Source organism: Pelodiscus sinensis, chromosome 1 (genome assembly GCF_052426305.1).
Source record: "Pelodiscus sinensis isolate ZL-2025 chromosome 1, ASM5242630v1, whole genome shotgun sequence".
Lineage (NCBI taxonomy): Eukaryota > Metazoa > Chordata > Testudines > Trionychidae > Pelodiscus > Pelodiscus sinensis.
Window position 1 is genome coordinate 140,554,484 of NC_143052.1, and position 144,179 is coordinate 140,698,662.

A 144,179-nucleotide genomic window follows, 5' to 3' on the forward strand; every position below is an offset into this window, starting at 1 on the left:
AATCACCTGCGGAGCCCGAAAACGCCCTATTCGGGCCGCGATGGCCAAAATAGACTTTTGAAGGTCAAAATGGCGACCCGGGCCGCGGAGCGAAAAAATCATGTCCGGAGCCCGAAAAAGCCCTTCTCGGGCCGCGATGGCCGAAATCGACTTTTGAAGGTGAAAATGGCGACCCGGGCTGCGGAGCCAGAAATACACATCCAGAGCGTGAAAACGTCCTCCTCGCGCCACGATGACCGAAATCGACTTTTGAGGCCAAAAATGGAGACACGGGCTTCGGAGGCCAAAATGCACGTTCGGAGGCTGAAAACGCCCTCCTCAACCCGCGATGGACAAAATTGACTTCTGTAGTTGAAAACGTCGAAACGAGCTGCGTAGGCCTAAATCCACGTCCGGTGCCCGAAAACACCCTCTTCGGGCCATGATGGCTGAAATCGACTTTTGAAGGCGAAAACGGCGACCCGGGCTGCGGACCGAGAAAATCACTTCCAGAGCCTGAATACGCCCTACTCGGGCCGCGATGGCCAAAATCGACTTTTGAAGCCGGAATCGGAGACCCGGGCTGTGGAGCCAGAAATTCATGTCCGGAGCCCAAAAACGTCCTCCTCATGCTGCGATGGCCGAAATTGACTTTTGAAGACAAAAACGGCGACCCGGGCTGCGGACCGAGAAAATCACTTCCAGAGCCTACTCGGGCCGCAATGGCCAAAATCGAGTTTTGAAGCCGAAAACGGTGACCCGGGCCGCGGCGCCAGAAATTCATGTCCGGAGCCTGAAAACATCCTCCTCGGGCCATGATGGCCGAAATCCACTTCTGAAGGTGAAAACGGTGACCCGGGCAGCGGAGTGAGAAAATCACCTGCGGAGCCCGAAAACGCCCTATTCGGGCCGCGATGGCCAAAATCGACTTTTGAAGCCGAAAACGGCGACCCGGGCTGCGGACCGAGAAAATCACTTCCAGAGCCTGAATACGCCCTACTCGGGCCGCGATGGCCAAAATCGACTTTTGAAGCCTGATTCGGAGACCCGGGCTGTGGAGCCAGAAATTCACCTCCGGAGCCCAAAAACGTCCTCCTCATGCTGCGATGGCCGAAATTGACTTTTGAAGACAAAAACGGCGACCCGGGCTGCGGACCGAGAAAATCACTTCCAGAGCCTGAATACGCCCTACTCGGGCCGCGATGGCCAAAATCGAGTTTTGAAGCCGAAAACGGCGACCTCCGGAGCCCAAAAACGTCCTCCTCATGCTGCGAGGGCCAAAATTGACTTTTGAAGACAAAAACGGCGACCCGGGCTGCGGACCGAGAAAATCACTTCCAGAGCCTGAATACGCCCTACTCGGGCCGCGATGGCCAAAATTGACTTTTGAAGGTCAAAATGGCGACCCGGGCCGCGGAGCGAAAAAATCACGTCCGGAGCCCGAAAAAGCCCTTCTCGGGCCGCGATGGCCGAAATCGACTTTTGAAGGTGAAAATGGCGACCCGGGCTGCGGAGCCAGAAATACACATCCAGAGCGCGAAAACGTCCTCCTCGCGCCACGATGACCGAAATCGACTTTTGAGGCCAAAAATGGAGACACGGGCTTCGGAGGCCAAAATGCACGTTCGGAGGCTGAAAACGCCCTCCTCAACCCGCGATGGACAAAATTGACTTCTGTAGTTGAAAACGTCGAAACGAGCTGCGTAGGCCTAAATCCACGTCCGGTGCCCGAAAACACCCTCTTCGGGCCGTGATGGCCGAAACCGACTTTTGAAGGTGAAAACGGCGACCCGGGCTGCGGACCGAGAAAATCACTTCCAGAGCCTGAATACGCCCTACTCGGGCCGCGATGGCCAAAATCGACTTTTGAAGCTGGAATCGGAGACCCGGGCTGTGGAGCCAGAAATTCACCTCCGGAGCCCAAAAACGTCCTCCTCATGCTGCGATGGCCGAAATTGACTTTTGAAGACAAAAACGGCGACCCGGGCTGCGGACCGAGAAAATCACTTCCAGAGCCTGAATACGCCCTACTCGGGCCGCGATGGCCAAAATCGAGTTTTGAAGCCGAAAACGGCGACCCGGGCCGCGGCGCCAGAAATTCATGTCCGGAGCCTGAAAACATCCTCCTCGGGCCATGATGGCCGAAATCCACTTCTGAAGGTGAAAACGGTGACCCGGGCAGCGGAGTGAGAAAATCACCTGCGGAGCCCGAAAACGCCCTATTCGGGCCGCGATGGCCGAAATCGACTTTTGAAGCCGAAAACGGCGACCCGGGCTGCGGACCGAGAAAATCACTTCCAGAGCCTGAATACGCCCTACTCGGGCCGCGATGGCCAAAATCGACTTTTGAAGCCTGATTCGGAGACCCGGGCTGTGGAGCCAGAAATTCACCTCCGGAGCCCAAAAACGTCCTCCTCATGCTGCGATGGCCGAAATTGACTTTTGAAGACAAAAACGGCGACCCGGGCTGCGGACCGAGAAAATCACTTCCAGAGCCTGAATACGCCCTACTCGGGCCGCGATGGCCAAAATCGAGTTTTGAAGCCGAAAACGGCGACCCGGGCCGCGGCGCCAGAAATTCATGTCCGGAGCCTGAAAACATCCTCCTCGGGCCATGATGGCCGAAATCCACTTCTGAAGGTGAAAACGGTGACCCCGGGCAGCGGAGAGAGAAAATCACCTGCGGAGCCCGAAAACGCCCTATTCGGGCCGCGATGGCCAAAATTGACTTTTGAAGGTCAAAATGGCGACCCGGGCCGCGGAGCGAAAAAATCACGTGCGGAGCCCGAAAAAGCCCTTCTCGGGCCGCGATGGCCAAAATCGACTTTTGAAGGTGAAAATGGCGACCCGGGCTGCGGAGCCAGAAATACACATCCAGAGCGCGAAAACGTCCTCCTCGCGCCACGATGACCGAAATCGACTTTTGAGGCCAAAAATGGAGACACGGGCTTCGGAGGCCAAAATGCACGTTCGGAGGCTGAAAACGCCCTCCTCAACCCGCGATGGACAAAATTGACTTCTGTAGTTGAAAACGTCGAAACGAGCTGCGTAGGCCTAAATCCACGTCCGGTGCCCGAAAACACCCTCTTCGGGCCGTGATGGCCGAAATCGACTTTAGAAGGCGAAAACGGCGACCTGGGCTGCGGACCGAGAAAATCACTTCCAGAGCCTGAATACGCCCTACTCGGGCCGCGATGGCCAAAATCGACTTTTGAAGCCGGAATCGGAGACCCGGGCTGTGGAGCCAGAAATTCATGTCCGGAGCCCAAAAACGTCCTCCTCATGCTGCGATGGCCGAAATTGACTTTTTAAGAAAAAAACGGCGACCCGGGCTGCGGACTGAGAAAATCACTTCCAGAGCCTGAATACGCCCTACTCGGGCCGCGATGGCCAAAATCGAGTTTTGAAGCCGAAAACGGCGACCTGGGCCGCGGCGCCAGAAATTTATGTCCGGAGCCTGAAAACATCCTCCTCGGGCCATGATGGCCGAAATCCACTTCTGAAGGTGAAAACGGTGACCCGGGCAGCGGAGTGAGAAAATCACCTGCGGAGCCCGAAAACGCCCTATTCGGGCCGCGATGGCCGAAATCGACTTTTGAAGCCGAAAACGGCGACCCGGGCTGCGGACCGAGAAAATCACTTCCAGAGCCTTGAATACGCCCTACTCGGGCCGCGCTGGCCAAAATCGACTTTTGAAGCCGGAATCCGCGACCCGGGCTGCGGAGCCAGAAATACACATCCAGAGCGTGAAAACGTCCTCCTCGCGCCACGATGACCGAAATCGACCTTTGAAGACAAAAACGGCGACCCGGGCTGCGGACCGAGAAAATCACTTCCAGAGCCTGAATACGCCCTACTCGGGCCGCGATGGCCAAAATCGACTTTTGAAGCCTGATTCGGAGACCCGGGCTGTGGAGCCAGAAATTCACCTCCGGAGCCCAAAAACGTCCTCCTCATGCTGCGATGGCCGAAATTGACTTTTGAAGACAAAAACGGCGACCCGGGCTGCGGACCGAGAAAATCACTTCCAGAGCCTGAATACGCCCTACTCGGGCCGCGATGGCCGAAATCGACTTTTGAAGGTGAAAACGGCGACCCGGGCTGCGGACCGAGAAAATCACTTCCAGAGCCTGAATACGCCCTACTCGGGCCGCGATGGCCAAAATCGACTTTTGAAGCCGGAATCCGAGACCCGGGCTGTGGAGCCAGAAATTCACCTCCGGAGCCCAAAAACGTCCTCCTCATGCTGCGATGGCCGAAATTGACTTTTGAAGACAAAAACGGCGACCCGGGATGCGGACCGAGAAAATCACTTCCAGAGCCTGAATACGCCCTACTCAGGCCGCGATGGCCAAAATCGAGTTTTGAAGCCGAAAACGGCGACCCGGGCCGCGGCGCCAGAAATTCATGTCCGGAGGCTGAAAACATCCTCCTCGGGCCATGATGGCCGAAATCCACTTCTGAAGGTGAAAACGGTGACCCCGGGCGGCGGAGAGAGAAAATCACCTGCGGAGCCCGAAAACGCCCTATTCGGGCCGTGATGGCCGAAATCGACTTTTGAAGCCGAAAACGGCGACCCGGGCTGCGGACCGAGAAAATCACTTCCAGAGCCTGAATACGCCCTACTCGGGCCGCGATGGCCGAAATCGACTTTTGAAGGTGAAAATGGCGACCCGGGCTGCGGAGCCAGAAATACACATCCAGAGCGTGAAAACGTCCTCCTCGCGCCACGATGACCGAAATCGACTTTTGAGGCCAAAAATGGAGACACGGGCTTCGGAGGCCAAAATGCACGTTCGGAGGCTGAAAACGCCCTCCTCAACCCGCGATGGACAAAATTGACTTCTGTAGTTGAAAACGTCGAAACGAGCTGCGTAGGCCTAAATCCACGTCCGGTGCCCGAAAACACCCTCTTCGGGCCATGATGGCTGAAATCGACTTTTGAAGGCGAAAACGGCGACCCGGGCTGCGGACCGAGAAAATCACTTCCAGAGCCTGAATACGCCCTACTCGGGCCGCGATGGCCAAAATCGACTTTTGAAGCCGGAATCGGAGACCCGGGCTGTGGAGCCAGAAATTCATGTCCGGAGCCCAAAAACGTCCTCCTCATGCTGCGATGGCCGAAATTGACTTTTGAAGACAAAAACGGCGACCCGGGCTGCGGACCGAGAAAATCACTTCCAGAGCCTACTCGGGCCGCAATGGCCAAAATCGAGTTTTGAAGCCGAAAACGGTGACCCGGGCCGCGGCGCCAGAAATTCATGTCCGGAGCCTGAAAACATCCTCCTCGGGCCATGATGGCCGAAATCCACTTCTGAAGGTGAAAACGGTGACCCGGGCAGCGGAGTGAGAAAATCACCTGCGGAGCCCGAAAACGCCCTATTCGGGCCGCGATGGCCGAAATCGACTTTTGAAGCCGAAAACGGCGACCCGGGCTGCGGACCGAGAAAATCACTTCCAGAGCCTGAATACGCCCTACTCGGGCCGCGATGGCCAAAATCGACTTTTGAAGCCTGATTCGGAGACCCGGGCTGTGGAGCCAGAAATTCACCTCCGGAGCCCAAAAACGTCCTCCTCATGCTGCGATGGCCGAAATTGACTTTTGAAGACAAAAACGGCGACCCGGGCTGCGGACCGAGAAAATCACTTCCAGAGCCTGAATACGCCCTACTCGGGCCGCGATGGCCAAAATCGAGTTTTGAAGCCGAAAACGGCGACCTCCGGAGCCCAAAAACGTCCTCCTCATGCTGCGAGGGCCAAAATTGACTTTTGAAGACAAAAACGGCGACCCGGGCTGCGGACCGAGAAAATCACTTCCAGAGCCTGAATACGCCCTACTCGGGCCGCGATGGCCAAAATCGAGTTTTGAAGCCGAAAACGGCGACCCGGGCCGCGGCGCCAGAAATTCATGTCCGGAGCCTGAAAACATCCTTCTCGGGCCATGATGGCCGAAATCCACTTCTGAAGGTGAAAACGGTGACCCCGGGCAGCGGAGAGAGAAAATCACCTGCGGAGCCCGAAAATGCCCTATTCGGGCCGCGATGGCCAAAATTGACTTTTGAAGGTCAAAATGGCGACCCGGGCCGCGGAGCGAAAAAATCACGTCCGGAGCCCTAAAAAGCCCTTCTCGGGCCGCGATGGCCGAAATCGACTTTTGAAGGTGAAAATGGCGACCCGGGCTGCGGAGCCAGAAATACACATCCAGAGCGCGAAAACGTCCTCCTCGCGCCACGATGACCGAAATCGACTTTTGAGGCCAAAAATGGAGACACGGGCTTCGGAGGCCAAAATGCACGTTCGGAGGCTGAAAACGCCCTCCTCAACCCTCGATGGACAAAATTGACTTCTGTAGTTGAAAACGTCGAAACGAGCTGCGTAGGCCTAAATCCACGTCCGGTGCCCGAAAACACCCTCTTCGGGCCGTGATGGCCGAAATCGACTTTTGAAGGTGAAAACGGCGACCCGGGCTGCGGACCGAGAAAATCACTTCCAGAGCCTGAATACGCCCTACTCGGGCCGCGATGGCCAAAATCGACTTTTGAAGCTGGAATCGGAGACCCGGGCTGTGGAGCCAGAAATTCACCTCCGGAGCCCAAAAACGTCCTCCTCATGCTGCGATGGCCGAAATTGACTTTTGAAGACAAAAACGGCGACCCGGGCTGCGGACCGAGAAAATCACTTCCAGAGCCTGAATACGCCCTACTCGGGCCGCGATGGCCAAAATCGAGTTTTGAAGCCGAAAACGGCGACCCGGGCCGCGGCGCCAGAAATTCATGTCCGGAGCCTGAAAACATCCTCCTCGGGCCATGATGGCCGAAATCCACTTCTGAAGGTGAAAACGGTGACCCGGGCAGCGGAGTGAGAAAATCACCTGCGGAGCCCGAAAACGCCCTATTCGGGCCGCGATGGCCGAAATCGACTTTTGAAGCCGAAAACGGCGACCCGGGCTGCGGACCGAGAAAATCACTTCCAGAGCCTGAATACGCCCTACTCGGGCCGCGATGGCCAAAATCGACTTTTGAAGCCTGATTCGGAGACCCGGGCTGTGGAGCCAGAAATTCACCTCCGGAGCCCAAAAACGTCCTCCTCATGCTGCGATGGCCAAAATTGACTTTTGAAGGTCAAAATGGCGACCCGGGCCGCGGAGCGAAAAAATCACGTGCGGAGCCCGAAAAAGCCCTTCTCGGGCCGCGATGGCCAAAATCGACTTTTGAAGGTGAAAATGGCGACCCGGGCTGCGGAGCCAGAAATACACATCCAGAGCGCGAAAACGTCCTCCTCGCGCCACGATGACCGAAATCGACTTTTGAGGCCAAAAATGGAGACACGGGCTTCGGAGGCCAAAATGCACGTTCGGAGGCTGAAAACGCCCTCCTCAACCCGCGATGGACAAAATTGACTTCTGTAGTTGAAAACGTCGAAACGAGCTGCGTAGGCCTAAATCCACGTCCGGTGCCCGAAAACACCCTCTTCGGGCCGTGATGGCCGAAATCGACTTTTGAAGGTGAAAACGGCGACCCGGGCTGCGGACCGAGAAAATCACTTCCAGAGCCTGAATACGCCCTACTCGGGCCGCGATGGCCAAAATCGACTTTTGAAGCCGGAATCCGAGACCCGGGCTGTGGAGCCAGAAATTCACCTCCGGAGCCCAAAAACGTCCTCCTCATGCTGCGATGGCCGAAATTGACTTTTGAAGACAAAAACGGCGACCCGGGATGCGGACCGAGAAAATCACTTCCAGAGCCTGAATACGCCCTTCTCGGGCCGCGATGGCCGAAATCGACTTTTGAAGGTGAAAATGGCGACCCGGGCTGCGGAGCCAGAAATACACATCCAGAGCGCGAAAACGTCCTCCTCGCGCCACGATGACCGAAATCGACTTTTGAGGCCAAAAATGGAGACACGGGCTTCGGAGGCCAAAATGCACGTTCGGAGGCTGAAAACGCCCTCCTCAACCCGCGATGGACAAAATTGACTTCTGTAGTTGAAAACGTCGAAACGAGCTGCGTAGGCCTAAATCCACGTCCGGTGCCCGAAAACACCCTCTTCGGGCCGTGATGGCCGAAATCGACTTTTGAAGGCGAAAACGGCGACCTGGGCTGCGGACCGAGAAAATCACTTCCAGAGCCTGAATACGCCCTACTCGGGCCGCGATGGCCAAAATCGACTTTTGAAGCCGGAATCGGAGACCCGGGCTGTGGAGCCAGAAATTCATGTCCGGAGCCCAAAAACGTCCTCCTCATGCTGCGATGGCCGAAATTGACTTTTGAAGAAAAAAACGGCGACCCGGGCTGCGGACTGAGAAAATCACTTCCAGAGCCTGAATACGCCCTACTCGGGCCGCGATGGCCAAAATCGAGTTTTGAAGCCGAAAACGGCGACCTGGGCCGCGGCGCCAGAAATTTATGTCCGGAGCCTGAAAACATCCTCCTCGGGCCATGATGGCCGAAATCCACTTCTGAAGGTGAAAACGGTGACCCGGGCAGCGGAGTGAGAAAATCACCTGCGGAGCCCGAAAACGCCCTATTCGGGCCGCGATGGCCGAAATCGACTTTTGAAGCCGAAAACGGCGACCCGGGCTGCGGACCGAGAAAATCACTTCCAGAGCCTTGAATACGCCCTACTCGGGCCGCGCTGGCCAAAATCGACTTTTGAAGCCGGAATCGGCGACCCGGGCTGCGGAGCCAGAAATACACATCCAGAGCGTGAAAACGTCCTCCTCGCGCCACGATGACCGAAATCGACTTTTGAAGACAAAAACGGCGACCCGGGCTGCGGACCGAGAAAATCACTTCCAGAGCCTGAATACGCCCTACTCGAGCCGCGATGGCCAAAATCGACTTTTGAAGCCTGATTCGGAGACCCGGGCTGTGGAGCCAGAAATTCACCTCCGGAGCCCAAAAACGTCCTCCTCATGCTGCGATGGCCGAAATTGACTTTTGAAGACAAAAACGGCGACCCGGGCTGCGGACCGAGAAAATCACTTCCAGAGCCTGAATACGCCCTACTCGGGCCGCGATGGCCGAAATCGACTTTTGAAGGTGAAAACGGCGACCCGGGCTGCGGACCGAGAAAATCACTTCCAGAGCCTGAATACGCCCTACTCGGGCCGCGATGGCCAAAATCGACTTTTGAAGCCGGAATCCGAGACCCGGGCTGTGGAGCCAGAAATTCACCTCCGGAGCCCAAAAACGTCCTCCTCATGCTGCGATGGCCGAAATTGACTTTTGAAGACAAAAACGGCGACCCGGGATGCGGACCGAGAAAATCACTTCCAGAGCCTGAATACGCCCTACTCGGGCCGCGATGGCCAAAATCGAGTTTTGAAGCCGAAAACGGCGACCCGGGCCGCGGCGCCAGAAATTCATGTCCGGAGGCTGAAAACATCCTCCTCGGGCCATGATGGCCGAAATCCACTTCTGAAGGTGAAAACGGTGACCCGGGCAGCGGAGTGATAAAATCACCTTCGGAGCCCGAAAACGCCCTATTCGGGCCGTGATGGCCGAAATCGACTTTTGAAGCCGAAAACGGCGACCCGGGCTGCGGACCGAGAAAATCACTTCCAGAGCCTGAATACGCCCTACTCGGGCCGCGATGGCCGAAATCGACTTTTGAAGGTGAAAATGGCGACCCGGGCTGCGGAGCCAGAAATACACATCCAGAGCGTGAAAACGTCCTCCTCGCGCCACGATGACCGAAATCGACTTTTGAGGCCAAAAATGGAGACACGGGCTTCGGAGGCCAAAATGCACGTTCGGAGGCTGAAAACGCCCTCCTCAACCCGCGATGGACAAAATTGACTTCTGTAGTTGAAAACGTCGAAACGAGCTGCGTAGGCCTAAATCCACGTCCGGTGCCCGAAAACACCCTCTTCGGGCCGTGATGGCTGAAATCGACTTTTGAAGGCGAAAACGGCGACCCGGGCTGCGGACCGAGAAAATCACTTCCAGAGCCTGAATACGCCCTACTCGGGCCGCGATGGCCAAAATCGACTTTTGAAGCCGGAATCGGAGACCCGGGCTGTGGAGCCAGAAATTCATGTCCGGAGCCCAAAAACGTCCTCCTCATGCTGCGATGGCCGAAATTGACTTTTGAAGACAAAAACGGCGACCCGGGCTGCGGACCGAGAAAATCACTTCCAGAGCCTACTCGGGCCGCGATGGCCAAAATCGAGTTTTGAAGCCGAAAACGGCGACCCGGGCCGCGGCGCCAGAAATTCATGTCCGGAGCCTGAAAACATCCTCCTCGGGCCATGATGGCCGAAATCCACTTCTGAAGGTGAAAACGGTGACCCGGGCAGCGGAGAGAGAAAATCACCTGCGGAGCCCGAAAACGCCCTATTCGGGCCGCGATGGCCAAAATCGACTTTTGAAGCCGAAAACGGCGACCCGGGCTGCGGACCGAGAAAATCACTTCCAGAGCCTGAATACGCCCTACTCGGGCCGCGATGGCCAAAATCGACTTTTGAAGCCTGATTCGGAGACCCGGGCTGTGGAGCCAGAAATTCACCTCCGGAGCCCGAAAACGTCCTCCTCATGCTGCGATGGCCGAAATTGACTTTTGAAGACAAAAACGGCGACCCGGGCTGCGGACCGAGAAAATCACTTCCAGAGCCTGAATACGCCCTACTCGGGCCGCGATGGCCAAAATCGAGTTTTGAAGCCGAAAACGGCGACCCGGGCCGCGGCGCCAGAAATTCATGTCCGGAGCCTGAAAACATCCTCCTCGGGCCATGATGGCCGAAATCCACTTCTGAAGGTGAAAACGGTGACCCCGGGCAGCGGAGAGAGAAAATCACCTGCGGAGCCCGAAAACGCCCTATTCGGGCCGCGATGGCCAAAATTGACTTTTGAAGGTCAAAATGGCGACCCGGGCCGCGGAGCGAAAAAATCACGTGCGGAGCCCGAAAAAGCCCTTCTCGGGCCGCGATGGCCAAAATCGACTTTTGAAGGTGAAAATGGCGACCCGGGCTGCGGAGCCAGAAATACACATCCAGAGCGCGAAAACGTCCTCCTCGCGCCACGATGACCGAAATCGACTTTTGAGGCCAAAAATGGAGACACGGGCTTCGGAGGCCAAAATGCACGTTCGGAGGCTGAAAACGCCCTCCTCAACCCGCGATGGACAAAATTGACTTCTGTAGTTGAAAACGTCGAAACGAGCTGCGTAGGCCTAAATCCACGTCCGGTGCCCGAAAACACCCTCTTCGGGCCGTGATGGCCGAAATCGACTTTTGAAGGTGAAAACGGCGACCCGGGCTGCGGACCGAGAAAATCACTTCCAGAGCCTGAATACGCCCTACTCGGGCCGCGATGGCCAAAATCGACTTTTGAAGCCGGAATCCGAGACCCGGGCTGTGGAGCCAGAAATTCACCTCCGGAGCCCAAAAACGTCCTCCTCATGCTGCGATGGCCGAAATTGACTTTTGAAGACAAAAACGGCGACCCGGGATGCGGACCGAGAAAATCACTTCCAGAGCCTGAATACGCCCTACTCGGGCCGCGATGGCCAAAATCGAGTTTTGAAGCCGAAAACGGCGACCCGGGCCGCGGCGCCAGAAATTCATGTCCGGAGGCTGAAAGCATCCTCCTCGGGCCATGATGGCCGAAATCCACTTCTGAAGGTGAAAACGGTGACCCGGGCAGCGGAGTGAGAAAATCACCTTCGGAGCCCGAAAACGCCCTATTCGGGCCGTGATGGCCGAAATCGACTTTTGAAGCCGAAAACGGCGACCCGGGCTGCGGACCGAGAAAATCACTTCCAGAGCCTGAATACGCCCTACTCGGGCCGCGATGGCCAAAATCGACTTTTGAAGGTGAAAATGGCGACCCGGGCTGCGGAGCCAGAAATACACATCCAGAGCGTGAAAACGTCCTCCTCGCGCCACGATGACCGAAATCGACTTTTGAGGCCAAAAATGGAGACACGGGCTTCGGAGGCCAAAATGCACGTTCGGAGGCTGAAAACGCCCTCCTCAACCCGCGATGGACAAAATTGACTTCTGTAGTTGAAAACGTCGAAACGAGCTGCGTAGGCCTAAATCCACGTCCGGTGCCCGAAAACACCCTCTTCGGGCCATGATGGCTGAAATCGACTTTTGAAGGCAAAAACGGCGACCCGGGAAGCGGAGTGATAAAATCACCTTCGGAGCCCGAAAACGCCCTACTCGGGCCGCGATGGCCAAAATCGAGTTTTGAAGCCGAAAACGGCGACCCGGGCCGCGGCGCCAGAAATTCATGTCCGGAGCCCAAAAACGTCCTCCTCATGCTGCGATGGCCGAAATTGACTTTTGAAGACAAAAACGGCGACCCGGGCTGCGGACCGAGAAAATCACTTCCAGAGCCTACTCGGGCCGCAATGGCCAAAATCGAGTTTTGAAGCCGAAAACGGTGACCCGGGCCGCGGCGCCAGAAATTCATGTCCGGAGCCTGAAAACATCCTCCTCGGGCCATGATGGCCGAAATCCACTTCTGAAGGTGAAAACGGTGACCCGGGCAGCGGAGTGAGAAAATCACCTGCGGAGCCCGAAAACGCCCTATTCGGGCCGCGATGGCCGAAATCGACTTTTGAAGCCGAAAACGGCGACCCGGGCTGCGGACCGAGAAAATCACTTCCAGAGCCTGAATACGCCCTACTCGGGCCGCGATGGCCAAAATCGACTTTTGAAGCCTGATTCGGAGACCCGGGCTGTGGAGCCAGAAATTCACCTCCGGAGCCCAAAAACGTCCTCCTCATGCTGCGATGGCCGAAATTGACTTTTGAAGACAAAAACGGCGACCCGGGCTGCGGACCGAGAAAATCACTTCCAGAGCCTGAATACGCCCTACTCGGGCCGCGATGGCCAAAATCGAGTTTTGAAGCCGAAAACGGCGACCTCCGGAGCCCAAAAACGTCCTCCTCATGCTGCGAGGGCCAAAATTGACTTTTGAAGACAAAAACGGCGACCCGGGCTGCGGACCGAGAAAATCACTTCCAGAGCCTGAATACGCCCTACTCGGGCCGCGATGGCCAAAATCGAGTTTTGAAGCCGAAAACGGCGACCCGGGCCGCGGCGCCAGAAATTCATGTCCGGAGCCTGAAAACATCCTTCTCGGGCCATGATGGCCGAAATCCACTTCTGAAGGTGAAAACGGTGACCCCGGGCAGCGGAGAGAGAAAATCACCTGCGGAGCCCGAAAACGCCCTATTCGGGCCGCGATGGCCAAAATTGACTTTTGAAGGTCAAAATGGCGACCCGGGCCGCGGAGCGAAAATCACGTCCGGAGCCCGAAAAGCCCTTCTCGGGCCGCGATGGCCGAAATCGACTTTTGAAGGTGAAAATGGCGACCCGGGCTGCGGAGCCAGAAATACACATCCAGAGCGCGAAAACGTCCTCCTCGCGCCACGATGACCGAAATCGACTTTTGAGGCCAAAAATGGAGACACGGGCTTCGGAGGCCAAAATGCACGTTCGGAGGCTGAAAACGCCCTCCTCAACCCGCGATGGACAAAATTGACTTCTGTAGTTGAAAACGTCGAAACGAGCTGCGTAGGCCTAAATCCACGTCCGGTGCCCGAAAACACCCTCTTCGGGCCGTGATGGCCGAAATCGACTTTTGAAGGTGAAAACGGCGACCCGGGCTGCGGACCGAGAAAATCACTTCCAGAGCCTGAATACGCCCTACTCGGGCCGCGATGGCCAAAATCGACTTTTGAAGCTGGAATCGGAGACCCGGGCTGTGGAGCCAGAAATTCACCTCCGGAGCCCAAAAACGTCCTCCTCATGCTGCGATGGCCGAAATTGACTTTTGAAGACAAAAACGGCGACCCGGGCTGCGGACCGAGAAAATCACTTCCAGAGCCTGAATACGCCCTACTCGGGCCGCGATGGCCAAAATCGACTTTTGAAGCCTGATTCGGAGACCCGGGCTGTGGAGCCAGAAATTCACCTCCGGAGCCCAAAAACGTCCTCCTCATGCTGCGATGGCCGAAATTGACTTTTGAAGACAAAAACGGCGACCCGGGCTGCGGACCGAGAAAATCACTTCCAGAGCCTGAATACGCCCTACTCGGTCCGCGATGGCCAAAATCGAGTTTTGAAGCCGAAAACGGCGACCCGGGCCGCGGCGCCAGAAATTCATGTCCGGAGCCTGAAAACATCCTCCTCGGGCCATGATGGCCGAAATCCACTTCTGAAGGTGAAAACGGTGACCCCGGGCGGCGGAGAGAGAAAATCACCTGCGGAGCCCGAAAACGCCCTATTCGGGCCGCGATGGCCGAAATCGACTTTTGAAGCCGAAAACGGCGACCCGGGCCAAGGACTGAGAAAATCACGTGCGGAGCCCGAAACGCCCTTCTCGGGCCGCGATGGCCGAAATCGACTTTTGAAGGTGAAAATGGCGACCCGGGCTGCGGAGCCAGAAATACACATCCAGAGCGTGAAAACGTCCTCCTCGCGCCACGATGACCGAAATCGACTTTTGAGGCCAAAAATGGAGACACGGGCTTCGGAGGCCAAAATGCACGTTCGGAGGCTGAAAACGCCCTCCTCAACCCGCGATGGACAAAATTGACTTCTGTAGTTGAAAACGTCGAAACGAGCTGCGTAGGCCTAAATCCACGTCCGGTGCCCGAAAACACCCTCTTCGGGCCGTGATGGCCGAAATCGACTTTTGAAGGCGAAAATGGCGACCCGGGCTGCGGACCGAGAAAATCACCTGCGGACCCCAAAAACGCCCTATTCGGGCCGCGATGGCCAAAATCGACTTTTGAAGCCGGAATCGGAGACCCGGGCTGTGGAGCCAGAAATTCACCTCCGGAGCCCAAAAACGTCCTCCTCATGCTGCGATGGCCAAAATTGACTTTTGAAGACAAAAACGGCGACCCGGGCTGCGGACCGAGAAAATCACTTCCAGAGCCTGAATACGCCCTACTCGGGCCGCGATGGCCAAAATCGACTTTTGAAGGTGAAAATGGCGACCCGGGCTGCGGAGCCAGAAATACACATCCAGAGCGTGAAAACGTCCTCCTCGCGCCACGATGACCGAAATCGACTTTTGAGGCCAAAAATGGAGACACGGGCTTCGGAGGCCAAAATGCACGTTCGGAGGCTGAAAACGCCCTCCTCAACCCGCGATGGACAAAATTGACTTCTGTAGTTGAAAACGTCGAAACGAGCTGCGTAGGCCTAAATCCACGTCCGGTGCCCGAAAACACCCTCTTCGGGCCATGATGGCTGAAATCGACTTTTGAAGGCAAAAACGGCGACCCGGGAAGCGGAGTGATAAAATCACCTTCGGAGCCCGAAAACGCCCTACTCGGGCCGCGATTGCCAAAATCGAGTTTTGAAGCCGAAAACGGCGACCCGGGCCGCGGAGCCAGAAATTCATGTCCGGAGCCCAAAAACGTCCTCCTCATGCTGCGATGGCCGAAATTGACTTTTGAAGACAAAAACGGCGACCCGGGCTGCGGACCGAGAAAATCACTTCCAGAGCCTACTCGGGCCGCAATGGCCAAAATCGAGTTTTGAAGCCGAAAACGGTGACCCGGGCCGCGGCGCCAGAAATTCATGTCCGGAGCCTGAAAACATCCTCCTCGGGCCATGATGGCCGAAATCCACTTCTGAAGGTGAAAACGGTGACCCGGGCAGCGGAGTGAGAAAATCACCTGCGGAGCCCGAAAACGCCCTATTCGGGCCGCGATGGCCGAAATCGACTTTTGAAGCCGAAAACGGCGACCCGGGCTGCGGACCGAGAAAATCACTTCCAGAGCCTGAATACGCCCTACTCGGGCCGCGATGGCCAAAATCGACTTTTGAAGCCTGATTCGGAGACCCGGGCTGTGGAGCCAGAAATTCACCTCCGGAGCCCAAAAACGTCCTCCTCATGCTGCGATGGCCGAAATTGACTTTTGAAGACAAAAACGGCGACCCGGGCTGCGGACCGAGAAAATCACTTCCAGAGCCTGAATACGCCCTACTCGGGCCGCGATGGCCAAAATCGAGTTTTGAAGCCGAAAACGGCGACCTCCGGAGCCCAAAAACGTCCTCCTCATGCTGCGAGGGCCAAAATTGACTTTTGAAGACAAAAACGGCGACCCGGGCTGCGGACCGAGAAAATCACTTCCAGAGCCTGAATACGCCCTACTCGGGCCGCGATGGCCAAAATCGAGTTTTGAAGCCGAAAACGGCGACCCGGGCCGCGGCGCCAGAAATTCATGTCCGGAGCCTGAAAACATCCTTCTCGGGCCATGATGGCCGAAATCCACTTCTGAAGGTGAAAACGGTGACCCCGGGCAGCGGAGAGAGAAAATCACCTGCGGAGCCCGAAAACGCCCTATTCGGGCCGCGATGGCCAAAATTGACTTTTGAAGGTCAAAATGGCGACCCGGGCCGCGGAGCGAAAAAATCACGTCCGGAGCCCGAAAAAGCCCTTCTCGGGCCGCGATGGCCGAAATCGACTTTTGAAGGTGAAAATGGCGACCCGGGCTGCGGAGCCAGAAATACACATCCAGAGCGCGAAAACGTCCTCCTCGCGCCACGATGACCGAAATCGACTTTTGAGGCCAAAAATGGAGACACGGGCTTCGGAGGCCAAAATGCACGTTCGGAGGCTGAAAACGCCCTCCTCAACCCGCGATGGACAAAATTGACTTCTGTAGTTGAAAACGTCGAAACGAGCTGCGTAGGCCTAAATCCACGTCCGGTGCCCGAAAACACCCTCTTCGGGCCGTGATGGCCGAAATCGACTTTTGAAGGTGAAAACGGCGACCCGGGCTGCGGACCGAGAAAATCACTTCCAGAGCCTGAATACGCCCTACTCGGGCCGCGATGGCCAAAATCGACTTTTGAAGCTGGAATCGGAGACCCGGGCTGTGGAGCCAGAAATTCACCTCCGGAGCCCAAAAACGTCCTCCTCATGCTGCGATGGCCGAAATTGACTTTTGAAGACAAAAACGGCGACCCGGGCTGCGGACCGAGAAAATCACTTCCAGAGCCTGAATACGCCCTACTCGGGCCGCGATGGCCAAAATCGACTTTTGAAGCCTGATTCGGAGACCCGGGCTGTGGAGCCAGAAATTCACCTCCGGAGCCCAAAAACGTCCTCCTCATGCTGCGATGGCCGAAATTGACTTTTGAAGACAAAAACGGCGACCCGGGCTGCGGACCGAGAAAATCACTTCCAGAGCCTGAATACGCCCTACTCGGTCCGCGATGGCCAAAATCGAGTTTTGAAGCCGAAAACGGCGACCCGGGCCGCGGCGCCAGAAATTCATGTCCGGAGCCTGAAAACATCCTCCTCGGGCCATGATGGCCGAAATCCACTTCTGAAGGTGAAAACGGTGACCCCGGGCGGCGGAGAGAGAAAATCACCTGCGGAGCCCGAAAACGCCCTATTCGGGCCGCGATGGCCGAAATCGACTTTTGAAGCCGAAAACGGCGACCCGGGCCAAGGACTGAGAAAATCACGTGCGGAGCCCGAAATGCCCTTCCTGATCCGCGATGGCCGAAATCGACTTTTGAAGGTGAAAATGGCGACCCGGGCTGCGGAGCCAGAAATACACATCCAGAGCGTGAAAACGTCCTCCTCGCGCCACGATGACCGAAATCGACTTTTGAGGCCAAAAATGGAGACACGGGCTTCGGAGGCCAAAATGCACGTTCGGAGGCTGAAAACGCCCTCCTCAACCCGCGATGGACAAAATTGACTTCTGTAGTTGAAAACGTCGAAACGAGCTGCGTAGGCCTAAATCCACGTCCGGTGCCCGAAAACACCCTCTTCGGGCCGTGATGGCCGAAATCGACTTTTGAAGGCGAAAACGGCGACCCGGGCTGCGGACCGAGAAAATCACCTCCGGACCCCAAAAACGCCCTACTCGGGCCGCGATGGCCAAAATCGACTTTTGAAGCCGGAATCGGAGACCCGGGCTGTGGAGCCAGAAATTCACCTCCGGAGCCCAAAAACGTCCTCCTCATGCTGCGATGGCCAAAATTGACTTTTGAAGACAAAAACGGCGACCCGGGCTGCGGACCGAGAAAATCACTTCCAGAGCCTGAATACGCCCTACTCGGGCCGCGATGGCCAAAATCGAGTTTTGAAGCCGAAAACGGCGACCCGGGCCGCGGCGCCAGAAATTCATGTCCGGAGCCTGAAAACATCCTCCTCGGGCCATGATGGCCGAAATCCACTTCTGAAGGTGAAAACGGTGACCCCGGGCAGCGGAGAGAGAAAATCACCTGCGGAGCCCGAAAACGCCCTATTCGGGCCGCGATGGCCAAAATTGACTTTTGAAGGTCAAAATGGCGACCCGGGCCGCGGAGCGAAAAAATCACGTGCGGAGCCCGAAAAAGCCCTTCTCGGGCCGCGATGGCCGAAATCGACTTTTGAAGGTGAAAATGGCGACCCGGGCTGCGGAGCCAGAAATACACATCCAGAGCGCGAAAACGTCCTCCTCGCGCCACGATGACCGAAATCGACTTTTGAGGCCAAAAATGGAGACACGGGCTTCGGAGGCCAAAATGCACGTTCGGAGGCTGAAAACGCCCTCCTCAACCCGCGATGGACAAAATTGACTTCTGTAGTTGAAAACGTCGAAACGAGCTGCGTAGGCCTAAATCCACGTCCGGTGCCCGAAAACACCCTCTTCGGGCCGTGATGGCCGAAATCGACTTTTGAAGGTGAAAACGGCGACCCGGGCTGCGGACCGAGAAAATCACTTCCAGAGCCTGAATACGCCCTACTCGGGCCGCGATGGCCAAAATCGACTTTTGAAGCCGGAATCGGAGACCCGGGCTGTGGAGCCAGAAATTCACCTCCGGAGCCCAAAAACGTCCTCCTCATGCTGCGATGGCCGAAATTGACTTTTGAAGACAAAAACGGCGACCCGGGCTGCGGACCGAGAAAATCACTTCCAGAGCCTGAATACGCCCTACTCGGGCCGCGATGGCCAAAATCGAGTTTTGAAGCCGAAAACGGCGACCCGGGCCGCGGCGCCAGAAATTCATGTCCGGAGGCTGAAAACATCCTCCTCGGGCCATGATGGCCGAAATCCACTTCTGAAGGTGAAAACGGTGACCCGGGCAGCGGAGTGAGAAAATCACCTGCGGAGCCCGAAAACGCCCTATTCGGGCCGTGATGGCCGAAATCGACTTTTGAAGCCGAAAACGGCGACCCGGGCTGCGGACCGAGAAAATCACTTCCAGAGCCTGAATACGCCCTACTCGGGCCGCGATGGCCAAAATCGACTTTTGAAGCCTGATTCGGAGACCCGGGCTGTGGAGCCAGAAATTCACCTCCGGAGCCCAAAAACGTCCTCCTCATGCTGCGATGGCCGAAATTGACTTTTGAAGACAAAAACGGCGACCCGGGCTGCGGACTGAGAAAATCACTTCCAGAGCCTGAATACGCCCTACTCGGGCCGCGATGGCCAAAATCGAGCTTTGAAGCCGAAAACGGCGACCCGGGCCGCGGCGCCAGAAATTCATGTCCGGAGCCTGAAAACATCCTCCTCGGGCCATGATGGCCGAAATCCACTTCTGAAGGTGAAAACGGTGACCCCGGGCGGCGGAGAGAGAAAATCACCTGCGGAGCCCGAAAACGCCCTATTCGGGCCGCGATGGCCAAAATTGACTTTTGAAGGTCAAAATGGCGACCCGGGCCGCGGAGCGAAAAAATCACGTCCGGAGCCCGAAAAAGCCCTTCTCGGGCCGCGATGGCCGAAATCGACTTTTGAAGGTGAAAATGGCGACCCGGGCTGCGGAGCCAGAAATACACATCCAGAGCGTGAAAACTTCCTCCTCGCGCCACGATGACCGAAATCGACTTTTGAGGCCAAAAATGGAGACACGGGCTTCGGAGGCCAAAATGCACGTTCGGAGGCTGAAAACGCCCTCCTCAACCCGCGATGGACAAAATTGACTTCTGTAGTTGAAAACGTCGAAACGAGCTGCGTAGGCCTAAATCCACGTCCGGTGCCCGAAAACACCCTCTTCGGGCCGTGATGGCCGAAATCGACTTTTGAAGGCGAAAACGGCGACCCGGGCTGCGGACCGAGAAAATCACTTCCAGAGCCTGAATACGCCCTACTCGGGCCGCGATGGCCAAAATCGACTTTTGAAGCCTGATTCGGAGACCCGGGCTGTGGAGCCAGAAATTCACCTCCGGAGCCCAAAAACGTCCTCCTCATGCTGCGATGGCCGAAATTGACTTTTGAAGACAAAAACGGCGACCCGGGCTGCGGACCGAGAAAATCACTTCCAGAGCCTGAATACGCCCTACTCGGGCCGCGATGGCCAAAATCGAGTTTTGAAGCCGAAAACGGCGACCCGGGCCGCGGCGCCAGAAATTCATGTCCGGAGCCTGAAAACATCCTCCTCGGGCCATGATGGCCGAAATCCACTTCTGAAGGTGAAAACGGTGACCCCGGGCGGCGGAGACAGAAAATCACCTGCGGAGCCCGAAAACGCCCTATTCGGGCCGCGATGGCCGAAATTGACTTTTGAAGGTCAAAATGGCGACCCGGGCCGCGGAGCGAAAAAATCATGTGCGGAGCCCGAAAAAGCCCTTCTCGGGCCGCGATGGCCGAAATCGACTTTTGAAGGTGAAAATGGCGACCCGGGCTGCGGAGCCAGAAATACACATCCAGAGCGTGAAAACGTCCTCCTCGCGCCACGATGACCGAAATCGACTTTTGAGGCCAAAAATGGAGACACGGGCTTCGGAGGCCAAAATGCACGTTCGGAGGCTGAAAACGCCCTCCTCAACCCGCGATGGACAAAATTGACTTCTGTAGTTGAAAACGTCGAAACGAGCTGCGTAGGCCTAAATCCACGTCCGGTGCCCGAAAACACCCTCTTCGGGCCGTGATGGCCGAAATCGACTTTTGAAGCCAAAAACGGCGACCCGGGCTGCGGACCGAGAAAATCACTTCCAGAGCCTGAATACGCCCTACTCGGGCCGCGATGGCCAAAATCGACTTTTGAAGCCGGAATCGGAGACCCGGGCTGTGGAGCCAGAAATTCACCTCCGGAGCCCAAAAACGTCCTCCTCATGCTGCGATGGCCGAAATTGACTTTTGAAGACAAAAACGGCGACCCGGGCTGCGGACCGAGAAAATCACTTCCAGAGCCTGAATACGCCCTACTCGGGCCGCGATGGCCAAAATCGAGTTTTGAAGCCGAAAACGGCGACCCGGGCCGCGGCGCCAGAAATTCATGTCCGGAGCCTGAAAACATCCTCCTCGGGCCATGATGGCCGAAATCCACTTCTGAAGCTGAAAACGGTGACCCCGGGCGGCGGAGAGAGAAAATCACCTGCGGAGCCCGAAAACGCCCTATTCGGGCCGCGATGGCCAAAATTGACTTTTGAAGGTCAAAATGGCGACCCGGGCCGCGGAGCGAAAAAATCACGTCTGGAGCCCGAAAAAGCCCTTCTCGGGCCGCGATGGCCGAAATCGACTTTTGAAGGTGAAAATGGCGACCCGGGCTGCGGAGCCAGAAATACACATCCAGAGCGTGAAAACGTCCTCCTCGCGCCACGATGACCGAAATCGACTTTTGAGGCCAAAAATGGAGACACGGGCTTCGGAGGCCAAAATGCACGTTCGGAGGCTGAAAACGCCCTCCTCAACCCGCGATGGACAAAATTGACTTCTGTAGTTGAAAACGTCGAAACGAGCTGCGTAGGCCTAAATCCACGTCCGGTGCCCGAAAACACCCTCTTCGGGCCGTGATGGCCAAAATAGACTTTTGAAGCCGAAAACGGCGACCCGGGCTGGGGAGCCAGTAATCCATGTCCGGAGCCCGATAACGCTATCCTCGTGCCGCGATGGCCGAAATCGACTTTTGAAGCCAAAAACGGCGACCCGGGCTGCGGACCGAGAAAATCACTTCCAGAGCCTGAATACGCCCTACTCGGGCCGCGATGGCCAAAATCGACTTTTGAGGCCAAAAATGGAGACACGGGCTTCGGAGGCCAAAATGCACGTTTGGAGGCTGAAAACGCCCTCCTCAATCCGCGATGGACAAAATTGACTTCTGTAGCTGAAAACGTCGAAACGGGCTTCGTAGGCCTAAATCCACATCCGGTGCCCGAAAACACCCTCTTCGGGCCGTGATGGCCAAAATAGACTTTTGAAGCCGAAAACGGCGACCCGGGCTGCGGAGCCAGTAATCCATGTCCGGAGCCCGATAACGCTATCCTCGTGCCGCGATGGCCGAAATCGACTTTTGAAGCCAAAAACGGCGACCCGGGCTGCGGACCGAGGAAATCACTTCCAGAGCCTGAATACGCCCTACTAGGGCCGCGTTGGCCGAAATTGACTTTTGAAGCCGAAAACGGCGACCCGGGCTGCGGAGCCAGAAATTCACCTCCGGAGCCCAAAAATGTCCTCCTCATGCTGCGATGGCCGAAATTGACTTTTGAAGACAAAAACGGCGACCCGGGCTGCGGACCGAGAAAATCGCTTCCAGAGCCTGAATACGCCCTACTCGGGCCGCGATGGCCAAAATCGAGTTTTGAAGCCGAAAACGGCGACCCGAGCCGCGGCGCCAGAAATTCATGTCCGGAGCCTGAAAACATCATCCTCGGGCCATGATGGCCGAAATCCACTTCTGAAGGTGAAAACGGTGACCCCGGGCGGCGGATAGAGGAAATCACCTGCGGAGCCCGAAAACGCCCTATTCGGGCCGCGATGGCCGAAATCGACTTTTGAAGCCAAAAACGGCGACCCGGGCTGCGGACCGAGGAAATCACTTCCAGAGCCTGAATACGCCCTACTCGGGCCGCGATGGCCAAACTCGACTTTTGAAGCCGGAATCGGAGACCCGGGCTGTGGAGCCAGAAATTCACCTCCGGAGCCCAAAAACGTCCTCCTCATGCTGCGATGGCCGAAATTGACTTTTGAAGACAAAAACGGCGACCCGGGCTGTGGACCGAAAAAATCACTTTCAGAGCCTGAATACGCCCTACTCGGGCCGCGATGGCCAAAATCGAGTTTTGAAGCCGAAAACGGCGACCCGAGCCGCGGCGCCAGAAATTCATGTCCGGAGCCTGAAAACATCATCCTCGGGCCATGATGGCCGAAATCCACTTCTGAAGGTGAAAACGGTGAGCCGGGCTGCCGAGTGAGAAAATCACCGACGGAGCCCGAAAACGCCCTATTCGGGCCGCGATGGCCGAAATCGATTTTTGAAGCCGAAAACGGCGACCAGGGCCAAGGACTGAGAAAATCACGTGCGGAGCCCGAAAAGGCCCTTCCTGGGCCGCGATGGCCGAAATCGACTTTTGAAGGTGAAAACGGCGACCCGGGCCGCGGAGCGAGAAAATCACGTGCGGAGCCCGAAATATCCCTTCTCGGGCCGCGATGGCCGAAATCGACTTTTGAAGCCGAAAACGGCAACCCGGGCTGCGGACCGAGAAAATCACTTCCAGAGCCTGAATACGCCCTACTCGGGCCTCGATGGCCGAAATCGACTTATGATGGTTAAAATGGTGACCCGTGCTGCGGAGCCAGAAATTCATGTCCGGAGCCTGAAAACATCCTCCTCGGGCCATGATGGCGGAAATCCACTTCTGAAGGTGAAAACGGTGACCCCGGGCGGCGGAGAGAGAAAATCACCTGCGGAGCCCGAAATGCCCTTCCTGGGCCGCGATGGCCGAAATTGACTTTTGAAGGTCAAAATGGCGACCCGGGCCGCGGAGCGAAAAAATCACGTCCGGAGCCCGAAAAAGCCCTTCTCGGGCCGCGATGGCCGAAATCGACTTTTGAGGCCAGAAATGGAGACACGGGCTTCGGAGGCAAAAATGCACGTTCGGAGGCTGAAAACGCCCTCCTCAACCCGCGATGGACAAAATTGACTTCTGTAGTTGAAAACGTCGAAATGGGCTGCGTAGGCCTAAATCCACATCCGGTGCCCGAAAACACCCTCTTCGGGCCGTGATGGCCGAAATCGACTTTTGAAGCCGAAAACGGCGACCCGGGCTGCGGACCGAGAAAATCACTTCCAGAGCCTGAATACGCCCTACTCGGGCCGCGATGGCCAAAATCGACTTTTGAAGCCAGAATCGGAGACCCGGGCTGTGGAGCCAGAAATTCACCTCCGGAGCCCAAAAACGTCCTCCTCATGCTGCGATGGCCGAAATTGACTTTTGAAGACAAAAACGGCGACCCGGGCTGCGGACCGAGAAAATCACTTCCAGAGCCTGAATACGCCCTACTCGGGCCGCGATGGCCAAAATCGAGTTTTGAAGCCGAAAACGGCGACACGGGCCGCGGCGCCAGAAATTCATGTCATGAGCCTGAAAACATCCTCCTCGGGCCATGATGGCCGAAATCCACTTCTGAAGGTGAAAACGGTGACCCCGGTCGGCGGAGAGAGAAAATCACCTGCGGAGCCCGAAAACACCCTATTCGGGCCGCGATGGCCGAAATCGACTTTTGAAGGTCAAAATGGCGACCCGGGCAGCGGAGCGAAAAAATCACGTCCAGAGCCCGAAAAAGCCCTTCTCGGGCCGCGATGGCCGAAATGACTTTTGAAGGTGAAAATGGCGACCCGGGCTGCGGAGCCAGAAATCCACATCCAGAGCGCGAAAACGTCCTCCTCCCGCCACGATGACCGAAATCGACTTTTGAGGCCAGAAATGGAGACACGGGCTTCGGAGGCCAAAATGCACGTTCGGAGGCTGAAAACGCCCTCCTCAACCCGCGATGGACAAAATTGACTTCTGTAGTTGAAAACGTCGAAACGGGCTGCGTAGGCCTAAATCCACATCCGGTGCCCGAATACACCCTCTTCGGGCCGTGATGGCCGAAATCGACTTTTGAAGCCGAAAACGGCGACCCGGGCTGCGGAGCCAGTAATCCATGTCCGGAGGCCGAAAACGTTATCCTCGTGCCGCGATGGCCGAAATCGAATTTGAAGCCAAAAACGGCGACCCGGGCTGCGGACCGAGAAAATCACTTCCAGAGCCTGAATACGCCCTACTCGGGCCGCGATGGCCAAAATCGACTTTTGAAGCCGGAATCGGAGACCCGGGCTGTGGAGCCAGAAATTCACCTCCGGAGCCCAAAAACGTCCTCCTCATGCTGCGATGGCCGAATTGACTTTTGAAGACAAAAACGGCGACCCAGGCTGCGGACCGAGAAAATCACTTCCAGAGCGTGAATACGCCCTACTCGGGCCGCGATGGCCAAAATCGAGTTTTGAAGCCGAAAACGGCGACCCAGGCCGCGGCGCCAGAAATTCATGTCCGGAGCCTGAAAACATCCTCCTCGGGCCATGATGGCCGAAATCCTCTTCTGAAGGTGAAAACGGTGACCCGGGCAGCGGAGTAAGAAAATCACCTGTGGAGCCCGAAAACGCCCTATTCGGGCCGCGATGGCCGAAATCGACTTTTGAAGCTGAAAATGGCGAACCGGGCTGCGGACCGAGAAAATCACTTCCAGAGCCTGAATACGCCCTACTCGGGCCGCGATGGCCAAAATCAACTTTTGAAGCCGGAATCGGAGACCCGGGCTGTGGAGCCAGAAATTCACCTCCGGAGCCCAAAAACGTCCTCCTCATGCTGCGATGGCCGAAATTGACTTTTGAAGACAAAAACGGCGACCCGGGCTGCGGACCGAGAAAATCACTTCCAGAGCCTGAATACGCCCTACTCGGGCCGCGATGGCCAAAATCGAGTTATGAAGCCGAAAACGGCGACCCGGGCCGCGGCGCCAGAAATTCATGTCCGGAGCCTGAAAACATCCTCCTTGGTCCATGATGGCCGAAATCCACTTCTGAAGTTGAAAACGGTGACCCCGGTCGGCGGAGAGAGAAAACCACCTGCGGAGCCCGAAAACGCCTTATTCAGGCCGCGGTGACCGAAATCGACTTTTGAAGCCGAAAATGGCGACCCGGGCTGCGGAGCGAGAAAATCACTTCCAGAGCCTGAGTACGCCCTTCTCGGGCCGCTATGGCCAAAATCGAGTTTTGAACCCGAAAACAGCGACCCAGGCCGCGGCGCCAGAAATTCATGTCCGGAGCCTGAAAACATCCTCCTCGGGCCACGATGGCCGAAATCCACTTCTGAAGGTGAAAACGGTGACCCGGGCGGCGGAGAGAGAAAATCACCTGCGGAGCCCGAAAACGCCCTATTCGGGCCGCGATGGCCGAAATCGACTTTTGAAGGTGAAAATGGCGACCCGGGCTGCGGAGCCAGAAATCCACATCCAGAGCGCGAAAACGTCCTCCTCGCGCCACGATGACCGAAATCGACTTTTGAGGCCAGAAATGGAGACACGGGCTTCGGAGGCCAAAATGCACGTTCGGAGGCTGAAAACGCCCTCCTCAACCCGCGATGGACAAAATTGACTTCTGTAGTTGAAAACGTCGAAACGGGCTGCGTAGGCCTAAATCTACATCCGGTGCCCGAAAACACCCTCTTCGGGCCGCGATGGCCGAAATCGAATTTGAAGCCAAAAACGGCGACCCGGGCTGCGGACCGAGAAAATCACTTCCAGAGCCTGAATACGCCCTACTCGGGCCGGGATGGCCAAAATCGACTTTTGAAGCCGGAATCGGAGACCCGGGCTGTGGAGCCAGAAATTCACCTCCGGAGCTCAAAAACGTCCTCCTCATGCTGCGATGGCCGAAATTGACTTTTGAAGACAAAAACGGCGACCCGGGCGGGGGACCGAGAAAATCACTTCCAGAGCCTGAGTACGCCCTTCTCGGGCCGCGATGGCCAAAATCGAGTTTTGAAGCCGAAAACAGCGACCCGGACCGCGGCGCCAGAAATTCATGTCCGGAGCCTGAAAACATCCTCCTCGGGCCATGATGGCCGAAATCCACTTCTGAAGGTGAAAACGGTGACCCCGGGCGGCGGAGAGAGAAAATCACCTGCGGAGCCCGAAATGCCCTTCCTGGGCCGCGATGGCCGAAATTGACTTTTGAAGGTCAAAATGGCGACCCGGGCCGCGGAGCGAAAAAATCACGTCCGGAGCCCGAAAAAGCCCTTCTCGGGCCGCGATGGCCGAAATCGACTTTTGAGGCCAGAAATGGAGACACGGGCTTCGGAGGCAAAAATGCACGTTCGGAGGCTGAAAACGCCCTCCTCAACCCGCGATGGACAAAATTGACTTCTGTAGTTGAAAACGTCGAAACGGGCTGCGTAGGCCTAAATCCACATCCGGTGCCCGAAAACACCCTCTTCGGGCCGTGATGGCCGAAATCGACTTTTGAAGGCGAAAACGGCGACCCGGGCTGCGGAGCCAGTAATCCATGTCCGGAGGCCGAAAACGTTATCCTCGTGCCGCGATGGCCGAAATCGAATTTGAAGCCAAAAACGGCGACCCGGGCTGCGGACCGAGAAAATCACTTCCAGAGCCTGAATACGCCCTACTCGGGCCGCGATGGCCAAAATCGACTTTTGAAGCCGGAATCGGAGACCCGGGCTGTGGAGCCAGAAATTCACCTCCGGAGCCCAAAAACGTCCTCCTCATGCTGCGATGGCCGAATTGACTTTTGAAGACAAAAACGGCGACCCGGGCTGCGGACCGAGAAAATCACTTCCAGAGCGTGAATACGCCCTACTCGGGCCGCGATGGCCAAAATCGAGTTTTGAAGCCGAAAACGGCGACCCAGGCCGCGGCGCCAGATATTCATGTCCGGAGCCTGAAAACATCCTCCTCGGGCCATGATGGCCGAAATCCTCTTCTGAAGGTGAAAACGGTGACCCGGGCAGCGGAGTAAGAAAATCACCTGTGGAGCCCGAAAACGCCCTATTCGGGCCGCGATGGCCGAAATCGACTTTTGAAGCTGAAAATGGCGAACCGGGCTGCGGACCGAGAAAATCACTTCCAGAGCCTGAATACGCCCTACTCGGGCCGCGATGGCCAAAATCAACTTTTGAAGCCGGAATCGGAGACCCGGGCTGTGGAGCCAGAAATTCACCTCCGGAGCCCAAAAACGTCCTCCTCATGCTGCGATGGCCGAAATTGACTTTTGAAGACAAAAACGGCGACCCGGGCTGCGGACCGAGAAAATCACTTCCAGAGCCTGAATACGCCCTACTCGGTTCGCGATGGCCAAAATCGAGTTATGAAGCCGAAAACGGCGACCCGGGCCGCGGCGCCAGAAATTCATGTCCGGAGCCTGAAAACATCCTCCTTGGTCCATGATGGCCGAAATCCACTTCTGAAGTTGAAAACGGTGACCCCGGTCGGCGGAGAGAGAAAACCACCTGCGGAGCCCGAAAACGCCTTATTCAGGCCGCGATGACCGAAATCGACTTTTGAAGCCGAAAATGGCGACCCGGGCTGCGGAGCGAGAAAATCACTTCCAGAGCCTGAGTACGCCCTTCTCGGGCCGCGATGGCCAAAATCGAGTTTTGAAGCCGAAAACAGCGACCCAGGCCGCGGCGCCAGAAATTCATGTCCGGAGCCTGAAAACATCCTCCTCGGGCCACGATGGCCGAAATCCACTTCTGAAGGTGAAAACGGTGACCCGGGCGGCGGAGAGAGAAAATCACCTGCGGAGCCCGAACACGCCCTATTCGGGCCGCGATGGCCGAAATCGACTTTTGAAGGTGAAAATGGCGACCCGGGCTGCGGAGCCAGAAATCCACATCCAGAGCGCGAAAACGTCCTCCTCGCGCCACGATGACCGAAATCGACTTTTGAGGCCAGAAATGGAGACACGGGCTTCGGAGGCCAAAATGCACGTTCGGAGGCTGAAAACGCCCTCCTCAACCCGCGATGGACAAAATTGACTTCTGTAGTTGAAAACGTCGAAACGGGCTGCGTAGGCCTAAATCTACATCCGGTGCCCGAAAACACCCTCTTCGGGCCGCGATGGCCGAAATCGAATTTGAAGCCAAAAACGGCGACCCGGGCTGCGGACCGAGAAAATCACTTCCAGAGCCTGAATACGCCCTATTCGGGCCGCGATGGCCAAAATCGACTTTTGAAGCAGGAATTGGAGACCCGGGCTTTGGAGCCAGAAATTCACCTCCGGAGCCCAAAAACGTCCTCCTCATGCTGCGATGGCCGAAATTGACTTTTGAAAACAAAAACGGCGACCCGGGCTGCGGAGCCAGAAATTCATGTCCGGAGCCTGAAAACATCCTCCTCGGGCCATGATGGCCGAAATCCACTTCTGAAGGTGAAAACGGTGACCCGGGCAGCGGAGTGAGAAAATCACCTGCGGAGCCCGAAAACGCCCTATTCGGGCCGCGATGGCCGAAATCGACTTTTGAAGCCGAAAACGGCGACCCGGGCTGCGGACCGAGAAAATCACTTCCAGAGCCTGAATACGCCCTACTCGGGCCGCGATGGCCAAAATCGACATTTGAAGCCGGAATCGGAGACCCGGGCTGTGGAGCCAGAAATTCACCTCCGGAGCCCAAAAACGTCCTCCTCATGCTGCGATGGCCGAAATTGACTTTTGAAGACAAAAACGGCGACCCAGGCTGCGGACCGAGAAAATCACTTTCAGAGCCTGAATACGCCCTACTCGGGCCGCGATGGCCAAAATCGAGTTTTGAAGCCGAAAACGGCGACCCGTGCTGCGGAGCCAAAAATTCATGTCCGGAGCCTGAAAACATCCTCCTCGGGCCATGATGGCCGAAATCCACTTCTGAAGGTGAAAACGGTTACCCCGGGTGGCGGAGAGAGAAAATCACCTGCGGAGCCCGAAAACGCCCTATTCGGGCCGCGATGGCCGAAATCGACTTTTGAAGGTCAAAATGGCGACCCGGGCAGCGGAGCGAGTAATCCATGTCCGGAGGCCGAAAACGCTATCCTCGTGCTGCGATGGCCGAAATCGATTTTGAAGCCAAAAACGGCGACCCGGGCTGCGGACCGAGAAAATCATTTCCAGAACCTGAATACGCCCTACTCGGGCCGCGATGGCCAAAATCGAGTTTTGAAGCCGAAAACGGCGACCCGGGCCGCGGCGCCAGAAATTCATGTCCGGAGCCTGAAAACATCCTCCTCGGTCCATGATGGCCGAAATCCACTTCTGAAGGTGAAAACGGTGACCCCGGTCGGCGGAGAGAGAAAATCACCTGCGGAGCCCGAAAACGCCCTATTCGGGCCGCGATGACCGAAATCGACTTTTGAAGCCGAAAACGGCGACCCGGGCTGCGGAGCCAGTAATCCATGTCCGGAGGCCGAAAACGCTATCCTCGTGCAGCGATGGCCGAAATCGACTTTTGAAGACAAAAACGGCGACCCGGGCTGCGGACCGAGAAAATCACTTCCAGAGCCTGAATACGCCCTACTCGGGCCGCGATGGCCAAAATCGACTTTTGAAGGTGAAAATGGCGACCCGGGCTGCGGAGCCAGAAATCCACATCCAGAGCGCGAAAACGTCCTCCTCGTGCCACGATGACCAAAATCGACTTTTGAGGCCAGAAATGGAGACACGGGCTTCGGAGGCCAAAATGCACGTTCGGAGGCTGAAAACGCCCTCCTCAACCCGCGATGGACAAAATTGACTTCTGTAGTTGAAAACGTCGCAACGGGCTGCGTAGGCCTAAATCCACATCCGGTACCCGAAAACACCCTCTTCGGGCCGTGATGGCCGAAATCGACTTTTGAAGCCGAAAACGGCGACCCGGGCTGCGGAGCCAGTAATCCATGTCCGGAGGCCGAAAACACCCTCTTCGGGCCGTGATGGCCGAAATCGACTTTTGAAGCCGAAAACGGCGACCCGGGCTGGGGACCGAGAAAATCACTTCCAGAGCCTGAATACGCCCTACTCGGGCCGCGATGGCCAAAATCGACTTTTGAAGCCTGATTCGGAGACCCGGGCTGTGGAGCCAGAAATTCACCTCCGGAGCCCAAAAACGTCCTCCTCATGCTGCGATGGCCGAAATTGACTTTTGTAGACAAAAACGGCGACCCGGGCTGCGGACCGAGAAAATCACTTCCAGAGCCTGAATACGCCCTACTCGGGCCGCGATGGCCAAAATCGAGTTTTGAAGCCGAAAACGGCGACCCGGGCCGCGGCGCCAGAAATTCATGTCCGGAGCCTGAAAACATCCTCCTCGGGCCATGATGGCCGAAATCCACTTCTGAAGGTGAAAACGGTGACCCCGGGCGGCGGAGAGAGAAAATCACCTGCGGAGCCCGAAAATGCCCTATTCGGGCCGCGATGGCCAAAATTGACTTTTGAAGGTCAAAATGGCGACCCGGGCCGCGGAGCGAAAAAATCACGTGCGGAGCCCGAAAAAGCCCTTCTCGGGCCGCGATGGCCGAAATCGACTTTTGAAGGTGAAAATGGCGACCCGGGCTGCGGAGCCAGAAATCCACATCTAGAGCGCGAAAACGTCCTCCTCGCGCCACGATGACCGAAATCGACATTTGAGGCCAAAAATGGAGACACGGGCTTCGGAGGCCAAAATGCACGTTCGGAGGCTGAAAACGCCCCCCTCAACCCGCGATGGACAAAATTGACTTCTGTAGTTGAAAACGTCGAAACGGGCTGCGTAGGCCTAAATCCACGTCCGGTGCCCGAAAACACCCTCTTCGGGCCGTGATGGCCGAAATCGACTTTTGAAGCCAAAAACGGCGACCCGGGCTGGGGACCGAGAAAATCACTTCCAGAGCCTGAATACGCCCTACTCGGGCCGCGATGGCCAAAATCGACTTTTGAAGCCTGATTCGGAGACCCGGGCTGTGGAGCCAGAAATTCACCTCCGGAGCCCAAAAACGTCCTCCTCATGCTGCGATGGCCGAAATTGACTTTTGAAGACAAAAACGGCGACCCGGGCTGCGGACCGAGAAAATCACTTCCAGAGCCTGAATACGCCCTACTCGGGCCGCGATGGCCAAAATCGAGTTTTGAAGCCGAAAACGGCGACCCGGGCCGCGGCGCCAGAAATTCATGTCCGGAGCCTGAAAACATCCTCCTCGGGCCATGATGGCCGAAATCCACTTCTGAAGGTGAAAACGGTGACCCCGGGCGGCGGAGAGAGAAATCACCTGCGGAGCCCGAAAATGCCCTATTCGGGCCGCGATGGCCAAAATTGACTTTTGAAGGTCAAAATGGCGACCCGGGCCGCGGAGCGAAAAAATCACGTGCGGAGCCCGAAAAAGCCCTTCTCGGGCTGCGATGGCCGAAATCGACTTTTGAAGGTGAAAATGGCGACCCGGGCTGCGGAGCCAGAAATACACATCCAGAGCGTGAAAACGTCCTCCTCGCGCCACGATGACCGAAATCGACTTTTGAGGCCAAAAATGGAGACACGGGCTTCGGAGGCCAAAATGCACGTTCGGAGGCTGAAAACGCCCTCCTCAACCCGCGATGGACAAAAATGACTTCTGTAGTTGAAAACGTCGAAACGAGCTGCGTAGGCCTAAATCCACGTCCGGTGCCCGAAAACACCCTCTTCGGGCCGTGATGGCCGAAATCGACTTTTGAAGCCGAAAACGGCGACCCGGGCTGGGGACCGAGAAAATCACTTCCAGAGCCTGAATACGCCCTACTCGGGCCGCGATGGCCAAAATCGACTTTTGAAGCCTGATTCGGAGACCCGGGCTGTGGAGCCAGAAATTCACCTCCGGAGCCCAAAAACGTCCTCCTCATGCTGCGATGGCCGAAATTGACTTTTGAAGACAAAAACGGCGACCCGGGCTGCGGACCGAGAAAATCACTTCCAGAGCCTGAATACGCCCTACTCGGGCCGCGATGGCCAAAATCGAGTTTTGAAGCCGAAAACGGCGACCCGGGCCGCGGCGCCAGAAATTCATGTCCGGAGCCTGAAAACATCCTCCTCGGGCCATGATGGCCGAAATCCACTTCTGAAGGTGAAAACGGTGACCCCGGGCGGCGGAGAGAGAAAATCACCTGCGGAGCCCGAAAATGCCCTATTCGGGCCGCGATGGCCAAAATTGACTTTTGAAGGTCAAAATGGCGACCCGGGCCGCGGAGCGAAAAAATCACGTGCGGAGCCCGAAAAAGCCCTTCTCGGGCCGCGATGGCCGAAATCGACTTTTGAAGGTGAAAATGGCGACCCGGGCTGCGGAGCCAGAAATCCACATCCAGAGCGCGAAAACGTCCTCCTCGCGCCACGATGACCGAAATCGACTTTTGAGGCCAAAAATGGAGACACGGGCTTCGGAGGCCAAAATGCACGTTCGGAGGCTGAAAACGCCCTCCTCAACCCGCGATGGACAAAATTGACTTCTGTAGTTGAAAACGTCGAAACGGGCTGCGTAGGCCTAAATCCACGTCCGGTGCCCGAAAACACCCTCTTCGGGCCATGATGGCCGAAATCGACTTTTGAAGCCAAAAACGGCGACCCGGGCTGCGGACCGAGAAAATCACTTCCAGAGCCTGAATACGCCCTACTCGGGCCGCGATGGCCAAAATCGACTTTTGAAGCAGGAATCGGAGACCCGGGCTTTGGAGCCAGAAATTCACCTCCGGAGCCCAAAAACGTCCTCCTCATGCTGCGATGGCCGAAATTGACTTTTGAAAACAAAAACGGCGACCCGGGCTGCGGAGCCAGAAATTCATGTCCGGAGCCTGAAAACATCATCCTCGGGCCATGATGGCCGAAATCCACTTCTGAAGGTGAAAACGGTGACCCCGGGCGGCGGAGAGAGGAAATCACCTGCGGAGCCTGAAAACGCTCTATTCGGGCCGCGATGGCCGAAATTGACTTTTGAAGGTCAAAATGGCGACCCGGGCCGCGAAGCGAAAAAATTACGTCCGGAGCCCGAAAAAGCCCTTCTCGGGCCGCGATGGCCGAAATCGACTTTTGAAGGTGAAAATGGCGACCCGGGCTGCGGAGCCAGAAATCCACATCCAGAGCGCGAAAACGTCCTCCTCGCGCCACGATGACCGAAATCGACTTTTGAGGCCAAAAATGGAGACACGGGCTTCGGAGGCCAAAATGCACGTTCGGAGGCTGAAAACGCCCTCCTCAAGCCGCGATGGACAAAATTGACTTCTGTAGTTGAAAACGTCGAAACGGGCTGCGTAGGCCTAAATCCAGGTCCGGTGCCCGAAAACACCCTCTTCGGGCCGTGATGGCCGAAATCGACTTTCGAAGCCGAAAACGGCGACCCGGGCTGCGGAGCCAGTAATCCATGTCCGGAGGCCGAAAACGCTATCCTCGTGCCGCGATGGCCGAAATCGACTTTTGAAGCCAAAAACGGCGACCCGGGCTGCGGACCGAGACAATCACTTCCAGAGCCTGAATACGCCCTACTCGGGCCACGATGGCCAAAATCGAGTTTTGAAGCCGAAAACGGCGACCCGGGCCGCGGCGCCAGAAATTCATGTCCGGAGCCTGAAAACATCATCCTCGGGCCATGATGGCCGAAATCCACTTCTGAAGGTGAAAACGGTGACCTGGGCAGCGGAGTGAGAAAATCACCTGCGGAGCCCGAAAACGCCCTATTCGGGCCGCGATGGCCGAAATCGACTTTTGAAGCCGAAAACGGCGACCCGGGCTGCGGACCGAGAAAACCACTTCCAGAGCCTGAATACGCCCTACTCGGGCCGCGATGGCCGAAATCGACTTATGAAGGTGAAAATGGCGACCCGTGCTGCGGAGCCAGAAATTCATGTCCGGAGCCTGAAAACATCCTCCTCGGGCCATGATGGCCGAAATCCACTTCTGAAGGTGAAAACGGTGACCCCGGGCGGCGGAGAGAGAAAATCACCTGCAGAGCCCGAAAACGCCCTATTCGGGCCGCGATGGCCGAAATTGACTTTTGAAGGTCAAAATGGCGACCCGGGCCGCGGAGCGAAAAAATCACGTGCGGAGCCCGAAAAGCCCTTCTCGGGCCGCGATGGCCGAAATCGACTTTTGAAGGTCAAAATGGCGACCCGGGCTGCGGAGCCAGAAATCCACATCCAGAGCGCGAAAACGTCCTCCTCGCGCCACGATGACCGAAATCGCCTTTTGAGGCCAGAAATGGAGACACGGGCTTCGGAGGCCAAAATGCACGTTCGGAGGCTGAAAACGCCCTCCTCAACCCGCGATGGACAAAATTGACTTCTGTAGTTGAAAACGTCGAAACGGGCTGCGTAGGCCTAAATCCACGTCCGGTGTCCGAAAACACCCTCTTCGGGCCGTGATGGCCGAAATCGACTTTTGAAGCCGAAAACGGCGACCCGGGCTGCGGAGCCAGTAATCCATGTCCATAGGCCGAAAACGCTATCCTCGTGCCGCAATGGCCGAAATCGACTTTTGAAGCCAAAAACGGCGACCCGGGCTGTGGACCGAGAAAATCACTTCCAGAGCCTGAATACGCCCTACTCAGGCCGCGATGGCCAAAATCGACTTTTGAAGCCTGATTCGGAGACCCGGGCTGTGGAGCCAGAAATTCACCTCCGGAGCCCAAAAACGTCCTCCTCATGCTGCGATGGCCGAAATTGACTTTTGAAGACAAAAACGGCGACCCGGGCTGCGGACCGAGAAAATCACTTCCAGAGCCTGAATACGCCCTACTCGGGCCGCGATGGCCAAAATCGAGTTTTGAAGCCAAAAACGGCGACCCGGGCCGCGGCGCCAGAAATTCATGTCCGGAGCCTGAAAACATCCTCCTCGGGCCATGATGGCCGAAATCCACTTCTGAAGGTGAAAACGGTGACCCCGGGCGGCGGAGAGAGAAAATCACCTGCGGAGCCCGAAAATGCCCTATTCGGGCCGCGATGGCCAAAATTGACTTTTGAAGGTCAAAATGGCGACCCGGGCCGCGGAGCGAAAAAATCACGTGCGGAGCCCGAAAAAGCCCTTCTCGGGCCGCGATGGCCGAAATCGACTTTTGAAGGTGAAAATGGCGACCCGGGCTGCGGAGCCAGAAATCCACATCTAGAGCGCGAAAACGTCCTCCTCGCGCCACGATGACCGAAATCGACATTTGAGGCCAAAAATGGAGACACGGGCTTCGGAGGCCAAAATGCACGTTCGGAGGCTGAAAACGCCCCCCTCAACCCGCGATGGACAAAATTGACTTCTGTAGTTGAAAACGTCGAAACGGGCTGCGTAGGCCTAAATCCACGTCCGGTGCCCGAAAACACCCTCTTCGGGCCGTGATGGCCGAAATCGACTTTTGAAGCCAAAAACGGCGACCCGGGCTGCGGACCGAGAAAATCACTTCCAGAGCCTGAATACGCCCTACTCGGGCCGCGATGGCCAAAATCGACTTTTGAAGCAGGAATCGGAGACCCGGGCTTTGGAGCCAGAAATTCACCTCCGGAGCCCAAAAACGTCCTCCTCATGCTGCGATGGCCGAAATTGACTTTTGAAAACAAAAACGGCGACCCGGGCTGCGGAGCCAGAAATTCATGTCCGGAGCCTGAAAACATCATCCTCGGGCCATGATGGCCGAAATCCACTTCTGAAGGTGAAAACGGTGACCCCGGGCGGCGGAGAGAGGAAATCACCTGCGGAGCCTGAAAACGCTCTATTCGGGCCGCGATGGCCGAAATTGACTTTTGAAGGTCAAAATGGCGACCCGGGCCGCGAAGCGAAAAAATCACGTCCGGAGCCCGAAAAAGCCCTTCTCGGGCCGCGATGGCCGAAATCGACTTTTGAAGGTGAAAATGGCGACCCAGGCTGCGGAGCCAGAAATCCACATCCAGAGCGCGAAAACGTCCTCCTCGCGCCACGATGACCGAAATCGACTTTTGAGGCCAAAAATGGAGACACGGGCTTCGGAGGCCAAAATGCACGTTCGGAGGCTGAAAACGCCCTCCTCAACCCGCGATGGACAAAATTGACTTCTGTAGTTGAAAACGTCGAAACGGGCTGCGTAGGCCTAAATCCACGTCCGGTGCCCGAAAACACCCTCTTCGGGCCATGATGGCCGAAATCGACTTTTGAAGCCAAAAACGGCGACCCGGGCTGCGGACCGAGAAAATCACTTCCAGAGCCTGAATACGCCCTACTCGGGCCGCGATGGCCAAAATCGACTTTTGAAGCAGGAATCGGAGACCCGGGCTTTGGAGCCAGAAATTCACCTCCGGAGCCCAAAAACGTCCTCCTCATGCTGCGATGGCCGAAATTGACTTTTGAAAACAAAAACGGCGACCCGGGCTGCGGAGCCAGAAATTCATGTCCGGAGCCTGAAAACATCATCCTCGGGCCATGATGGCCGAAATCCACTTCTGAAGGTGAAAACGGTGACCCCGGGCGGCGGAGAGAGGAAATCACCTGCGGAGCCTGAAAACGCTCTATTCGGGCCGCGATGGCCGAAATTGACTTTTGAAGGTCAAAATGGCGACCCGGGCCGCGAAGCGAAAAAATTACGTCCGGAGCCCGAAAAAGCCCTTCTCGGGCCGCGATGGCCGAAATCGACTTTTGAAGGTGAAAATGGCGACCCGGGCTGCGGAGCCAGAAATCCACATCCAGAGCGCGAAAACGTCCTCCTCGCGCCACGATGACCGAAATCGACTTTTGAGGCCAAAAATGGAGACACGGGCTTCGGAGGCCAAAATGCACGTTCGGAGGCTGAAAACGCCCTCCTCAAGCCGCGATGGACAAAATTGACTTCTGTAGTTGAAAACGTCGAAACGGGCTGCGTAGGCCTAAATCCAGGTCCGGTGCCCGAAAACACCCTCTTCGGGCCGTGATGGCCGAAATCGACTTTCGAAGCCGAAAACGGCGACCCGGGCAGCGGAGCCAGTAATCCATGTCCGGAGGCCGAAAACGCTATCCTCGTGCCGCGATGGCCGAAATCGACTTTTGAAGCCAAAAACGGCGACCCGGGCTGCGGACCGAGACAATCACTTCCAGAGCCTGAATACGCCCTACTCGGGCCACGATGGCCAAAATCGAGTTTTGAAGCCGAAAACGGCGACCCGGGCCGCGGCGCCAGAAATTCATGTCCGGAGCCTGAAAACATCATCCTCGGGCCATGATGGCCGAAATCCACTTCTGAAGGTGAAAACGGTGACCTGGGCAGCGGAGTGAGAAAATCACCTGCGGAGCCCGAAAACGCCCTATTCGGGCCGCGATGGCCGAAATCGACTTTTGAAGCCGAAAACGGCGACCCGGGCTGCGGACCGAGAAAACCACTTCCAGAGCCTGAATACGCCCTACTCGGGCCGCGATGGCCGAAATCGACTTATGAAGGTGAAAATGGCGACCCGTGCTGCGGAGCCAGAAATTCATGTCCGGAGCCTGAAAACATCCTCCTCGGGCCATGATGGCCGAAATCCACTTCTGAAGGTGAAAACGGTGACCCCGGGCGGCGGAGAGAGGAAATCACCTGCAGAGCCCGAAAACGCCCTATTCGGGCCGCGATGGCCGAAATTGACTTTTGAAGGTCAAAATGGCGACCCGGGCCGCGGAGCGAAAAAATCACGTGCGGAGCCCGAAAAGCCCTTCTCGGGCCGCGATGGCCGAAATCGACTTTTGAAGGTCAAAATGGCGACCCGGGCTGCGGAGCCAGAAATCCACATCCAGAGCGCGAAAACGTCCTCCTCGCGCCACGATGACCGAAATCGCCTTTTGAGGCCAGAAATGGAGACACGGGCTTCGGAGGCCAAAATGCACGTTCGGAGGCTGAAAACGCCCTCCTCAACCCGCGATGGACAAAATTGACTTCTGTAGTTGAAAACGTCGAAACGGGCTGCGTAGGCCTAAATCCACGTCCGGTGTCCGAAAACACCCTCTTCGGGCCGTGATGGCCGAAATCGACTTTTGAAGCCGAAAACGGCGACCCGGGCTGCGGAGCCAGTAATCCATGTCCATAGGCCGAAAACGCTATCCTCGTGCCGCAATGGCCGAAATCGACTTTTGAAGCCAAAAACGGCGACCCGGGCTGTGGACCGAGAAAATCACTTCCAGAGCCTGAATACGCCCTACTCAGGCCGCGATGGCCAAAATCGACTTTTGAAGCAGGAATCGGAGACCCGGGCTGTGGAGCCAGAAATTCACCTCCGGAGCCCAAAAACGTCCTCCTCATGCTGCGATGGCCGAAATTGACTTTTGAAAACAAAAACGGCGACCCGGGCTGCGGACCGAGAAAATCACTTCCAGAGCCTGAATACGCCCTACTCGGGCCGCGATGGCCAAAATCGACTTTTGAAGCCGAAAACGGCGACCCGGGCCGCGGCGCCAGAAATTCATGTCCGGAGCCAGAAAGCATCCTCCTCGGGCCATGATGGCCAAAATCGAGTTTTGAAGCCGAAAACGGCGACCCGGGCCGCGGCGCCAGAAATTCATGTCCGGAGCCTGAAAACATCATCCTCGGGCCATGATGGCCGAAATCCTCTTCTGAAGGTGAAAACGGTGACCCGGGCAGCGGAGTGAGAAAATCACCTGCGGAGCCTGAAAACGCCCTATTCGGGCCGCGATGGCCGAAATCGACTTTTGAAGCCGAAAACGGCGACCCGGGCTGCGGACCGAGAAAATCACTTCCAGAGCCTGAATACGCCCTACTCGGGCCGCGATGGCCAAAATCGAGTTTTGAAGCCGGAATCGGAGACCCGGGCTGTGGAGCCAGAAATTCACCTCCGGAGCCGAAAAACGTCCTCCTCATGCTGCGATGGCCGAAATTGACTTTTGAAGACAAAAACGGCGACCCGGGCTGCGGACCGAGAAAATCACTTCCAGAGCCTGAATACGCCCTACTCGGGCCGCGATGGCCAAAATCGAGTTTTGAAGCCGAAAACGGCGACCCGGGCCGCGGCGCCAGAAATTCATGTCCGGAGCCTGAAAACATTATCCTCGGGCCATGATGGCCGAAATCCACTTCTGAAGGTGAAAACGGTGACACGGGCAGCGGAGTGAGAAAATCACCTGCGGATCCCGAAAACGCCCTATTCGGGCCGCGATGGCCGAAATCGACTTTTGAAGCCGAAAACGGCGACCCGGGCCATGGACTGAGAAAATCACGTGCGGAGCCCGAAATGCCCTTCCTGGGCCGGGATGGCCGAAATAGACTTTTGAAGGTGAAAACGGCGACCCGGGCCGCGGAGCGAGTAAATCACGTGCGGAGCCTGAAAAATCCCTTCTCGGGCCGCGATGGCCGAAATCGACTTTTGAAGCTGAAAACGGCGACCCGGGCTGCGGAGCCAGAAATCCACATCCAGAGCGCGAAAACGTCCTCCTCGTGCTACGATGACCGAAATCGACTTTGAGGCCAAAAATGGAGACACGGGCTTCGGAGGCCAAAATGCACGTTCGGAGCCTGAAAACGCCCTCCTCAAGCCGCGATGGACAAAATTGACTTCTGTAGCTGAAAACGTCGAAACGGGCTTCGTAGGCCTAAATCCACGTCCGGTGCCCGAAAACACCCTCTTCGGGCCGTGATGGCCAAAATAGACTTTTGAAGCCGAAAACGGCGACCCGGGCTGCCGAGCCAGAAATTCACCTCCGGAGCGCAAAAACGTCCTCCTCATGCTGCGATGGCCAAAATTGACTTTTGAAGACAAAAATGGCGACCCGGGCTGCGGACCGAGAAAACCGCTTCCAGAGCCTGAATACGCCCTACTCGGGCCGCGATGGCCGAAATCGAATTTGAAGCCAAAAATGGCGACCCGGGCTGCGGACCGAGAAAATCACTTCCAGAGCCTGAATACGCCCTACTCGGGCCGCGATGGCCAAAATCGACTTTTGAAGCCGGAATCGGAGACCCGGGCTGTGGAGCCAGAAATTCACCTCCGGAGCCCAAAAACGTCCTCCTCATGCTGCGATGGCCGAAATTGACTTTTGAAAACAAAAACGGCGACCCGGGCTGCGGACCGAGAAAATCACTTCCAGAGCCTGAATACGCCCTACTCGGGCCGCGATGGCCAAAATCGAGTTTTGAAGCCGAAAACGGCGACCCGGGCCGCAGCGCCAGAAATTCATGTCCGGAGCCTGAAAACGTCATCCTCGGGCCATGATGGCCGAAATCCTTTTCTGAAGGTGAAAACGGTGACCCGGGCAGCAGAGTGAGAAAATCACCTGCGGAGCCCGAAAACGCCCTATTCGGGCCGCGATGGCCGAAATCGACTTTTGAAGCCGAAAACGGCGACCCGGGCTGCGGACCGAGAAAATCACTTCCAGAGCCTGAATACGCCCTACTAGGGCCGCGATGGCCAAAATCGACTTTTGAAGCCGGAATCGGAGACCCGGGCTGTGGAGCCAGAAATTCACCTCCGGAGCCCAAAAACGTCCTCCTCATGCTGCGATGGCCGAAATTGACTTTTGAAGACAAAAACGGCGACCCGGGCTGCGGACCGAGAAAATCACTTCCAGAGCCTGAATACGCCCTACTCGGGCCGCGATGGCCAAAATCGAGTTTTGAAGCCAAAAACGGCGACCCGGGCCGCGGCGCCAGAAATTCATGTCCGGAGCCTGAAAACATCCTCCTCGGGCCATGATGGCCGAAATCCACTTCTGAAGGTGAAAACGGTGACCCCGGGCGGCGGAGAGAGAAAATCACCTGCGGAGCCCGAAAACGCCCTATTCGGGCCGCGATGGCCAAAATTGACTTTTGAAGGTCAAAATGGCGACCCGGGCCGCGGAGCGAAAAAATCACGTGCGGAGCCCGAAAAAGCCCTTCTCGGGCTGCGATGGCCGAAATCGACTTTTGAAGGTGAAAATGGCGACCCGGGCTGCGGAGCCAGAAATACACATCCAGAGCGTGAAAACGTCCTCCTCGCGCCACGATGACCGAAATCGACTTTTGAGGCCAAAAATGGAGACACGGGCTTCGGAGGCCAAAATGCACGTTCGGAGGCTGAAAACGCCCTCCTCAACCCGCGATGGACAAAATTGACTTCTGTAGTTGAAAACGTCGAAACGAGCTGCGTAGGCCTAAATCCACGTCCGGTGCCCGAAAACACCCTCTTCGGGCCGTGATGGCCGAAATCGACTTTTGAAGCCGAAAACGGCGACCCGGGCTGGGGACCGAGAAAATCACTTCCAGAGCCTGAATACGCCCTACTCGGGCCGCGATGGCCAAAATCGACTTTTGAAGCCTGATTCGGAGACCCGGGCTGTGGAGCCAGAAATTCACCTCCGGAGCCCAAAAACGTCCTCCTCATGCTGCGATGGCCGAAATTGACTTTTGAAGACAAAAACGGCGACCCGGGCTGCGGACCGAGAAAATCACTTCCAGAGCCTGAATACGCCCTACTCGGGCCGCGATGGCCAAAATCGAGTTTTGAAGCCGAAAACGGCGACCCGGGCCGCGGCGCCAGAAATTCATGTCCGGAGCCTGAAAACATCCTCCTCGGGCCATGATGGCCGAAATCCACTTCTGAAGGTGAAAACGGTGACCCCGGGCGGCGGAGAGAGAAAATCACCTGCGGAGCCCGAAAACGCCCTATTCGGGCCGCGATGGCCAAAATTGACTTTTGAAGGTCAAAATGGCGACCCGGGCCGCGGAGCGAAAAAATCACGTGCGGAGCCCGAAAAAGCCCTTCTCGGGCCGCGATGGCCAAAATCGAGTTTTGAAGCCGAAAACGGCGACCCGGGCCGCGGCGCCAGAAATTCATGTCCGGAGCCTGAAAACATCCTCCTCGCGCCACGATGACCGAAATCGACTTTTGAGGACAAAAATGGAGACACGGGCTTCGGAGGCCAAAATGCACGTTCGGAGGCTGAAAACGCCCTCCTCAACCCGCGATGGACAAAATTGACTTCTGTAGTTGAAAACGTCGAAACGAGCTGCGTAGGCCTAAATCCACGTCCGGTGCCCGAAAACACCCTCTTCGGGCCGTGATGGCCGAAATCGACTTTTGAAGGCGAAAACGGCGACCCGGGCTGCGGACCGAGAAAATCACTTCCAGAGCCTGAATACGCCCTACTCGGGCCGCGATGGCCAAAATCGACTTTTGAAGCCGGAATCGGAGACCCGGGCTGTGGAGCCAGAAATTCACCTCCGGAGCCCAAAAACGTCCTCCTCATGCTGCGATGGCCGAAATTGACTTTTGAAGACAAAAACGGCGACCCGGGCTGCGGACCGAGAAAATCACTTCCAGAGCCTGAATACGCCCTACTCGGGCCGCGATGGCCGAAATCCCCTTCTGAAGGTGAAAACGGTGACCCCGGGCGGCGGAGAGAGAAAATCACCTGCGGAGCCCGAAATGCCCTTCCTGGGCCGCGATGGCCGAAATTGACTTTTGAAGGTCAAAATGGCGACCCGGGCCGCGGAGCGAAAAAATCACGTCCGGAGCCCGAAAAAGCCCTTCTCGGGCCGCGATGGCCGAAATCGACTTTTGAAGGTGAAAATGGCGACCCGGGCTGCGGAGCCAGAAATCCACATCCAGAGCGCGAAAACGTCCTCCTCGCGCCACGATGACCGAAATCGACATTTGAGGCCAAAAATGGAGACACGGGCTTCGGAGGCCAAAATGCACGTTCGGAGGCTGAAAACGCCCTCCTCAACCCGCGATGGACAAAATTGACTTCTGTAGTTGAAAACGTCGAAACGGGCTGCGTAGGCCTAAATCCACGTCCGGTGCCCGAAAACACCCTCTTCGGGCCGTGATGGCCGAAATCGACTTTTGAAGGCGAAAACGGCGACCCGGGCTGCGGACCGAGAAAATCACTTCCAGAGCCTGAATACGCCCTACTCGGGCCGCGATGGCCAAAATCGACTTTTGGAGCAGGAATCGGAGACCCGGGCTTTGGAGCCAGAAATTCACCTCCGGAGCCCAAAAACGTCCTCCTCATGCTGCGATGGCCGAAATTGACTTTTGAAGACAAAAACGGCGACCCGGGCTGCGGACCGAGAAAATCACTTCCAGAGCCTGAATACGCCCTACTCGGGCCGCGATGGCCAAAATCGAGTTTTGAAGCCGAAAACGGCGACCCGGGCCGCGGCGCCAGAAATTCATGTCCGGAGCCTGAAAACGTCATCCTCGGGCCATGATGGCCGAAATCCTTTTCTGAAGGTGAAAACGGTGACCCGGGCAGCGGAGTGAGAAAATCACCTGCGGAGCCCGAAAACGCCCTATTCGGGCCGCGATGGCCGAAATCGACTTTTGAAGCCGAAAACGGCGACCCGGGCTGCGGACCGAGAAAATCACTTCCAGAGCCTGAATACGCCCTACTAGGGCCGCGATGGCCAAAATCGACTTTTGAAGCCGGAATCGGAGACCCGGGCTGTGGAGCCAGAAATTCACCTCCGGAGCCCAAAAACGTCCTCCTCATGTTGCGATGGCCGAAATTGACTTTTGAAGACAAAAACGGCGACCCGGGCTGCGGACCGAGAAAATCACTTCCAGAGCCTGAATACGCCCTACTCGGGCCGCGATGGCCAAAATCGAGTTTTGAAGCCGAAAACGGCGACCCGGGCCGCGGCGCCAGAAATTCATGTCCGGAGGCTGAAAACATCCTCCTCGGGCCATGATGGCCGAAATCCACTTCTGAAGGTGAAAACGGTGACCCCGGGCGGCGGAGAGAGAAAATCACCTGCGGAGCCCGAAAACGCCCTATTCGGGCCGCGATGGCCAAAATTGACTTTTGAAGGTCAAAATGGCGACCCGGGCCGCGGAGCGAAAAAATCACGTCCGGAGCCCGAAAAAGCCCTTCTCGGGCCGCGATGGCCGAAATCGACTTTTGAAGGTGAAAATGGCGACCCGGGCTGCGGAGCCAGAAATACACATCCAGAGCGTGAAAACGTCCTCCTCATGCTGCGATGGCCGAAATTGACTTTTGAAGCCAAAAACGGCGACCCAGGCCGCGGCGCCAGAAATTCATGTCCGGAGCCTGAAAACATCCTCCTCGGGCCATGATGGCCGAAATCGACTTCTGAAGGTGAAAACGGTGACCAGGCCGCGGAGTGAGAAAATCACCTGCGGAGCCCGAAAACGCCCTACTCGGGCCGGGATGGCCGAAATCGACTTTTGAAGCCGAAAACGGCGACCCGGGCCAAGGACTGAGAAAATCACGTGCGGAGCCCAAAATGCCCTTCCGGGGCCGCGATGGCCGAAATCGACTTTTGAAGGTGAAAACGGCGACCCGGGCTGCGGAGCGAGAAAATCACGTGCGGAGCCCGAAAAATCCCTTCTCGGGCCGCGATGGCCGAAATCGACTTTGGAAGCCGAAAACAGCGACCCGGGCTGCGGAGCCAGAAATCCACATCCAGAGCGCGAAAACGTCCTCCTCGTGCCACGATGACCGAAATCGACTTTTGAGGCCAAAAATGGAGACACGGGCTTCGGAGGCCAAAATGCATGTTCGGAGCCTGAAAACGCCCTCCTCAAGCAGCGATGGACACAATTTACTTCTGTAGCTGAAAACGTCGAAACGGGCTTCGTAGGCCTAAATCCACGTCCGATGCCCGAAAACACCCTCTTCGGGACGTGATGGCCAAAATAGACTTTTGAAGCCAAAAACGGCGACCCGGGCTGCGGAGCCAGTAATCCATGTCCGGAGCCCGATAACGCTATCCTCGTGCCGCGATGGCCGAAATCGACTTTTGAAGCCAAAAACGGCGACCCGGGCTGCGGACCGAGAAAATCACTTCCAGAGCCTGAATACGCCCTACTCGGGCCGCGATGGCCAAAATCGAGTTTTGAAGCCGAAAACGGCGACCCGGGCCGCGGCGCCAGAAATTCATGTCCGGAGCATGAAAACATCCTCCTCGGGCCATGATGGCCGAAATCCACTTCTGAAGGTGAAAACGGTGACCCCGGTCGGCGGAGAGAGAAAATCACCTGTGGAGCCCGAAAACGCCCTATTCGGGCCGCGATGGCCGCAATCGACTTTTGAAGGTCAAAATGGCGACCCGGGCAGCGGAGCGAAAAAATCACGTCCGGAGCCCGAAAAAGCCCTTCCTGGGCCGCGATGGCCGAAATCGACTTTTGAAGGTGAAAACGGAGACCCGGGCCGCAGAGCGAGAAAATCACGTGTGGAGCCCGAAAAATCCCTTCTCGGGACGCGATGGCCGAAATTGACTTTAGAAGCCGAAAACGGCGACCCGGGCCGCGGCGCCAGAAATTCATGTCCGGAGCCTGAAAACATCCTCCTCGGGCTATGATGGCCGAAATCCTCTTCTGAAGGTGAAAACGGTGACCCGGGCTGCGGACCGAGAAAATCACTTCCAGAGCCTGAATACTCCCTACTCGGGCCGCGATGGCCAAAATCGACTTTTGAAGCCTGATTCGGAGACCCGGGCTGTGGAGCCAGAAATTCACCTCCGGAGCCCAAAAACGTCCTCCTCATGTTGCGATGGCCGAAATTGACTTTTGAAGACAAAAACGGCGACCCGGGCTGCGGACCGAGAAAATCACTTCCAGAGCCTGAATACGCCCTACTCGGGCCGCGATGGCCAAAATCGAGTTTTGAAGCCGAAAACGGCGACCCGGGCCGCGGCGCCAGAAATTCATGTCCGGAGCCTGAAAACATCCTCCTCGGGCCATGATGGCCGAAATCCACTTCTGAAGGTGAAAACGGTGACCCGGGCAGCGGAGTGAGAAAATCACCTGCGGAGCCCGAAAACGCCCTATTCGGGCCGCGATGGCCGAAATCGACTTTTGAAGCCGAAAACGGCGACCCGGGCTGCTGACCGAGAAAATCACTTCCAGAGCCTGAATACGCCCTACTCGGGCCGCGATGGCCAAAATCGACTTTTGAAGCCTGATTCGGAGACCCGGGCTGTGGAGCCAGAAATTCACCTCCGGAGCCCAAAAACGTCCTCCTCATGCTGCGATGGCCGAAATTGACTTTTGAAGACAAAAACGGCGACCCGGGCTGCGGACCGAGAAAATCACTTCCAGAGCCTGAATACGCCCTACTCAGGCCGCGATGGCCAAAATCGAGTTTTGAAGCCGAAAACGGCGACCCGGGCCGCGGCGCCAGAAATTCATGTCCGGAGCCTGAAAACATCCTCCTCGGGCCATGATGGCCGAAATCCACTTCTGAAGGTGAAAACGGTGACCCCGGGCGGCGGAGAGAGAAAATCACCTGCGGAGCCCGAAAACGCCCTATTCGGGCCGCGATGGCCAAAATTGACTTTTGAAGGTCAAAATGGCGACCCGGGCCGCGGAGCGAAAAAATCACGTGCGGAGCCCGAAAAAGCCCTTCTCGGGCCGCGATGGCCAAAATCGAGTTTTGAAGCCGAAAACGGCGACCCGGGCCGCGGAGCCAGAAATTCATGTCCGGAGCCTGAAAACATCCTCCTCGCGCCACGATGACCGAAATCGACTTTTGAGGACAAAAATGGAGACACGGGCTTCGGAGGCCAAAATGCACGTTCGGAGGCTGAAAACGCCCTCCTCAACCCGCGATGGACAAAATTGACTTTTGAAGCCTGATTCGGAGACCCGGGCTGTGGAGCCAGAAATTCACCTCCGGTGCCCGAAAACACCCTCTTCGGGCCGTGATGGCCGAAATCGACTTTTGAAGGCGAAAACGGCGACCCGGGCTGCGGACCGAGAAAATCACTTCCAGAGCCTGAATACGCCCTACTCGGGCCGCGATGGCCAAAATCGACTTTTGAAGCAGGAATCGGAGACCCGGGCTTTGGAGCCAGAAATTCACCTCCGGGGCCCGAAAACACCCTCTTCGGGCCGTGATGGCCGAAATCGACTTTTGAAGGCGAAAACGGCGACCCGGGCTGCGGACCGCGAAAATCACTTCCAGAGCCTGAATACGCCCTACTCGGGCCGCGATGGCCAAAATCGACTTTTGAAGCAGGAATCGGAGACCCGGGCTTTGGAGCCAGAAATTCACCTCCGGAGCCCAAAAACGTCCTCCTCATGCTGCGATGGCCGAAATTGACTTTTGAAAACAAAAACGGCGACCCGGGCTGCGGACCGAGAAAATCACTTCCAGAGCCTGAATACGCCCTACTCGGGCCGCGATGGCCAAAATCGAGTTTTGAAGCCGAAAACGGCGACCCGGGCCGCGGCGCCAGAAATTCATGTGCGGAGCCTGAAAACGTCATCCTCGGGCCATGATGGCCGAAATCCTTTTCTGAAGGTGAAAACGGTGACCCGGGCAGCGGAGTGAGAAAATCACCTGCGGAGCCCGAAAACGCCCTATTCGGGCCGCGATGGCCGAAATCGACTTTTGAAGCCGAAAACGGCGACCCGGGCTGCGGACCGAGAAAATCACTTCCAGAGCCTGAATACGCCCTACTAGGGCCGCGATGGCCAAAATCGACTTTTGAAGCCAGAATCGGAGTCCCGGGCTGTGGAGCCAGAAATTCACCTCCGGAGCCCAAAAACGTCCTCCTCATGCTGCGATGGCCGAAATTGACTTTTGAAGACAAAAACGGCGACCCGGGCTGCGGACCGAGAAAATCACTTCCAGAGCCTGAATACGCCCTACTCGGGCCGCGATGGCCAAAATCGAGTTTTGAAGCCGAAAACGGCGACCCGGGCCGCGACGCCAGAAATTCATGTCCGGAGCCTGAAAACATCCTCCTCGGGCCATGATGGCCGAAATCCACTTCTGAAGGTGAAAACGGTGACCCCGGGCGGCGGAGAGAGAAAATCACCTGCGGAGCCCGAAAACGCCCTATTCGGGCCGCGATGGCCAAAATTGACTTTTGAAGGTCAAAATGGCGACCCGGGCCGCGGAGCGAAAAAATCACGTCCGGAGCCCGAAAAAGCCCTTCTCGGGCCGCGATGGCCGAAATCGACTTTTGAAGGTGAAAATGGCGACCCGGGCTGCGGAGCCAGAAATACACATCCAGAGCGTGAAAACGTCCTCCTCGCGCCACGATGACCGAAATCGACTTTTGAGGCCAAAAATGGAGACACGGGCTTCGGAGGCCAAAATGCACGTTCGGAGGCTGAAAACGCCCTCCTCAACCCGCGATGGACAAAATTGACTTCTGTAGTTGAAAACGTCGAAACGAGCTGCGTAGGCCTAAATCCACGTCCGGTGCCCGAAAACACCCTCTTCGGGCCGTGATGGCCGAAATCGACTTTTGAAGCCGAAAACGGCGACCCGGGCTGCGGACCGAGAAAATCACTTCCAGAGCCTGAATACGCCCTACTCGGGCCGCGATGGCCAAAATCGACTTTTGAAGCCTGATTCGGAGACCCGGGCTGTGGAGCCAGAAATTCACCTCCGGAGCCCAAAAACGTCCTCCTCATGCTGCGATGGCCGAAATTGACTTTTGAAGACAAAAACGGCGACCCGGGCTGCGGACCGAGAAAATCACTTCCAGAGCCTGAATACGCCCTACTCGGGCCGCGATGGCCAAAATCGAGTTTTGAAGCCGAAAACGGCGACCCGGGCCGCGGCGCCAGAAATTCATGTCCGGAGCCTGAAAACATCCTCCTCGGGCCATGATGGCCGAAATCCACTTCTGAAGGTGAAAACGGTGACCCCGGGCGGCGGAGAGAGAAAATCACCTGCGGAGCCCGAAAACGCCCTATTCGGGCCGCGATGGCCAAAATTGACTTTTGAAGGTCAAAATGGCGACCCGGGCCGCGGAGCGAAAAAATCACGTCCGGAGCCCGAAAAAGCCCTTCTCGGGCCGCGATGGCCGAAATCGACTTTTGAAGGTGAAAATGGCGACCCGGGCTGCGGAGCCAGAAATACACATCCAGAGCGCGAAAACGTCCTCCTCGCACCACGATGACCGAAATCGACTTTTGAGGCCAAAAATGGAGACACGGGCTTCGGAGGCCAAAATGCACGTTCGGAGGCTGAAAACGCCCTCCTCAACCCGCGATGGACAAAATTGACTTCTGTAGTTGAAAACGTCGAAACGAGCTGCGTAGGCCTAAATCCACGTCCGGTGCCCGAAAACACCCTCTTCGGGCCGTGATGGCCGAAATCGACTTTTGAAGGCGAAAACGGCGACCCGGGCTGTGGACCGAGAAAATCACTTCCAGAGCCTGAATACGCCCTACTCGGGCCGCGATGGCCAAAATCGACTTTTGAAGCCGGAATCGGAGACCCGGGCTGTGGAGCCAGAAATTCACCTCCGGAGCCCAAAAACGTCCTCCTCATGCTGCGATGGCCGAAATTGACTTTTGAAGACAAAAACGGCGACCCGGGCTGCGGACCGAGAAAATCACTTCCAGAGCCTGAATACGCCCTACTCGGGCCGGGATGGCCAAAATCGAGTTTTGAAGCCGAAAACGGCGACCCGGGCTGCGGACCGAGAAAATCACTTCCAGAGCCTGAATACGCCCTACTCGGGCCGCGATGGCCAAAATCGACTTTTGAAGCCTGATTCGGAGACCCGGGCTGTGGAGCCAGAAATTCACCTCCGGAGCCCAAAAACGTCCTCCTCATGCTGCGATGGCCGAAATTGACTTTTGAAGACAAAAACGGCGACCCGGGCTGCGGACCGAGAAAATCACTTCCAGAGCCTGAATACGCCCTACTCGGGCCGCGATGGCCAAAATCGAGTTTTGAAGCCAAAAACGGCGACCCGGGCCGCGGCGCCAGAAATTCATGTCCGGAGCCTGAAAACATCCTCCTCGGGCCATGATGGCCGAAATCCACTTCTGAAGGTGAAAACGGTGACCCCGGGCGGCGGAGAGAGAAAATCACCTGCGGAGCCCGAAAACGCCCTATTCGGGCCGCGATGGCCAAAATTGACTTTTGAAGGTCAAAATGGCGACCCGGGCCGCGGAGCGAAAAAATCACGTGCGGAGCCCGAAAAAGCCCTTCTCGGGCCGCGATGGCCGAAATCGACTTTTGAAGGTGAAAATGGCGACCCGGGCTGCGGAGCCAGAAATACACATCCAGAGCGTGAAAACGTCCTCCTCGCGCCACGATGACCGAAATCGACTTTTGAGGCCAAAAATGGAGAAACGGGCTTCGGAGGCCAAAATACACGTTCGGAGGCTGAAAACGCCCTCCTCAACCCGCGATGGACAAAATTGACTTCTGTAGTTGAAAACGTCGAAACGAGCTGCGTAGGCCTAAATCCACGTCCGGTGCCCGAAAACACCCTCTTCGGGCCGTGATGGCCGAAATCGACTTTTGAAGGCGAAAACGGCGACCCGGGCTGCGGACCGAGAAAATCACTTCCAGAGCCTGAATACGCCCTACTCGGGCCGCGATGGCCAAAATCGAGTTTTGAAGCCGAAAACGGCGACCCGGGCCGCGGCGCCAGAAATTCATGTCCGGAGCCTGAAAACATCCTCCTCGGGCCATGATGGCCGAAATCCACTTCTGAAGGTGAAAACGGTGACCCGGGCAGCGGAGTGAGAAAATCACCTGCGGAGCCCGAAAACGCCCTATTCGGGCCGCGATGGCCGAAATCGACTTTTGAAGCCGAAAACGGCGACCCGGGCTGCTGACCGAGAAAATCACTTCCAGAGCCTGAATACGCCCTACTCGGGCCGCGATGGCCAAAATCGACTTTTGAAGCCTGATTCGGAGACCCGGGCTGTGGAGCCAGAAATTCACCTCCGGAGCCCAAAAACGTCCTCCTCATGCTGCGATGGCCGAAATTGACTTTTGAAGACAAAAACGGCGACCCGGGCTGCGGACCGAGAAAATCACTTCCAGAGCCTGAATACGCCCTACTCGGGCCGCGATGGCCAAAATCGAGTTTTGAAGCCGAAAACGGCGACCCAGGCCGCGGCGCCAGAAATTCATGTCCGGAGCCTGAAAACATCCTCCTCGGGCCATGATGGCCGAAATCCACTTCTGAAGGTGAAAACGGTGACCCCGGGCGGCGGAGAGAGAAAATCACCTGCGGAGCCCGAAAACGCCCTATTCGGGCCGCGATGGCCAAAATTGACTTTTGAAGGTCAAAATGGCGACCCGGGCCGCAGAGCGAAAAAATCACGTGCGGAGCCCGAAAAAGCCCTTCTCGGGCCGCGATGGCCAAAATCGAGTTTTGAAGCCGAAAACGGCGACCCGGGCCGCGGCGCCAGAAATTCATGTCCGGAGCCTGAAAACATCCTCCTCGCGCCACGATGACCGAAATCGACTTTTGAGGACAAAAATGGAGACACGGGCTTCGGAGGCCAAAATGCACGTTCGGAGGCTGAAAACGCCCTCCTCAACCCGCGATGGACAAAATTGACTTCTGTAGTTGAAAACGTCGAAACGAGCTGCGTAGGCCTAAATCCACGTCCGGTGCCCGAAAACACCCTCTTCGGGCCGTGATGGCCGAAATCGACTTTTGAAGGCGAAAACGGCGACCCGGGCTGCGGACCGAGAAAATCACTTCCAGAGCCTGAATACGCCCTACTCGGGCCGCGATGGCCAAAATCGACTTTTGAAGCCGGAATCGGAGACCCGGGCTGTGGAGCCAGAAATTCACCTCCGGAGCCCAAAAACGTCCTCCTCATGCTGCGATGGCCGAAATTGACTTTTGAAGACAAAAACGGCGACCCGGGCTGCGGACCGAGAAAATCACTTCCAGAGCCTGAATACGCCCTACTCGGGCCGCGATGGCCAAAATCGAGTTTTGAAGCCGAAAACGGCGACCCGGGCTGCGGACCGAGAAAATCACTTCCAGAGCCTGAATACGCCCTACTCGGGCCGCGATGGCCAAAATCGACTTTTGAAGCCTGATTCGGAGACCCGGGCTGTGGAGCCAGAAATTCACCTCCGGAGCCCAAAAACGTCCTCCTCATGCTGCGATGGCCGAAATTGACTTTTGAAGACAAAAACGGCGACCCGGGCTGCGGACCGAGAAAATCACTTCCAGAGCCTGAATACGCCCTACTCGGGCCGCGATGGCCAAAATCGAGTTTTGAAGCCGAAAACGGCGACCCGGGCCGCGGCGCCAGAAATTCATGTCCGGAGGCTGAAAACATCCTCCTCGGGCCATGATGGCCGAAATCCACTTCTGAAGGTGAAAACGGTGACCCCGGGCGGCGGAGAGAGAAAATCACCTGAGGAGCCCGAAAACGCCCTATTCGGGCCGCGATGGCCAAAATTGACTTTTGAAGGTCAAAATGGCGACCCGGGCCGCGGAGCGAAAAAATCACGTGCGGAGCCCGAAAAAGCCCTTCTCGGGCCGCGATGGCCGAAATCGACTTTTGAAGGTGAAAATGGCGACCCGGGCTGCGGAGCCAGAAATACACATCCAGAGCGTGAAAACGTCCTCCTCGCGCCACGATGACCGAAATCGACTTTTGAGGCCAAAAATGGAGAAACGGGCTTCGGAGGCCAAAATGCACGTTCGGAGGCTGAAAACGCCCTCCTCAACCCGCGATGGACAAAATTGACTTCTGTAGTTGAAAACGTCGAAACGAGCTGCGTAGGCCTAAATCCACGTCCGGTGCCCGAAAACACCCTCTTCGGGCCGTGATGGCCGAAATCGACTTTTGAAGGCGAAAACGGCGACCAGGGCTGCGGACCGAGAAAATCACTTCCAGAGACTGAATACGCCCTACTCGGGCCGCGATGGCCAAAATCGACTTTTGAAGCCTGATTCGGAGACCCGGGCTGTGGAGCCAGAAATTCACCTCCGGAGCCCAAAAACGTCCTCCTCATGCTGCGATGGCCGAAATTGACTTTTGAAGACAAAAACGGCGACCCGGGCTGCGGACCGAGAAAATCACTTCCAGAGCCTGAATACGCCCTACTCGGGCCGCGATGGCCAAAATCGAGTTTTGAAGCCGAAAACGGCGACCCGGGCCGCGGCGCCAGAAATTCATGTGCGGAGCCTGAAAACGTCATCCTCGGGCCATGATGGCCGAAATCCTTTTCTGAAGGTGAAAACGGTGACCCGGGCAGCGGAGTGAGAAAATCACCTGCGGAGCCCGAAAACGCCCTATTCGGGCCGCGATGGCCGAAATCGACTTTTGAAGCCGAAAACGGCGACCCGGGCTGCGGACCGAGAAAATCACTTCCAGAGCCTGAATACGCCCTACTAGGGCCGCGATGGCCAAAATCGACTTTTGAAGCCAGAATCGGAGACCCGGGCTGTGGAGCCAGAAATTCACCTCCGGAGCCCAAAAACGTCCTCCTCATGCTGCGATGGCCGAAATTGACTTTTGGAGACAAAAACGGCGACCCGGGCTGCGGACCGAGAAAATCACTTCCAGAGCCTGAATACGCCCTACTCGGGCCGCGATGGCCAAAATCGAGTTTTGAAGCCGAAAACGGCGACCCGGGCCGCGGCGCCAGAAATTCATGTCCGGAGCCTGAAAACATCCTCCTCGGGCCATGATGGCCGAAATCCACTTCTGAAGGTGAAAACGGTGACCCCGGGCGGCGGAGAGAGAAAATCACCTGCGGAGCCCGAAAACGCCCTATTCGGGCCGCGATGGCCAAAATTGACTTTTGAAGGTCAAAATGGCGACCCGGGCCGCGGAGCGAAAAAATCACGTCCGGAGCCCGAAAAAGCCCTTCTCGGGCCGCGATGGCCGAAATCGACTTTTGAAGGTGAAAATGGCGACCCGGGCTGCGGAGCCAGAAATACACATCCAGAGCGTGAAAACGTCCTCCTCGCGCCACGATGACCGAAATCGACTTTTGAGGCCAAAAATGGAGACACGGGCTTCGGAGGCCAAAATGCACGTTCGGAGGCTGAAAACGCCCTCCTCAACCCGCGATGGACAAAATTGACTTCTGTAGTTGAAAACGTCGAAACGAGCTGCGTAGGCCTAAATCCACGTCCGGTGCCCGAAAACACCCTCTTCGGGCCGTGATGGCCGAAATCGACTTTTGAAGCCGAAAACGGCGACCCGGGCTGCGGACCGAGAAAATCACTTCCAGAGCCTGAATACGCCCTACTCGGGCCGCGATGGCCAAAATCGACTTTTGAAGCCTGATTCGGAGACCCGGGCTGTGGAGCCAGAAATTCACCTCCGGAGCCCAAAAACGTCCTCCTCATGCTGCGATGGCCGAAATTGACTTTTGAAGACAAAAACGGCGACCCGGGCTGCGGACCGAGAAAATCACTTCCAGAGCCTGAATACGCCCTACTCGGGCCGCGATGGCCAAAATCGAGTTTTGAAGCCGAAAACGGCGACCCGGGCCGCGGCGCCAGAAATTCATGTCCGGAGCCTGAAAACATCCTCCTCGGGCCATGATGGCCGAAATCCACTTCTGAAGGTGAAAACGGTGACCCCGGGCGGCGGAGAGAGAAAATCACCTGCGGAGCCCGAAAACGCCCTATTCGGGCCGCGATGGCCAAAATTGACTTTTGAAGGTCAAAATGGCGACCCGGGCCGCGGAGCGAAAAAATCACGTCCGGAGCCCGAAAAAGCCCTTCTCGGGCCGCGATGGCCGAAATCGACTTTTGAAGGTGAAAATGGCGACCCGGGCTGCGGAGCCAGAAATACACATCCAGAGCGCGAAAACGTCCTCCTCGCACCACGATGACCGAAATCGACTTTTGAGGCCAAAAATGGAGACACGGGCTTCGGAGGCCAAAATGCACGTTCGGAGGCTGAAAACGCCCTCCTCAACCCGCGATGGACAAAATTGACTTCTGTAGTTGAAAACGTCGAAACGAGCTGCGTAGGCCTAAATCCACGTCCGGTGCCCGAAAACACCCTCTTCGGGCCGTGATGGCCGAAATCGACTTTTGAAGGCGAAAACGGCGACCCGGGCTGCGGACCGAGAAAATCACTTCCAGAGCCTGAATACGCCCTACTCGGGCCGCGATGGCCAAAATCGAGTTTTGAAGCCGAAAACGGCGACCCGGGCCGCGGCGCCAGAAATTCATGTCCGGAGCCTGAAAACATCCTCCTCGGGCCATGATGGCCGAAATCCACTTCTGAAGGTGAAAACGGTGACCCGGGCAGCGGAGTGAGAAAATCACCTGCGGAGCCCGAAAACGCCCTATTCGGGCCGCGATGGCCGAAATCGACTTTTGAAGCCGAAAACGGCGACCCGGGCTGCTGACCGAGAAAATCACTTCCAGAGACTGAATACGCCCTACTCGGGCCGCGATGGCCAAAATCGACTTTTGAAGCCTGATTCGGAGACCCGGGCTGTGGAGCCAGAAATTCACCTCCGGAGCCCAAAAACGTCCTCCTCATGCTGCGATGGCCGAAATTGACTTTTGAAGACAAAAACGGCGACCCGGGCTGCGGACCGAGAAAATCACTTCCAGAGCCTGAATACGCCCTACTCGGGCCGCGATGGCCAAAATCGAGTTTTGAAGCCGAAAACGGCGACCCAGGCCGCGGCGCCAGAAATTCATGTCCGGAGCCTGAAAACATCCTCCTCGGGCCATGATGGCCGAAATCCACTTCTGAAGGTGAAAACGGTGACCCCGGGCGGCGGAGAGAGAAAATCACCTGCGGAGCCCGAAAACGCCCTATTCGGGCCGCGATGGCCAAAATTGACTTTTGAAGGTCAAAATGGCGACCCGGGCCGCAGAGCGAAAAAATCACGTGCGGAGCCCGAAAAAGCCCTTCTCGGGCCGCGATGGCCAAAATCGAGTTTTGAAGCCGAAAACGGCGACCCGGGCCGCGGCGCCAGAAATTCATGTCCGGAGCCTGAAAACATCCTCCTCGCGCCACGATGACCGAAATCGACTTTTGAGGACAAAAATGGAGACACGGGCTTCGGAGGCCAAAATGCACGTTCGGAGGCTGAAAACGCCCTCCTCAACCCGCGATGGACAAAATTGACTTCTGTAGTTGAAAACGTCGAAACGAGCTGCGTAGGCCTAAATCCACGTCCGGTGCCCGAAAACACCCTCTTCGGGCCGTGATGGCCGAAATCGACTTTTGAAGGCGAAAACGGCGACCCGGGCTGCGGACCGAGAAAATCACTTCCAGAGCCTGAATACGCCCTACTCGGGCCGCGATGGCCAAAATCGACTTTTGAAGCCGGAATCGGAGACCCGGGCTGTGGAGCCAGAAATTCACCTCCGGAGCCCAAAAACGTCCTCCTCATGCTGCGATGGCCGAAATTGACTTTTGAAGACAAAAACGGCGACCCGGGCTGCGGACCGAGAAAATCACTTCCAGAGCCTGAATACGCCCTACTCGGGCCGCGATGGCCAAAATCGAGTTTTGAAGCCGAAAACGGCGACCCGGGCTGCGGACCGAGAAAATCACTTCCAGAGCCTGAATACGCCCTACTCGGGCCGCGATGGCCAAAATCGACTTTTGAAGCCTGATTCGGAGACCCGGGCTGTGGAGCCAGAAATTCACCTCCGGAGCCCAAAAACGTCCTCCTCATGCTGCGATGGCCGAAATTGACTTTTGAAGACAAAAACGGCGACCCGGGCTGCGGACCGAGAAAATCACTTCCAGAGCCTGAATACGCCCTACTCGGGCCGCGATGGCCAAAATCGAGTTTTGAAGCCGAAAACGGCGACCCGGGCCGCGGCGCCAGAAATTCATGTCTGGAGGCTGAAAACATCCTCCTCGGGCCATGATGGCCGAAATCCACTTCTGAAGGTGAAAACGGTGACCCCGGGCGGCGGAGAGAGAAAATCACCTGCGGAGCCCGAAAACGCCCTATTCGGGCCGCGATGGCGAAAATTGACTTTTGAAGGTCAAAATGGCGACCCGGGCCGCGGAGCGAAAAAATCACGTGCGGAGCCCGAAAAAGCCCTTCTCGGGCCGCGATGGCCGAAATCGACTTTTGAAGGTGAAAATGGCGACCCGGGCTGCGGAGCCAGAAATACACATCCAGAGCGTGAAAACGTCCTCCTCGCGCCACGATGACCGAAATCGACTTTTGAGGCCAAAAATGGAGAAACGGGCTTCGGAGGCCAAAATGCACGTTCGGAGGCTGAAAACGCCCTCCTCAACCCGCGATGGACAAAATTGACTTCTGTAGTTGAAAACGTCGAAACGAGCTGCGTAGGCCTAAATCCACGTCCGGTGCCCGAAAACACCCTCTTCGGGCCGTGATGGCCGAAATCGACTTTTGAAGGCGAAAACGGCGACCAGGGCTGCGGACCGAGAAAATCACTTCCAGAGACTGAATACGCCCTACTCGGGCCGCGATGGCCAAAATCGACTTTTGAAGCCTGATTCGGAGACCCGGGCTGTGGAGCCAGAAATTCACCTCCGGAGCCCAAAAACGTCCTCCTCATGCTGCGATGGCCGAAATTGACTTTTGAAGACAAAAACGGCGACCCGGGCTGCGGACCGAGAAAATCACTTCCAGAGCCTGAATACGCCCTACTCGGGCCGCGATGGCCAAAATCGAGTTTTGAAGCCGAAAACGGCGACCCGGGCCGCGGCGCCAGAAATTCATGTGCGGAGCCTGAAAACGTCATCCTCGGGCCATGATGGCCGAAATCCTTTTCTGAAGGTGAAAACGGTGACCCGGGCAGCGGAGTGAGAAAATCACCTGCGGAGCCCGAAAACGCCCTATTCGGGCCGCGATGGCCGAAATCGACTTTTGAAGCCGAAAACGGCGACCCGGGCTGCGGACCGAGAAAATCACTTCCAGAGCCTGAATACGCCCTACTAGGGCCGCGATGGCCAAAATCGACTTTTGAAGCCAGAATCGGAGACCCGGGCTGTGGAGCCAGAAATTCACCTCCGGAGCCCAAAAACGTCCTCCTCATGCTGCGATGGCCGAAATTGACTTTTGGAGACAAAAACGGCGACCCGGGCTGCGGACCGAGAAAATCACTTCCAGAGCCTGAATACGCCCTACTCGGGCCGCGATGGCCAAAATCGAGTTTTGAAGCCGAAAACGGCGACCCGGGCCGCGGCGCCAGAAATTCATGTCCGGAGCCTGAAAACATCCTCCTCGGGCCATGATGGCCGAAATCCACTTCTGAAGGTGAAAACGGTGACCCCGGGCGGCGGAGAGAGAAAATCACCTGCGGAGCCCGAAAACGCCCTATTCGGGCCGCGATGGCCAAAATTGACTTTTGAAGGTCAAAATGGCGACCCGGGCCGCGGAGCGAAAAAATCACGTCCGGAGCCCGAAAAAGCCCTTCTCGGGCCGCGATGGCCGAAATCGACTTTTGAAGGTGAAAATGGCGACCCGGGCTGCGGAGCCAGAAATACACATCCAGAGCGTGAAAACGTCCTCCTCGCGCCACGATGACCGAAATCGACTTTTGAGGCCAAAAATGGAGACACGGGCTTCGGAGGCCAAAATGCACGTTCGGAGGCTGAAAACGCCCTCCTCAACCCGCGATGGACAAAATTGACTTCTGTAGTTGAAAACGTCGAAACGAGCTGCGTAGGCCTAAATCCACGTCCGGTGCCCGAAAACACCCTCTTCGGGCCGTGATGGCCGAAATCGACTTTTGAAGCCGAAAACGGCGACCCGGGCTGCGGACCGAGAAAATCACTTCCAGAGCCTGAATACGCCCTACTCGGGCCGCGATGGCCAAAATCGACTTTTGAAGCCTGATTCGGAGACCCGGGCTGTGGAGCCAGAAATTCACCTCCGGAGCCCAAAAACGTCCTCCTCATGCTGCGATGGCCGAAATTGACTTTTGAAGACAAAAACGGCGACCCGGGCTGCGGACCGAGAAAATCACTTCCAGAGCCTGAATACGCCCTACTCGGGCCGCGATGGCCAAAATCGAGTTTTGAAGCCGAAAACGGCGACCCGGGCCGCGGCGCCAGAAATTCATGTCCGGAGCCTGAAAACATCCTCCTCGGGCCATGATGGCCGAAATCCACTTCTGAAGGTGAAAACGGTGACCCCGGGCGGCGGAGAGAGAAAATCACCTGCGGAGCCCGAAAACGCCCTATTCGGGCCGCGATGGCCAAAATTGACTTTTGAAGGTCAAAATGGCGACCCGGGCCGCGGAGCGAAAAAATCACGTCCGGAGCCCGAAAAAGCCCTTCTCGGGCCGCGATGGCCGAAATCGACTTTTGAAGGTGAAAATGGCGACCCGGGCTGCGGAGCCAGAAATACACATCCAGAGCGCGAAAACGTCCTCCTCGCACCACGATGACCGAAATCGACTTTTGAGGCCAAAAATGGAGACACGGGCTTCGGAGGCCAAAATGCACGTTCGGAGGCTGAAAACGCCCTCCTCAACCCGCGATGGACAAAATTGACTTCTGTAGTTGAAAACGTCGAAACGAGCTGCGTAGGCCTAAATCCACGTCCGGTGCCCGAAAACACCCTCTTCGGGCCGTGATGGCCGAAATCGACTTTTGAAGGCGAAAACGGCGACCCGGGCTGTGGACCGAGAAAATCACTTCCAGAGCCTGAATACGCCCTACTCGGGCCGCGATGGCCAAAATCGACTTTTGAAGCCGGAATCGGAGACCCGGGCTGTGGAGCCAGAAATTCACCTCCGGAGCCCAAAAACGTCCTCCTCATGCTGCGATGGCCGAAATTGACTTTTGAAGACAAAAACGGCGACCCGGGCTGCGGACCGAGAAAATCACTTCCAGAGCCTGAATACGCCCTACTCGGGCCGGGATGGCCAAAATCGAGTTTTGAAGGCGAAAACGGCGACCCGGGCTGCGGACCGAGAAAATCACTTCCAGAGCCTGAATACGCCCTACTCGGGCCGCGATGGCCAAAATCGACTTTTGAAGCCTGATTCGGAGACCCGGGCTGTGGAGCCAGAAATTCACCTCCGGAGCCCAAAAACGTCCTCCTCATGCTGCGATGGCCGAAATTGACTTTTGAAGACAAAAACGGCGACCCGGGCTGCGGACCGAGAAAATCACTTCCAGAGCCTGAATACGCCCTACTCGGGCCGCGATGGCCAAAATCGAGTTTTGAAGCCGAAAACGGCGACCCGGGCCGCGGCGCCAGAAATTCATGTCCGGAGGCTGAAAACATCCTCCTCGGGCCATGATGGCCGAAATCCACTTCTGAAGGTGAAAACGGTGACCCCGGGCGGCGGAGAGAGAAAATCACCTGCGGAGCCCGAAAACGCCCTATTCGGGCCGCGATGGCCAAAATTGACTTTTGAAGGTCAAAATGGCGACCCGGGCCGCGGAGCGAAAAAATCACGTGCGGAGCCCGAAAAAGCCCTTCTCGGGCCGCGATGGCCGAAATCGACTTTTGAAGGTGAAAATGGCGACCCGGGCTGCGGAGCCAGAAATACACATCCAGAGCGTGAAAACGTCCTCCTCGCGCCACGATGACCGAAATCGACTTTTGAGGCCAAAAATGGAGAAACGGGCTTCGGAGGCCAAAATACACGTTCGGAGGCTGAAAACGCCCTCCTCAACCCGCGATGGACAAAATTGACTTCTGTAGTTGAAAACGTCGAAACGAGCTGCGTAGGCCTAAATCCACGTCCGGTGCCCGAAAACACCCTCTTCGGGCCGTGATGGCCGAAATCGACTTTTGAAGGCGAAAACGGCGACCCGGGCTGCGGACCGAGAAAATCACTTCCAGAGCCTGAATACGCCCTACTCGGGCCGCGATGGCCAAAATCGACTTTTGAAGCCTGATTCGGAGACCCGGGCTGTGGAGCCAGAAATTCACCTCCGGAGCCCAAAAATGTCCTCCTCATGCTGCGATGGCCGAAATTGACTTTTGAAGACAAAAACGGCGACCCGGGCTGCGGACCGAGAAAATCACTTCCAGAGCCTGAATACGCCCTACTCGGGCCGCGATGGCCAAAATCGAGTTTTGAAGCCGAAAACGGCGACCCGGGCCGCGGCGCCAGAAATTCATGTCCGGAGCCTGAAAACATCCTCCTCGGGCCATGATGGCCGAAATCCACTTCTGAAGGTGAAAACGGTGACCCGGGCAGCGGAGTGAGAAAATCACCTGCGGAGCCCGAAAACGCCCTATTCGGGCCGCGATGGCCGAAATCGACTTTTGAAGCCGAAAACGGCGACCCGGGCTGCTGACCGAGAAAATCACTTCCAGAGACTGAATACGCCCTACTCGGGCCGCGATGGCCAAAATCGACTTTTGAAGCCGGAATCGGAGACCCGGGCTGTGGAGCCAGAAATTCACCTCCGGAGCCCAAAAACGTCCTCCTCATGCTGCGATGGCCGAAATTGACTTTTGAAGACAAAAACGGCGACCCGGGCTGCGGACCGAGAAAATCACTTCCAGAGCCTGAATACGCCCTACTCGGGCCGCGATGGCCAAAATCGAGTTTTGAAGCCGAAAACGGCGACCCAGGCCGCGGCGCCAGAAATTCATGTCCGGAGCCTGAAAACATCCTCCTCGGGCCATGATGGCCGAAATCCACTTCTGAAGGTGAAAACGGTGACCCCGGGCGGCGGAGAGAGAAAATCACCTGCGGAGCCCGAAAACGCCCTATTCGGGCCGCGATGGCCAAAATTGACTTTTGAAGGTCAAAATGGCGACCCGGGCCGCAGAGCGAAAAAATCACGTGCGGAGCCCGAAAAAGCCCTTCTCGGGCCGCGATGGCCAAAATCGAGTTTTGAAGCCGAAAACGGCGACCCGGGCCGCGGCGCCAGAAATTCATGTCCGGAGCCTGAAAACATCCTCCTCGCGCCACGATGACCGAAATCGACTTTTGAGGCCAAAAATGGAGACACGGGCTTCGGAGGCCAAAATGCACGTTCGGAGGCTGAAAACGCCCTCCTCAACCCGCGATGGACAAAATTGACTTCTGTAGTTGAAAACGTCGAAACGAGCTGCGTAGGCCTAAATCCACGTCCGGTGCCCGAAAACACCCTCTTCGGGCCGTGATGGCCGAAATCGACTTTTGAAGGCGAAAACGGCGACCCGGGCTGCGGACCGAGAAAATCACTTCCAGAGCCTGAATACGCCCTACTCGGGCCGCGATGGCCAAAATCGACTTTTGAAGCCGGAATCGGAGACCCGGGCTGTGGAGCCAGAAATTCACCTCCGGAGCCCAAAAACGTCCTCCTCATGCTGCGATGGCCGAAATTGACTTTTGAAGACAAAAACGGCGACCCGGGCTGCGGACCGAGAAAATCACTTCCAGAGCCTGAATACGCCCTACTCGGGCCGCGATGGCCAAAATCGAGTTTTGAAGCCGAAAACGGCGACCCGGGCTGCGGACCGAGAAAATCACTTCCAGAGCCTGAATACGCCCTACTCGGGCCGCGATGGCCAAAATCGACTTTTGAAGCCTGATTCGGAGACCCGGGCTGTGGAGCCAGAAATTCACCTCCGGAGCCCAAAAACGTCCTCCTCATGCTGCGATGGCCGAAATTGACTTTTGAAGACAAAAACGGCGACCCGGGCTGCGGACCGAGAAAATCACTTCCAGAGCCTGAATACGCCCTACTCGGGCCGCGATGGCCAAAATCGAGTTTTGAAGCCGAAAACGGCGACCCGGGCCGCGGCGCCAGAAATTCATGTCTGGAGGCTGAAAACATCCTCCTCGGGCCATGATGGCCGAAATCCACTTCTGAAGGTGAAAACGGTGACCCCGGGCGGCGGAGAGAGAAAATCACCTGCGGAGCCCGAAAACGCCCTATTCGGGCCGCGATGGCCAAAATTGACTTTTGAAGGTCAAAATGGCGACCCGGGCCGCGGAGCGAAAAAATCACGTGCGGAGCCCGAAAAAGCCCTTCTCGGGCCGCGATGGCCGAAATCGACTTTTGAAGGTGAAAATGGCGACCCGGGCTGCGGAGCCAGAAATACACATCCAGAGCGTGAAAACGTCCTCCTCGCGCCACGATGACCGAAATCGACTTTTGAGGCCAAAAATGGAGAAACGGGCTTCGGAGGCCAAAATGCACGTTCGGAGGCTGAAAACGCCCTCCTCAACCCGCGATGGACAAAATTGACTTCTGTAGTTGAAAACGTCGAAACGAGCTGCGTAGGCCTAAATCCACGTCCGGTGCCCGAAAACACCCTCTTCGGGCCGTGATGGCCGAAATCGACTTTTGAAGGCGAAAACGGCGACCAGGGCTGCGGACCGAGAAAATCACTTCCAGAGACTGAATACGCCCTACTCGGGCCGCGATGGCCAAAATCGACTTTTGAAGCCTGATTCGGAGACCCGGGCTGTGGAGCCAGAAATTCACCTCCGGAGCCCAAAAACGTCCTCCTCATGCTGCGATGGCCGAAATTGACTTTTGAAGACAAAAACGGCGACCCGGGCTGCGGACCGAGAAAATCACTTCCAGAGCCTGAATACGCCCTACTCGGGCCGCGATGGCCAAAATCGAGTTTTGAAGCCGAAAACGGCGACCCGGGCCGCGGCGCCAGAAATTCATGTCCGGAGCCTGAAAACATCCTCCTCGGGCCATGATGGCCGAAATCCACTTCTGAAGGTGAAAACGGTGACCCGGGCAGCGGAGTGAGAAAATCACCTGCGGAGCCCGAAAACGCCCTATTCGGGCCGCGATGGCCGAAATCGACTTTTGAAGCCGAAAACGGCGACCCGGGCTGCTGACCGAGAAAATCACTTCCAGAGCCTGAATACGCCCTACTCGGGCCGCGATGGCCAAAATCGACTTTTGAAGCCTGATTCGGAGACCCGGGCTGTGGAGCCAGAAATTCACCTCCGGAGCCCAAAAACGTCCTCCTCATGCTGCGATGGCCGAAATTGACTTTTGAAGACAAAAACGGCGACCCGGGCTGCGGACCGAGAAAATCACTTCCAGAGCCTGAATACGCCCTACTCGGGCCGCGATGGCCAAAATCGAGTTTTGAAGCCGAAAACGGCGACCCGGGCCGCGGCGCCAGAAATTCATGTCCGGAGCCTGAAAACATCCTCCTCGGGCCATGATGGCCGAAATCCACTTCTGAAGGTGAAAACGGTGACCCCGGGCGGCGGAGAGAGAAAATCACCTGCGGAGCCCGAAAACGCCCTATTCGGGCCGCGATGGCCAAAATTGACTTTTGAAGGTCAAAATGGCGACCCGGGCCGCGGAGCGAAAAAATCACGTGTGGAGCCCGAAAAAGCCCTTCTCGGGCCGCGATGGCCAAAATCGAGTTTTGAAGCCGAAAACGGCGACCCGGGCCGCGGCGCCAGAAATTCATGTCCGGAGCCTGAAAACATCCTCCTCGCGCCACGATGACCGAAATCGACTTTTGAGGACAAAAATGGAGACACGGGCTTCGGAGGCCAAAATGCACGTTCGGAGGCTGAAAACGCCCTCCTCAACCCGCGATGGACAAAATTGACTTCTGTAGTTGAAAACGTCGAAACGAGCTGCGTAGGCCTAAATCCACGTCCGGTGCCCGAAAACACCCTCTTCGGGCCGTGATGGCCGAAATCGACTTTTGAAGGCGAAAACGGCGACCCGGGCTGCGGACCGAGAAAATCACTTCCAGAGCCTGAATACGCCCTACTCGGGCCGCGATGGCCAAAATCGACTTTTGAAGCCGGAATCGGAGACCCGGGCTGTGGAGCCAGAAATTCACCTCCGGAGCCCAAAAACGTCCTCCTCATGCTGCGATGGCCGAAATTGACTTTTGAAGACAAAAACGGCGACCCGGGCTGCGGACCGAGAAAATCACTTCCAGAGCCTGAATACGCCCTACTCGGGCCGCGATGGCCAAAATCGAGTTTTGAAGCCGAAAACGGCGACCCGGGCCGCGGCGCCAGAAATTCATGTCCGGAGCCTGAAAACATCCTCCTCGGGCCATGATGGCCGAAATCCACTTCTGAAGATGAAAACGGTGACCCGGGCAGCGGAGTGAGAAAATCACCTGCGGAGCCCGAAAACGCCCTATTCGGGCCGCGATGGCCGAAATCGACTTTTGAAGCCGAAAACGGCGACCCGGGCTGCGGACCGAGAAAATCACTTCCAGAGCCTGAATACGCCCTACTCGGGCCGCGATGGCCAAAATCGACTTTTGAAGCCTGATTCGGAGACCCGGGCTGTGGAGCCAGAAATTCACCTCCGGAGCCCAAAAACGTCCTCCTCATGCTGCGATGGCTGAAATTGACTTTTGAAGACAAAAACGGCGACCCGGGCTGCGGACCGAGAAAATCACTTCCAGAGCCTGAATACGCCCTACTCGGGCCGCGATGGCCAAAATCGAGTTTTGAAGCCGAAAACGGCGACCCGGGCCACGGCGCCAGAAATTCATGTCCGGAGGCTGAAAACATCCTCCTCGGGCCATGATGGCCGAAATCCACTTCTGAAGGTGAAAACGGTGACCCCGGGCGGCGGAGAGAGAAAATCACCTGCGGAGCCCGAAAACGCCCTATTCGGGCCGCGATGGCCAAAATTGACTTTTGAAGGTCAAAATGGCGACCCGGGCCGCGGAGCGAAAAAATCACGTGCGGAGCCCGAAAAAGCCCTTCTCGGGCCGCGATGGCCGAAATCGACTTTTGAAGGTGAAAATGGCGACCCGGGCTGCGGAGCCAGAAATACACATCCAGAGCGTGAAAACGTCCTCCTCGCGCCACGATGACCGAAATCGACTTTTGAGGCCAAAAATGGAGACACGGGCTTCGGAGGCCAAAATGCACGTTCGGAGGCTGAAAACGCCCTCCTCAACCCGCGATGGACAAAATTGACTTCTGTAGTTGAAAACGTCGAAACGAGCTGCGTAGGCCTAAATCCACGTCCGGTGCCCGAAAACACCCTCTTCGGGCCGTGATGGCCGAAATCGACTTTTGAAGGCGAAAACGGCGACCCGGGCTGCGGACCGAGAAAATCACTTCCAGAGCCTGAATACGCCCTACTCGGACCGCGATGGCCAAAATCGACTTTTGAAGCCGGAATCGGAGACCCGGACTGTGGAGCCAGAAATTCACCTCCGGAGCCCAAAAACGTCCTCCTCATGCTGCGATGGCCGAAATTGACTTTTGAAGACAAAAACGGCGACCCGGGCTGCGGACCGAGAAAATCACTTCCAGAGCCTGAATACGCCCTACTCGGGCCGCGATGGCCAAAATCGACTTTTGAAGGTGAAAACGGCGACCCGGGCCACGGAGCGAGAAAATCACGTGCGGAGCCGGAAAACGTACTCCTCATGCTGCGATGGCCGAAATTGACTTTTGAAGACAAAAACAGCGACCCGGGCTGCGGACCGAGAAAATCACTTCCAGAGCCTGAATACGCCCTACTCGGGCCGCGATGGCCAAAATCGACTTTTGAAGCCGAAAACGGCGACCCGGGCCGCGGCGCCAGAAATTCATGTCCGGAGCCTGAAAGCATCCTCCTCGGGCCATGATGGCCAAAATCGAGTTTTGAAGCCGAAAACGGCGACCCGGGCCGCGGCGCCAGAAATTCATGTCCGGAGCCTGAAAACATCATCCTCGGGCCATGATGGCCGAAATCCTCTTCTGAAGGTGAAAACGGTGACCCGGGCAGCGGAGTGAGAAAATCACCTGCGGAGCCTGAAAACGCCCTATTCGGGCCGCGATGGCCGAAATCGACTTTTGAAGCCGAAAACGGCGACCCGGGCTGCGGACCGAGAAAATCACTTCCAGAGCCTGAATACGCCCTACTCAGGCCGCGATGGCCAAAATCGAGTTTTGAAGCCGGAATCGGAGACCCGGGCTGTGGAGCCAGAAATTCACCTCCGGAGCCGAAAAACGTCCTCCTCATGCTGCGATGGCCGAAATTGACTTTTGAAGACAAAAACGGCGACCCGGGCTGCGGACCGAGAAAATCACTTCCAGAGCCTGAATACGCCCTACTCGGGCCGCGATGGCCAAAATCGAGTTTTGAAGCCGAAAACGGCGACCCGGGCCGCGGCGCCAGAAATTCATGTCCGGAGCCTGAAAACATTATCCTCGGGCCATGATGGCCGAAATCCACTTCTGAAGGTGAAAACGGTGACACGGGCAGCGGAGTGAGAAAATCACCTGCGGATCCCGAAAACGCCCTATTCGGGCCGCGATGGCCGAAATCGACTTTTGAAGCCGAAAACGGCGACCCGGGCCATGGACTGAGAAAATCACGTGCGGAGCCCGAAATGCCCTTCCTGGGCCGGGATGGCCGAAATCGACTTTTGAAGGTGAAAACGGCGACCCGGGCCGCGGAGCGAGTAAATCACGTGCGGAGCCCGAAGAATCCCTTCTCGGGCCGCGATGGCCGAAATCGACTTTTGAAGCCGAAAACGGCGACCCGGGCTGCGGAGCCAGAAATCCACATCCAGAGCGCGAAAACGTCCTCCTCGTGCTACGATGACCGAAATCGACTTTGAGGCCAAAAATGGAGACACGGGCTTCGGAGGCCAAAATGCACGTTCGGAGCCTGAAAACGCCCTCCTCAAGCCGCGATGGACAAAATTGACTTCTGTAGCTGAAAACGTCGAAACGGGCTTCGTAGGCCTAAATCCACGTCCGGTGCCCGAAAACACCCTCTTCGGGCCGTGATGGCCAAAATAGACTTTTGAAGCCGAAAACGGCGACCCGGGCTGCCGAGCCAGAAATTCACCTCCGGAGCGCAAAAAAGTCCTCCTCATGCTGCGATGGCCAAAATTGACTTTTGAAGACAAAAATGGCGACCCGGGCTGCGGACCGAGAAAACCGCTTCCAGAGCCTGAATACGCCCTACTCGGGCCGCGATGGCCGAAATCGAATTTGAAGCCAAAAATGGCGACCCGGGCTGCGGACCGAGAAAATCACTTCCAGAGCCTGAATACGCCCTACTCGGGCCGCGATGGCCAAAATCGACTTTTGAAGCCGGAATCGGAGACCCGGGCTGTGGAGCCAGAAATTCACCTCCGGAGCCCAAAAACGTCCTCCTCATGCTGCGATGGCCGAAATTGACTTTTGAAAACAAAAACGGCGACCCGGGCTGCGGACCGAGAAAATCACTTCCAGAGCCTGAATACGCCCTACTCGGGCCGCGATGGCCAAAATCGAGTTTTGAAGCCGAAAACGGCGACCCGGGCCGCAGCGCCAGAAATTCATGTCCGGAGCCTGAAAACGTCATCCTCGGGCCATGATGGCCGAAATCCTTTTCTGAAGGTGAAAACGGTGACCCGGGCAGCAGAGTGAGAAAATCACCTGCGGAGCCCGAAAACGCCCTATTCGGGCCGCGATGGCCGAAATCGACTTTTGAAGCCGAAAACGGCGACCCGGGCTGCGGACCGAGAAAATCACTTCCAGAGCCTGAATACGCCCTACTAGGGCCGCGATGGCCAAAATCGACTTTTGAAGCCGGAATCGGAGACCCGGGCTGTGGAGCCAGAAATTCACCTCCGGAGCCCAAAAACGTCCTCCTCATGCTGCGATGGCCGAAATTGACTTTTGAAGACAAAAACGGCGACCCGGGCTGCGGACCGAGAAAATCACTTCCAGAGCCTGAATACGCCCTACTCGGGCCGCGATGGCCAAAATCGAGTTTTGAAGCCAAAAACGGCGACCCGGGCCGCGGCGCCAGAAATTCATGTCCGGAGCCTGAAAACATCCTCCTCGGGCCATGATGGCCGAAATCCACTTCTGAAGGTGAAAACGGTGACCCCGGGCGGCGGAGAGAGAAAATCACCTGCGGAGCCCGAAAACGCCCTATTCGGGCCGCGATGGCCAAAATTGACTTTTGAAGGTCAAAATGGCGACCCGGGCCGCGGAGCGAAAAAATCACGTGCGGAGCCCGAAAAAGCCCTTCTCGGGCTGCGATGGCCGAAATCGACTTTTGAAGGTGAAAATGGCGACCCGGGCTGCGGAGCCAGAAATACACATCCAGAGCGTGAAAACGTCCTCCTCGCGCCACGATGACCGAAATCGACTTTTGAGGCCAAAAATGGAGACACGGGCTTCGGAGGCCAAAATGCACGTTCGGAGGCTGAAAACGCCCTCCTCAACCCGCGATGGACAAAATTGACTTCTGTAGTTGAAAACGTCGAAACGAGCTGCGTAGGCCTAAATCCACGTCCGGTGCCCGAAAACACCCTCTTCGGGCCGTGATGGCCGAAATCGACTTTTGAAGCCGAAAACGGCGACCCGGGCTGGGGACCGAGAAAATCACTTCCAGAGCCTGAATACGCCCTACTCGGGCCGCGATGGCCAAAATCGACTTTTGAAGCCTGATTCGGAGACCCGGGCTGTGGAGCCAGAAATTCACCTCCGGAGCCCAAAAACGTCCTCCTCATGCTGCGATGGCCGAAATTGACTTTTGAAGACAAAAACGGCGACCCGGGCTGCGGACCGAGAAAATCACTTCCAGAGCCTGAATACGCCCTACTCGGGCCGCGATGGCCAAAATCGAGTTTTGAAGCCGAAAACGGCGACCCGGGCCGCGGCGCCAGAAATTCATGTCCGGAGCCTGAAAACATCCTCCTCGGGCCATGATGGCCGAAATCCACTTCTGAAGGTGAAAACGGTGACCCCGGGCGGCGGAGAGAGAAAATCACCTGCGGAGCCCGAAAATGCCCTATTCGGGCCGCGATGGCCAAAATTGACTTTTGAAGGTCAAAATGGCGACCCGGGCCGCGGAGCGAAAAAATCACGTGCGGAGCCCGAAAAAGCCCTTCTCGGGCCGCGATGGCCGAAATCGACTTTTGAAGGTGAAAATGGCGACCCGGGCTGCGGAGCCAGAAATACACATCCAGAGCGCGAAAACGTCCTCCTCGCACCACGATGACCGAAATCGACTTTTGAGGCCAAAAATGGAGACACGGGCTTCGGAGGCCAAAATGCACGTTCGGAGGCTGAAAACGCCCTCCTCAACCCGCGATGGACAAAATTGACTTCTGTAGTTGAAAACGTCGAAACGAGCTGCGTAGGCCTAAATCCACGTCCGGTGCCCGAAAACACCCTCTTCGGGCCGTGATGGCCGAAATCGACTTTTGAAGGCGAAAACGGCGACCCGGGCTGCGGACCGAGAAAATCACTTCCAGAGCCTGAATACGCCCTACTCGGGCCGCGATGGCCAAAATCGACTTTTGAAGCCGGAATCGGAGACCCGGGCTGTGGAGCCAGAAATTCACCTCCGGAGCCCAAAAACGTCCTCCTCATGCTGCGATGGCCGAAATTGACTTTTGAAGACAAAAACGGCGACCCGGGCTGCGGACCGAGAAAATCACTTCCAGAGCCTGAATACGCCCTACTCGGGCCGCGATGGCCGAAATCCACTTCTGAAGGTGAAAACGGTGACCCCGGGCGGCGGAGAGAGAAAATCACCTGCGGAGCCCGAAATGCCCTTCCTGGGCCGCGATGCCCGAAATTGACTTTTGAAGGTCAAAATGGCGACCCGGGCCGCGGAGCGAAAAAATCACGTCCGGAGCCCGAAAAAGCCCTTCTCGGGCCGCGATGGCCGAAATCGACTTTTGAAGGTGAAAATGGCGACCCGGGCTGCGGAGCCAGAAATCCACATCCAGAGCGCGAAAACGTCCTCCTCGCGCCACGATGACCGAAATCGACATTTGAGGCCAAAAATGGAGACACGGGCTTCGGAGGCCAAAATGCACGTTCGGAGGCTGAAAACGCCCTCCTCAACCCGCGATGGACAAAATTGACTTCTGTAGTTGAAAACGTCGAAACGGGCTGCGTAGGCCTAAATCCACGTCCGGTGCCCGAAAACACCCTCTTCGGGCCGTGATGGCCGAAATCGAGTTTTGAAGGCGAAAACGGCGACCCGGGCTGCGGACCGAGAAAATCACTTCCAGAGCCTGAATACGCCCTACTCGGGCCGCGATGGCCAAAATCGACTTTTGGAGCAGGAATCGGAGACCCGGGCTTTGGAGCCAGAAATTCACCTCCGGAGCCCAAAAACGTCCTCCTCATGCTGCGATGGCCGAAATTGACTTTTGAAGACAAAAACGGCGACCCGGGCTGCGGACCGAGAAAATCACTTCCAGAGCCTGAATACGCCCTACTCGGGCCGCGATGGCCAAAATCGAGTTTTGAAGCCGAAAACGGCGACCCGGGCCGCGGCGCCAGAAATTCATGTCCGGAGCCTGAAAACGTCATCCTCGGGCCATGATGGCCGAAATCCTTTTCTGAAGGTGAAAACGGTGACCCGGGCAGCGGAGTGAGAAAATCACCTGCGGAGCCCGAAAACGCCCTATTCGGGCCGCGATGGCCGAAATCGACTTTTGAAGCCGAAAACGGCGACCCGGGCTGCGGACCGAGAAAATCACTTCCAGAGCCTGAATACGCCCTACTAGGGCCGCGATGGCCAAAATCGACTTTTGAAGCCGGAATCGGAGACCCGGGCTGTGGAGCCAGAAATTCACCTCCGGAGCCCAAAAACGTCCTCCTCATGTTGCGATGGCCGAAATTGACTTTTGAAGACAAAAACGGCGACCCGGGCTGCGGACCGAGAAAATCACTTCCAGAGCCTGAATACGCCCTACTCGGGCCGCGATGGCCAAAATCGAGTTTTGAAGCCGAAAACGGCGACCCGGGCCGCGGCGCCAGAAATTCATGTCCGGAGCCTGAAAACATCCTCCTCGGGCCATGATGGCCGAAATCCACTTCTGAAGGTGAAAACGGTGACCCCGGGCGGCGGAGAGAGAAAATCACCTGCGGAGCCCGAAAACGCCCTATTCGGGCCGCGATGGCCAAAATTGACTTTTGAAGGTCAAAATGGCGACCCGGGCCGCGGAGCGAAAAAATCACGTGCGGAGCCCGAAAAAGCCCTTCTCGGGCCGCGATGGCCGAAATCGACTTTTGAAGGTGAAAATGGCGACCCGGGCTGCGGAGCCAGAAATACACATCCAGAGCGTGAAAACGTCCTCCTCATGCTGCGATGGCCGAAATTGACTTTTGAAGCCAAAAACGGCGACCCAGGCCGCGGCGCCAGAAATTCATGTCCGGAGCCTGAAAACATCCTCCTCGGGCCATGATGGCCGAAATCCACTTCTGAAGGTGAAAACGGTGACCAGGCCGCGGAGTGAGAAAATCACCTGCGGAGCCCGAAAACGCCCTACTCGGGCCGGGATGGCAGAAATCGACTTTTGAAGCCGAAAACGGCGACCCGGGCCAAGGACTGAGAAAATCACGTGCGGAGCCCAAAATGCCCTTCCGGGGCCGCGATGGCCGAAATCGACTTTTGAAGGTGAAAACGGCGACCCGGGCTGCGGAGCGAGAAAATCACGTGCGGAGCCCGAAAAATCCCTTCTCGGGCCGCGATGGCCGAAATCGACTTTGGAAGCCGAAAACAGCGACCCGGGCTGCGGAGCCAGAAATCCACATCCAGAGCGCGAAAACGTCCTCCTCGGGCTATGATGGCCGAAATCCTCTTCTGAAGGTGAAAACGGTGACCCGGGCAGCGGAGTGAGAAAATCACCTGCGGAGCCCGAAAACGCCCTATTCGGGCCGCGATGGCCGAAATCGACTTTTGAAGGCGAAAACGGCGACCCGGGCTGCGGACCGAGAAAATCACTTCCAGAGCCTGAATACTCCCTACTCGGGCCGCGATGGCCAAAATCGACTTTTGAAGCCTGATTCGGAGACCCGGGCTGTGGAGCCAGAAATTCACGTCCGGAGCCCAAAAACGTCCTCCTCATGTTGCGATGGCCGAAATTGACTTTTGAAGACAAAAACGGCGACCCGGGCTGCGGACCGAGAAAATCACTTCCAGAGCCTGAATACGCCCTACTCGGGCCGCGATGGCCAAAATCGAGTTTTGAAGCCGAAAACGGCGACCCGGGCCGCGGCGCCAGAAATTCATGTCCGGAGCCTGAAAACATCCTCCTCGGGCCATGATGGCCGAAATCCACTTCTGAAGGTGAAAACGGTGACCCGGGCAGCGGAGTGAGAAAATCACCTGCGGAGCCCGAAAACGCCCTATTCGGGCCGCGATGGCCGAAATCGACTTTTGAAGCCGAAAACGGCGACCCGGGCTGCTGACCGAGAAAATCACTTCCAGAGCCTGAATACGCCCTACTCGGGCCGCGATGGCCAAAATCGACTTTTGAAGCCTGATTCGGAGACCCGGGCTGTGGAGCCAGAAATTCACCTCCGGAGCCCAAAAACGTCCTCCTCATGCTGCGATGGCCGAAATTGACTTTTGAAGACAAAAACGGCGACCCGGGCTGCGGACCGAGAAAATCACTTCCAGAGCCTGAATACGCCCTACTCGGGCCGCGATGGCCAAAATCGAGTTTTGAAGCCGAAAACGGCGACCCGGGCCGCGGCGCCAGAAATTCATGTCCGGAGCCTGAAAACATCCTCCTCGGGCCATGATGGCCGAAATCCACTTCTGAAGGTGAAAACGGTGACCCCGGGCGGCGGAGAGAGAAAATCACCTGCGGAGCCCGAAAACGCCCTATTCGGGCCGCGATGGCCAAAATTGACTTTTGAAGGTCAAAATGGCGACCCGGGCCGCGGAGCGAAAAAATCACGTGCGGAGCCCGAAAAAGCCCTTCTCGGGCCGCGATGGCCAAAATCGAGTTTTGAAGCCGAAAACGGCGACCCGGGCCGCGGAGCCAGAAATTCATGTCCGGAGCCTGAAAACATCCTCCTCGCGCCACGATGACCAAAATCGACTTTTGAGGACAAAAATGGAGACACGGGCTTCGGAGGCCAAAATGCACGTTCGGAGGCTGAAAACGCCCTCCTCAACCCGCGATGGACAAAATTGACTTTTGAAGCCTGATTCGGAGACCCGGGCTGTGGAGCCAGAAATTCACCTCCGGTGCCCGAAAACACCCTCTTCGGGCCGTGATGGCCGAAATCGACTTTTGAAGGCGAAAACGGCGACCCGGGCTGCGGACCGAGAAAATCACTTCCAGAGCCTGAATACGCCCTACTCGGGCCGCGATGGCCAAAATCGACTTTTGAAGCAGGAATCGGAGACCCGGGCTTTGGAGCCAGAAATTCACCTCCGGTGCCCGAAAACACCCTCTTCGGGCCGTGATGGCCGAAATCGACTTTTGAAGGCGAAAACGGCGACCCGGGCTGCGGACCGAGAAAATCACTTCCAGAGCCTGAATACGCCCTACTCGGGCCGCGATGGCCAAAATCGACTTTTGAAGCAGGAATCGGAGACCCGGGCTTTGGAGCCAGAAATTCACCTCCGGAGCCCAAAAACGTCCTCCTCATGCTGCGATGGCCGAAATTGACTTTTGAAAACAAAAACGGCGACCCGGGCTGCGGACCGAGAAAATCACTTCCAGAGCCTGAATACGCCCTACTCGGGCCGCGATGGCCAAAATCGAGTTTTGAAGCCGAAAACGGCGACCCGGGCCGCGGCGCCAGAAATTCATGTCCGGAGCCTGAAAACGTCATCCTCGGGCCATGATGGCCGAAATCCTTTTCTGAAGGTGAAAACGGTGACCCGGGCAGCGGAGTGAGAAAATCACCTGCGGAGCCCGAAAACGCCCTATTCGGGCCGCGATGGCCGAAATCGACTTTTGAAGCCGAAAACGGCGACCCGGGCTGCGGACCGAGAAAATCACTTCCAGAGCCTGAATACGCCCTACTAGGGCCGCGATGGCCAAAATCGACTTTTGAAGCCGGAATCGGAGACCCGGGCTGTGGAGCCAGAAATTCACCTCCGGAGCCCAAAAACGTCCTCCTCATGCTGCGATGGCCGAAATTGACTTTTGGAGACAAAAACGGCGACCCGGGCTGCGGACCGAGAAAATCACTTCCAGAGCCTGAATACGCCCTACTCGGGCCGCGATGGCCAAAATCGAGTTTTGAAGCCGAAAACGGCGACCCGGGCCGCGGCGCCAGAAATTCATGTCCGGAGCCTGAAAACATCCTCCTCGGGCCATGATGGCCGAAATCCACTTCTGAAGGTGAAAACGGTGACCCGGGCAGCGGAGTGAGAAAATCACCTGCGGAGCCCGAAAACGCCCTATTCGGGCCGCGATGGCCGAAATCGACTTTTGAAGCCGAAAACGGCGACCCGGGCTGCTGACCGAGAAAATCACTTCCAGAGACTGAATACGCCCTACTCGGGCCGCGATGGCCAAAATCGACTTTTGAAGCCTGATTCGGAGACCCGGGCTGTGGAGCCAGAAATTCACCTCCGGAGCCCAAAAACGTCCTCCTCATGCTGCGATGGCCGAAATTGACTTTTGAAGACAAAAACGGCGACCCGGGCTGCGGACCGAGAAAATCACTTCCAGAGCCTGAATACGCCCTACTCGGGCCGCGATGGCCAAAATCGAGTTTTGAAGCCGAAAACGGCGACCCGGGCCGCGGCGCCAGAAATTCATGTCCGGAGCCTGAAAACGTCATCCTCGGGCCATGATGGCCGAAATCCTTTTCTGAAGGTGAAAACGGTGACCCGGGCAGCGGAGTGAGAAAATCACCTGCGGAGCCCGAAAACGCCCTATTCGGGCCGCGATGGCCGAAATCGACTTTTGAAGCCGAAAACGGCGACCCGGGCTGCGGACCGAGAAAATCACTTCCAGAGCCTGAATACGCCCTACTAGGGCCGCGATGGCCAAAATCGACTTTTGAAGCCGGAATCGGAGACCCGGGCTGTGGAGCCAGAAATTCACCTCCGGAGCCCAAAAACGTCCTCCTCATGTTGCGATGGCCGAAATTGACTTTTGAAGACAAAAACGGCGACCCGGGCTGCGGACCGAGAAAATCACTTCCAGAGCCTGAATACGCCCTACTCGGGCCGCGATGGCCAAAATCGAGTTTTGAAGCCGAAAACGGCGACCCGGGCCGCGGCGCCAGAAATTCATGTCCGGAGCCTGAAAACATCCTCCTCGGGCCATGATGGCCGAAATCCACTTCTGAAGGTGAAAACGGTGACCCCGGGCGGCGGAGAGAGAAAATCACCTGCGGAGCCCGAAAACGCCCTATTCGGGCCGCGATGGCCAAAATTGACTTTTGAAGGTCAAAATGGCGACCCGGGCCGCGGAGCGAAAAAATCACGTCCGGAGCCCGAAAAAGCCCTTCTCGGGCCGCGATGGCCGAAATCGACTTTTGAAGGTGAAAATGGCGACCCGGGCTGCGGAGCCAGAAATACACATCCAGAGCGTGAAAACGTCCTCCTCATGCTGCGATGGCCGAAATTGACTTTTGAAGCCAAAAACGGCGACCCAGGCCGCGGCGCCAGAAATTCATGTCCGGAGCCTGAAAACATCCTCCTCGGGCCATGATGGCCGAAATCCACTTCTGAAGGTGAAAACGGTGACCAGGCCGCGGAGTGAGAAAATCACCTGCGGAGCCCGAAAACGCCCTACTCGGGCCGGGATGGCCGAAATCGACTTTTGAAGCCGAAAACGGCGACCCGGGCCAAGGACTGAGAAAATCACGTGCGGAGCCCAAAATGCCCTTCCGGGGCCGCGATGGCCGAAATCGACTTTTGAAGGTGAAAACGGCGACCCGGGCTGCGGAGCGAGAAAATCACGTGCGGAGCCCGAAAAATCCCTTCTCGGGCCGCGATGGCCGAAATCGACTTTGGAAGCCGAAAACAGCGACCCGGGCTGCGGAGCCAGAAATCCACATCCAGAGCGCGAAAACGTCCTCCTCGTGCCACGATGACCGAAATCGACTTTTGAGGCCAAAAATGGAGACACGGGCTTCGGAGGCCAAAATGCATGTTCGGAGCCTGAAAACGCCCTCCTCAAGCAGCGATGGACACAATTTACTTCTGTAGCTGAAAACGTCGAAACGGGCTTCGTAGGCCTAAATCCACGTCCGATGCCCGAAAACACCCTCTTCGGGACGTGATGGCCAAAATAGACTTTTGAAGCCAAAAACGGCGACCCGGGCTGCGGAGCCAGTAATCCATGTCTGGAGCCCGATAACGCTATCCTCGTGCCGCGATGACCGAAATCGACTTTTGAAGCCAAAAACGGCGACCCGGGCTGCGGACCGAGAAAATCACTTCCAGAGCCTGAATACGCCCTACTCGGGCCGCGATGGCCAAAATCGAGTTTTGAAGCCGAAAACGGCGACCCGGGCCGCGGCGCCAGAAATTCATGTCCGGAGCATGAAAACATCCTCCTCGGGCCATGATGGCCGAAATCCACTTCTGAAGGTGAAAACGGTGACCCCGGTCGGCGGAGAGAGAAAATCACCTGTGGAGCCCGAAAACGCCCTATTCGGGCCGCGATGGCCGCAATCGACTTTTGAAGGTCAAAATGGCGACCCGGGCAGCGGAGCGAAAAAATCACGTGCGGAGCCCGAAAAAGCCCTTCCTGGGCCGCGATGGCCGAAATCGACTTTTGAAGGTGAAAACGGAGACCCGGGCCGCAGAGCGAGAAAATCACGTGTGGAGCCCGAAAAATCCCTTCTCGGGACGCGATGGCCGAAATTGACTTTAGAAGCCGAAAACGGCGACCCGGGCCGCGGCGCCAGAAATTCATGTCCGGAGCCTGAAAACATCCTCCTCGGGCTATGATGGCCGAAATCCTCTTCTGAAGGTGAAAACGGTGACCCGGGCAGCGGAGTGAGAAAATCACCTGCGGAGCCCGAAAACGCCCTATTCGGGCCGCGATGGCCGAAATCGACTTTTGAAGGCGAAAACGGCGACCCGGGCTGCGGACCGAGAAAATCACTTCCAGAGCCTGAATACTCCCTACTCGGGCCGCGATGGCCAAAATCGACTTTTGAAGCCTGATTCGGAGACCCGGGCTGTGGAGCCAGAAATTCACCTCCGGAGCCCAAAAACGTCCTCCTCATGTTGCGATGGCCGAAATTGACTTTTGAAGACAAAAACGGCGACCCGGGCTGCGGACCGAGAAAATCACTTCCAGAGCCTGAATACGCCCTACTCGGGCCGCGATGGCCAAAATCGAGTTTTGAAGCCGAAAACGGCGACCCGGGCCGCGGCGCCAGAAATTCATGTCCGGAGCCTGAAAACATCCTCCTCGGGCCATGATGGCCGAAATCCACTTCTGAAGGTGAAAACGGTGACCCGGGCAGCGGAGTGAGAAAATCACCTGCGGAGCCCGAAAACGCCCTATTCGGGCCGCGATGGCCGAAATCGACTTTTGAAGCCGAAAACGGCGACCCGGGCTGCTGACCGAGAAAATCACTTCCAGAGCCTGAATACGCCCTACTCGTGCCGCGATGGCCAAAATCGACTTTTGAAGCCTGATTCGGAGACCCGGGCTGTGGAGCCAGAAATTCACCTCCGGAGCCCAAAAACGTCCTCCTCATGCTGCGATGGCCGAAATTGACTTTTGAAGACAAAAACGGCGACCCGGGCTGCGGACCGAGAAAATCACTTCCAGAGCCTGAATACGCCCTACTCGGGCCGCGATGGCCAAAATCGAGTTTTGAAGCCGAAAACGGCGACCCGGGCCGCGGCGCCAGAAATTCATGTCCGGAGCCTGAAAACATCCTCCTCGGGCCATGATGGCCGAAATCCACTTCTGAAGGTGAAAACGGTGACCCCGGGCGGCGGAGAGAGAAAATCACCTGCGGAGCCCGAAAACGCCCTATTCGGGCCGCGATGGCCAAAATTGACTTTTGAAGGTCAAAATGGCGACCCGGGCCGCGGAGCGAAAAAATCACGTGCGGAGCCCGAAAAAGCCCTTCTCGGGCCGCGATGGCCAAAATCGAGTTTTGAAGCCGAAAACGGCGACCCGGGCCGCGGAGCCAGAAATTCATGTCCGGAGCCTGAAAACATCCTCCTCGCGCCACGATGACCAAAATCGACTTTTGAGGACAAAAATGGAGACACGGGCTTCGGAGGCCAAAATGCACGTTCGGAGGCTGAAAACGCCCTCCTCAACCCGCGATGGACAAAATTGACTTTTGAAGCCTGATTCGGAGACCCGGGCTGTGGAGCCAGAAATTCACCTCCGGTGCCCGAAAACACCCTCTTCGGGCCGTGATGGCCGAAATCGACTTTTGAAGGCGAAAACGGCGACCCGGGCTGCGGACCGAGAAAATCACTTCCAGAGCCTGAATACGCCCTACTCGGGCCGCGATGGCCAAAATCGACTTTTGAAGCAGGAATCGGAGACCCGGGCTTTGGAGCCAGAAATTCACCTCCGGTGCCCGAAAACACCCTCTTCGGGCCGTGATGGCCGAAATCGACTTTTGAAGGCGAAAACGGCGACCCGGGCTGCGGACCGAGAAAATCACTTCCAGAGCCTGAATACGCCCTACTCGGGCCGCGATGGCCAAAATCGACTTTTGAAGCAGGAATCGGAGACCCGGGCTTTGGAGCCAGAAATTCACCTCCGGAGCCCAAAAACGTCCTCCTCATGCTGCGATGGCCGAAATTGACTTTTGAAAACAAAAACGGCGACCCGGGCTGCGGACCGAGAAAATCACTTCCAGAGCCTGAATACGCCCTACTCGGGCCGCGATGGCCAAAATCGAGTTTTGAAGCCGAAAACGGCGACCCGGGCCGCGGCGCCAGAAATTCATGTCCGGAGCCTGAAAACGTCATCCTCGGGCCATGATGGCCGAAATCCTTTTCTGAAGGTGAAAACGGTGACCCGGGCAGCGGAGTGAGAAAATCACCTGCGGAGCCCGAAAACGCCCTATTCGGGCCGCGATGGCCGAAATCGACTTTTGAAGCCGAAAACGGCGACCCGGGCTGCGGACCGAGAAAATCACTTCCAGAGCCTGAATACGCCCTACTAGGGCCGCGATGGCCAAAATCGACTTTTGAAGCCGGAATCGGAGACCCGGGCTGTGGAGCCAGAAATTCACCTCCGGAGCCCAAAAACGTCCTCCTCATGCTGCGATGGCCGAAATTGACTTTTGGAGACAAAAACGGCGACCCGGGCTGCGGACCGAGAAAATCACTTCCAGAGCCTGAATACGCCCTACTCGGGCCGCGATGGCCAAAATCGAGTTTTGAAGCCGAAAACGGCGACCCGGGCCGCGGCGCCAGAAATTCATGTCCGGAGCCTGAAAACATCCTCCTCGGGCCATGATGGCCGAAATCCACTTCTGAAGGTGAAAACGGTGACCCCGGGCGGCGGAGAGAGAAAATCACCTGCGGAGCCCGAAAACGCCCTATTCGGGCCGCGATGGCCAAAATTGACTTTTGAAGGTCAAAATGGCGACCCGGGCCGCGGAGCGAAAAAATCACGTCCGGAGCCCGAAAAAGCCCTTCTCGGGCCGCGATGGCCGAAATCGACTTTTGAAGGTGAAAATGGCGACCCGGGCTGCGGAGCCAGAAATACACATCCAGAGCGTGAAAACGTCCTCCTCGCGCCACGATGACCGAAATCGACTTTTGAGGCCAAAAATGGAGACACGGGCTTCGGAGGCCAAAATGCACGTTCGGAGGCTGAAAACGCCCTCCTCAACCCGCGATGGACAAAATTGACTTCTGTAGTTGAAAACGTCGAAACGAGCTGCGTAGGCCTAAATCCACGTCCGGTGCCCGAAAACACCCTCTTCGGGCCGTGATGGCCGAAATCGACTTTTGAAGGCGAAAACGGCGACCCGGGCTGCGGACCGAGAAAATCACTTCCAGAGCCTGAATACGCCCTACTCGGGCCGCGATGGCCAAAATCGACTTTTGAAGCCTGATTCGGAGACCCGGGCTGTGGAGCCAGAAATTCACCTCCGGAGCCCAAAAACGTCCTCCTCATGCTGCGATGGCCGAAATTGACTTTTGAAGACAAAAACGGCGACCCGGGCTGCGGACCGAGAAAATCACTTCCAGAGCCTGAATACGCCCTACTCGGGCCGCGATGGCCAAAATCGAGTTTTGAAGCCGAAAACGGCGACCCGGGCCGCGGCGCCAGAAATTCATGTCCGGAGCCTGAAAACATCCTCCTCGGGCCATGATGGCCGAAATCCACTTCTGAAGGTGAAAACGGTGACCCCGGGCGGCGGAGAGAGAAAATCACCTGCGGAGCCCGAAAACGCCCTATTCGGGCCGCGATGGCCAAAATTGACTTTTGAAGGTCAAAATGGCGACCCGGGCCGCGGAGCGAAAAAAATCACGTGCGGAGCCCGAAAAAGCCCTTCTCGGGCCGCGATGGCCGAAATCGACTTTTGAAGGTGAAAATGGCGACCCGGGCTGCGGAGCCAGAAATACACATCCAGAGCGTGAAAACGTCCTCCTCGCGCCACGATGACCGAAATCGACTTTTGAGGCCAAAAATGGAGAAACGGGCTTCGGAGGCCAAAATGCACGTCCGGTGCCCGAAAACACCCTCTTCGGGCCGTGATGGCCGAAATCGACTTTTGAAGGCGAAAACGGCGACCCGGGCTGCGGACCGAGAAAATCACTTCCAGAGCCTGAATACGCCCTACTCGGGCCGCGATGGCCAAAATCGACTTTTGAAGCCTGATTCGGAGACCCGGGCTGTGGAGCCAGAAATTCACCTCCGGAGCCCAAAAACGTCCTCCTCATGCTGCGATGGCCGAAATTGACTTTTGAAGACAAAAACGGCGACCCGGGCTGCGGACCGAGAAAATCACTTCCAGAGCCTGAATACGCCCTACTCGGGCCGCGATGGCCAAAATCGAGTTTTGAAGCCGAAAACGGCGACCCGGGCCGCGGCGCCAGAAATTCATGTCCGGAGCCTGAAAACATCCTCCTCGGGCCATGATGGCCGAAATCCACTTCTGAAGGTGAAAACGGTGACCCGGGAAGCGGAGTGAGAAAATCACCTGCGGAGCCCGAAAACGCCCTATTCGGGCCGCGATGGCCGAAATCGACTTTTGAAGCCGAAAACGGCGACCCGGGCTGCTGACCGAGAAAATCACTTCCAGAGCCTGAATACGCCCTACTCGGGCCGCGATGGCCAAAATCGACTTTTGAAGCCTGATTCGGAGACCCGGGCTGTGGAGCCAGAAATTCACCTCCGGAGCCCAAAAACGTCCTCCTCATGCTGCGATGGCCGAAATTGACTTTTGAAGACAAAAACGGCGACCCGGGCTGCGGACCGAGAAAATCACTTCCAGAGCCTGAATACGCCCTACTCGGGCCGCGATGGCCAAAATCGAGTTTTGAAGCCGAAAACGGCGACCCAGGCCGCGGCGCCAGAAATTCATGTCCGGAGCCTGAAAACATCCTCCTCGGGCCATGATGGCCGAAATCCACTTCTGAAGGTGAAAACGGTGACCCCGGGCGGCGGAGAGAGAAAATCACCTGCGGAGCCCGAAAACGCCCTATTCGGGCCGCGATGGCCAAAATTGACTTTTGAAGGTCAAAATGGCGACCCGGGCCGCGGAGCGAAAAAATCACGTGCGGAGCCCGAAAAAGCCCTTCTCGGGCCGCGATGGCCAAAATCGAGTTTTGAAGCCGAAAACGGCGACCCGGGCCGCGGCGCCAGAAATTCATGTCCGGAGCCTGAAAACATCCTCCTCGCGCCACGATGACCGAAATCGACTTTTGAGGACAAAAATGGAGACACGGGCTTCGGAGGCCAAAATGCACGTTCGGAGGCTGAAAACGCCCTCCTCAACCCGCGATGGACAAAATTGACTTCTGTAGTTGAAAACGTCGAAACGAGCTGCGTAGGCCTAAATCCACGTCCGGTGCCCGAAAACACCCTCTTCGGGCCGTGATGGCCGAAATCGACTTTTGAAGGCGAAAACGGCGACCCGGGCTGCGGACCGAGAAAATCACTTCCAGAGCCTGAATACGCCCTACTCGGGCCGCGATGGCCAAAATCGACTTTTGAAGCCGGAATCGGAGACCCGGGCTGTGGAGCCAGAAATTCACCTCCGGAGCCCAAAAACGTCCTCCTCATGCTGCGATGGCCGAAATTGACTTTTGAAGACAAAAACGGCGACCCGGGCTGCGGACCGAGAAAATCACTTCCAGAGCCTGAATACGCCCTACTCGGGCCGCGATGGCCAAAATCGAGTTTTGAAGCCGAAAACGGCGACCCGGGCTGCGGACCGAGAAAATCACTTCCAGAGCCTGAATACGCCCTACTCGGGCCGCGATGGCCAAAATCGACTTTTGAAGCCTGATTCGGAGACCCGGGCTGTGGAGCCAGAAATTCACCTCCGGAGCCCAAAAACGTCCTCCTCATGCTGCGATGGCCGAAATTGACTTTTGAAGACAAAAACGGCGACCCGGGCTGCGGACCGAGAAAATCACTTCCAGAGCCTGAATACGCCCTACTCGGGCCGCGATGGCCAAAATCGAGTTTTGAAGCCGAAAACGGCGACCCGGGCCGCGGCGCCAGAAATTCATGTCTGGAGGCTGAAAACATCCTCCTCGGGCCATGATGGCCGAAATCCACTTCTGAAGGTGAAAACGGTGACCCCGGGCGGCGGAGAGAGAAAATCACCTGCGGAGCCCGAAAACGCCCTATTCGGGCCGCGATGGCCAAAATTGACTTTTGAAGGTCAAAATGGCGACCCGGGCCGCGGAGCGAAAAAATCACGTGCGGAGCCCGAAAAAGCCCTTCTCGGGCCGCGATGGCCGAAATCGACTTTTGAAGGTGAAAATGGCGACCCGGGCTGCGGAGCCAGAAATACACATCCAGAGCGTGAAAACGTCCTCCTCGCGCCACGATGACCGAAATCGACTTTTGAGGCCAAAAATGGAGAAACGGGCTTCGGAGGCCAAAATGCACGTTCGGAGGCTGAAAACGCCCTCCTCAACCCGCGATGGACAAAATTGACTTTTGTAGTTGAAAACGTCGAAACGAGCTGCGTAGGCCTAAATCCACGTCCGGTGCCCGAAAACACCCTCTTCGGGCCGTGATGGCCGAAATCGACTTTTGAAGGCGAAAACGGCGACCAGGGCTGCGGACCGAGAAAATCACTTCCAGAGACTGAATACGCCCTACTCGGGCCGCGATGGCCAAAATCGACTTTTGAAGCCTGATTCGGAGACCCGGGCTGTGGAGCCAGAAATTCACCTCCGGAGCCCAAAAACGTCCTCCTCATGCTGCGATGGCCGAAATTGACTTTTGAAGACAAAAACGGCGACCCGGGCTGCGGACCGAGAAAATCACTTCCAGAGCCTGAATACGCCCTACTCGGGCCGCGATGGCCAAAATCGAGTTTTGAAGCCGAAAACGGCGACCCGGGCCGCGGCGCCAGAAATTCATGTCCGGAGCCTGAAAACATCCTCCTCGGGCCATGATGGCCGAAATCCACTTCTGAAGGTGAAAACGGTGACCCGGGCAGCGGAGTGAGAAAATCACCTGCGGAGCCCGAAAACGCCCTATTCGGGCCGCGATGGCCGAAATCGACTTTTGAAGCCGAAAACGGCGACCCGGGCTGCTGACCGAGAAAATCACTTCCAGAGCCTGAATACGCCCTACTCGGGCCGCGATGGCCAAAATCGACTTTTGAAGCCTGATTCGGAGACCCGGGCTGTGGAGCCAGAAATTCACCTCCGGAGCCCAAAAACGTCCTCCTCATGCTGCGATGGCCGAAATTGACTTTTGAAGACAAAAACGGCGACCCGGGCTGCGGACCGAGAAAATCACTTCCAGAGCCTGAATACGCCCTACTCGGGCCGCGATGGCCAAAATCGAGTTTTGAAGCCGAAAACGGCGACCCGGGCCGCGGCGCCAGAAATTCATGTCCGGAGCCTGAAAACATCCTCCTCGGGCCATGATGGCCGAAATCCACTTCTGAAGGTGAAAACGGTGACCCCGGGCGGCGGAGAGAGAAAATCACCTGCGGAGCCCGAAAACGCCCTATTCGGGCCGCGATGGCCAAAATTGACTTTTGAAGGTCAAAATGGCGACCCGGGCCGCGGAGCGAAAAAATCACGTGTGGAGCCCGAAAAAGCCCTTCTCGGGCCGCGATGGCCAAAATCGAGTTTTGAAGCCGAAAACGGCGACCCGGGCCGCGGCGCCAGAAATTCATGTCCGGAGCCTGAAAACATCCTCCTCGCGCCACGATGACCGAAATCGACTTTTGAGGCCAAAAATGGAGACACGGGCTTCGGAGGCCAAAATGCACGTTCGGAGGCTGAAAACGCCCTCCTCAACCCGCGATGGACAAAATTGACTTCTGTAGTTGAAAACGTCGAAACGAGCTGCGTAGGCCTAAATCCACGTCCGGTGCCCGAAAACACCCTCTTCGGGCCGTGATGGCCGAAATCGACTTTTGAAGGCGAAAACGGCGACCCGGGCTGCGGACCGAGAAAATCACTTCCAGAGCCTGAATACGCCCTACTCGGGCCGCGATGGCCAAAATCGACTTTTGAAGCCGGAATCGGAGACCCGGGCTGTGGAGCCAGAAATTCACCTCCGGAGCCCAAAAACGTCCTCCTCATGCTGCGATGGCCGAAATTGACTTTTGAAGACAAAAACGGCGACCCGGGCTGCGGACCGAGAAAATCACTTCCAGAGCCTGAATACGCCCTACTCGGGCCGCGATGGCCAAAATCGAGTTTTGAAGCCGAAAACGGCGACCCGGGCCGCGGCGCCAGAAATTCATGTCCGGAGCCTGAAAACATCCTCCTCGGGCCATGATGGCCGAAATCCACTTCTGAAGGTGAAAACGGTGACCCGGGCAGCGGAGTGAGAAAATCACCTGCGGAGCCCGAAAACGCCCTATTCGGGCCGCGATGGCCGCAATCGACTTTTGAAGGTCAAAATGGCGACCCGGGCAGCGGAGCGAAAAAATCACGTCCGGAGCCCGAAAAAGCCCTTCTCGGGCCGCGATGGCCGAAATCGACTTTTGAAGGTGAAAATGGCGACCCGGGCTGCGGAGCCAGAAATACACATCCAGAGCGTGAAAACGTCCTCCTCGCGCCACGATGACCGAAATCGACTTTTGAGGCCAAAAATGGAGACACGGGCTTCGGAGGCCAAAATGCACGTTCGGAGGCTGAAAACGCCCTCCTCAACCCGCGATGGACAAAATTGACTTCAGTAGTTGAAAACGTCGAAACGAGCTGCGTAGGCCTAAATCCACGTCCGGTGCCCGAAAACACCCTCTTCGGGCCGTGATGGCCGAAATCGACTTTTGAAGGCGAAAACGGCGACCCGGGCTGCGGACCGAGAAAATCACTTCCAGAGACTGAATACGCCCTACTCGGGCCACGATGGCCAAAATCGACTTTTGAAGCCGGAATCGGAGACCCGGGCTGTGGAGCGAGAAATTCACCTCCGGAGCCCAAAAACGTCCTCCTCATGCTGCGATGGCCGAAATTGACTTTTGAAGACAAAAACGGCGACCCGGGCTGCGGACCGAGAAAATCACTTCCGGAGCCTGAATACGCCCTACTCGGGCCGCGATGGCCAAAATCGAGTTTTGAAGCCGAAAGCGGCGCCAGAAATTCATGTCCGGAGCCTGAAAACATCCTCCTCGGGCCATGATGGCCGAAATCCACTTCTGAAGATGAAAACGGTGACCCGGGCAGCGGAGTGAGAAAATCACCTGCGGAGCCCGAAAACGCCCTATTCGGGCCGCGATGGCCGAAATCGAATTTTGAAGCCGAAAACGGCGACCCGGGCTGCGGACCGAGAAAATCACTTCCAGAGCCTGAATACGCCCTACTCGGGCCGCGATGGCCAAAATCGACTTTTGAAGCCTGATTCGGAGACCCGGGCTGTGGAGCCAGAAATTCACCTCCGGAGCCCAAAAACGTCCTCCTCATGCTGCGATGGCCGAAATTGACTTTTGAAGACAAAAACGGCGACCCGGGCTGCGGACCGAGAAAATCACTTCCAGAGCCTGAATACGCCCTACTCGGGCCGCGATGGCCAAAATCGAGTTTTGAAGCCGAAAACGGCGACCCGGGCCGCGGCGCCAGAAATTCATGTCCGGAGGCTGAAAACATCCTCCTCGGGCCATGATGGCCGAAATCCACTTCTGAAGGTGAAAACGGTGACCCCGGGCGGCGGAGAGAGAAAATCACCTGCGGAGCCCGAAAACGCCCTATTCGAGCCGCGATGGCCAAAATTGACTTTTGAAGGTGAAAATGGCGACCCGGGCTGCGGAGCCAGAAATACACATCCAGAGCGTGAAAACGTCCTCCTCGCGCCACGATGACCGAAATCGACTTTTGAGGCCAAAAATGGAGACACGGGCTTCGGAGGCCAAAATGCACGTTCGGAGGCTGAAAACGCCCTCCTCAACCCGCGATGGACAAAATTGACTTCAGTAGTTGAAAACGTCGAAACGAGCTGCGTAGGCCTAAATCCACGTCCGGTGCCCGAAAACACCCTCTTCGGGCCGTGATGGCCGAAATCGACTTTTGAAGGCGAAAACGGCGACCCGGGCTGCGGACCGAGAAAATCACTTCCAGAGACTGAATACGCCCTACTCGGGCCACGATGGCCAAAATCGACTTTTGAAGCCGGAATCGGAGACCCGGGCTGTGGAGCGAGAAATTCACCTCCGGAGCCCAAAAACGTCCTCCTCATGCTGCGATGGCCGAAATTGACTTTTGAAGACAAAAACGGCGACCCGGGCTGCGGACCGAGAAAATCACTTCCGGAGCCTGAATACGCCCTACTCGGGCCGCGATGGCCAAAATCGAGTTTTGAAGCCGAAAGCGGCGCCAGAAATTCATGTCCGGAGCCTGAAAACATCCTCCTCGGGCCATGATGGCCGAAATCCACTTCTGAAGATGAAAACGGTGACCCGGGCAGCGGAGTGAGAAAATCACCTGCGGAGCCCGAAAACGCCCTATTCGGGCCGCGATGGCCGAAATCGAATTTTGAAGCCGAAAACGGCGACCCGGGCTGCGGACCGAGAAAATCACTTCCAGAGCCTGAATACGCCCTACTCGGGCCGCGATGGCCAAAATCGACTTTTGAAGCCTGATTCGGAGACCCGGGCTGTGGAGCCAGAAATTCACCTCCGGAGCCCAAAAACGTCCTCCTCATGCTGCGATGGCCGAAATTGACTTTTGAAGACAAAAACGGCGACCCGGGCTGCGGACCGAGAAAATCACTTCCAGAGCCTGAATACGCCCTACTCGGGCCGCGATGGCCAAAATCGAGTTTTGAAGCCGAAAACGGCGACCCGGGCCGCGGCGCCAGAAATTCATGTCCGGAGGCTGAAAACATCCTCCTCGGGCCATGATGGCCGAAATCCACTTCTGAAGGTGAAAACGGTGACCCCGGGCGGCGGAGAGAGAAAATCACCTGCGGAGCCCGAAAACGCCCTATTCGAGCCGCGATGGCCAAAATTGACTTTTGAAGGTCAAAATGGCGACCCGGGCCGCGGAGCGAAAAAATCACGTGCGGAGCCCGAAAAAGCCCTTCTCGGGCCGCGATGGCCGAAATCGACTTTTGAAGGTGAAAATGGCGACCCGGGCTGCGGAGCCAGAAATACACATCCAGAGCGTGAAAACGTCCTCCTCGCGCCACGATGACCGAAATCGACTTTTGAGGCCAAAAATGGAGACACGGGCTTCGGAGGCCAAAATGCACGTTCGGAGGCTGAAAACGCCCTCCTCAACCCGCGATGGACAAAATTGACTTCTGTAGTTGAAAACGTCGAAACGAGCTGCGTAGGCCTAAATCCACGTCCGGTGCCCGAAAACACCCTCTTCGGGCCGTGATGGCCGAAATCGACTTTTGAAGGCGAAAACGGCGACCCGGGCTGCGGACCGAGAAAATCACTTCCAGAGCCTGAATACGCCCTACTCGGACCGCGATGGCCAAAATCGACTTTTGAAGCCGGAATCGGAGACCCGGACTGTGGAGCCAGAAATTCACCTCCGGAGCCCAAAAACGTCCTCCTCATGCTGCGATGGCCGAAATTGACTTTTGAAGACAAAAACGGCGACCCGGGCTGCGGACCGAGAAAATCACTTCCAGAGCCTGAATACGCCCTACTCGGGCCGCGATGGCCAAAATCGACTTTTGAAGGTGAAAACGGCGACCCGGGCCACGGAGCGAGAAAATCACGTGCGGAGCCGGAAAACGTACTCCTCATGCTGCGATGGCCGAAATTGACTTTTGAAGACAAAAACAGCGACCCGGGCTGCGGACCGAGAAAATCACTTCCAGAGCCTGAATACGCCCTACTCGGGCCGCGATGGCCAAAATCGAGTTTTGAAACCGAAAACGGGAACCCAGGCCGTGGTGCCAGAAATTCATGTCCGGAGCCTGAAAACATCATCCTCGGGCCATGATGGCCGAAATCCACTTCTGAAGGTGAAAACGGTGACCCGGGCAGCGGAGTGAGAAAATCACCTGCGGAGCCCGAAAACGCCCTATTCGGGCCGCGATGGCCGAAATCCACTTTTGAAGCCGAAAACGGCGACCCGGGCTGCGGACCGAGAAAATCACTTCCAGACCCTGAATACGCCCTACTCGGGCCGCGATGGCCAAAATCGACTTTTGAAGCCGGAATCGGAGACCAGGGCTGTGGAGCCAGAAATTCACCTCCGGAGCCCAAAAACGTCCTCCTCATGCTGCGATGGCCGAAATTGACTTTTGAAGACAAAAACGGCGACCCGGGCTGCGGACCGAGAAAATCACTTCCAGAGCCTGAATACGCCCTACTCGGGCCGCGATGGCCAAAATCGACTTTTGAAGCCGAAAACGGCGACCCGGGCCGCGGCGCCAGAAATTCATGTCCAGAGCCTGAAAACATCATCCTCGGGCCATGATGGCCGAAATCCACTTCTGAAGGTGAAAACGGTGACCCGGGCAGCGGAGTGAGAAAATCACCTGCGGAGCCCGAAAACGCCCTATTCGGGCCGCGATGGCCGAAATCGACTTTTGAAGCCGAAAACGGCGACCCGGGCTGCGGACCGAGAAAATCACTTCCAGAGCCTGAATACGCCCTACTCGGGCCGCGATGGCCAAAATCGACTTTTGAAGGTGAAAACGGCGACCCGGGCCGCGGAGCGAGAAAATCACGTGCGGAGCCCGAAAAAGCCCTTCTCGGGCCGCGATGGCCAAAATTGACTTTTGAAGGTCAAAATGGCGACCCGGGCCGCGGAGCGAAAAAATCACGTGCGGAGCCCGAAAAAGCCCTTCTCGGGCCGCGATGGCCGAAATCGACTTTTGAAGGTGAAAATGGCGACCCGGGCTGCGGAGCCAGAAATACACATCCAGAGCGTGAAAATGTCCTCCTCGCGCCACGATGACCGAAATCGACTTTTGAGGCCAAAAATGGAGACACGGGCTTCGGAGGCCAAAATGCACGTTCGGAGGCTGAAAACGCCCTCCTCAACCTGCGATGGACAAAATTGACTTCTGTAGTTGAAAACGTCGAAACGAGCTGCGTAGGCCTAAATCCACGTCCGGTGCCCGAAAACACCCTCTTCGGGCCGTGATGGCCGAAATCGACTTTTGAAGGCGAAAACGGCGACCCGGGCTGCGGACCGAGAAAATCACTTCCAGAGCCTGAATACGCCCTACTCGGGCCGCGATGGCCAAAATCGACTTTTGAAGCCGGAATCGGAGACCCAGGCTGTGGAGCCAGAAATTCACCTCCGGAGCCCAAAAACGTCCTCCTCATGCTGCGATGGCCGAAATTGACTTTTGAAGACAAAAACGGCGACCCGGGCTGCGGACCGAGAAAATCACTTCCAGAGCCTGAATACGCCCTACTCGGGCCGCGATGGCCAAAATCGAGTTTTGAAGCCGAAAACGGCGACCCGGGCCGCGGCGCCAGAAATTCATGTCCGGAGCCTGAAAACATCCTCCTCGGGCCATAATGGCCGAAATCCACTTCTGAAGGTGAAAACGGTGACCCCGGGCGGCGGAGAGAGAAAATCACCTGCGGAGCCCGAAAACGCCCTATTCGGGCCGCGATGGCCAAAATTGACTTTTGAAGGTCAAAATGGCGACCCGGGCCGCGGAGCGAAAAAATCACGTGCGGAGCCCGAAAAAGCCCTTCTCGGGCCGCGATGGCCGAAATCGACTTTTGAAGGTGAAAATGGCGACCCGGGCTGCGGAGCCAGAAATACACATCCAGAGCGTGAAAACGTCCTCCTCGCGCCACGATGACCGAAATCGACTTTTGAGGCCAAAAATGGAGACACGGGCTTCGGAGGCCAAAATGCACGTTGGGAGGCTGAAAACGCCCTCCTCAACCCGCGATGGACAATATTGACTTCTGTAGTTGAAAACGTCGAAACGAGCTGCGTAGGCCTAAATCCACGTCCGGTGCCCGAAAACACCCTCTTCGGGCCGTGATGGCCGAAATCGACTTTTGAAGGCGAAAACGGCGACCCGGGCTGCGGACCGAGAAAATCACTTCCAGAGCCTGAATACGCCCTACTCGGGCCGCGATGGCCAAAATCGACTTTTGAAGCCGGAATCGGAGACCCGGGCTGTGGAGCCAGAAATTCACCTCCGGAGCCCAAAAACGTCCTCCTCATGCTGCGATGGCCGAAATTGACTTTTGAAGACAAAAACGGCGACCCGGGCTGCGGACCGAGAAAATCACTTCCAGAGCCTGAATACGCCCTACTCGGGCCGCGATGGCCAAAATCGAGTTTTGAAGCCGAAAACGGCGACCCGGGCCGCGGCGCCAGAAATTCATGTCCGGAGCCTGAAAACATCCTCCTCGGGCCATGATGGCCGAAATCCACTTCTGAAGGTGAAAACGGTGACCCGGGCAGCGGAGTGAGAAAATCACCTGCGGAGCCCGAAAACGCCCTATTCGGGCCGCGATGGCCGAAATCGACTTTTGAAGCCGAAAACAGTGACCCGAGCTGCGGACCGAGAAAATAACTTCCAGAGCCTGAATACGCCCTACTCGGGCCGCGATGGCCAAAATCGACTTTTGAAGCCTGATTCGGAGACCCAGGCTGTGGAGCCAGAAATTCACCTCCGGAGCCCAAAAACGTCCTCCTCATGCTGCGATGGCCGAAATTGACTTTTGAAGACAAAAACGGCGACCCGGGCTGCGGACCGAGAAAATCACTTCCAGAGCCTGAATACGCCCTACTCGGGCCGCGATGGCCAAAATCGAGTTTTGAAGCCGAAAACGGCGACCCGGGCCGCGGCGCCAGAAATTCATGTCCGGAGCCTGAAAACATCCTCCTCGGGCCATGATGGCCGAAATCCACTTCTGAAGGTGAAAACGTTGACCCCGGGCGGCGGAGAGAGAAAATCACCTGCGGAGCCCGAAAACGCCCTATTCGGGCCGCGATGGCCAAAATTGACTTTTGAAGGTCAAAATGGCGACCCGGGCCGTGGAGCGAAAAAATCACGTGCGGAGCCCGAAAAAGCCCTTCTCGGGCCGCGATGGCCGAAATCGACTTTTGAAGGTGAAAATGGCGACCCGGGCTGCGGAGCCAGAAATACACATCCAGAGCGTGAAAACGTCCTCCTCGCGCCACGATGACCGAAATCGACTTTTGAGGCCAAAAATGGAGACACGGGCTTCGGAGGCCAAAATGCACGTTCGGAGGCTGAAAACGCCCTCCTCAACCCGCGATGGACAAAATTGACTTCTGTAGTTGAAAACGTCGAAACGAGCTGCGTAGGCCTAAATCCACGTCCGGTGCCCGAAAACACCCTCTTCGGGCCGTGATGGCCGAAATCGACTTTTGAAGGCGAAAACGGCGACCCGGGCTGCGGACCGAGAAAATCACTTCCAGAGCCTGAATACGCCCTACTCGGGCCGCGATGGCCAAAATCGACTTTTGAAGCCGGAATCGGAGACCCGGGCTGTGGAGCCAGAAATTCACCTCCGGAGCCCAAAAACGTCCTCCTCATGCTGCGATGGCCGAAATTGACTTTTGAAGACAAAAACGGCGACCCGGGCTGCGGACCGAGAAAATCACTTCCAGAGCCTGAATACGCCCTACTCGGGCCGCGATGGCCAAAATCGAGTTTTGAAGCCGAAAACGGCGACCCGGGCCGCGGCGCCAGAAATTCATGTCCGGAGCCTGAAAACATCCTCCTCGAGCCATGATGGCCGAAATCCACTTCTGAAGGTGAAAACGGTGACCCGGGCAGCGGAGTGAGATAATCACCTGCGGAGCCCGAAAACGCCCTATTCGGGCCGCGATGGCCGAAATCGACTTTTGAAGCCGAAAACGGCGACCCGGGCTGCGGACCGAGAAAATCACTTCCAGAGCCTGAATACGCCCTACTCGGGCCGCGATGGCCAAAATCGACTTTTGAAGCCTGATTCGGAGGCCCGGGCTGTGGAGCCAGAAATTCACCTCCGGAGCCCAAAAACGTCCTCCTCATGCTGCGATGGCCGAAATTGACTTTTGAAGACAAAAACGGCGACCCGGGCTGCGGACCGAGAAAATCACTTCCAGAGCCTGAATACGCCCTACTCGGGCCGCGATGGCCAAAATCGAGTTTTGAAGCCGAAAACGGCGACCCGGGCCGCGGCGCCAGAAATTCATGTCCGGAGCCTGAAAACATCCTCCTCGGGCCATGATGGCCGAAATCCACTTCTGAAGGTGAAAACGGTGACCCCGGGCGGCGGAGAGAGAAAATCACCTGCGGAGCCCGAAAACGCCCTATTCGGGCCGCGATGGCCGAAATTGACTTTTGAAGGTCAAAATGGCGACCCGGGCCGCGGAGCAAAAAAATCACGTCCGGAGCCCGAAAAAGCCCTTCTCGGGCCGCGATGGCCGAAATCGACTTTTGAAGGTGAAAATGGCGACCCGGGCTGCGGAGCCAGAAATACAAATCCAGAGCGTGAAAACGTCCTCCTCGCGCCACGATGACCGAAATCGACTTTTGAGGCCAAAAATGGAGACACGGGCTTCGGAGGCCAAAATGCACGTTCGGAGGCTGAAAACGCCCTCCTCAACCCGCGATGGACAAAATTGACTTCTGTAGTTGAAAACGTCGAAACGAGCTGCGTAGGCCTAAATCCACGTCCGGTGCCCGAAAACACCCTCTTCGGGCCGTGATGGCCGAAATCGACTTTTGAAGGTGAAAACGGTGACCCGGGCAGCGGAGTGAGATAATCACCTGCGGAGCCCGAAAACGCCCTATTCGGGCCGCGATGGCCGAAATCGACTTTTGAAGCCGAAAACGGCGACCCGGGCTGCGGACCGAGAAAATCACTTCCAGAGCCTGAATACGCCCTACTCGGGCCGCGATGGCCAAAATCGACTTTTGAAGCCTGATTCGGAGGCCCGGGCTGTGGAGCCAGAAATTCACCTCCGGAGCCCAAAAACGTCCTCCTCATGCTGCGATGGCCGAAATTGACTTTTGAAGACAAAAACGGCGACCCGGGCTGCGGACCGAGAAAATCACTTCCAGAGCCTGAATACGCCCTACTCGGGCCGCGATGGCCAAAATCGAGTTTTGAAGCCGAAAACGGCGACCCGGGCTGCGGACCGAGAAAATCACTTCCAGAGCCTGAATACGCCCTACTCGGGCCGCGATGGCCAAAATCGACTTTTGAAGCCGGAATCGGAGACCCGGGCTGTGGAGCCAGAAATTCACCTCCGGAGCCCAAAAACGTCCTCCTCATGCTGCGATGGCCGAAATTGACTTTTGAAGACAAAAACGGCGACCCGGGCTGCGGACCGAGAAAATCACTTCCAGAGCCTGAATACGCCCTACTCGGGCCGCGATGGCCAAAATCGAGTTTTGAAGCCGAAAACGGCGACCCGGGCCGCGGCGCCAGAAATTCACCTCCGGAGCCCAAAAACGTCCTCCTCATGCTGCGATGGCCGAAATTGACTTTTGAAGACAAAAACGGCGACCCGGGCTGCGGACCGAGAAAATCACTTCCAGAGCCTGAATACGCCCTACTCGGGCCGCGATGGCCAAAATCGACTTTTGAAGCCGGAATCGGAGACCCGGGCTGTGGAGCCAGAAATTCACCTCCGGAGCTCAAAAACGTCCTCCTCATGCTGCGATGGCCGAAATTGACTTTTGAAGACAAAAACGGCGACCCGGGCGGGGGACCGAGAAAATCACTTCCAGAGCCTGAGTACGCCCTTCTCGGGCCGCGATGGCCAAAATCGAGTTTTGAAGCCGAAAACAGCGACCAGAAAATTCATGTCCGGAGCCTGAAAACATCCTCCTCGGGCCATGATGGCCGAAATCCACTACTGAAGGTGAAAACGGTGACCCCGGTCGGCGGAGAGAGAAAATCACCTGCGGAGCCCGAAAACGCCCTATTCGGGCCACGATGGCCGAAATCGACTTTTGAAGGTCAAAATGGCGACCCGGGCAGCGGAGCGAAAAAATCACGTCCGGAGCCCGAAAAATCCCTTCTCGGGCCGCGATGGCCGAAATCGACTTTTGAAGGTGAAAATGGCGACCCGGGCTGCGGAGCCAGAAATCCACGTCCAGAGCGCGAAAACGTCCTCCTCGTGCCACGATGACCGAAATCGACTTTTGAGGCCAGAAATGGAGACACGGGCTTCGGAGGCCAAAATGCACGTTCGGAGGCTGAAAACGCCCTCCTCAACCCGCGATGGACAAAATTGACGTCTGTAGTTGAAAACGTCGAAACGGGCTGCGTAGGCCTAAATCCACATCCGGTGCCCGAATACACCCTCTTCGGGCCGTGATGGCCGAAATCGACTTTTGAAGCCGAAAATGGCGACCCGGGCTGCGGAGCCAGTAATCCATGTCCGGAGGCCGAAAACGTTATCCTCGTGCCGCGGTGGCCGAAATCGAATTTGAAGCCAAAAACGGCGACCCGGGCTGCGGACCGAGAAAATCACTTCCAGAGCCTGAATACGCCCTACTCGGGCCGCGATGGCCAAAATCGACTTTTGAAGCCGGAATCGGAGACCCGGGCTGTGGAGCCAGAAATTCACCTCCGGAGCCCAAAAACGTCCTCCTCATGCTGCGATGGCCGAAATTGACTTTTGAAGACAAAAACGGCGACCCGGGCTGCGGACCGAGAAAATCACTTCCAGAGCCTGAATACGCCCTACTCGGGCCGCGATGGCCAAAATCGAGTTTTGAAGCCGAAAACGGCGACCCGGGCCGCGGCGCCAGAAATTCATGTCCGGAGCCTGAAAACATCCTCCTTGGTCCATGATGGCCGAAATCCACTTCTGAAGGTGAAAACGGTGACCCGGGTCGGCGGAGAGAGAAAACCACCTGCGGAGCCCGAAAACGCCTTATTCAGGCCGCGATGACCGAAATCGACTTTTGAAGCCGAAAACGGCGACCCGGGCGGCGGACCGAGAAAATCACTTCCAGAGCCTGAGTACGCCCTTCTCGGGCCGCGATGGCCAAAATCGAGTTTTGAAGCCGAAAACAGCGACCCGGACCGCGGCGCCAGAAATTCACGTCCGGAGCCTGAAAACATCCTCCTCGGGCCATGATGGCCGAAATCCACTTCTGAAGGTGAAAACGGTGACCCGGGTCGGCGGAGAGAGAAAATCACCTGCGGAGCCCGAAAACGCCCTATTCGGGCCGCGATGGCCGAAATCGACTTTTGAAGGTCAAAATGGCGACCCGGGCAGCGGAGCGAAAAAATCACGTCCGGAGCCCGAAAAATCCCTTCTCGGGCCGCGATGGCCGAAATCGACTTTTGAAGGTGAAAATGGCGACCCGGGCTGCGGAGCCAGAAATCCACATCCAGAGCGCGAAAACGTCCTCCTCGCGCCACGATGACCGAAATCGACTTTTGAGGCCAGAAATGGAGACACGGGCTTCGGAGGCCAAAATGCACGTTCGGAGGCTGAAAACGCCCTCCTCAACCCGCGATGGACAAAATTGACTTCTGTAGTTGAAAACGTCGAAACGGGCTGCGTAGGCCTAAATACACCCTCTTCGGGCCGTGATGGCCGAAATCGACTTTTGAAGCCGAAAACGGCGACCCGGGCTGCGGAGCCAGTAATCCATGTCCGGTGGCCGAAAACACCCTCTTCGTGCCGCGATGGCCGAAATCGAATTTGAAGCCAAAAACGGCGACCCGGGCTGCGGACCGAGAAAATCACTTCCAGAGCCTGAATACGCCCTACTCGGGCCGCGATGGCCAAAATCGACTTTTGAAGCCGGAATCGGAGACCCGGGCTGGGGAGCCAGAAATTCACCTCCGGAGCCCAAAAACGTCCTCCTCATGCTGCGATGGCCGAAATTGACTTTTGAAGACAAAAACGGCGACCCGGGCTGCTGACCGAGAAAATCACTTCCAGAGCCTGAATACGCCCTACTCGGGCCGCGATGGCCAAAATCGAGTTTTGAAGCCGAAAACGGCGACCCAGGCCGCGGCGCCAGAAATTCATGTCCGGAGCCTGAAAACATCATCCTCGGGCCATGATGGCCGAAATCCACTTCTGAAGGTGAAAACGGTGACCCGGGCAGCGGAGTAAGAAAATCACCTGCGGAGCCCGAAAACGCCCTATTCAGGCCGCGATGGCCGAAATCGACTTTTGAAGCCGAAAACGGCGACCCGGGCTGCGGACCGAGAAAATCACTTCCAGAGCCTGAATACGCCCTACTCGGGCCGCGATGGCCAAAATCGAGTTTTGAAGCCGAAAACGGCGACCCAGGCCGCGGCGCCAGAAATTCATGTCCGGAGCCTGAAAACATCCTCCTCGGGCCACGATGGCCGAAATCCACTTCTGAAGGTGAAAACGGTGACCCGGGCGGCGGAGAGAGAAAATCACCTGCGGAGCCCGAAAACGCCCTATTCGGGCCGCGATGGCCGAAATCGACTTTTGAAGCCGAAAACGGCGACCCGGGCTGCGGACCGAGAAAATCACTTCCAGAGCCTGAATACGCCCTACTCGGGCCGCGATGGCCAAAATCGACTTTTGAAGCCGAAATCGGAGACCCGGGCTGCGGAGCCAGAAATCCACATCCAGAGCGCGAAAACGTCCTCCTCGCGCCACGATGACCAAAATCGACATTTGAGGCCAAAAATGGAGACACGGGCTTCGGAGGCCAAAATGCACGTTCGGAGGCTGAAAACGCCCTCCTCAACCCGCGATGGACAAAATTGACTTCTGTAGTTGAAAAGGTCGAAACGGGCTGCGTAGGCCTAAATCCACGTCCGATGCCCGAAAACACCCTCTTCGGGCCGCGATGGCCGAAATCGACTTTTGAAGGTCAAAATGGCGACCCGGGCAGCGGAGCGAAAAAATCACGTCCGGAGCCCGAAAAATCCCTTCTCGGGCCGCGATGGCCGAAATCGACTTTTGAAGGTGAAAATGGCGACCCGGGCTGCGGAGCCAGAAATCCACATCCAGAGCGCGAAAACGTCCTCCTCGCGCCACGATGACCAAAATCGACTTTTGAGGCCAGAAATGGAGATACGGGCTTCGGAGGCAAAAATGCACGTTCGGAGGCTGAAAACGCCCTCCTCAACCCGCGATGGACAAAATTGACTTCTGTAGTTGAAAAGGTCGAAACGGGCTGCGTAGGCCTAAATCCACATCCGGTGCCCGAAAACACCCTATTCGGGCCGTGATGGCCGAAATAGACTTTTGAAGCCAAAAACGGCGACCCGGGCTGCGGAGCCAGTAATCCATGTCCGGAGGCCGAAAACGCTATCCTCGTGCCGCGATGGCCGAAATCGAATTTGAAGCCAAAAACGGCGACCCGGGCTGCGGACCGAGAAAATCACTTCCAGAGCCTGAATACGCCCTACTCGGGCCGCGATGGCCAAAATCGACTTTTGAAGCCGGAATCGGAGACCCGGGCTGTGGAGCCAGAAATTCACCTCCGGAGCCCAAAAACGTCCTCCTCATGCTGCGATGGCCGAAATTGACTTTTGAAGACAAAAACGGCGACCCGGGCTGCGGACCGAGAAAATCACTTCCAGAGCCTGAATACGCCCTACTCGGGCCGCGATGGCCAAAATCGAGTTTTGAAGCCGAAAACGGCGACACGGGCCGCGGCGCCAGAAATTCATGTCCGGAGCCTGAAAACATCCTCCTCGGGCCATGATGGCCGAAATCCACTTCTGAAGGTGAAAACGGTGACCCCGGTCGGCGGAGAGAGAAAATCACCTGCGGAGCCCGAAAACGCCCTATTCGGGCCGCGATGGCCGACATCGACTTTTGAAGGTCAAAATGGCGACCCGGGCCGCGAAGCGAAAAAATCACGTCCGGAGCCCGAAAAAGCCCTTCTCGGGCCGCGATGGCCGAAATCGACTTTTGAAGGTAAAAATGGCGACCCGGGCTGCGGAGCCAGAAATCCACATCCAGAGCGCGAAAACGTCCTCCTCGCGCCACGATGACCGAAATCGACATTTGAGGCCAAAAATGGAGACACGGGCTTCGGAGGCCAAAATGCACGTTCGGAGGCTGAAAACGCCCTCCTCAACCCGCGATGGACAAAATTGACTTCTGTAGTTGAAAAGGTCGAAACGGGCTGCGTAGGCCTAAATCCACGTCCGGTGCCCGAAAACACCCTCTTCGGGCCGCGATGGCCGAAATCGACTTTTGAAGGTCAAAATGGCGACCCGGGCAGCGGAGCGAAAAAATCACGTCCGGAGCCCGAAAAATCCCTTCTCGGGCCGCGATGGCCGAAATCGACTTTTGAAGGTGAAAATGGCGACCCGGCTGCGGAGCCAGAAATCCACATCCAGAGCGCGAAAACGTCCTCCTCGCGCCACGATGACCAAAATCGACTTTTGAGGCCAGAAATGGAGACACGGGCTTCGGAGGCAAAAATGCACGTTCGGAGGCTGAAAACGCCCTCCTCAACCCGCGATGGACAAAATTGACTTCTGTAGTTGAAAACGTCGAAACGGGCTGCGTAGGCCTAAATCCACATCCGGTACCCGAAAACACCCTCTTCGGGCCGTGATGGCCGAAATCGACTTTTGAAGCCGAAAACGGCGACCCGGGCTGCGGAGCCAGTAATCCATGTCCGGAGGCCGAAAACGCTATCCTCGTGCCGCGATGGCCGAAATCGAATTTGAAGCCAAAAACGGCGACCCGGGCTGCGAACCGAGAAAATCACTTCCAGAGCCTGAATACGCCCTACTCGGGCCGCGATGGCCAAAATCGACTTTTGAAGCCGGAATCGGAGACCCGGGCTGTGGAGCCAGAAATTCACCTCCGGAGCCCAAAAACGTCCTCCTCATGCTGCGATGGCCGAAATTGACTTTTGAAGACAAAAACGGCGACCCGGGCTGCGGACCGAGAAAATCACTTCCAGACCCTGAATACGCCCTACTCGGGCCGCGATGGCCAAAATCGACTTTTGAAGCCGAAAACGGCGACCCGGGCCACGGCGCCAGAAATTCATGTCCGGAGCCTGAAAACATCCTCCTCGGGCCATGATGGCCAAAATCGAGTTTTGAAGCCGAAAACGGCGACCCGGGCCGCGGCGCCAGAAATTCATGTCCGGAGCCTGAAAACATCCTCCTCGGGCCATGATGGCCGAAATCCACTTCTGAAGGTGAAAACGGTGACCCCGGGCGGCGGAGAGAGAAAATCACCTGCGGAGCCCGAAATGCCCTTGCTGGGCCGCGATGGCCGAAATTGACTTTTGAAGGTCAAAATGGCGACCCGGGCCGCGAAGCGAAAAAATCACGTCCGGAGCCCGAAAAAGCCCTTCTCGGGCCGCGATGGCCGAAATCGACTTTTGAAGGTGAAAATGGCGACAGAAATCCACATCCAGAGCGCGAAAACATCCTCCTCGCGCCACGATGACCGAAATCGACATTTGAGGCCAAAAATGGAGACACGGGCTTCGGAGGCCAAAATGCACGTTCGGAGGCTGAAAACGCCCTCCTCAACCCGCGATGGACAAAATTGACTTCTGTAGTTGAAAACGTCGAAACGGGCTGCGTAGGCCTCAATCCACGTCCGGTGCCCGAAAACACCCTCTTCGGGCCGTGATGGCCGAAATCGACTTTTGAAGCCAAAAACGGCGACCCGGGCTGCGGACCGAGAAAATCACTTCCAGAGCCTGAATACGCCCTACTCGGGCCGCGATGGCCAAAATCGACTTTTGAAGCAGGAATCGGAGACCCGGGCTTTGGAGCCAGAAATTCACCTCCGGAGCCCAAAAACGTCCTCCTCATGCTGCGATGGCCGAAATTGACTTTTGAAAACAAAAACGGCGACCCGGGCTGCGGAGAGAGGAAATCACCTGCGGAGCCTGAAAACGCTCTATTCGGGCCGCGATGGCCGAAATTGACTTTTGAAGGTCAAAATGGCGACCCGGGCTGCGAAGCGAAAAAATCACGTCCGGAGCCCGAAAAAGCCCTTCTCGGGCCGCGATGGCCGAAATCGACTTTTGAAGGTGAAAATGGCGACCCGGGCTGCGGAGCCAGAAATCCACATCCAGAGCGCGAAAACGTCCTCCTCGCGCCACGATGACCGAAATCGACTTTTGAGGCCAAAAATGGAGACACGGGCTTCGGAGGCCAAAATGCACGTTCGGAGGCTGAAAACGCCCTCCTCAAGCCGCGATGGACAAAATTGACTTCTGTAGTTGAAAACGTCGAAATGGGCTGCGTAGGCCTAAATCCAGGTCCGGTGCCCGAAAACACCCTCTTCGGGCCGTGATGGCCGAAATCGACTTTCGAAGCCGAAAACGGCGACCCGGGCAGCGGATCCAGTAATCCATGTCCGGAGGCCGAAAACGCTATCCTCGTGCCGGTATGGCCGAAATCGACTTTTGAAGCCAAAAACGGCGACCCGGGCTGCGGACCGAGAAAATCACTTCCAGAGCCTGAATACGCCCTACTCGGGCCGCGATGGCCAAAATCGAGTTTTGAAGCCTAAAACGGCGACCCGAGCCGCGGCGCCAGAAATTCATGTCCAGAGCCTGAAAACATCATCCTCGGTCCATGATGGCCGAAATCCACTTCTGAAGGTGAAAACGGTGAGCCGGGCTGCGGAGTGAGAAAATCACCGACGGAGCCCGAAAACGCCCTATTCGGGCCGCGATGGCCGAAATCGACTTTTGAAGCCGAAAACGGCGACCCGGGCTGCGGACCGAGAAAACCACTTCCAGAGCCTGAATACGCCGTACTCGGGCCGCGATGGCCGAAATCGACTTATGAAGGTGAAAATGGCGACCCGTGCTGCGGAGCCAGAAATTCATGTCCGGAGCCTGAAAACATCCTCCTCGGGCCATGATGGCCGAAATCCACTACTGAAGGTGAAAACGGTGACCCCGGGCGGCGGAGAGAGGAAATCACCTGCAGAGCCCGAAAACGCCCTATTCGGGCCGCGATGGCCGAAATTGACTTTTGAAGGTCAAAATGGCGACCCGGGCCGCGGAGCGAAAAAATCACGTGCGGAGCCCGAAAAGCCCTTCTCGGGCCGCGATGGCCGAAATCGACTTTTGAAGGTGAAAATGGCGACCCGGGCTGCGGAGCCAGAAATCCACATCCAGAGCGCGAAAACGTCCTCCTCGCGCCACGATGACCGAAATCGACTTTTGAGGCCAAAAATGGAGACACGGGCTTCGGAGGCCAAAATGCACGTTCGGAGGCTGAAAACGCCCTCCTCAACCCGCGATGGACAAAATTGACTTCTGTAGTTGAAAACGTCGAAACGGGCTGCGTAGGCCTAAATCCATTCCGGTGCCCGATAACACCCTCTTCGGGCCGTGATGGCCGAAATCGACTTTTGAAGCCGAAAACGGCGACCCGGGCTGCTGAGCCAGTAATCCATGTCCGGAGGCCGAAAACGCTATCCTCGTGCCGCGATGGCCGAAATCGACTTTTGAAGCCGAAAACGGCGACCCGGGCTGCGGACCGAGAAAATCACTTCCAGAGCCTGAATACGCCCTACTCGGGCCGCGATGGCCAAAATTGACTTTTGAAGCCGGAATCGGAGACCCGGGCTGTGGAGCCAGAAATTCACCTCCGGAGCTCAAAAACGTCCTCCTCATGCTGCGATGGCCGAAATTGACTTTTGAAGACAAAAACGGCGACCCGGGCTGCGGACCGAGAAAATCACTTCCAGAGCCTGAGTACGCCCTTCTCGGGCCGCGATGGCCAAAATCGAGTTTTGAAGCCGAAAACGGCGACCCTGGCCGCGGCGCCAGTAATTCATGTCCGGAGCCTGAAAACATCCTCCTCGGGCCATGATGGCCGAAATCCACTTCTGAAGGTGAAAAAGGTGACCCCGGGCGGCGGAGAGAGGAAATCACCTGCTGAGCCCGAAAACGCCCTATTCGGGCCGCGATGTCCGAAATCGACTTTTGAAGGTCAAAATGGCGACCCGGGCCGCGAAGCGAAAAAATCACGTCCGGAGCCCGAAAAAGCCCTTCTCGGGCCACGATGGCCGAAATCGACTTTTGAAGGTGAAAATGGCGACAGAAATCCACATCCAGAGCGCGAAAACATCCTCCTCGCGCCACGATGACCGAAATCGACATTTGAGGCCAAAAATGGAGACACGGGCTTCGGAGGCCAAAATGCACGTTCGGAGGCTGAAAACGCCCTCCTCAACCCGCGATGGACAAAATTGACTTCTGTAGTTGAAAACGTCGAAACGGGCTGCGTAGGCCTCAATCCACGTCCGGTGCCCGAAAACACCCTCTTCGGGCCGTGATGGCCGAAATCGACTTTTGAAGCCAAAAACGGCGACCCGGGCTGCGGACCGAGAAAATCACTTCCAGAGCCTGAATACGCCCTACTCGGGCCGCGATGGCCAAAATCGACTTTTGAAGCAGGAATCGGAGACCCGGGCTTTGGAGCCAGAAATTCACCTCCGGAGCCCAAAAACGTCCTCCTCATGCTGCGATGGCCGAAATTGACTTTTGAAAACAAAAACGGCGACCCGGGCTGCGGAGAGAGGAAATCACCTGCGGAGCCTGAAAACGCTCTATTCGGGCCGCGATGGCCGAAATTGACTTTTGAAGGTCAAAATGGCGACCCGGGCTGCGAAGCGAAAAAATCACGTCCGGAGCCCGAAAAAGCCCTTCTCGGGCCGCGATGGCCGAAATCGACTTTTGAAGGTGAAAATGGCGACCCGGGCTGCGGAGCCAGAAATCCACATCCAGAGCGCGAAAACGTCCTCCTCGCGCCACGATGACCGAAATCGACTTTTGAGGCCAAAAATGGAGACACGGGCTTCGGAGGCCAAAATGCACGTTCGGAGGCTGAAAACGCCCTCCTCAAGCCGCGATGGACAAAATTGACTTCTGTAGTTGAAAACGTCGAAACGGGCTGCGTAGGCCTAAATCCAGGTCCGGTGCCCGAAAACACCCTCTTCGGGCCGTGATGGCCGAAATCGACTTTCGAAGCCGAAAACGGCGACCCGGGCAGCGGATCCAGTAATCCATGTCCGGAGGCCGAAAACGCTATCCTCGTGCCGCGATGGCCGAAATCGACTTTTGAAGCCAAAAACGGCGACCCGGGCTGCGGACCGAGAAAATCACTTCCAGAGCCTGAATACGCCCTACTCGGGCCGCGATGGCCAAAATCGAGTTTTGAAGCCTAAAATGGCGACCCGAGCCGCGGCGCCAGAAATTCATGTCCGGAGCCTGACAACATCATCCTCGGTCCATGATGGCCGAAATCCACTTCTGAAGGTGAAAACGGTGAGCCGGGCTGCGGAGTGAGAAAATCACCGACGGAGCCCGAAAACGGCCTATTCGGGCCGCGATGGCCGAAATCGACTTTTGAAGCCGAAAACGGCGACCCGGGCTGCGGACCGAGAAAACCACTTCCAGAGCCTGAATACGCCGTACTCGGGCCGCGATGGCCGAAATCGACTTATGAAGGTGAAAATGGCGACCCGTGCTGCGGAGCCAGAAATTCATGTCCGGAGCCTGAAAACATCCTCCTCGGGCCATGATGGCCGAAATCCACTTCTGAAGGTGGAAACGGTGACCCCGGGCGGCGGAGAGAGGAAATCACCTGCAGAGCCCGAAAACGCCCTATTCGGGCCGCGATGGCCGAAATTGATTTTTGAAGGTCAAAATGGCGACCCGGACCGCGGAGCGAAAAAATCACGTGCGGAGCCCGAAAAGCCCTTCTCGGGCCGCGATGGCCGAAATCGACTTTTGAAGGTGAAAATGGCGACCCGGGCTGCGGAGCCAGAAATCCACATCCAGAGCGCGAAAACGTCCTCCTCGCGCCACGATGACCGAAATCGACTTTTGAGGCCAAAAATGGAGACACGGGCTTCGGAGGCCAAAATGCACGTTCGGAGGCTGAAAACGCCCTCCTCAACCCGCGATGGACAAAATTGACTTCTGTAGTTGAAAACGTCGAAACGGGCTGCGTAGGCCTAAATCCATTCCGGTGCCCGATAACACCCTCTTCGGGCCGTGATGGCCGAAATCGACTTTTGAAACCGAAAACGGCGACCCGGGCTGCTGAGCCAGTAATCCATGTCCGGAGGCCGAAAACGCTATCCTCGTGCCGCGATGGCCGAAATCGACTTTTGAAGCCGAAAACGGCGACCCGGGCTGCGGACCGAGAAAATCACTTCCAGAGCCTGAATACGCCCTACTCGGGCCGCGATGGCCAAAATTGACTTTTGAAGCCGGAATCGGAGACCCGGGCTGTGGAGCCAGAAATTCACCTCCGGAGCTCAAAAACATCCTCCTCATGCTGCGATGGCCGAAATTGACTTTTGAAGACAAAAACGGCGACCCGGGCTGCGGACCGAGAAAATCACTTCCAGAGCCTGAGTACGCCCTTCTCGGGCCGCGATGGCCAAAATCGAGTTTTGAAGCCGAAAACGGCGACCCTGGCCGCGGCGCCAGTAATTCATGTCCGGAGCCTGAAAACATCCTCCTCGGGCCATGATGGCCGAAATCCACTTCTGAAGGTGAAAAAGGTGACCCCGGGCGGCGGAGAGAGGAAATCACCTGCGGAGCCCGAAAACGCCCTATTCGGGCCGCGATGGCCGAAATCGACTTTTGAAGGTCAAAATGGCGACCCGGGCAGCGGAGCGAAAAAATCACGTCTGGAGCCCGAAAAATCCCTTCTCTGGCCGCGATGGCCGAAATCGACTTTTGAAGGTGAAAATGGCGACACGGGCCGCGGCGCCAGAAATTCATGTCCGGAGCCTGAAAACATCCTCCTCGGGCCATGATGGCCGAAATCCACTTCTGAAGGTGAAAACGGTGACCCCGGGCGGCTGAGAGAGAAAATCACCTGCGGAGCCCGAAATGCCCTTCCTGGGCCGCGATGGCCGAAATTGACTTTTGAAGGTCAAAATGGCGACCCGGGCCGCGGAGCGAAAAAATCACGTCCGGAGCCCGAAAAAGCCCTTCTTCGGCTGCGATGGCCGAAATCGACTTTTGAAGGTGAAAATGGCGACCCGGGCTGCGGAGCCAGAAATCCACATCCAGAGCGCGAAAACGTCCTCCTCGCGCCACGATGACCGAAATTGACATTTGAGGCCAAAAATGGAGACACGGGCTTCGGAGGCCAAAATGCACGTTCGGAGCCTGAAAACGCCCTCCTCAACCCGCGATGGACAAAATTGACTTCTGTAGTTGAAAACGTCGAAACGGGCTGCGTAGGCCTAAATCCACGTCCGGTGCCCGAAAACACCCTCTTCGGGCCGTGATGGCTGAAATCGACTTTTGAAGCCAAAAAACGGCGACCCGGGCTGCGGCGCCAGAAATTCATGTCCGGAGCCTGAAAACATCATCCTCGGGCCATGATGGCCGAAATCCACTTCTGAAGGTGAAAACGGTGACCCGGGCAGCGGAGTGAGAAAATCACCTGCGGAGCCCGAAAACGCCCTATTCGGGCCGCGATGGCCGAAATCGACTTTTGAAGCCGAAAACGGCGACCCGGGCTGCGGACCGAGAAAATCACTTCCAGAGCCTGAATACGCCCTACTCGGGCCGCGATGGCCATAATCGACTTTTGAAGCCGGAATCTGAGACCCGGGCTGTGGAGCCAGAAATTCACCTCCGGAGCCCAAAAACGTCCTCCTCATGCTGCGATCGCCGAAATTGACTTTTGAAGACAAAAACGGCGACCCGGGCTGCGGACCGATAAAATCACTTCCAGAGCCTGAATACGCCCTACTCGGGCCGCGATGGCCAAAATCGAGTTTTGAAGCCGAAAACGGCGACACGGGCCGCGGCGCCAGAAATTCATGTCCGGAGCCTGAAAACATCCTCCTCGGGCCATGATGGCCGAAATCCACTTCTGAAGGTGAAAACGGTGAGCCGGGCTGCGGAGTGAGAAAATCACCGACGGAGCCCGAAAACGCCCTATTCGGGCCGCGATGGCCGAAATCGATTTTTGAAGCTGAAAACGGCGACCCGGGCCACGGAGCGAGAAAATCACGTGCGGAGCCCGAAATATCCCTTCTCGGGCCGCGATGGCCGAAATTGACTTTTGAAGCCGAAAACGGCGACCCGGGCTGCGGACAGAGAAAATCACTTCCAGAGCCTGAATACGCCCTGCTCGGGCCGCGATGGCCAAAATCCAGTTTTGAAGCCGAAAACGGCGACCCAGGTCGCGGCGCCAGAAATTCATATCCGGAGCCTGAAAACATCCTCCTCGGGCAATGATGGCCGAAAACCACTTCTGAAGGTGAAAACGGTGACCCCGGGCGGCGGAGAGAGAAATCACCTGCGGAGCCCGAAAACGCCCTATTCGGGCCGCGATGGCCGAAATTGACTTTAGAAGGTCAAAATGGCGACCCGGGACGCGGAGCGAAAAAATCACGTGCGGAGCCCGAAAAAGCCCTTCTCGGGCCGCAATGGCCGAAATCGACTTTTGAAGGTGAAAGTGGCGACCCGGACTGCGGAGCCAGAAATCCACATACTGAGCGCGAAAACGTCGTCCTCGCGCCACGATAACCGAAATCGACTTTTGAGGCCAAAAATGGAGACACGGGCTTCGGAGGCCAAAATGCACGTTCGGAGGCTGAAAACGCCCTCCTCAACCCGCGATGGACAAAATTGACTTCTGTAGTTGAAAACGTCGAAACGGGCTGCGTAGGCCTAAATCCATTCCGGTGCCCGAAAACACCCTCTTCGGGCCGTGATGGCCGAAATCGACTTTTGAAGCCGAAAACGGCGACCCGGGCTGCGGAGCCAGTAATCCATGTCCGGAGGCCGAAAACGCTATCCTCGTGCCGCGATGGCCGAAATCGACTTTTGAAGCCAAAAATGGCGACCCGGGCTGCGGACCGAGAAAATCACTTCCAGAGCCTGAATACGCCCTACTCGGGCCGCGATGGCCAAAATCGACTTTTGAAGCCGGAATCGGAGACCCGGGCTGTGGAGCCAGAAATTCACCTCCGGAGCTCAAAAACGTCCTCCTCATGCTGCGATGGCCGAAATTGACTTTTGAAGACAAAAACGGCGACCCGGGCGGGGGACCGAGAAAATCACTTCCAGAGCCTGAGTACGCCCTTCTCGGGCCGCGATGGCCAAAATCGAGTTTTGAAGCCGAAAACAGCGACCCGGGCCGCGGCGCCAGAAATTCATGTCCGGAGCCTGAAAACATCCTCTTCGGGCCATGATGGCCAAAATCGAGTTTTGAAGCCGAAAACGGCGACCCGGGCCGCGGCGCCAGAAATTCATGTCCGGAGCCTGAAAACATCCTCCTCGGTCCATGATGGCCGAAATCCACTTCTGAAGGTGAAAACGGTGACCCCGGGCGGCGGAGAGAGAAAATCACCTGCTGAGCCCGAAATGCCCTTCCTGGGCCGCGATGGCCGAAATTGACTTTTGAAGGTCAAAATGGCGACCAGGGCAGCGGAGCGAAAAAATCACGTCCGGAGCCCGAAAAATCCCTTCTCGGGCCGCGATGGCCGAAATCGACTTTTGAAGGTGAAAATGGCGACCCGGGCTGCGGAGCCAGAAATCCACATCCAGAGCGCGAAAATGTCCTCCTCGCGCCACGATGACCGAAATCGACTTTTGAGGCCAGAAATGGAGACACGGGCTTCGGAGGCTAAAATGCACGTTCGGAGGCTGAAAACGCCCTCCTCAACCCGCGATGGACAAAATTGACTTCTGTAGTTGAAAACGTCGAAACGGGCTGCGTAGGCCTAAATCTACATCCGGTGCCCGAAAACACCCTCTTCGGGCCGCGATGGCCGAAATCGACTTTTGAAGCCAAAAACGGCGACCCGGGCTGCGGACCGAGAAAATCACTTCGAGAGCCTGAATACGCCCTACTCGGGCCGCGATGGCCAAAATCGACTTTTGAAGCCGGAATCGGAGACCCGGGCTGTGGAGCCAGAAATTCACCTCCGGAGCCCAAAAACGTCCTCCTCATGCTGCGATGGCCGAAATTGACTTTTGAAGACAAAAACGGCGACCCGGGCTGCGGACCGAGAAAATCACTTCCAGAGCCTGAATACGCCCTACTCGGGCCGCGATGGCCAAAATCGACTTTTGAAGCAGGAATCGGAGACCCGGGCTTTGGAGCCAGAAATTCACCTCCGGAGCCCAAAAACGTCCTCCTCATGCTGCGATGGCCGAAATTGACTTTTGAAAACAAAAACGGCGACCCGGGCTGCGGACCGAGAAAATCACTTTCAGAGCCTGAATACGCCCTACTCAGGCCGCGATGGCCAAAATCGAGTTTTGAAGCCGAAAACGGCGACCCGGGCCGCGGCGCCAGAAATTCATGTCCGGAGCCTGAAAACATCATCCTCGGGCCATGATGGCCGAAATCCTCTTCTGAAGGTGAAAACGGTGACCCGGGCAGCGGAGTGAGAAAATCACCTGCGGAGCCCGAAAACGCCCTATTCGGGCCGCGATGGCCGAAATCGACTTTTGAAGCCGAAAACGGCGACCCGGGCTGCGGACCGAGAAAATCACTTCCAGAGCCTGAATACGCCCTACTCGGGCCGCGATGGCCAAAATCGACTTTTGAAGCCGGAATCGGAGACCCGGGCTGTGGAGCCAGAAATTCACCTCCGGAGCCCAAAAACGTCCTCCTCATGCTGCGATGGCCGAAATTGACTTTTGAAGACAAAAACGGCGACCCGGGCTGCGGACCGAGAAAATCACTTTCAGAGCCTGAATACGCCCTACTCGGGCCGCGATGGCCAAAATCGAGTTTTGAAACCGAAAACGGCGACCCGGGCCCCCGCCAGAAATTCATGTCCGGAGCCTGAAAACATTATCCTCGGGCCATGATGGCCGAAATCCACTTCTGAAGGTGAAAACGGTGACCCGGGCAGCGGAGTGAGAAAATCACCTGCGGATCCCGAAAACGCCCTATTCGGGCCGCGATGGCCGAAATCGACTTTTGAAGCCGAAAACGGCGACCCGGGCCATGGACTGAGAAAATCATGTGCGGAGCCCGAAATGCCCTTCCTGGGCCGGGATGGCCGAAATCGACTTTTGAAGGTGAAAACGGCGACCCGGGCCGCGGAGCGAGTAAATCACGTGCGGAGCCCGAAAAATCCCTTCTCGGGCCGCGATGGCCGAAATCGACTTTTGAAGCCGAAAACGGCGACCCGGGCTGCGGAGCCAGAAATCCACATCCAGAGCGCGAAAACGTCCTCCTCGTGCTACGATGACCGAAATCGACTTTGAGGCCAAAAATGGAGACACGGGCTTCGGAGGCCAAAATGCACGTTCGGAGCCTGAAAACGCCCTCCTCAAGCCGCGATGGACAAAATTGACTTCTGTAGCTGAAACCATCGAAACGGGCTTCGTAGGCCTAAATCCACGTCCGGTGCCCGAAAACACCCTCTTCGGGCCGTGATGGCCAAAATAGACTTTTGAAGCCGAAAACGGCGACCCGGGCTGCCGAGCCAGAAATTCACCTCCGGAGCGCAAAAACGTCCTCCTCATCCTGCGATGGCCGAAATTGACTTTTGAAGACAAAAACGGCGACCCGGGCTGCGGACCGAGAAAATCGCTTCCAGAGCCTGAATTCGCCCTACTCGGGCCGCGATGGCCGAAATCGAATTTGAAGCCAAAAATGGCGACCCGGGCTGCGGACCGAGAAAATCACTTCCAGAGCCTGAATACGCCCTACTCGGGCCGCGATGTCCAAAATCGACTTTTGAAGCCGAAAACGGCGACCCGGGGAGCGGCGCCAGAAATTCATGTCCGGAGCCTGAAAACATCCTCCTCGGGCTATGATGGCCGAAATCCACTTCTGAACGTGAAAACGGTGACCCCGGGCGGCGGAGAGAGAAAATCATCTGCGGAGCCCGAAATGCCCTTCCTGGGCCGCGATGGCCGAAATTGACTTTTGAAGGTCAAAATGGCGACCCGGGCCGCGGAGCGAAAAAATCACGTCCGGAGCCCGAAAAATCCGTTCTCGGGCCGCGATGGCCGAAATCGACTTTTGAAGCCGAAAACGGCGACCCGGGCTGCGGAGCCAGAAATCCACATCCAGAGCGCGAAAACGTCCTCCTCGCGCCACGATGACCGAAATCGACATTTGAGGCCAAAAATGGAGACACGGGCTTCGGAGGCCAAAATGCACGTTCGGAGGCTGAAAACGCCCTCCTCAACCCGCGATGGACAAAATTGACTTTTGAAGCCGAAAACGGCGACACGGGCCGCGGCACCAGAAATTCATGTCCGGAGCCTGACAACATCCTCCTCGGGCCATGATGGCCGAAATCCACTTCTGAAGGTGAAAACGGTGACCCCGGGCGGCGGAGAGAGAAAATCACCTGCGGAGCCCGAAATGCCCTTCCTGGGCCGCGATGGCGGAAATTGACTTTTGAAGGTCAAAATGGCGACCCGGGCCGCGGAGCGAAAAAATCACGTCCGGAGCCCGAAAAAGCCCTTCTCGGGCTGCGATGGCCGAAATCGACTTTTGAAGGTGAAAATGGCGACCCGGGCTGCGGAGCCAGAAATCCACATCCAGAGCGCGAAAACGTCCTCCTCGCGCCACGATGACCGAAATTGACATTTGAGGCCAAAAATGGAGACACGGGCTTCGGAGGCCAAAATGCACGTTCGGAGGCTGAAAACGCCCTCCTCAACCCGCGATGGACAAAATTGACTTCTGTAGTTGAAAACGTCGAAACGGGCTGCGTAGGCCTAAATCCACGTCCGGTGCCCGAAAACACCCTCTTCGGGCCGTGATGGCTGAAATCGACTTTTGAAGCCAAAAAACGGCGACCCGGGCTGCGGCGCCAGAAATTCATGTCCGGAGCCTGAAAACATCATCCTCGGGCCATGATGGCCGAAATCCACTTCTGAAGGTGAAAACGGTGACCCGGGCAGCGGAGTGAGAAAATCACCTGCGGAGCCCGAAAACGCCCTATTCGGGCCGCGATGGCCGAAATCGACTTTTGAAGCCGAAAACGGCGACCCGGGCTGCGGACCGAGAAAATCACTTCCAGAGCCTGAATACGCCCTACTCGGGCCGCGATGGCCAAAATCGACTTTTGAAGCCGGAATCTGAGACCCGGGCTGTGGAGCCAGAAATTCACCTCCGGAGCCCAAAAACGTCCTCCTCATGCTGCGATCGCCGAAATTGACTTTTGAAGACAAAAACGGCGACCCGGGCTGCGGACCGAGAAAATCACTTCCAGAGCCTGAATACGCCCTACTCGGGCCGCGATGGCCAAAATCGAGTTTTGAAGCCGAAAACGGCGACACGGGCCGCGGCGCCAGAAATTCATGTCCGGAGCCTGAAAACATCCTCCTCGGGCCATGATGGCCGAAATCCACTTCTGAAGGTGAAAACGGTGAGCCGGGCTGCGGAGTGAGAAAATCACCTGCGGAGCCCGAAAACGCCCTACTCGGGCCGCGATGGCCGAAATCGACTTTTGAAGCCGAAAACGGCGACCCGGGCTGCGGACCGAGAAAATCACTTCCAGAGCCTGAATACGCCCTGCTCGGGCCGCGATGGCCAAAATCGAGTTTTGAAGCCGAAAACGGCGACCCAGGTCGCGGCGCCAGAAATTCATGTCTGGAGCCTGAAAACATCCTCCTCGGGCCATGATGGCCGAAAACCACTTCTGAAGGTGAAAACGGTGACCCCGGGCGGCGTAGAGAGGAAATCACCTGCGGAGCCCGAAAACGCCCTATTCGGGCCGCGATGGCCGAAATTGACTTTAGAAGGTCAAAATGGCGACCCGGGACGCGGAGCGAAAAAATCACGTGCGGAGCCCGAAAAAGCCCTTCTCGGGCCGCAATGGCCGAAATCGACTTTTGAAGGTGAAAGTGGCGACCCGGGCTGCGGAGCCAGTAATCCATGTCCGGAGGCCGAAAACGCTATCCTCGTGCCGCGATGGCCGAAATCGACTTTTGAAGCCAAAAACGGCGACCCGGGTTGCGGACCGAGAAAATCACTTCCAGAGCCTGAATACGCCCTACTCGGGCCGCGATGGCCAAAATCGACTTTTGAAGCCGGAATCGGAGACCCGGGCTGTGGAGCCAGAAATTCACCTCCGGAGCTCAAAACGTCCTCCTCATGCTGCGATGGCCGAAATTGACTTTTGAAGACAAAAACGGCGACCCGGGCGGGGGACCTTGAAAATCACTTCCAGAGCCTGAGTACGCCCTTCTCGGGCCGCGATGGCCAAAATCGAGTTTTGAAGCCGAAAACAGCGACCCGGGCCGCGGCGCCAGAAATTCATGTCCGGAGCCTGAAAACATCCTCCTCGGGCCATGATGGCCGAAATCCACTTCTGAAGGTGAAAACGGTGACCCCGGGCGGCAGAGAGAGAAAATCACCTGCGGAGCCCGAAAACGCCCTATTCGGGCCGCGATGGCCGAAATCGACTTTTGAAGGTCAAAATGGCGACCCGGGCAGCGGAGCGAAAAAATCACGTCCGGAGCCCGAAAAATCCCTTCTCGGGCCGCGATGGCCGAAATAGACTTTTGAAGGTGAAAATGGCGACCCGGGCTGCGGAGCCAGAAATCCACATCCAGAGCGCGAAAACGTCCTCCTCGCGCCACGATGACCAAAATCGACTTTTGAGGCCAGAAATGGAGACACGGGCTTCGGAGGCCAAAATGCACGTTCGGAGGCTGAAAACGCCCTCCTCAACCCGCGATGGACAAAATTGACTTCTGTAGTTGAAAACGTCGAAACGGGCTGCGTAGGCCTAAATCCACATCCGGTGCCCGAAAACACCCTCTTCGGGCCGTGATGGCCGAAATCGACTTTTGAAGCCGAAAACGGCGACCCGGGCTGCGGACCGAGAAAATCACTTCCAGAGCCTGAATACGCCCTACTCGGGCCGCGATGGCCAAAATCGACTTTTGAAGCAGGAATCGGAGACCCGGGCTTTGGAGCCAGAAATTTACCTCCGGAGCCCAAAAACGTCCTCCTCATGCTGCGATGGCCGAAATTGACTTTTGAAAACAAAAACGGCGACCCGGGCTGCGGACCGAGAAAATCACTTTCAGAGCCTGAATACGCCCTACTCAGGCCGCGATGGCCAAAATCGAGTTTTGAAGCCGAAAACGGCGACCCGGGCCGCGGCGCCAGAAATTCATGTCCGGAGCCTGAAAACATCATCCTGGGGCCATGATGGCCGAAATCCTCTTCTGAAGGTGAAAACGGTGACCCGGGCAGCGGAGTGAGAAAATCACCTGCGGAGCCCGAAAACGCCCTATTCGGGCCGCGATGGCCGAAATCGACTTTTGAAGCCGAAAATGGCGACCCGGGCTGCGGACCGAGAAAATCACTTCCAGAGCCTGAATACGCCCTACTCGGGCCGCGATGGCCAAAATCGACTTTTGAAGCCGGAATCGGAGACCCGGGCTGTGGAGCCAGAAATTCACCTCCGGAGCCCAAAAACGTCCTCCTCATGCTGCGATGGCCGAAATTGACTTTTGAAGACAAAAACGGCGACCCGGGCTGCGGACCGAGAAAATCACTTCCAGAGCCTGAATACGCCCTACTCGGGCCGCGATGGCCAAAATCGAGTTTTGAAACCGAAAACGGCGACCCGGGCCGCGGAGTGAGAAAATCACCTGCGGATCCCGAAAACGCCCTATTCGGGCCGCGATGGCCGAAATCGACTTTTGAAGCCGAAAACGGCGACCCGGGCCATGGACTGAGAAAATCATGTGCGGAGCCCGAAATGCCCTTCCTGGGCCGGGATGGCCGAAATCGACTTTTGAAGGTGAAAACGGCGACCCGGGCCGCGGAGCGAGTAAATCACGTGCGGAGCCCGAAAAAACCCTTCTCGGGCCGCGATGGCCGAAATCGACTTTTGAAGCCGAAAACGGCGACCCGGGCTGCGGAGCCAGAAATCCACATCCAGAGCGCGAAAACGTCCTCCTCGTGCTACGATGACCGAAATCGACTTTGAGGCCAAAAATGGAGACACGGGCTTCGGAGGCCAAAATGCACGTTCGGAGCCTGAAAACGCCCTCCTCAAGCCGCGATGGACAAAATTGACTTCTGTAGCTGAAACCATCGAAACGGGCTTCGTAGGCCTAAATCCACGTCCGGTGCCCGAAAACACCCTCTTCGGGCCGTGATGGCCAAAATAGACTTTTGAAGCCGAAAACGGCGACCCGGGCTGCCGAGCCAGAAATTCACCTCCGGAGCGCAAAAACGTCCTCCTCATCCTGCGATGGCCGAAATTGACTTTTGAAGACAAAAACGGCGACCCGGGCTGCGGACCGAGAAAATCGCTTCCAGAGCCTGAATGCGCCCTACTCGGGCCGCGATGGCCGAAATCGAATTTGAAGCCAAAAATGGCGACCCGGGCTGCGGACCGAGAAAATCACTTCCAGAGCCTGAATACGCCCTACTCGGGCCGCGATGGCCAAAATCGACTTTTGAAGCCGAAAACGGCGACCCGGGCCGCGGCGCCAGAAATTCATGTCCGGAGCCTGAAAACATCCTCCTCGGTCCATGATGGCCGAAATCCACTTCTGAAGGTGAAAACGGTGACCCCGGTCGGCGGAGAGAGAAAATCACCTGCGGAGCCCGAAAACGCCCTATTCGGGCCGCGATGGCCGAAATCGACTTTTGAAGCCGAAAACGGCGACCCGGGCTGCGGACCGAGAAAATCAATTCCAGAGCCTGAATACGCCCTACTCGGGCCGCGATGGCCAAAATCGACTTTTGAAGCCGGAATCGGAGACCCGGGCTGTGGAGCCAGAAATTCACCTCCGGAGCCCAAAAAAGTCCTCCTCATACTGCAATGGCCGAAATTGACTTTTGAAGACAAAAACAGCGACCCGGGCTGCAGACCGAGAAAATCACTTCCAGAGCCTGAGTACGCCCTACTCGGACCGCGATGGCCAAAATCGACTTTTGAAGCCGAAAACGGCGACCCGGGCCGCGGCGCCAGAAATTCATGTCCGGAGCCTGAAAACATCCTCCTCGGGCCATGATGGCCAAAATCGAGTTTTGAAGCCGAAAACGGCGACCCGGGCCGCGGCGCCAGAAATTCATGTCCGGAGCCTGAAAACATCCTCCTCGGGCCATGATGGCCGAAATCCACTTCTGAAGGTGAAAACGGTGACCCCGGGCGGCGGAGAGAGAAAATCACCTGCGGAGCCCGAAATGCCCTTCCTGGGCCGCGATGGCCGAAATTGACTTTTGAAGGTCAAAATGGCGACCCGGGCCGCGGAGCGAAAAAATCACCTCCGGAGCCCGAAAAAGCCCTTTTCGGGCCGCGATGGCCGAAATCGACTTTTGAAGGTGAAAATGGCGACCCGGGCTGCGGAGCCAGAAATCCACATCCAGAGCGCGAAAACATCCTCCTCGCGCCACGATGACCGAAATCGACATTTGAGGCCAAAAATGGAGACACGGGCTTCGGAGGCCAAAATGCACGTTCGGAGGCTGAAAACGCCCTCCTCAACCCGCGATGGACAAAATTGACTTCTGTAGTTGAAAACGTCGAAACGGGCTGCGTAGGCCTCAATCCACGTCCGGTGCCCGAAAACACCCTCTTCGGGCCGTGATGGCCGAAATCGACTTTTGAAGCCAAAAACGGCGACCCGGGCTGCGGAGTGAGAAAATCACCTGCGGAGCCCGAAAACGCCCTATTCGGGCCGCGATGGCCGAAATCGACTTTTGAAGCCGAAAACGGCGACCCGGGCTGCGGACCGAGAAAATCACTTCCATAGCCTGAATATGCCCTACTCGGGCCGCGATGGCCAAAATCGACTTTTGAAGCCGGAATCGGAGACCCGGGCTGTGGAGCCAGAAATTCACCTCCGGAGCCCAAAAACGTCCTCCTCATGCTGCGATGGCCGAAATTGACTTTTGAAGACAAAAACGGCGACCCGGGCTACGGACCGAGAAAATCACTTCCAGAGCCTGAATACGCCCTACTCGGGCCGCGATGGCCAAAATCGAGTTTTGAAGACGAAAACGGCGACCCGGGCCGCGGCGCCAGAAATTCATGTCCGGAGCCTGAAAACATTATCCTCGGGCCATGATGGCCGAAATCCACTTCTGAAGGTGAAAACGGTGACCCGGGCAGCGGAGTGAGAAAATCACCTGCGGATCCCGAAAACGCCCTATTCGGGCCGCGATGGCCGAAATCGACTTTTGAAGCCGAAAACGGCGACCCGGGCCAAGGACTGAGAAAATCACGTGCGGAGCCCGAAATGCCCTTCCTGGGCCGCGATGGTCGAAATTGACTTTTGAAGGTCAAAATGGCGACCCGGGCCGCGGAGCGAAAAAATCACGTCCGGAGCCCGAAAAAGCCCTTCTCGGGCCGCGATGGCCGAAATCGACTTTTGAAGCCGAAAACGGCGACCCGGGCTGCGGAGCCAGAAATCCACATCCAGAGCGCGAAAACGTCCTCCTCGTGCTACGATGACCGAAATCGACTTTTGAGGCCAAAAATGGAGACACGGGCTCCGGAGGCCAAAATGCACGTTCGGAGCCTGAAAACGCCCTCCTCAACCCGCGATGGACAAAATTGACTTCTGTAGCTGAAAACGTCGAAACGAGCTGCGTAGGCCTAAATCCACGTCCGGTGCCCGAAAACACCCTCTTCGGGCCGTGATGGCCAAAATAGACTTTTGAAGCCGAAAACGGCGACCCGGGCTGCGGACCGAGAAAATCGCTTCCAGAGCCTGAATACGCCCTACTCGGGCCGCGATGGCCAAAATCGAGTTTTGAAGACGAAAACGGCGACCCGGGCCGCGGCGCCAGAAATTCATGTCCGGAGCCTGAAAACATTATCCTCGGGCCATGATGGCCGAAATCCACTTCTGAAGGTGAAAACGGTGACCCCGGGCGGCGGAGAGAGAAAATCACCTGCGGAGTCCGAAATGCCCTTCCTGGGCCGCGATGGTCGAAATTGACTTTTGAAGGTCAAAATGGCGACCCGGGCCGCGGAGCGAAAAAATCACGTCCGGAGCCCGAAAAAGCCCTTCTCGGGCCGCGATGGCCGAAATCGACTTTTGAAGGTGAAAATGGCGACCCGGGCTGCGGAGCCAGAAATCCACATCCAGAGCGCGAAAACGTCCTCCTCGCGCCACGATGACCGAAATCGACATTTGAGGTCAAAAATGGAGACACGGGCTTCGGAGGCCAAAATGCACGTTCGGAGGCTGAAAACGCCCTCCTCAATCCGCGATGGACAAAATTGACTTCTGTAGTTGAAAACGTCGAAACGGGCTGCGTAGGCCTAAATCCACATCCGGGGCCCGAAAACACCCTCTTCGGGCCGTGATGGCCGAAATCGACTTTTGAAGCCAAAAACGGCGACCCGGGCTGAGGAACGGGAAAATCACTTCCAGAGCCTGAATACGCCCTACTCGGGCCGCGATGGCCAAAATCGAGTTTTGAAGCCGAAAACGGCGACCCGGGCCGTGGCGCCAGAAATTCATGTCCGGAGCCTGAAAACATCATCCTCGGGCCATGATGGCCGAAATCCTCTTCTGAAGGTGAAAACGGTGACCCGGGCAGCGGAGTGAGAAAATCACGTGCGGAGCCCGAAAACGCCCTATTCGGGCCGCGATGGCCGAAATCGACTTTTGAAGCCGAAAACGGCGACCCGGGCTGCGGACCGAGAAAATCACTTCCAGAGCCTGAATACGCCCTACTCGGGCCGCGATGGCCAAAATCGACTTTTGAACCCGGAATCGGAGACCCGGGCTGTGGAGCCAGAAATTCATGTCCGGAGCCCAAAAACGTCCTCCTCATGCTGCGATGGCCGAAATTGACTTTTGAAGACAAAAACGGCGACCCGGGCTGCGGACCGAGAAAATCACTTCCAGAGCCTGAATACGCCCTACTCGGGCCGCGATGGCCAAAATCGAGTTTTGAAGCCGAAAACGGCAACCCGGGCGGCGGCGCCAGAAATTCATGTCCGGAGCCTGAAAACATCCTCCTCGGGCCATGATGGCCAAAATCCACTTCTGAAGGTGAAAACGGTGACCCCGGGCGGCGGAGAGAGAAAATCACGTGCGGAGTCCGAAATGCCCTTCCTGGGCCGCGATGGTCGAAATTGACTTTTGAAGGTCAAAATGGCGACCCGGGCCGCGGAGCGAAAAAATCACGTCCGGAGCCCGAAAAAGCCCTTCTCGGGCCGCGATGGCCGAAATCGACTTTTGAAGGTGAAAATGGCGACCCGGGCTGCGGAGCCAGAAATCCACATCCAGAGCGCGAAAACGTCCTCCTCGCGCCACGATGACCGAAATCGACATTTGAGGTCAAAAATGGAGACACGGGCTTCGGAGGCCAAAATGCACGTTCGGAGGCTGAAAACGCCCTCCTCAATCCGCGATGGACAAAATTGACTTCTGTAGTTGAAAACGTCGAAACGGGCTGCGTAGGCCTAAATCCACATCCGGTGCCCGAAAACACCCTCTTCGGGCCGTGATGGCCGAAATCGACTTTTGAAGCCAAAAACGGTGACCCGGGCTGCGGAGCCAGTAATCCATGTCCGGAGCCCGATAATGCTATCCTCGTGCCGCGATGCCCGAAATCGACTTTTGAAGCCAAAAACGGCGACCCGGGCTGCGGACCGAGAAAATCACTTCCAGAGCCTGAATACGCCCTACTCGGGCCGCGATGGCCAAAATCGACTTTTGAAGCCAGTATCGGAGACCCGGGCCGCGGCGCCAGAAATTCATGTCCGGAGCCTGAAAACATCATCCTCGGGCCATGATGGCCGAAATCCACTTCTGAAGGTGAAAACGGTGACCCGGGCAGCGGAGTGAGAAAATCACCTGCGGAGCCCGAAAACGCCCTATTCGGGCCGCGATGGCCGAAATCGACTTTTGAAGGTGAAAACGGCGACCCGGGCCGCGGAGCGAGTAAATCACGTGCGGAGCCCGAAAAATCCCTTCTCGGGCCGCGATGGCCGAAATCGACTTTTGAAGCCGAAAACGGCGACCCGGGCTGCGGAGTCAGAAATCCACATCCAAAGCGCGAAAACGTCCTCCTCATGCTGCGATGGCCGAAATTGACTTTTGAAGACAAAAACGGCGACCCGGGCTGCGGACCGAGAAAATCACTTCCAGAGCCTGAATACGCCCTCTTCGGGCCGCGATGGCCAAAATCGAGTTTTGAAGCCGAAAACGGCGACCCAGGCCGCGGCGCCAGAAATTCATGTCCGGAGCCTGAAAACATCCTCCTCGGGCCATGAGGGCCGAAATCCACTTCTGAAGGTGAAAACGGTGACCCGGGCAGCGGAGTGAGAAAATCACCTGCGGAGCCCGAAAACGCCCTATTCGGGCCGCGATGGCCGAAATCGACTTTTGAAGCCGAAAACGGCGAACCGGGTTGCGGACCGAGAAAATCACTTCCAGAGCCTGAATACGCCCTACTCGGGCCGCGATGGCCAAAATCGACTTTTGAAGCCGGAATCGGAGACCCGGGCTGTGGAGCCAGAAATTCACCTCCGGAGCCCAAAAACGTCCTCCTCATGCTGCTATGGCCGAAATTGACTTTTGAAGACAAAAATGGCGACCCAGACTGCGGACCGAGAAAATCACTTCCAGAGCCTGAATACGCCCTACTCGGGCCGCGATGGCCAAAATCGACTTTTGAAGCCTGATTCGGAGACCCAGGCTGTGGAGCCAGAAATTCACCTCCGGAGCCCAAAAACGTCCTCCTCATGCTGCGATGGCCGAAATTGACTTTTGAAGACAAAAACTGCGACCCGGGCTGCGGACCGAGAAAATCACTTCCAGAGCCTGAATACGCCCTACTCGGGCCGCGATGGCCAAAATCGACTTTTGAAGCCGAAAACGGCGACCCGGGCTGCGGACCGAGAAAATCACTTCCAGAGCCTGAATACGCCCTACTCGGGCCGCGATGGCCAAAATCGACTTTTGAACCCGGAATCGGAGACCCGGGCTGTGGAGCCAGAAATTCATGTCCGGAGCCCAAAAACGTCCTCCTCATGCTGCGATGGCCGAAATTGACTTTTGAAGACAAAAACGGCGACCCGGGCTGCGGACCGAGAAAATCACTTCCAGAGCCTGAATACGCCCTACTCGGGCCGCGATGGCCAAAATCGAGTTTTGAAGCCGAAAACGGCAACCCGGGCGGCGGCGCCAGAAATTCATGTCCGGAGCCTGAAAACATCCTCCTCGGGCCATGATGGCCAAAATCCACTTCTGAAGGTGAAAACGGTGACCCCGGGCGGCGGAGAGAGAAAATCACGTGCGGAGTCCGAAATGCCCTTCCTGGGCCGCGATGGTCGAAATTGACTTTTGAAGGTCAAAATGGCGACCCGGGCCGCGGAGCGAAAAAATCACGTCCGGAGCCCGAAAAAGCCCTTCTCGGGCCGCGATGGCCGAAATCGACTTTTGAAGGTGAAAATGGCGACCCGGGCTGCGGAGCCAGAAATCCACATCCAGAGCGCGAAAACGTCCTCCTCGCGCCACGATGACCGAAATCGACATTTGAGGTCAAAAATGGAGACACGGGCTTCGGAGGCCAAAATGCACGTTCGGAGGCTGAAAACGCCCTCCTCAATCCGCGATGGACAAAATTGACTTCTGTAGTTGAAAACGTCGAAACGGGCTGCGTAGGCCTAAATCCACATCCGGTGCCCGAAAACACCCTCTTCGGGCCGTGATGGCCGAAATCGACTTTTGAAGCCAAAAACGGTGACCCGGGCTGCGGAGCCAGTAATCCATGTCCGGAGCCCGATAATGCTATCCTCGTGCCGCGATGCCCGAAATCGACTTTTGAAGCCAAAAACGGCGACCCGGGCTGCGGACCGAGAAAATCACTTCCAGAGCCTGAATACGCCCTACTCGGGCCGCGATGGCCAAAATCGACTTTTGAAGCCAGTATCGGAGACCCGGGCCGCGGCGCCAGAAATTCATGTCCGGAGCCTGAAAACATCATCCTCGGGCCATGATGGCCGAAATCCACTTCTGAAGGTGAAAACGGTGACCCGGGCAGCGGAGTGAGAAAATCACCTGCGGAGCCCGAAAACGCCCTATTCGGGCCGCGATGGCCGAAATCGACTTTTGAAGGTGAAAACGGCGACCCGGGCCGCGGAGCGAGTAAATCACGTGCGGAGCCCGAAAAATCCCTTCTCGGGCCGCGATGGCCGAAATCGACTTTTGAAGCCGAAAACGGCGACCCGGGCTGCGGAGTCAGAAATCCACATCCAAAGCGCGAAAACGTCCTCCTCATGCTGCGATGGCCGAAATTGACTTTTGAAGACAAAAACGGCGACCCGGGCTGCGGACCGAGAAAATCACTTCCAGAGCCTGAATACGCCCTCTTCGGGCCGCGATGGCCAAAATCGAGTTTTGAAGCCGAAAACGGCGACCCAGGCCGCGGCGCCAGAAATTCATGTCCGGAGCCTGAAAACATCCTCCTCGGGCCATGAGGGCCGAAATCCACTTCTGAAGGTGAAAACGGTGACCCGGGCAGCGGAGTGAGAAAATCACCTGCGGAGCCCGAAAACGCCCTATTCGGGCCGCGATGGCCGAAATCGACTTTTGAAGCCGAAAACGGCGAACCGGGTTGCGGACCGAGAAAATCACTTCCAGAGCCTGAATACGCCCTACTCGGGCCGCGATGGCCAAAATCGACTTTTGAAGCCGGAATCGGAGACCCGGGCTGTGGAGCCAGAAATTCACCTCCGGAGCCCAAAAACGTCCTCCTCATGCTGCTATGGCCGAAATTGACTTTTGAAGACAAAAATGGCGACCCAGACTGCGGACCGAGAAAATCACTTCCAGAGCCTGAATACGCCCTACTCGGGCCGCGATGGCCAAAATCGACTTTTGAAGCCTGATTCGGAGACCCAGGCTGTGGAGCCAGAAATTCACCTCCGGAGCCCAAAAACGTCCTCCTCATGCTGCGATGGCCGAAATTGACTTTTGAAGACAAAAACTGCGACCCGGGCTGCGGACCGAGAAAATCACTTCCAGAGCCTGAATACGCCCTACTCGGGCCGCGATGGCCAAAATCGAGTTTTGAAGCCGAAAACGGCGACCCGGGCCGCGGCGCCAGAAATTCATGTCCGGAGCCTGAAAACATCCTCCTCGGGCCATGATGGCCGAAATCCACTTCTGAAGGTGAAAACGGTGACCCCGGGCGGCGGAGAGAGAAATCACCTGCGGAGCCCGAAAACGCCCTATTCGGGCCGCGATGGCCAAAATTGACTTTTGAAGGTCAAAATGGCGACCCGGGCCGCGGAGCGAAAAAATCACGTCCGGAGCCCGAAAAAGCCCTTCTCGGGCCGCGATGGCCGATATCGACTTTTGAAGGTGAAAATGGCGACCCGGGCTGCGGAGCCAGAAATACACATCCAGAGCGTGAAAACGTCCTCCTCGCGCCACGATGACCGAAATCGACTTTTGAGGCCAAAAATGGAGACACGGGCTTCGGAGGACAAAATGCACGTTCGGAGGCTGAAAACGCCCTCCTCAACCCGCGATGGACAAAATTGACTTCTGTAGTTGAAAACGTCGAAACGAGCTGCGTAGGCCTAAATCCATGTCCGGTGCCCGAAAACACCCTCTTCGGGCCGTGATGGCCGAAATCGACTTTTGAAGGCGAAAACGGCGACCCGGGCTGCGGACCGAGAAAATCACTTCCAGAGCCTGAATACGCCCTACTCGGGCCGCGATGGCCAAAATCGACTTTTGAAGCCGGAATCGGAAACCCGGGCTGTGGAACCAGAAATTCACCTCCGCAGCCCAAAAACGTTCTCCTCATGCTGCGATGGCCGAAATTGACTTTTGAAGACAAAAACGGCGACCCGGGCTGCGGACCGAGAAAATCACTTCCAGAGCCTGAATACGCCCTACTCGGGCCGCGATGGCCAAAATCGAGTTTTGAAGCCGAAAACGGCGACCCGGGCCGCGGCGCCAGAAATTCATGTCCGGAGCCTGAAAACATCCTCCTCGGGCCATGATGGCCGAAATCCACTTCTGAAGGTGAAAACGGTGACCCGGGCAGCGGAGTGAGAAAATCACCTGCGGAGCCCGAAAACGCCCTATTCGGGCCGCGATGGCCGAAATCGACTTTTGAAGCCGAAAACGGCGACCCGGGCCGCGGAGCGAAAAAATCACGTGCGGAGCCCGAAAAAGCCCTTCTCGGGCCGCGATGGCCGAAATCGACTTTTGAAGGTGAAAATGGCGACCCGGGCTGCGGAGCCAGAAATACACATCCAGAGCGTGAAAACGTCCTCCTCGCGCCACGATGACCGAAATCGACTTTTGAGGCCAAAAATGGAGACACGGGCTTCGGAGGCCAAAATGCACGTTCGGAGGCTGAAAACGCCCTCCTCAACCCGCGATGGACAAAATTGACTTCTGTAGTTGAAAACGTCGAAACGAGCTGCTTAGGCCTAAATCCTCGTCCGGTGCCCGAAAACACCCTCTTCGGGCCGTGATGGCCGAAATCGACTTTTGAAGGTGAAAACGGCGACCCGGGCTGCGGACTGAGAAAATCACTTCCAGAGCCTGAATACGCCCTACTCGGGCTGCGATGGCCAAAATCGACTTTTGAAGCCAGTATCGGAGACCCGGGCTGTGGAGCCAGAAATTCACCTCCGGAGCCCAAAAACGTCCTCCTCATGCTGCGATGGCCGAAATTGACTTTTGAAGACAAAAACGGCGACCCGGGCTGCGGACCGAGGAAATCACTTCCAGAGCCTGAATACGCCCTACTCGGGCCGCGATGGCCAAAATCGAGTTTTGAAGCCGAAAACGGCGACCCGGGCCGCGGCGCCAGGAATTCATGTCCGGAGCCTGAAAACATCATCCTCGGGCCATGATGGCTGAAATCCGCTTCTGAAGGTGAAAACGGTGATCCGGGCAGCGGAGAGAGAAAATCACCTGCGGAGCCCGAAAACGCCCTATTCGGGCCGCGATGGCCGAAATCGACTTTTGAAGCCGAAAACGGCGACCCGGGCCAAGGACTGAGAAAATTACGTGCGGAGCCCGAAAAATCCCTTCTCAGGCCGCGATGGCCGAAATTGACTTTTGAAGCCGAAAACGGCGACCTGGGCTGCGGAGCCAGAAATCCACATCCAGAGCGCGAAAACGTCCTCCTCGTGCCATGATGACCGAAATCGACTTTTGAGGCCAAAAATGGAGACACGGGCTTCGGAGGCCAAAATGCACGTTCGGAGGCTGAAAACGCCCTCCTCAACCCGCGATGGACAAAATTGACTTCTGTAGTTGAAAACGTCGAAACGAGCTGCGTAGTCCTAAATCCACGTCCGGTGCCCGAAAACACCCTCTTCGGGCCGTGATGGCCGAAATCGACTTTTGAAGACGAAAACGGCGACCCGGGGTGCGGACCGAGAAAATCACTTCCAGAGCCTGAATACGCCCTACTCGGGCCGCGATGGCCAAAATCGACTTTTGAAGCCGGAATCGGAGACCCGGGCTGTGGAGCCAGAAATTCACCTCCGGAGCCCAAAAACGTCCTCCTCATGCTGCGATGGCCGAAATTGACTTTTGAAGACAAAAACGGCGACCCGGGCTGCGGACCGAGAAAATCACTTCCAGAGCCTGAATACGCCCTACTCGGGCCGCGATGGCCAAAATCGAGTTTTGAAGCGGAAAACGGCGACCCGGGCCGCGGCGCCAGAAATTCATGTCCGGAGCCTGAAAACATCCTCCTCGGGCCATGATGGCCGAAATCCACTTCTGAAGGTGAAAACGGTGACCCCGGGCGGCGGAGAGAGAAAATCACCTGCGGAGCCCGAAAACGCCCTATTCGGGCCGCGATGGCCGAAATCGACTTTTGAAGCCGAAAACGGCGACCCGGGCTGCGGACCAAGAAAATCACTTCCAGAGCCTGAATACGCCCTACTCGGGCCGCGATGGCCAAAATCGACTTTTGAAGCCTGATTCGGAGACCCAGGCTGTGGAGCCAGAAATTCACCTCCGGAGCCCAAAAACGTCCTCCTCATGCTGCGATGGCCGAAATTGATTTTGAAGACAAAAACGGCGACCCGGGCTGCGGACCGAGAAAATCACTTCCAGAGCCTGAATACGCCCTACTCGGGCCGCGATGGCCAAAATCGAGTTTTGAAGCCGAAAACGGCGACCCGGGCCGCGGCGCCAGAAATTCATGTCCGGAGCCTGAAAACATCCTCCTCGGGCCATGATGGCCGAAATCCACTTCTGAAGGTGAAAACGGTGACCCCGGGCGGCGGAGAGAGAAATCACCTGCGGAGCCCGAAAACGCCCTATTCGGGCCGCGATGGCCGAAATCGACTTTTGAAGGTCAAAATGGCGACCCGGTCCGCGGAGCGAAAAAATCACGTGCGGAGACCGAAAAAGCCCTTCTCGGGCCGCGATGGCCGAAATCGACTTTTGAAGGTGAAAATGGCGACCCGGGCTGCGGAGCCAGAAATACACATCCAGAGCGTGAAAACGTCCTCCTCGCGCCACGATGACCGAAATCGACTTTTGAGGCCAAAAATGGAGACACGGGCTTCGGAGGCCAAAATGCACGTTCGGAGGCTGAAAACATCCTCCTCGGGCCATGATGGCCGAAATCCACTTCTGAGGGTGAAAACGGTGACCCGGGCAGCGGAGTGAGAAAATCACCTGCGGACCCCGAAAACGCCCTATTCGGGCCGCGATGGCCGAAATCGACTTTTGAAGGTCAAAATGGCGACCCGGGCCGCGGAGCGAAAAAATCACGTGCGGAGCCCGAAAAAGCCCTTCTCGGGCCGCGATGGCCGAAATCGACTTTCGAAGGTGAAAATGGCGACCCGGGCTGCGGACCGAGAAAATCACTTCCAGACCCTGAATACGCCCTACTCGGGCCGCGATGGCCAAAATCGAGTTTTGAAGCCGAAAACGGCGACCCTGGCCGTGGCGCCAGAAATTCATGTCCGGAGCCTGAAAACATCATCCTTGGGCCATGATGGCCGAAATCCTCTTCTGAAGGTGAAAACACTGACCCGGGCAGCGGAGTGAGAAAATCACCTGCGGAGCCCGAAAACGCCCTATTCGGGCCGCGATGGCCGAAATCGACTTTTGAAGCCGAAAACGGCGACCAGGGGCAAGGACTGAGAAAATCACGTGCGGAGCCCGAAAAAGCCCTTCCTGGGCCGCGATGGCCGAAATCGACTTATGAAGCCGAAAACGGTGACCAGGGCCAAGGACTGAGAAAATCACGTGCGGAGCCCGAAAAAGCCCTTCCTGGGCCGCGATGTCCGAAATCGACTTTTGAAGCCGAAAACGGCGACCCGGGCTGCGGACCGAGAAAATCACTTCCAGAGCCTGAATACGCCCTACTCGGGCCGTGATGGCCGAAATCGACTTATGAAGGTGAAAATGGCGACACAGGCTGCGGAGCCAGAAATCCACATCCCGAGCGCGAAAACGTCCTCCTCGCGCCACGATGACCGAAATCGACTTTAGAGGCCAAAAATGGAGACACGGGCTCCGGAGGCCAAAATGCACGTTCGGAGCCTGAAAACGCCCTCCTCAAGCCGCGATGGACAAAATTGACTTCTGTAGCTGAAAACGTCGAAATGGGCTTCGTAGGCCTAAATCCACGTCCGGTGCCCGAAAACACCCTCTTCGGGCCGTGATGGCCAAAATAGACTTTTGAAGCCGAAAACGGCGACCCGGGCTGCGGAGCCAGTAATCCATGTCCGGAGCCCGATAACGCTATCCTCGTGCCGCGATGGCCGAAATCGACTTTTGAAGCCGGAATCGGAGACCCGGGCAGGGGAGCCAGAAATTCACCTCCGGAGCCCAAAAACGTCCTCCTCATGCTGCGATGGCCGAATTGACTTTTGAAGACAAAAAAGGCGACCCGGGCTGCAGACCGAGAAAATCACTTCCAGAGCCTGAATACGCCCTACTCGGGCCGCGATGGCCAAAATCGACTTTTGAAGCCGGAATCGGAGACCCGGGCTGTGGAGCCAGAAATTCACCTCCGGAGCCCAAAAACGTCCTCCTCATGCTGCGATGGCCGAAATTGACTTTTGAAGACAAAAACGGCGACCCGGGCTGCGGACCGAGAAAATCACTTCCAGAGACTGAATACGCCCTACTCGGGCCGCGATGGCCAAAATCGAGTTTTGAAGCGGAAAACGGCGACCCGGGCCGCGGCGCCAGAAATTCATGTCCGGAGCCTGAAAACATCCTCCTCGGGCCATGATGGCCGAAATCCACTTCTGAAGGTGAAAACGGTGACCCGGGCAGCGGAGTGAGAAAATCACCTGCGGAGCCCGAAAACGCCCTATTCGGGCCGCGATGGCCGAAATCGACTTTTGAAGCCGAAAACGGCGACCCGGGCTGCGGACCAAGAAAATCACTTCCAGAGCCTGAATACGCCCTACTCGGGCCGCGATGGCCAAAATCGACTTTTGAAGCCTGATTCGGAGACCCAGGCTGTGGAGCCAGAAATTCACCTCCGGAGCCCAAAAACGTCCTCCTCATGCTGCGATGGCCGAAATTGATTTTGAAGACAAAAACGGCGACCCGGGCTGCGGACCGAGAAAATCACTTCCAGAGCCTGAATACGCCCTACTCGGGCCGCGATGGCCAAAATCGAGTTTTGAAGCCGAAAACGGCGACCCGGGCCGCGGCGCCAGAAATTCATGTCCGGAGCCTGAAAACATCCTCCTCGGGCCATGATGGCCGAAATCCACTTCTGAAGGTGAAAACGGTGACCCCGGGCGGCGGAGAGAGAAATCACCTGCGGAGCCCGAAAACGCCCTATTCGGGCCGCGATGGCCGAAATCGACTTTTGAAGGTCAAAATGGCGACCCGGTCCGCGGAGCGAAAAAATCACGTGCGGAGACCGAAAAAGCCCTTCTCGGGCCGCGATGGCCGAAATCGACTTTTGAAGGTGAAAATGGCGACCCGGGCTGCGGAGCCAGAAATACACATCCAGAGCGTGAAAACGTCCTCCTCGCGCCACGATGACCGAAATCGACTTTTGAGGCCAAAAATGGAGACACGGGCTTCGGAGGCCAAAATGCACGTTCGGAGGCTGAAAACATCCTCCTCGGGCCATGATGGCCGAAATCCACTTCTGAGGGTGAAAACGGTGACCCGGGCAGCGGAGTGAGAAAATCACCTGCGGACCCCGAAAACGCCCTATTCGGGCCGCGATGGCCGAAATCGACTTTTGAAGGTCAAAATGGCGACCCGGGCCGCGGAGCGAAAAAAATCACGTGCGGAGCCCGAAAAAGCCCTTCTCGGGCCGCGATGGCCGAAATCGACTTTCGAAGGTGAAAATGGCGACCCGGGCTGCGGACCGAGAAAATCACTTCCAGACCCTGAATACGCCCTACTCGGGCCGCGATGGCCAAAATCGAGTTTTGAAGCCGAAAACGGCGACCCTGGCCGTGGCGCCAGAAATTCATGTCCGGAGCCTGAAAACATCATCCTTGGGCCATGATGGCCGAAATCCTCTTCTGAAGGTGAAAACACTGACCCGGGCAGCGGAGTGAGAAAATCACCTGCGGAGCCCGAAAACGCCCTATTCGGGCCGCGATGGCCGAAATCGACTTTTGAAGCCGAAAACGGCGACCAGGGGCAAGGACTGAGAAAATCACGTGCGGAGCCCGAAAAAGCCCTTCCTGGGCCGCGATGGCCGAAATCGACTTATGAAGCCGAAAACGGTGACCAGGGCCAAGGACTGAGAAAATCACGTGCGGAGCCCGAAAAAGCCCTTCCTGGGCCGCGATGTCCGAAATCGACTTTTGAAGCCGAAAACGGCGACCCGGGCTGCGGACCGAGAAAATCACTTCCAGAGCCTGAATACGCCCTACTCGGGCCGTGATGGCCGAAATCGACTTATGAAGGTGAAAATGGCGACACAGGCTGCGGAGCCAGAAATCCACATCCCGAGCGCGAAAACGTCCTCCTCGCGCCACGATGACCGAAATCGACTTTAGAGGCCAAAAATGGAGACACGGGCTCCGGAGGCCAAAATGCACGTTCGGAGCCTGAAAACGCCCTCCTCAAGCCGCGATGGACAAAATTGACTTCTGTAGCTGAAAACGTCGAAATGGGCTTCGTAGGCCTAAATCCACGTCCGGTGCCCGAAAACACCCTCTTCGGGCCGTGATGGCCAAAATAGACTTTTGAAGCCGAAAACGGCGACCCGGGCTGCGGAGCCAGTAATCCATGTCCGGAGCCCGATAACGCTATCCTCGTGCCGCGATGGCCGAAATCGACTTTTGAAGCCGGAATCGGAGACCCGGGCAGGGGAGCCAGAAATTCACCTCCGGAGCCCAAAAACGTCCTCCTCATGCTGCGATGGCCGAATTGACTTTTGAAGACAAAAAAGGCGACCCGGGCTGCAGACCGAGAAAATCACTTCCAGAGCCTGAATACGCCCTACTCGGGCCGCGATGGCCAAAATCGACTTTTGAAGCCGGAATCGGAGACCCGGGCTGTGGAGCCAGAAATTCACCTCCGGAGCCCAAAAACGTCCTCCTCATGCTGCGATGGCCGAAATTGACTTTTGAAGACAAAAACGGCGACCCGGGCTGCGGACCGAGAAAATCACTTCCAGAGCCTGAATACGCCCTACTCGGGCCGCGATGGCCAAAATCGAGTTTTGAAGCCGAAAACGGCGACCCGGGCCGCGGCGCCAGAAATTCATGTCCGGAGCCTGAAAACATCCTCCTCGGGCCATGATGGCCGAAATCCACTTCTGAAGGTGAAAACGGTGACCCGAGCAGCGGAGTGAGAAAATCACCTGCGGAGCCCGAAAACGCCCTATTCGGGCCGCGATGGCCGAAATCGACTTTTGAAGGTCAAAATGGCGCCCCGTGCAGCGGAGCGAAAAAAACACGTCCGGAGCCCGAAAAATCCCTTCTCGTGCCGCGATGGCCGAAATCGACTTTTGAAGGTGAAAATGGCGACCCGGGCTGCGGAGCCAGAAATCCACATCCAGAGCGCGAAAACGTCCTCCTCGCGCCACGATGACCGAAATCGACTTTTGAGGCCAGAAATGGAGACACGGGCTTCGGAGGCCAAAATGCACGTTCGGAGGCTGAAAACGCCCTCCTCAACCCGCGATGGACAAAATTGACTTCTGTAGTTGAAAACGTCGAAACGGGATGCGTAGGCCTAAATCCACATCCGGTGGCCGAAAACACCCTCTTCGGGCCGCGATGGCCGAAATCGAATTTGAAGCCAAAAACGGCGACCCGGGCTGCGGACCGAGAAAATCACTTCCAGAGCCTGAATACGCCCTACTCGGGCCGCGATGGCCAAAATCGACTTTTGAAGCCGGAATCTGAGACCCGGGCTGTGGAGCCAGAAATTCACCTCCGGAGCCCAAAAACGTCCTCCTCATGCTGCGATGGCCGAAATTGACTTTTGAAGACAAAAACGGCGACCCGGGCTGCTGACCGAGAAAATCACTTCCAGAGCCTGAATACGCCCTACTCGGGCCGCGATGGCCATAATCGACTTTTGAAGCCGAAAACGGCGACCCGGGCTGCGGCGCCAGAAATTCATGTCCGGAGCCTGAAAACATCCTCCTCGGGCCATGATGGCCAAAATTGAGTTTTGAAGCCGAAAACGGCGACCCGGGCCGCTGCGCCAGAAATTCATGTCCGGAGCCTGAAAACATCCTCCTCGGGCCATGATGGCCGAAATCCACTTCTGAAGGTGAAAACGGTGACCCCGGGCGGCGGAGAGAGAAAATCACCTGCGGAGCCCGAAATGCCCTTCCTGGGCCGCGATGGCCGAAATCGACTTTTGAAGCCGAAAACAGCGACCCGGGCTGCGGACCATGAAAATCACTTCCAGAGCCTGAATACGCCCTACTCGGGCCGCGATGGCCAAAATCGACTTTTGAAGCCGGAATGGGAGACCCGGGCTGTGGAGCCAGAAATTCACCTCCTTAGCCCAAAAACGTCCTCCTCATGCTGCGATGGCCGAAATTGACTTTTGAAGACAAAAACGGCGACCCGGGCTGCGGACCGAGAAAATCACTTCCAGAGCCTGAATACGCCCTACTCGGGCCGCGATGGCCAAAATTGAGTTTTGAAGCCGAAAACGGCGACCCGGGCCGCGGCGCCAGAAATTCATGTCCGGAGCCTGAAAACATCATCCTCGGGCCATGATGGCCGAAATCCACTTCTGAAGGTGAAAACGGTGACCCGGGTAGCGGAGTGAGAAAATCACCTGCGGAGCCCGAAAACGCCCTATTCGGGCCGCGATGGCCGAAATCGACTTTTGAAGCCGAAAACGGCGACCCGGGCCAAGGACTGAGAAAATCACGTGCGGAGCCTGAAAAAGCCCTTCCTGGGCCGCGATGGCCGAAATCGACATTGGAAGGTGAAAACGGCGACCCGGGCCACGGAGCGAGTAAATCACGTGCGGAGCCCGAAAAATCCCTTCTCGGGCCGCGATGGCCGAAATCGACTTTTGAAGCCGAAAGCGGCGACACGGGCTTCGTAGGCCTAAATCCACGTCCGGTGCCCGAAAACACCCTACTCGGGCCGCGATGGCCAAAATCGACTTTTGAAGCCGGAATGGGAGACCCGGGCTGTGGAGCCAGAAATTCACCTCCGGAGCCCAAAAACGTCCTCCTCATGCTGCGATGGCCGAAATTGACTTTTGAAGACAAAAACGGCGACCCGGGCTGCGGACCGAGAAAATCACTTCCAGAGCCTGAATACGCCCTACTCGGGCCGCGATGGCCAAAATCGAGTTTTGAAGCCGAAAACGGCGACCCGGGCCGCGGCGCCAGAAATTCATGTCCGGAGCCTGAAAACATCATCCTCGGGCCATGATGGCCGAAATCCACTTCTGAAGGTGAAAACGGTGGCCCGGGCAGCGGAGTGAGAAAATCACCTGCGGAGCCCGAAAACGCCCTATTCGGGCCGCGATGGCCGAAATCGACTTTTGAAGCCGAAAACGGCGACCCGGGCTGCGGACCGAGAAAATCACTTCCAGAGCCTGAATACGCCCTACTCGGGCCGCGATGGCCAAAATCGACTTTTGAAGCCTGATTCGGAGACCCGGGCTGTGGAGCCAGAAATTCACCTCCGGAGCCCAAAAACGTCCTCCTCATGCTGCGATGGCCGAAATTGACTTTTGAAGACAAAAACGGCGACCCGGGCTGCGGACCGAGAAAATCACTTCCAGAGCCTGAATACGCCCTACTCGGTCCGCGATGGCCAAAATCGAGTTTTGAAGCCGAAAACGGCGACCCGGGCCGCGGCGCCAGAAATTCATGTCCGGAGCCTGAAAACATCCTCCTCGGGCCATGATGGCCGAAATCCACTTCTGAAGGTGAAAACGGTGACCCCGGGCGGCGGAGAGAGAAAATCACCTGCGGAGCCCGAAAAAGCCCTTTTTGGGGCGCGATGGCCGAAATCGACTTTTGAAGGTGAAAATGGCGACCCGGGCTGCGGAGCCAGAAATACACATCCAGAGCGTGAAAACGTCCTCCTCGCGCCACGATGACCGAAATCGACTTTTGAGGCCAAAAATGGAGACACGGGCTTCGGAGGCCAAAATGCACGTTCGGAGGCTGAAAACGCCCTCCTCAACCCGCGATGGACAAAATTGACTTCTGTAGTTGAAAACGTCGAAACGAGCTGCGTAGGCCTAAATCCACGTCCGGTGCCCGAAAACACCCTCTTCGGGCCATGATGGCCGAAATCGACTTTTGAAGGCGAAAACGGCGACCCGGGCTGCGGACCGAGAAAATCACTTCCAGAGCCTGAATACGCCCTACTCGGGCCGCGATGGCCAAAATCGACTTTTGAAGCCGGAATCGGAGACCCGGGCTGTGGAGCCAGAAATTCACCTCCGGAGCCCAAAAACGTCCTCCTCATGCTGCGATGGCCGAAATTGACTTTTGAAGACAAAAACGGCGACCCGGGCTGCAGACCGAGAAAATCACTTCCAGAGCCTGAATACGCCCTACTCGGGCCGCGATGGCCAAAATCGACTTTTGAAGCCGAAAACGGCGACCCGGGCTGCGGACCGAGAAAATCACTTCCAGAGCCTGAATACGCCCTACTCGGGCCGCGATGGCCAAAATCGACTTTTGAAGCCGGAATCGGAGACCCGGGCTGTGGAGCCAGAAATTCACCTCCGGAGCCCAAAAACGTCCTCCTCATGCTGCGATGGCCGAAATTGACTTTTGAAGACAAAAACGGCGACCCGGGCTGCGGACCGAGAAAATCACTTCCAGAGCCTGAATACGCCCTACTCGGGCCGCGATGGCCAAAATCGACTTTTGAAGCCTGATTCGGAGACCCGGGCTGTGGAGCCAAAAATTCACCTCCGGAGCCCAAAAACGTCCTCCTCATGCTGCGATGGCCGAAATTGACTTTTGAAGACAAAAACGGCGACCCGGGCTGCAGACCGAGAAAATCACTTCCAGAGCCTGAATACGCCCTACTCGGGCCGCGATGGCCAAAATCGACTTTTGAAGCCGGAATCGGAGACCCGGGCTGTGGAGCCAGAAATTCACCTCCGGAGCCCAAAAACGTCCTCCTCATGCTGCGATGGCCGAAATTGACTTTTGAAGACAAAAACGGCGACCCGGGCTGCGGACCGAGAAAATCACTTCCAGAGCCTGAATACGCCCTACTCGGGCCGCGATGGCCAAAATCGACTTTTGAAGCCTGATTCGGAGACCCGGGCTGTGGAGCCAAAAATTCACCTCCGGAGCCCAAAAACGTCTTCCTCATGCTGCGATGGCCAAAATTGACTTTTGAAGACAAAAACGGCGACCCGGGCTGCGGACCGAGAAAATCACTTCCAGAGCCTGAATACGCCCTACTCGGGCCGCGATGGCCAAAATCGAGTTTTGAAGCCGAAAACGGCGACCCGGGCCGCGGCGCCAGAAATTCATGTCCGGAGCCTGAAAACATCCTCCTCGGGCCATGATGGCCGAAATCCACTTCTGAAGGTGAAAACGGTGACCCCGGGCGGCGGAGAGAGAAAATCACCTGCGGAGCCCGAAAACGCCCTATTCGGGCCGCGATGGCCAAAATTGACTTTTGAAGGTCAAAATGGCGACCCGGGCCGCGGAGCGAAAAAATCACGTGCGGAGCCCGAAAAAGCCCTTCTCGGGCCGCTATGGCCGAAATCGACTTTTGAAGGTGAAAATGGCGACCCGGGCTGCGGAGCCAGAAATACACATCCAGAGCGTGAAAACGTCCTCCTCGCGCCACGATGACCGAAATCGACTTTTGAGGCCAAAAATGGAGACACGGGCTTCGGAGGCCAAAATGCACGTTCGGAGGCTGAAAACGCCCTCCTCGACCAGCGATGGATAAAATTGACTTCTGTAGTTGAAAACGTCGAAACGAGCTGCGTAGGCCTAAATCCACGTCCGGTGCCCGAAAACACCCTCTTCGGGCCGTGATGGCCGAAATCGACTTTTGAAGGCGAAAACGGCGACCCGGGCTGCGGACCGAGAAAATCACTTCCAGAGCCTGAATACGCCCTACTCGGGCCGCGATGGCCAAAATCGACTTTTGAAGCCGGAATCGGAGACCCGGGCTGTGGAGCCAGAAATTCACCTCCGGAGCCCAAAAACGTCCTCCTCATGCTGCGATGGCCGAAATTGACTTTTGAAGACAAAAACGGCGACCCGGGCTGCGGACCGAGAAAATCACTTCTAGAGCCTGAATACGCCCTACTCGGGCCGCGATGGCCAATATCGAGTTTTGAAGCCGAAAACGGCGACCCGGGCCGCGGCGCCAGAAATTCATGTCCGGAGCCTGAAAACATCCTCCTCGGGCCATGATGGCCGAAATCCACTTCTGAAGGTGAAAACGGTGACCCGGGCAGCGGAGTGAGAAAATCACCTGCGGAGCCCGAAAACGCCCTATTCGGGCCGCGATGGCCGAAATCGACTTTTGAAGCCGAAAACGGCGACCCGGGCTGCGGACCGAGAAAATCTCTTCCAGAGCCTGAATACGCCCTACTCGGGCCGCGATGGCCAAAATCGACTTTTGAAGCCGGAATCGGAGACCCGGGCTGTGGAGCCAGAAATTCACCTCCGGAGCCCAAAAACGTCCTCCTCATGCTGCGATGGCCGAAATTGACTTTTGAAGACAAAAACGGCGACCCGGGCTGCAGACCGAGAAAATCACTTCCAGAGCCTGAATACGCCCTACTCGGGCCGCGATGGCCAAAATCGACTTTTGAAGCCGAAAACGGCGACCCGGGCTGCGGACCGAGAAAATCACTTCCAGAGCCTGAATACGCCCTACTCGGGCCGCGATGGCCAAAATCGACTTTTGAAGCCGGAATCGGAGACCCGGGCTGTGGAGCCAGAAATTCACCTCCGGAGCCCAAAAACGTCCTCCTCATGCTGCGATGGCCGAAATTGACTTTTGAAGACAAAAACGGCGACCCGGGCTGCGGACCGAGAAAATCACTTCCAGAGCCTGAATACGCCCTACTCGGGCCGCGATGGCCAAAATCGACTTTTGAAGCCTGATTCGGAGACCCGGGCTGTGGAGCCAGAAATTCACCTCCGGAGCCCAAAAACGTCCTCCTCATGCTGCGATGGCCGAAATTGACTTTTGAAGACAAAAACGGCGACCCGGGCTGCGGACCGAGAAAATCACTTCCAGAGCCTGAATACGCCCTACTCGGGCCGCGATGGCCGAAATCGACTTTTGAAGCCGAAAACGGTGACCCGGGCTGCGGACCGAGAAAATCACTTCCAGAGCCTGAATACGCCCTACTCGGGCCGCGATGGCCAAAATCGACTTTTGAAGCCGGAATCGGAGACCCGGGCTGTGGAGCCAGAAATTCATGTCCGGAGCCCAAAAACGTTCTCCTCATGCTGCGATGGCCGAAATTGACTTTTGAAGACAAAAACGGCGACCCGGGCTGCGGACCGAGAAAATCACTTCCAGAGCCTGAATACGCCCTACTCGGGCCGCGATGGCCAAAATCGAGTTTTGAAGCCGAAAACGGCGACCCGGGCCGCGGCGCCAGAAATTCATGTCCGGAGCCTGAAAACATCCTCCTCGGGCCATGATGGCCGAAATCCACTTCTGAAGGTGAAAACGGTGACCCGGGCAGCGGAGTGAGAAAATCACCTGCGGAGCCCGAAAACGCCCTATTCGGGCCGCGATGGCCGAAATCGACTTTTGAAGCCGAAAATGGCGACCCGGGCTGCGGACCGAGAAAATCACTTCCAGAGCCTGAATACGCCCTACTCGGGCCGCGATGGCCAAAATCGACTTTTGAAGCCTGATTCGGAGACCCGGGCTGTGGAGCCAGAAATTCACCTCCGGAGCCCAAAAATGTCCTCCTCATGCTGCGATGGCCGAAATTGACTTTTGAAGACAAAAACGGCGACCCGGGCTGCGGACCGAGAAAATCACTTCCAGAGCCTGAATACGCCCTACTCGGGCCGCGATGGCCAAAATCGACTTTTGAAGCTGGAATCGGAGACCCGGGCTGTGGAGCCAGAAATTCACCTCCGGAGCCCAAAAACGTCCTCCTCATGCTGCGATGGCCGAAATTGACTTTTGAAGACAAAAACGGCGACCCGGGCTGCGGACCGAGAAAATCACTTCCAGAGCCTGAATACGCCCTACTCGGGCCGCGATGGCCAAAATCGAGTTTTGAAGCCGAAAACGGCGACCCGGGCCGCGGCGCCAGAAATTCATGTCCGGAGCCTGAAAACATCCTCCTCGGGCCATGATGGCCGAAATCCACTTCTGAAGGTGAATACGGTGACCCGGGCAGCGGAGTGAGAAAATCACCTGCGGAGCCCGAAAACGCCCTATTCGGGCCGCGATGGCCGAAATCGACTTTTGAAGCCGAAAACGGCGACCCGGGCTGCGGACCGAGAAAATCACTTCCAGAGCCTGAATACGCCCTACTCGGGCCGCGATGGCCAAAATCGACTTTTGAAGCCGGAATCGGAGACCCGGGCTGTGGAGCCAGAAATTCACCTCCGGAGCCCAAAAACGTCCTCCTCATGCTGCGATGGCCGAAATTGACTTTTGAAGACAAAAACGGCGACCCGGGCTGCGGACCGAGAAAATCACTTCCAGAGCCTGAATACGCCCTACTCGGGCCGCGATGGCCGAAATCGACTTTCGAAGCCGAAAACGGTGACCCGGGCTGCGGACCGAGAAAATCACTTCCAGAGCCTGAATACGCCCTACTCGGGCCGCGATGGCCAAAATCGACTTTTGAAGGTGAAAATGGCGACCCGGGCTGCGGAGCCAGAAATACACATCCAGAGCGTGAAAACGTCCTCCTCGCGCCACGATGACCGAAATCGACTTTTGAGGCCAAAAATGGAGACACGGGCTTCGGAGGCCAAAATGCACGTTCGGAGGCTGAAAACGCCCTCCTCAACCCGCGATGGACAAAATTGACTTCTGTAGTTGAAAACGTCGAAACGAGCTGCGTAGGCCTAAATCCACGTCCGGTGCCCGAAAACACCCTCTTCGGGCCGTGATGGCCGAAATCGACTTTTGAAGGCGAAAACGGCGACCTGGGCTGCGGACCGAGAAAATCACTTCCAGAGCCTGAATACGCCCTACTCGGGCCGCGATGGCCAAAATCGAGTTTTGAAGCCGGAATCGGAGACCCGGGCTGTGGGGCCAGAAATTCATGTCCGGAGCCCAAAAACGTCCTCCTCATGCTGCGATGGCCGAAATTGACTTTTGAAGACAAAAACGGCGACCCGGGCTGCGGACCGAGAAAATCACTTCCAGAGCCTGAATACGCCCTACTCGGGCCGCGATGGCCAAAATCGAGTTTTGAAGCCGAAAACGGCGACCCGGGCCGCGGCGCCAGAAATTCATGTCCGGAGCCTGAAAACATCCTCCTCGGGCCATGATGGCCGAAATCCACTTCTGAAGGTGAAAACGGTGACCCGGGCAGCGGAGTGAGAAAATCACCTGCGGAGCCCGAAAACGCCCTATTCGGGCCGCAATGGCCGAAATCGACTTTTGAAGCCGAAAACGGCGACCCGGGCTGCGGACCGAGAAAATCACTTCCAGAGCCTGAATACGCCCTACTCGGGCCGCGATGGCCAAAATCGACTATTGAAGCCGGAATCGGAGACCCGGGCTGTGGAGCCAGAAATTCACCTCCGGAGCCCAAAAACGTCCTCCTCATGCTGCGATGGCCGAAATTGACTTTTGAAGACAAAAACGGCGACCCGGGCTGCAGACCGAGAAAATCACTTCCAGAGCCTGAATACGCCCTACTCGGGCCGCGATGGCCAAAATCGAGTTTTGAAGCCGAAAACGGCGACCCGGGCCGCGGCGCCAGAAATTCATGTCCGGAGCCTGAAAACATCCTCCTCGGGCCATGATGGCCGAAATCCACTTCTGAAGGTGAAAACGGTGACCCGGGCAGCGGAGTGAGAAAATCACCTGCGGAGCCCGAAAACGCCCTATTCGGGCCGCAATGGCCGAAATCGACTTTTGAAGCCGAAAACGGCGACCCGGGCTGCGGACCGAGAAAATCATTTCCAGAGCCTGAATACGCCCTACTCGGGCCGCGATGGCCAAAATCGACTTTTGAAGCCTGATTCGGAGACCCGGGCTGTGGAGCCAGAAATTCACCTCCGGAGCCCAAAAACGTCCTCCTCATGCTGCGATGGCCGAAATTGACTTTTGAAGACAAAAACGGCGACCCGGGCTGCGGACCGAGAAAATCACTTCCAGAGCCTGAATACGCCCTACTCGGGCCGCTATGGCCGAAATCGACTTTCGAAGCCGAAAACGGTGACCCGGGCTGCGGACCGAGAAAATCACTTCCAGAGCCTGAATACGCCCTACTCGGGCCGCGATGGCCAAAATCGACTTTTGAAGCTGGAATCGGAGACCCGGGCTGTGGAGCCAGAAATTCACCTCCGGAGCCCAAAAACGTCCTCCTCATGCTGCGATGGCCGAAATTGACTTTTGAAGACAAAAACGGCGACCCGGGCTGCGGACCGAGAAAATCACTTCCAGAGCCTGAATACGCCCTACTCGGGCCGCGATGGCCAAAATCGAGTTTTGAAGCCGAAAACGGCGACCCGGGCCGCGGCGCCAGAAATTCATGTCCGGAGCCTGAAAACATCCTCCTCGGGCCATGATGGCCGAAATCCACTTCTGAAGGTGAAAACGGTGACCCGGGCAGCGGAGTGAGAAAATCACCTGCGGAGCCCGAAAACGCCCTATTCGGGCCGCGATGGCCAAAATTGACTTTTGAAGGTCAAAATGGCGACCCGGGCCGCGGAGCGAAAAAATCACGTGCGGAGCCCGAAAAAGCCCTTCTCGGGCCGCGATGGCCGAAATCGACTTTTGAAGGTGAAAATGGCGACCCGGGCTGCGGAGCCAGAAATACACATCCAGAGCGCGAAAACGTCCTCCTCGCGCCACGATGACCGAAATCGACTTTTGAGGCCAAAAATGGAGAAACGGGCTTCGGAGGCCAAAATGCACGTTCGGAGGCTGAAAACGCCCTCCTCAACCCGCGATGGACAAAATTGACTTCTGTAGTTGAAAACGTCGAAACGAGCTGCGTAGGCCTAAATCCACGTCCGGTGCCCGAAAACACACTCTTCGGGCCGTGATGGCCGAAATCGACTTTTGAAGCCGAAAACGGCGACCCGGGCTGCGGACCGAAAAAATCACTTCCAGAGCCTGAATACGCCCAACTCGGGCCGCGATGGCCAAAATCGACTTTTGAAGCCGGAATCCGAGACCCGGGCTGTGGAGCCAGAAATTCACCTCCGGAGCCCAAAAACGTCCTCCTCATGCTGCGATGGCCGAAATTGACTTTTGAATACAAAAACGGCGACCCGGGATGCGGACCGAGAAAATCACTTCCAGAGCCTGAATACGCCCTACTCGGGCCGCGATGGCCAAAATCGAGTTTTGAAGCCGAAAACGGCGACCCGGGCCGCGGCGCCAGAAATTCATGTCCGGAAGCTGAAAACATCCTCCTCGGGCCATGATGGCCGAAATCCACTTCTGAAGGTGAAAACGGCGACCCGGGCAGCGGAGTGAGAAAATCACCTTCGGAGCCCGAAAACGCCCTATTCGGGCCGTGATGGCCGAAATCGACTTTTGAAGCCGAAAACGGCGACCCGGGCTGCGGACCGAGAAAATCACTTCCAGAGCCTGAATACGCCCTACTCGGGCCGCGATGGCCAAAATCGACTTTTGAAGCCTGATTCGGAGACCCGGGCTGTGGAGCCAGAAATTCACCTCCGGAGCCCAAAAACGTCATCCTCATGCTGCAATGGCCGAAATTGACTTTTGAAGACAAAAACGGCGACCCGGGCTGCGTACCGAGAAAATCACTTCCAGAGCCTGAATACGCCCTACTCGGGCCGCGATGGCCAAAATCGAGTTTTGAAGCCGAAAACGGCGACCCGGGCCGCGGCGCCAGAAATTCATGTCCGGAGCCTGAAAACATCCTCCTCGGGCCATGATGGCCGAAATCCACTTCTGAAGGTGAAAGCGGTGACCCCGGGCGGCGGAGACAGAAAATCACCTGCGGAGCCCGAAAACGCCCTATTCGGGCCGCGATGGCCGAAATTGACTTTTGAAGGTCAAAATGGCGACTCGGGCCGCGGAGCGAAAAAATCACGTGCGGAGCCCGAAAAAGCCCTTCTCGGGCCGCGATGGCCGAAATCGACTTTTGAAGGTGAAAATGGCGACCCGGGCTGCGGAGCCAGAAATACACATCCAGAGCGTGAAAACGTCCTCCTCGCGCCACGATGACCGAAATCGACTTTTGAGGCCAAAAATGGAGACACGGGCTTCGGAGGCCAAAATGCACGTTCGGAGGCTGAAAACGCCCTCCTCAACCCGCGATGGACAAAATTGACTTCTGTAGTTGTAAACGTCGAAACGAGCTGCGTAGGCCTAAATCCACGTCCGGTGCCCGAAAACACCCTCTTCGGGCCGTGATGGCCGAAATCGACATTTGAAGGCGAAAACGGCGACCCGGGCTGCGGACCGAGAAAATCACTTCCAGAGCCTGAATACGCCCTACTCGGGCCGCGATGGCCAAAATCGACTTTTGAAGCCGGAATCGGCGACCCGGGCTGCGGACCGAGAAAATCACTTCTAGAGCCTGAATACGCCCTACTCGGGCCGCGATGGCCAAAATCAAGTTTTGAAGCCGAAAACGGCGACCCGGGCCGCGGCGCCAGAAATTCATGTCCGGAGCCTGAAAACATCCTCCTCGGGCCATGATGGCCGAAATCCACTTCTGAAGGTGAAAACGGTGACCCGGGCAGCGGAGTGAGAAAATCACCTGCGGAGCCCGAAAACGCCCTATTCGGGCCGCGATGGCCGAAATCGACTTTTGAAGCCGAAAACGGCGACCCGGGCCAAGGACTGAGAAAATCTCGTGCGGAGCCCTCAAAAGCCCTTCCTGGGCTGCGATGGCCGAAATCGACTTTTGAAGGTGAAAACGGCGACCCGGGCCGCGGAGCGAGAAAATCACGTGTGTAGCCCGAAAAATCCCTTCTCGGGCCGCGATGGCCAAAATCGACTTTTGAAGCCGATAACGGTGACCCGGGCTGCGGAGCCAGAAATCCACATCCAGAGCGCGAAAACGTCCTCCTCGTGCCACGATGACCGAAATCGACTTTTGAGGCCAAAAATGGAGACACGGGCTTCGGAGGCCAAAATGCACGTTCGGAGCCTGAAAACGCCCTCCTCAAGCCGCGATGGACAAAATTGACTGCTGTAGCTGAAAACGTCGAAACGGGCTTCGTAGGCCTAAATCCACTTTCGGTGCCCGAAAACACCCTCTTCGGGCCGTGATGGCCAAAATAGACTTTTGAAGCCGAAAACGGCGACCCGGGCTGCGGAGCCAGTAATCCATGTCCCGAGCCCGATAACGCTATCCTCGTGCCGCGATGGCCGAAATCGACTTTTGAAGCCAAAAACGGCGACCCGGGCTGCGGACCGAGAAAATCACTTCCAGACTCTGAATACGCCCTACTCGGGCCGCGATGGCCAAAATCGACTTTTGAAGCCGGAATCGGAGACCCGGGCTGTGGAGCCAGAAATTCACGTCCGGAGCCCAAAAACGTCCTCCTCATGCTGCGATGGCCGAAATTGACTTTTGAAGACAAAAACGGCGACCCGGGCTGCGGACCGAGAAAATCACTTCCAGAGCCTGAATACGCCCTACTCGGGCCGCGATGGCCAAAATCGAGTTTTGAAGCCGAAAACGGCGACCCGGGCCGCGGCGCCAGAAATTCATGTCCGGAGCCTGAAAACATCCTCCTCGGGCCATGATGGCCGAAATCCACTTCTGAAGGTGAAAACGGTGACCCGGGCAGCGGAGTGAGAAAATCACCTGCGGATCCCGAAAACGCCATATTCGGGCCGCGATGGCCGAAATCGACTTTTGAAGCCGAAAACGGTGACCCGGGCTGCGGACCGAGAAAATCACTTCCAGAGCCTGAATACGCCCTACTCGGGCCGCGATGGCCAAAATCGACTTTTGAAGCCGGAATCGGAGACCCGGGCTGTGGAGCCAGAAATTCACCTCCGGAGCCCAAAAACGTCCTCCTCATGCTGCGATGGCCGAAATTGACTTTTGAAGACAAAAACGGCGACCCGGGCTGCGGACCGAGAAAATCACTTCCAGAGCCTGAATACGCCCTACTCGGTCCGCGATGGCCAAAATCGAGTTTTGAAGCCGAAAACGGCGACCCGGGCCGCGGCGCCAGAAATTCATGTCCGGAGCCTGAAAACATCCTCCTCGGGCCATGATGGCCGAAATCCACTTCTGAAGGTGAAAACGGTGACCCCGGGCGGCGGAGAGAGAAAATCACCTGCGGAGCCCGAAAACGCCCTATTCGGGCCGCGATGGCCAAAATTGACTTTTGAAGGTCAAAATGGCGACCCGGGCCGCGGAGCGAAAAAAATCACG